Source organism: Alligator mississippiensis, chromosome 8, assembly GCF_030867095.1.
Source record: "Alligator mississippiensis isolate rAllMis1 chromosome 8, rAllMis1, whole genome shotgun sequence".
Taxonomy (NCBI): domain Eukaryota; kingdom Metazoa; phylum Chordata; order Crocodylia; family Alligatoridae; genus Alligator; species Alligator mississippiensis.
Window position 1 is genome coordinate 26,749,471 of NC_081831.1, and position 141,426 is coordinate 26,890,896.

A 141,426-nucleotide genomic window follows, 5' to 3' on the forward strand; every position below is an offset into this window, starting at 1 on the left:
TTAAGATGTTGGCGTCGGCCAGTCCATTAAGGATGGCCTCCTTAATAAACTTTTCTAAGATCTTCCCCGGGATAGAAGTCAGGCTGATGGGCCTATAGTTAGCCGGATCCACTTTCCTCCCTTTCTTGAAGATAGGCACCACATTGGCCTTCTTCCAGTCTTCGGGCACTACACCAGAGCGCCAAGAGTTTTCAAAGATCCGCGCTAGAGGCTGGGCTATGATGCTCGCCAGCTCCTTGAGTACCCTGGGGTGAAGATTGTCAGGGCCGGCTGACTTGAAGGTATCCAGCCTCTCAAGCTGTTCCTTTACGAGGTCAGCAGTGATGGAGGGCAAGGGATCTCCTTCACCCGGACCTCCCTATCCCATAGCGGGCACGGGCATCCCATGGAACTGATGAAAGACCGACGCAAAGTACCCATTTAATAGGTTGGCTTTTTCCTGAGCGTCAGTTGTCAGCTGTCCCATCTGGTTCAGCAGGGGTCCAATGTTGCCCTTGCTTTTCCTCTGGCTCCTCACATATCTGAAAAAGGACTTTTTATTGTCCTTGATGCTCGAAGCTAGTTGGAGTTCAGTTGCAGCCTTGGCTTTCCTGGTATGCTCCCTGCAGGACCGGACCAGTGCAGAGTATTCCTCCTTGGAGGTGACTCCCATCCTCCATCCTTTGTAGGCCTTTCTTTTTAGCCTCAGGAGGTCTGCTAGGTCCCTGGAGAGCCAGGGGGGCTGCTGTGCCCTCTTGCTGCCTTTCCTCTGAGATGGAATAGACTTAGCTTGTGCATTGAGGATTGCTCCCTTGAGAAGCAACCACCCTTCCTGGACTCCCTTCTGTTTTGTGTCATGGTCCCTTAGGGCCTCACTGACAAGCCTCCTGAGCTTGTCAAAGTCAGCTTTCCTGAAGTCAAGGACTTCAGTGTTGCTGACTGACTTGCCAGCTTTACGGCAGATGGTGAAGGTGATCAGCTCATGGTCGATGTCACCCAGCTTCCCATTGATCACTAGGTCGCCAATTAGGTCATCCCCAGTAGCCAGTACCAGGTCGCGCTTTACCTCTCATTGGTCTGTAGACTTCTTGAGTCAGGTAGAGGTCATCCACGCACGAGAGGAATCTTTGTGACTGCTTGGATTTTGCTGAGCGATCCTCCCACGAGATGTCCGGGTAATTGAAATCACCCATGACAACCATGGTCCTGGAGCATGCGGCCTCAGCCAGTTCCCGGGTGAATTCCTGGTCAAGCTCTTGACTTTGGGTGGGAGGTCTATAATAGACTCCCACTGTTGTGTCCCCTGTGCCGTGTTCCCCACGGGTTTTAACCCAGAGGGTCTCCAGTCATCCACCCTGGTCGCCAACATCAGCTTGCAGGGACGCATAGCTTTCCTTAACATAGAGAGCTATACCTCTGCCCCTTTTATCTACACGATCCCTCCTGTACAGGGTATAGCCATCTATACCCGTGGTCCAGTCATGGGTGGAGTCCCACCAGGTCTCCATTATCCCTATGACATCATAATTATTTGTGTTAAGCAGGAGGACAAGTTCCTCCTCTTTATTCCCAAAGCTCCTGGCATTTGTGTACAAGCAGACAAGTGTCCCCTGGGGGGCTCTTGCCTTGCCCACAGATTGTACCAGGGCTGGGGCAGGGGTGGGCTCCCTTAAGTGCCTTGGCCTGCTGGCTTTGCAAGGGTTGCTCAGTGGGCCAGCAGTGGCGGTAGTCCCCCCGTCCCCCGGCGGCCTTAGTTTAAAGCTGGGTGGAGCAGGTCAGCCAGTCTGGCTGAGAAGAGCCTCCTCCCCAGGGGAGAGAGGTGGAGGCCATCTCTTCCCAGCAGCTCACTGCCTCTCTCGCCAAAGAGCGGGCTGTGGTCATGGAAGCCAAAGCCTTCCCGATGACACCAGCGCTGAAGTCTTTGGTTCACTACCTCAATCCTCCTCTCCCCCCTCAGCCCACAGCCCGAGATTGGGAGGATCAAAGAAAACACCACCTGTGCCCCCAGACCCTTTAGCCCCACTCCCAAATCCCTGTAGCACCTCATGACCTGGCTGGGAGCGCTCCGAGCTGTGTCATTGGTGCCCACATGGATGAGGAGCATGGGATAGTGGTCAGTGGACTGGAGGAGTTTAGGGATCTTCTCCGCAATGTCTCGGATGCGGGCCCCCTGGAAGCAGCAGACTTCCCAGGCTAAGGGGTCGGGGCGGCAGATTACCCCTCGGTCCCCCTCAGGAGGGAGTCTCCCACAACAAACACCTTACGTTTTGTCTTGGGGAGAGCAGGGGCGGTAGCTGCAGTTGGGCCCACGTTGCCTGTGGGGGCCGGCAACTCAGTAGGCTCTGCTGGGGCCGCAAGAGGTTCATACCTGTTGCTAAGCTCCGGCAGGGCAGGGGCCTTGGTGTGGCGGGCCTTGGGGCCCTTAACCACCTTGGTCCATCCCCGTGACTGGACAGAATGGGAGGTCCTGGAGTCCTCCCTTGTCCTGGAGGGAGACCGTGGTCTACCCTCCGCCTCCCGGGGGAGAAGGGCCTGGCAGTAGGAGTCAATCTCCTGCTCACAGTCCCTGATGGCGCACAGTCTCTGGACTGTGGCCTGGAGCTCCTCCAGCTGGTGTGCCAGAGACCTCAAAAGGGAGCAGACCCCACAAGGAGAGGTAGCTATGCTCCCAAGCCCCAGAGCCTGAAAAAGGGACAGGCAGCCCCCGCAGCCGAGAGCCAGGGGCTCCGTCTGCGTGGAGCCCGGAACCAGGGGCTCCGACTGGGTGGCCGTCTCTGAGGTGCCACAGCAGGGGGCCGCAGATCCCGAGGGGACCCATCTGCGTCATGCCGCTGGTAGAAGTTTATGACTGTTTGACCTTGTCATCCATTGGGGTGCTCTGGTGAACAGGTATTCCCCCAGATCCTGATGTACAGCCCTTATATACTTATAGTTGGCCACCAAGTCCCCCCTGAGCCTGCGCTTTTCCAGGCTCAAGAGTCCCATGACTCTCAGGCTCTCATCATAAGGTCTGTTTTCCTGCCCTCTGATCATGTATGTGGCTCTCCTCGAACTCTCTCAAGCTTCTCCACATCCTTTTTATATTGTGGAGCCCAGAATTGGATACAGTACTCCAGGTGCGGCCTCAACAAGGCTGAGTACAACAGGAGAATGACGTCCTGGGATTTGCTAGAGAAGCATCTATGGATGCAAGCCAGAGTCTTTGCTCACTTTGCCGGCTGCAGCATCACATTGGTGGCTCATGTTTATCTGGTCAATCATGTGGTCAATCATGACCCCCAAGTCTCTTTCGGCCATGGTGCCATCAAGCGTAGCACTGCCGAGCCTATAAGCATGCTGCAGGTTTTTCCTCCCAAGGTGGAGAACCTTGCATTTTTTGGTGTTAAACACTATTAGGTTCTCACCCGCCCATTTGCTGAGCCTGTCAAAGTCAGCCTGGATCACCATCCTGTCCTCGGATGTGGACGCTTTACCTCAAAGTTTAGTGTCATTGGTGAACTTGGCCTGTCCACTTCTGACACCAATATCCACATCATTAATGAAGATGTTGAAAAGAATAGACCCAAGGACGGAGCCTTGGGGGACCCCACTGGTCAAGGCGCACCATGATGATTGACTTTTGTCAACTACCACTCTCTGGGTCCAACCTCAGCCAATTACCCAGCCAGCAGACTGTGATGTACCCAAGGCCATAGATGACCTGCAGGGCAAAGATCATGGAGGGGTCTGTTTTGGTGTTATAAGCACGGGGGCATGGATCTGAGGGAGTATGGGTGTAGGTAATGGTTGTGGTAGCTGTGGAAAGGATGGGCGCTCCACATGGGTGAGTCTGGACCACTCCCACCAAGCCAACCAATGCTGTGCTGGTGAATCCCTAGAATTAGGCAATAGATGACTGCAAAGCATGCTGGGAGATGGGCTCTCACTGGCCACCTGTTGGCAGAGGAGAAGTAATGCAATGGAGTCACAATTGGCAGGAGGATGTGTGCACTTGGCTGTGCCACCCCTTGTTGTCTGGGTCAAACGGATAACCTGGGCCATGACTAATGCAATGTCCATTAGAGACCCCAGGGATTTCAAGTGGTTTGGGTATAAGCACAACTTGTGGTGGGAGGAGCAGCAGAGCTCCTTCACCTCCCAACTCTGGTTCAAGTGGCACCTGGAGTGCCAGGCAGGGAGAGGCTTCAGCAAGAGTGCATGTCTGAGCTCTGGGAGAGAAGGGGCAAGGGGGCTCCATAGGAAGGGTGGGGCTGTCAGTCATAGATTTGCCAGAGAATCTGGTCCCTGTTTGTCATCATCACTTATGTTGGAAGGCCACTGAATCCCACTGATCCTGGGAAATAAGAGGGTGTCATTGCTTGATAGGAGTGACTCATGCCAATTAGGAAGCTTGGTGTCTGGAAAAGCTGCATAAAGCATAATGTGAAGAACCATAATGTGAAGCATAATGTGGGAATCTGGTGAAAAGGCAACTTGATGGGCTTGTGGAGCTGATGTGAGATGGCTATAGGGAGGGTGGGTGGTTGGACAGTGAGTGGGTCGCTATGTGCTGGAAGCGTGCATTTCTAAGCTTGGCCATGGAGCAGCAGAGGGCTGGGTTAAAATGTAGCATGAAAAACAAATGTAGTTTATGTTAAAATAGAGTGTAATAATAGTAAAATATAACTATGTTAGTCTTGTAAGCAACTTGAAAACTAGGATGCAATTTAATAAAGATATATGTAAGGTACTCCACTTGGGAAGGAGGAACCCCCAGCACACCTATAGGTTGGGGAGTGTCCTTCTCAGCAGCTTGGAGGCAGAGAGGGATCTTGGAGTCATAATTGACTCCAAGATGAACATGAGCCGGCAGTATAACAAGGCCATCAACAAGGCCAATTGCACCTTGTTGTGCATTAGCAGGTGCATGACTAATAGATCCAAGGAGATGATGCTCCCCCTCTACGCGGCACTGGTCAGACCGCAGTTGGAGTACTGTGTCCAGTTTTGGGTGCCACACTTCAAGAGGGACACGGAGAATCTGGAAAGGGTCCAGAGGAGGGCCACTCGCATGATTAGTGGCCTTCGGGAAAGACCCTACGGGGGGAGGTTGAGAGAGCTGAATCTCTTCAGCCTTCACAAGAGACGGCTGAGGTGAGATCTTGTGGCTGCCTATAAATTTATTAGAGGTCAATGGGGAATAGGTGACGCGCTGTTTACTAGGGCACCCCAGGGAGTGACTAGGAATAACAGGTGTAAACTAGTTAAGAGTGGATTTAGGTTAGATATTAGAAAGAAATTTTTCACAGTAAGGGTGGCCAGGATCTGGAATGGGCTTCCAAGAGATGTGGTGCTTTCACCTAGCTTGGAGGTCTTCAAGAAGAGGCTAGAAAGTCACCTGGCTGGGGTAATCTGGGCAGGGGGTCGGACATGATGATCCATTGTGGTCCCTTCCGACTCTACAATCTATGAATCTATGAAACTGTGTTTTGTATCCTTCTGCTTGACATAAGTGAATAAACTCTGCATAGCCTTTATGTATAAGTGTGTGTAAAAAGGTGAATAGTGAGAGAATAGCATAAAGACAGGAAAAGAAGATTTAACTGTTTATGTAAGCAATGAGGTGCCAGATGTGGAAATTATCAGCCAGTAACTAATAAACGGCTGAACAATCCCTTTGAAGCTCGAGGCCACAAAGGAGATAACAGAGGAAGAAATACTGCCACGTAGGCAGCAAAAACACTCCAAGGCTAAGATAAGCTGAAGACAAAAGAAGAACAACTGCAAAAACAGAAGCTAGGTATAAAAACCCAAAGCACTGAAACAAAGAATGCCAATCCCTATAAAAGAACACTTTGAAAATGCTAAGTTGGGTGAGTTTCTTTCTCTACTGCCGTTTCATCAGAGCACAGATGCATCTGTTCACCCCGCTCCAGCTGTTATCTTCAAATCATCATCATCTACTCAATAAGCCTGGGTTAGCCACCCTGGGCTAGCGTATGTGCAAATGAAATAGTTGTTTTGTGTATGCCTGTGTGTAATGACATGTATGATAACTTGTGTGTATTTGTATAAATAGTGTGTTCAAACCTCTATGTCTAAATCATGTAATCAATAAACGCAGCACCTTACCTTATCCCCCTTTATAAAGTCTCGCTCATGATGTAAGCAATTAGCAATTTGTGTAACAAAGACTGCTTTCAAGAATCATTTCTATAGTTCTCTTGCTACAGAAGTATGTCTCAGACTGACTGGTCTGACTACCCACAGTGAAGAGTGCTATGCTCTGCACAGAAGGCCAACAAAGACAGCAGTACTGCTTTGGGGACACAGGTGCTCTCTGTTGTTGATGATTGCTTCTCTTTTCCTTTGGGAAAAGCTGCAAGAAGAGAGCACAGTCTGAGTGGTTAGTGTTTTTTTAAGGCAATAAAACCAGTTGCATTAAATTTCAATCCTTTTTGCAGAAGCACATCTTGGACTCTAAAGTCTCTACCCTGGCATACACTTCCAGCTTGGCTTTGGCTGATAAAGGTGGGAAGAGCAACCTGCCAAAAGGGGTCTTAGCTTACATAAGACATGCTATTGACTGGGTCAGATCCTTGGTTCATCTTGCCTAGTCTCCTGTGTCACGATGGCCAAGAGCGGATGCTGAGAGGGAGAGCGAACTGGGTCTGACCAGGATTTTTTCCCTTTTCTCTCTCAATTGCAGCCTCCAGCATTAAAGGTCTAGGAAGTTCTGATTCAGAGGCCGTGCCCCTCACTCCCATGCTCAATAGCTACCAATGCTCCCTTCCTCCCAGAATGGGTCCAATCCCTCAGTGAATCTAGCTAAACTGTCAGCTTCAACCACATCTGGTAGCAACGAGTTCCCCCATTTAATAACACACTGGGGGAAAGAAGAACCTCCTTGTGTTAGCTTTAAGCCGACTGCCTCCTAGTTTCATGTTGTGAGCTTTGGTTCTTGTCTGGTGAGACAGTCTAATAAATCCCTAGGGACTTTCTCTTCACCATTCAGTACTTTGGAAACCCTTTTCATGTCTCCACCTCCAGTGTCATAGTCTCGTAGTAGCTAGGGTCAGGAGGGACCTGAGCAGATCATCTAGCCTGACCCCTGCCACAGGCAGGAATGAATGCTGGGTTCACAAGACCCCAGACAGGTGATTGTCCAACCTCCTCTTGAATTTGCCCAAGGTAGGGGCAAGGACCACTTCCCTGGAAAGTTGGTTCCAGATTTTGGCCACCCTAACTGTAAAATATTGCCTTCTGATCTCCAACCTAAACCTATTCTCCATCAGCTCATTTCCATTGTTCCTCGTCACCCTGGGTGGTGCTGGGGAGAAAAGGGCTCTACCTATTTGCTGTTGATCCTCCCTGATGAGCTTGTAGGCAGCCACCAGGTCCCCCCTCAGCCTCCTCTTGCTGAGGCTGAACAAGTTCAGGTCCCGCAGTCTCTCCTTGTAGGGCCTGTCCAGCTGCCCTCTCACCAAGTGGGTGGCCCTCTGAACCCTCTCCAGGCTGGCCACATCCCTTTTGAAGTGCGGCGCCCAGTACTGGACGCAGTACTCCAACTGCGGTCTGACCAAAGTCACATAGAGGGGGAGTATTACCTCTCTGGAATGGCTTGAGATGCATCTTTGGATGCATGACAAGGTGTGGCTGGCCTTGCTGGCTGCGGTCTGGCATTGGTGGCTTATGTTCCTCTTGGAGTCAATAATGACTGCAAGATCCCTTTCCGCCTCTGTGCCTTCAAGAGGGGAACTCCCCAGCCTGTATGTATGTTGTGGATTCCTTCTCCCAAGGTGCAGCACCCTGCTTTTGTCTACGTTGAACCCCATCCTATTCTCATCTGCCCACTTTTGTAGTCTGTCTAAATCTAGTTGCAGCCTCTCTCTCCCTTCAAGTGTGTCCACCTCGCCCCACATCTTAGTGTCATCAGCAAATTTGGACAGCGTGCTTTCCACCCCCTCATCCAAGTCACTGATGAAGATGTTAAACAGTGCAGGCCCAAGGACCAAGCCCTGAGGTACCCCACTGCTCACATCTAGCCAGGTTGAGTACAACTCGTCCACCACTACTCTCTGGGTGTGCCCCATCAGCCAATTTTTCACCCATCCAACTGTGCAGGCATCAATGCTGCAGTGTTCTAAACTGTTCTAAACACAGTGTCAGTGTTCTAAACTGAACAGGCCCAGCCTCTTAGGGTTGTTCCTCCCTACCGCTGAGTGATCATCCCTGCTGCCCTTCTTTGTACCTTCTGGTGTTTGTTTGGGCTCAGGGGCTGGTGTCACTCCCTCTGTGGGATCAAATTTCGGTATATTGTCAGGGTCAACATCTTGCTGCCAGGGGGTTGGCTTGTACAGGGAGCTTGCTGGGGTCCCTCAAGGCAGCTCTACTGCTGTTCACGTGCCACGCCAATGCCAAATCCTCACCCACGGCACAATTACTACTAGTTTGGGAAGAACAATCCCTGCCCACTGTCTCCTATATCAGGAAGATAAGATTGCTTGATGCAATTGTGCTAGACAGACAGCCACACTCAGACATCACTGCACCATTTTCCCAGCCTGCAGACATGCCTTTCTCTATGAAAAGCAAAAGATGAAACCTGACAGGAGTTCCCATGCCCCATGGAACAGGGCTGCCACGATAGGCTTGTTCTCCCTGGGCTGAGGTTGTGGAGGATCCTTCCAGGACCCAGGAGACAGGACCCAGGGCCTTTGGGCCCTGCCACACATTCAAATGACAGCTGATAGAAACCAGCTCTAGAGCTGTTAGACATCTTCAAGCACTAATTTCATAGCTGGTTGGCTCTTTTTAGAGCTGGATAGTCATGTTTATCATGTGTTAATTACTCTGCATGTGATCAGCCTAAATATATTGCTCAAATAACCGGTGAACTGCATATGTATAATATGTAGTAGGGGCCTTTAAGTCAGAGAGCATGGTAAGGCAGAGAGGATGGGGTGTCTTGCTAGGTCCCTTCATCATTCATGCTGCAGGAAAGTTAATTGGGTAAGTAAGTCCACCTCTGATTGACCTGTGGGTGGGCACTAAATGCAAATGAAAACAGACCATAACAAACACACAGCTCCAGATCACAGGCAGAATTAAAAAGTTCATTCAATGCTACAATAGCCACAACTACAACTTCAGTCATTTCATTATTTGATCAGGACACTGGACAATCATCTACTTGTATTAGATTTTAAAGGAGACAATCAGGGTCTAGTGACTTATCAAGTACATGAATGGGAGCTGGGCTTCAGGCTTCCTAGCAGGGGCTGTTCCTGCCTTTCCTTCCCCTCCCAAGAGAATCAGAATTGGCTTTGCTGCCCTGGGGTCTCCCTTTGTCCCATTTCCCCCAAGGTCCTTCAGTCACAGATTCCTTTGCATCCTGCTCCTTTTAATGAGAGGCAGGTGAGGTTCCTTCCTGGGGGGAGCAGAAAGAGCATCAAGTAGAACTGGCACATTTGAAGGCCTGGGCAATAACTCCACAGTGGATTTCATTGGACTCTCTCACCTCTCTGATGTGTTCGGCTTGGTAGGAAAAGCAGTGCCCGACTTGCAGGCCTCACTGCCTGGCACAGGGTAGGTGGGGAGTTAAATTCAGAGATAAGGCAAGGTAGATTCCAAATGTCTCCTGTGTCATTCTCCAGATCTGGGGTGGAGACTGGAGGAGGGCGGATGGAGAAAGGCAACAGGTGCCCAGAACCCTTCCTTTGTCCTTCCTGATAACTGTCCTGTCCTTGCTGAGTATCCACTGCCATACTGCAGCTGGGTCCTTGGGTAACATCCTCTGGAGTAGCTCAGGGTCACCTCCTGACCCAGCAAACACTGCTGTAGCTACTGACCCCAGAGACTATGAGCGTTCTGCTCCCCCTCTTACCATGAGGCAGGCCTCATTTTTCCTGCCCCTTCCTAGGCTGTTCTGCCCAGGGAAGGAACAGGTTAACATGCCTCCTGGACACAGGCTAGTTGGGAGCACATGCAGCATGTGGTGATGGTGGATGAGGGACCCAAAGGAATGCAATCAGGGCTGCCCCCCTCTGGAGAGATGCCTTGGGCACAGTGAGAGCTCCAAAACCAGGGCTGCTTGCAGGGATAGGCAGCCACAAATGGGAAGCCACAATGAGGAAATTGTTTGGCACCAGCCCATGCTCCCATCCCTCCCTCTGCACTGCTTCCAGGGCTCAGCTCACTGAGGCAGCTCCTGCTCTCATCCAGGCCCAGATTTCCTCTGTTGCCTGATTCAGTTTATTGTTAATGACAGCGATCTTCCCCTATCCTCTACCTGGTTGTTCCAGCTAGACGCAAGCCTGGCCCAGCCAAACCCAACCCTGGTCCCATCACACCTTGAAGCCTCCTGCCCTCACTCAGATCAGCCAGCCTGCTGCTGTGGATCCCATGCTGTCACTCAACACCCCCACTACAATCCTCCCCTCCCCCCATCACAACACCCCCACCACCTCTATACACCCTATCCCCCTCCCTGGCTTGCAATCCCCAGCACAGCACCCCAGGAATGGGCAGCCAGTCAGTGCCCCTATCTCTGCAGCACACATGCCCCAAACCTCTTCTCCCCTCTCTGTGACTCCCTTTTGCCATGGCCCTGGGTATGTGGACAACCCAGTGCCTGGTGAATGAGGAGGTGGGGGATTTCCCAAACCTCCCCAACATGGTACAGGTGGTGGGGAGCTAGTTGAGGCAAAACCTGGCAGAAGCTGCCCTGCATCAATACCAATGGTCTGGCATGTGGGCTCTTTTGCGCTTGGTGAAATCTGAGCTAGGCCCGAAGCACTTCTCACATTCAAGATTGTGGTACAAGCTCCTCCTCTCCAGCGTGCATGCCCTGGTGCACACGGAGGTAGGATGGGCGGGTGAAACGCTTGCCACACTGCCCACAGCGGTATGGCTTCTCCCCGGTGTGGACACGCTGGTGAGACTGGAGGTTGGATGGGCGGGTGAAGCTCTTCCCACACTCTGTGCAGTGATAAGGTTTCTCCCCCGTGTGCACACGCAGGTGGACACGAAGCAGGTCAGGGCGGGTGAAGCTTTTCTCACATTCAGCACAACCATATGGCTTCTCCCCGGTGTGCACGCGCCGATGCACACGGAGGTGAGACGAGCTGTTGAAGCTCTTCCCACACTCTGGGCAGCGATGGGGCTTCTCCCCGGTGTGCAGGCGCCGGTGCACTCGTAGGTGGGATGGGCTATTGAAGCTCTTTCCACACTCCGTACAGTGTGGTTTCTCCCCACTGTGGACATGCTGGTGCTGGATGAGAGCAGAGCTCTGCCGGAAGCTCTTCCCACACTGGTCACAGCGGTAGGGCTTCTCTCCGGTGTGGATGCGCTGGTGGACTTGCAAGGGGGAGGCTTGGTTAAAACTCTTTCCACAGTGGCTGCAGTGGTATGGCTTCTCCCCAGTGTGGATGCGCCGGTGGACTCGGAGTTGGGATGGAGAGGCAAAGCTCTTCCCACAGTCCCCGCAGAGGTGGGGGCGCTCCCCTGAATGCGTTCTCTGGTGCTCCAGGAGACGGGATTTGTAGCGGAAGCTCTTTCCGCACTGGGCACAGGCATGGGCTGTTGTCTCCCTCCTGTGGGTCCCCCTGAGCTCCTGTTGATCCCAGAAGTTCTCATCACACACTCTGCTTTTAAACAACATATCTGTGCTGTATGGATACAACACCTCTCCGCTGTAAGCCCTGCCCTCCTGGCTCCTCACGTCTCTCTGCTCCTTGAATCCTTCTCTGTACACAGGGCTCATTTGGGGCTCAGCTGCTCTCTGTCCCCATAGTGCAGGGAGCTGGTTGCTGGCTGCAAATGGGTTTAGGTCTGTGGGCTCTTCAAGCAGAGCTGAATAGTAGCCTCTTAGTGGTGTCCAGGAACCTATTGAGTAGAAAAGGGAACCTAGATATTAGCCCCTGTGCTGCTGGGAAAGTGAAAAGCTCTGCTGTTTCCCTGTTCTGGGATGTGCCCCAAAGCAGGGCCTAGCTTTTGGGTACCCTGTGAAAACAAGTGGTTCAATTCCTAGTAGTCCCAACTACAGGGGGCAGAGGGGCACGGCAGTGTGCTGTACTCATGTTGTCTAGTTCCCTGGTGAAGTTTGCATGCCATTTCCAAGTGTTTCTGTCCCAGATTCAAGCTCTGTCTGAATAACAATCTGAATCACTCCTTTGTCTCTGTGTGCCCTGTCAAATGTTCAAATTAAAGCTGGGCAGAAACCAGCTATAAAGTTGTTACATATTTGTATAAAGTTGTTACACATTGTCAAGCACTAACTTTGGTTCCTTTCATAGCTGGATGGCCATTTTTATGGCATGACCAGTATTCGGCACCTGTGGCCAGTCTAAATGTTAGAGGTACACTGATACATCAGTCGCATATCGGATCAGCATCAACAGCAGGAAAATTAACATTATCAGCAATTGGTTTATTTCGGCCAGTAATGTTACCAACAAATGCCACATGCATGCGCACAGCCGCAGCATACACACAGCGAGGAATGCAGCCTGGCAGCTTGGAGAGCAGTGTCTGGCTGGTAAGTCAGGAGGGCGAGGGTACAGACTGAGGCCCTCACAGTGAGGGAGGTAGTGGGGCAGGGACACGTGCTGCCCAGCCAGGGCAGCAAATGGGACCCAGGGCAGGGCACAGTACAAAACCACAGGCGGCTCGTCCAGGGAGTGCAGGAAGGGCGAGGAGGGGGGCCCCGCTTCCACATCTAATGAAGGGAGGAATAAGCTGCAATCAGACCTAGACAGGTTATGGGGGCGGGCGGACGAGAACAGGACAGGTTTCAACACTGACAAGTGCAAGGTGCTGCTCCTGGGGAGGAAGAACCAGCAGCAGACCTACAGGCTGGGGAACTCCCTTCTCATCAGTGCAGAGGCAGAAAAGGATCTTAGAGTCATTATTGATGCCAAAATGAACATGGGCCGACAGTGTGGGGACACAGTCAGGAAGGCCAACCGCACCTTGTCATGCATCCACAGATGCATCTCAAGCAGGTCCAAGGAGGTGATCCTCCCCCTCTATGCGACACTGGTCAGGCCGCAGTTGGAGTACTGCGTCCAGTTCTGGGTGCTGCACTTCAGGAGGGATGTGGACAACATGGAGAGGGTCCAGAGGAGGGCCACTTGCATGAGCAGGGGGCAGCAGGGCAGGCCATACGAGGAGAGGCTAAGGGACCTGAACCTGTTCAGCCTCCACAAGAGAAGGCTGAGGAAGGATCTAGTGGCCATTTACAAATTAGTCAGAGGGGACCAGCAGGCACTGGGGGAGTCCCTGTTCCCCCATGCACTACCAGGAGTGACAAGAAATAACGGTCACAAGCTGGCAGAGGGTAGATTTAGACTAGACATCAGGAGGCGCTACTTCACTGTCAGGGCAGCTAGGATCTGGAACCAACTTCCAAGAGAAGTGGCGCTGGCTCCTACCCTGGGGGTCTTTAAGAGGAGGCTGGATGAACACCTCGCCAGGGTCGTTTGACCCCAGTACTCCTTCCTGCCATGGCAGGGGGTCAGACTTGATGATCTGCTCAGGTCCCTTCCAACCCTACCAACTATGAAACTATGAAGCTTCCCGCCACTGCGTGCACCCCCAGAGGAAGGAATGGGGGGCATGTGCCCCCCGGATCTGTGTGCAGGGTGAGAGTGAGGGCAAGCTACCTGCTGTGGGCTCAGGGCCAGGGGCTGAGCCAGCCTCTTCTTGGCAGAGGGGCTGGGTGGGGGCTGCACTCGGGGCAGGCCAGGGGACAGCAGCAGTGGCACGGGGGGGGGACGAACCTACAGGGTTCTAGGGCAAATTTTGGCGTGGCTGTTGCCTCCCCAAACTCCCCCAGCACCACCTCTCCTCAGGTCACTCCATTCTTCTGCCTTTTCTTCAGGAACTCTGTGCTGCAGGGCAGGCAGGGGACACACAGCCAACGCAGGGCTCCCAAGGAAAAAGGCAGCAAAGCAGAGTGCCCCAAGCAGAGGCGGCACTAGGGGAGAGCTTGTGGGGGCTAAAGCCACCCCAAAAATTCCCCGTAGCCTCCCATCCCACAGCCACCCCTCCCAATATTGCAGCCCAGCTGAGCCCACCCTGCCCCCACCCCAAGCACAGTTCCAGCCTGTCCCCCCCACAACCAGGAAGAGGCTGCTGCAACCCCTGGCCATAAGCCCGTAGTGGGCAGGCCGCCTCCACCCCACGCACAAATCTGGGTGGGGGGGCACATGCCCCCTATGCCTCCCCTGGGAGTGTGCGCAGCAGCGGGGAGTTGCCCTTCCTCCCTTGACGAAACACCGACAGCTCTGTCCTACTCCCAGCCCTGTGTCCCATTTACTGCCCTGGCTGGGCAGCACCTGCCCCTGCCTCACTCCCTCCCTCACTGTGGGGGCCTTGATCTCCAGCCCCCCACCCCCATGCCCCTTCCCCCCCAGACTTACTGGGAGGAAGCAGCTCTCCAAGCTGTATTCCTGTAAATCAGCTATTGGTATCAGCCAAGAAAATCTTTATCAGTGCACCCCTACTAAATGTATTAATTGTGTGATAATTATTTTGTACACATGGCCAATCTTTCTTTGCACTTGTAGCCAGTCTAATTTATTGTGTGAAAACACCAGTGAAATGCATAATATATGTAACATGTGGCAGAGGCCTTATGGTGGAGAGTGAGACTAGAGGCAATTGCTAGAGTGAGACTACTTAAGGGTTTGTCTACACCAAAGCAATGGTGGATACTGGGGAAGATGACAGACATTATCAAGACCAAGAGTTTTACCCAAGAGGCTATTCAGGGCTCTATCGCAATGTCTGTTTTTGAGAACTCGATCTCTGGCAGTCCTGAGAATGGCATCCCAAGATACGTATGAAGCAGCCTGACTAGCAAAGTTCTGGATCTAGAGAACAGCATATGTGGGTGCATGGGTATACTGAGCACTGCCCTCTCTTGGACACACCTCTGCTATGGTACAAACAAGCTCTAAAGGTTACTGGGCTTATGAAGAAAAGCCAACATGTCAGCTCTTCTCCTGCAAAGAAATGTTCTAGGAGGGGAAGATTTGCAGATCATGAGCCAGGCCTGAAATAACCTCTGAGTCTCTCCCTTCTGGAAGAACCAGAACTCTACTTCCTACCTGTTTTCAGGGAAAGGTCTGGTCCAGGGAACAAGTCCATAAATTTTTCTTCTGCCAACAAGTCCCAGGTGTCTTCCATGTCAGACAAATCTGCAACAAGACAAAGTGGTTAACTTTGGAGTTAACTTGCATCCATCGCAGGGCCCAGGGCTGCTGCCACTGGGGGCCCCAGAGATGCAGCAGAAAGGAGATTCTGGTGCCAGCCATGAGTCGATAACCCCCAGGGCATGAGTGTCTGTGAATGCCTAACTGCACCTGGGAGCCATGCAGTGGGTAGCAGAGCCCCCACTTCCATACATCACAATCCCCAAAGACTTCCAGAGTTCCTGCCCACCATGACAATTGCCAAGGGGCAATATAGGTCCCATCTTGGGGAGGGTGTCATGTCTTCCACTACTGATTGAAGATGGACATTCTAGCCCATAGTACTCCAGGGACACTAGATTTGCACTTAACATTGCAATAACAGGTGCAGCTTTGGCCCTAGCCTTGCAAAACTTCCCTGGGGGTGGAACTGTCTCCCCCCTCTCCCCTGCTATGACAGATCTCTCTACTCAGGTACCTGGGGCTCAATCTCCAGAAAGGAAGGTAATAGGAGACACACTGAAGGATCAAATTTGATTTCATTCTCCAATTAAGGGGAAGAATGTGGCAACAGTTGCCTGTACCCACACCACTGAACTGCAGGGAGTGGAACCACACACCTGCCTGGATAACACAGATCAGGGACAGCCCTTAGAGGTTAGTACAGTGAGATGAAGCTCAGGACCCATTTCCAGGGATCCAGCTCCTCCCATCACTTTGGTACAGACCAATGCTAAGAAGATGGGGGGGGGTGGAACAGGGTGACTGACTCAGCTCACCTGGGGACAGACCCTCAAACCATGCATTTTCTCCAAGGTCTTCATCATCACAGACCCAAAGCTCCAGCTCCCCTCGCTGGATGCGGTTGATCAAGTCTGGCATGGGACCTTGACATCCTGTGTGGGGAAATGAAAAAATGGTGGCTATTTTAATTTAATCGTCATTCAGCGTCCAGTCGGGATCTGGGGAACAGATTCAATGGAAACAAAATGCTAAAGGCCCTGGAAAGAACAGGGAAAGTACATTTAGCATCAAGAAGGAACCAGTCAGAATCCTTCAAAAGATGATGGTCCTAGTTCCCCAGCCAGGTGCAAGGATGGTCACATAAAATATAAAGCATGAACCACGGAGACACACAGAAAAGGTATAAAACTCTCAGAAGTACCAGAGAAGGTGCAGAGAGGTGCAGTGACTTGTGATGTACTAGGAAGAAGAAAAAGAAAACTTTTATGTTTTTAGATACCAAATTTAAAAGAAAGCGAATGGACACACTTGTGGACCGATACAACTAATTACCATCAGGGTAATTCCAGGCCAAGAACTAGAAATGGGTTTATTCTTGATGAAGGTTTGCACTGACTCTAGACAGTGAAGAGTCAATGACAGTTGGATGACAATGAAACTTTTTAATGGAGAGAAAAAAGCAATTCACACAAGCAGTATACAGAAAAGGGTGATTTTAAAGTAAGGATAGGTGCAAATATGTGTTGACCCCCAGATACAGTCTGAAGTACCAACATAAGTTCGATAGACCTATCGCACCAAAACCGAGTAGTCTAACTGAATGAGTATATGAAGATTTTAATGAAGCTCTTAATTTGTATTTTCAAACATGGAATTCTCTCAAACTACTGTTATTTCAGTCCTAACCAATAAGATATTTTTAGATTCTGAAGAACAGAAATTATCTAAAAAAATAAAATAAAAAAGCTAGTCTATGGAGAAGAAAAATAATTACTAATAAAGAGAACAGTAAAAGACCTGGAAAGGTTCCAGATAACAAGCTGGTTATAAACCTTAGGAACTGTAAACCTTTTCTCTCTCAGGCGAGAAAAACAGACGTTATCTTCATACACTAACATGAGGCCAGCCTGTTAAAACAACCTTCTTTGTCCGAGTTTCAGAGTCCAGGTCCTGAAAGCGAGGTATCCAACATCTGCTGGTGAGTTTCTTTGCCTAAACAAGACTTCAGTGCCAGAAGAACCAGCCAGGGAGAGACCAGCCCTTTAATTAACTAGTTGATACTATCAAGTGGGCTTAATGCTAATATTGAAAGCCAATCTTGTATTTTCTATTCTATTAATTTGCAATTAGATTAGATGCAATCTGGTCAGACTGAATTAAAAACCTTTCACTTGCCTGTTGTTTCTGTCTGTGCACCTTGTCTCTTGAGTGTATATTAACAACCTTTTACAGAAGCGGGATGTTGGCTGCCACGGTTCCCCTGCTTTACCTGTGGAAGGTTCAGGTGTTATGTCTTGTGTTGTGCCAGGGGTGACAGTAGTTTTACTAAGAGTTAGATTATGGATTTGTGTAGGTTGTTTAGGATCGGGACTATTCTGCCTCGGGAAGAGGTGGGACTAGATATGACCTCTGAAGGTCCCTTCCAGCCTGACTTCTCTGATTCTATGAATGCACAGGTTGGTCAGTACTGCAGTATGTATGACAGTCCATCAGAGTTACAGAGATAAAAAAAAAAAAGAAGCAAGGTACAGTTTTACAGCTTGCAATTCCACATGCTGGGCTTTTGATAAGCAGAGTTTCTAAAAAAGGAGCATAAGATCACCTCCAAAGTGGCCCAATATGGTGTCCTACTTGACAACTTTGTGCCATTCCCAAAGAAATAATAAAGAAATGAATCCCAGGGGAAAGATAAAATGGTGGGAGTTAGTTCATACCCAAAAGCCAGGGCCATGTAACAAAGACTACCTATGGTATTGTTATCATAATAAAGAGCTTGATGAAGATTTACTTTAGGATACAGGGAAAGAGGTCATACTTATAGTATAACCTAAATCAGGAGGGTCAAAAGAAAAGAAAAATTAGAAAAAAATAACAAGGTCCTATGCCCAACCTGTGGAAGTTTCCAAAACATTAGGAGAGGAAGGGTACCCTTATCCTTCACTGGAAGCTTGGTAAGTGGCAGCAGGGAAAGGGAGAAGCACTTCTTTAAGTGATGATCAAGACACGGCTACATATGTGGTGTCAACAGCAGGGTTTTGGCTTCTTTGACAATGGAGTGGTGTTCCAAGAAAAACTGGAAAGAGATGGGGTCCACCTGATTTAGGCAGGGAAGTGTCTTCAAGTACAGGCTCACTAACCTAGAAAGAAGGGCTTTAAACTAGGTTTGCTGGGGGATGGAGAGAAATAGCCCAGAGGTAAGTGAAGAGCCAGGAGACATGGCAAAAAACCCTAGAAAGGGGAAGCAATACCAGAAGTCCTAGCAATGTTCTCACGGAGTCAAACAGTTAATTGCCATATTTACCTGAATTCAAGTTGACTTTAAATTTAAGATGACCCTCCAATAATTTGATTCGATCTATGGAAAAATGTATTCATTTGTTATAATTTCCCATTAATCAAATCTAATTATTGGAAGATCACCTTAAATTTGTCTCCCCTCCCTGCCAAACTATTGCAGCGGGGAAAGTAGCTGCGGGGGGGGGGGGGGGGGGAAGAGACCTGTCCCTTGCCCCCTGCACCTTGCCCCTGTGCTCAGTTCCCTCCACCACTTGCCCACCCTGACACCTGTTCCTCCTGGCACCTGCGCATCCCCCTCCCCCACCCCTCAGACACCTGCACATCGCAGGGCCTGCCCCCCACATACCTGGGCCCTCTGGCACCTGTCCCCCTGCGGTGTCTGACCACCCCCCCAAGCCACTTGCCCCCCCCCAACCCCACCACTTGCCCCCTCATGCACACATTCCCTTGGCACCTGCCCCCTGGCTGCCAAATACACTCTGCTGTGACTGCAGCTCTGGCTTTAGCCTAGGGCACAGAGCATGTGCTGGCTCTGGCCCCATCCCTGAACTTGTAATGGTGGCAGCTCCAATGCTAGCACTAATGATATTGCCCTGGCCCTGACCACAGCCCCAGGTTGTCAGAGATTGGCAGCTATGGCTCTGATTCCAACCCTGAACCAGAGCTAGAGCTGAAACCTTAGCAGCCACCTACTCCTTCTCTCACCTTCTATTTGAATTCATGAGAGGGGCTTTTCTCCCTAGCATGTTGGAATGGGGGAAAAAAAAACTGTCCTGGATTAGACTAAATACAGTACCTAAATTTTTTATAGACTAATATGAGAAGCATGGAAAAGAAACATAAAGAACTGGAAGCCTAGTACAAGGGTGGAATTACATAACTGAGATTACAGAAATGTGGGGGGGTAGTTCACATGACTGGAGTACGGTCATGGATGGCTATGACTCGTTCAGGAAAGACAGGCCGGGGGGAAAAGAGGTATTACTCTATATATAAACGTGTGTTTCGAGATACAGTATGAAGTAGAAGATAAGCCTGTTGAAAGTTTGTAAAGTTAGAAGGGAGAACTACAGGGAGGATACCCCAGTGGGCATCTGCTCTAGACCACTGACCCAGGAGGAAAAATGTGGATAAGACCTTCTCTAAACAACTAATGGAAGTGTCCACATCAAAGGACCTGGCTCACAAGGCGTTCTTCAGTTACTGTGACATCTGATGGGAAGGAAATAAAGCAGGGCACAGACAGTCCAGCAAATTCTGGGAGGCTGTTGGGGATAATTTTTGGTTCAGATGGTGGAGAAGCCAACTAGGAGGGGAAGCTCTTTCCAACTTGCTGCTCACAAACAGGGTGCAATTGGTTGAGAATGTGAAGAGGCAAGGTAGCTTGGATGACAGTAACCACAAAATGATAGAGTTCAAGATCCTAAGAAGAAGGAAGGCAGAGAACAAAGACTGGATTTCAGAAAAGCAAACTAACAAATTCAGGGAGCTGGTAGGCAGGAGCCCTTGAAAGGTAAGTCTGAGGGGAAAAGGAGTCCAGGAGAGCTGGCTGTACTTTAAGGGGGCCACATTAAGTGTATAGGAACAAGCTATTCCGAGACCAGCCTGGCTAAACAGCTCCCTGGCGGACCCAAAAGCGGACCACTTCTGGGTCTGCTACCGGGCACGCTAGGGAGCCCCTCGTGCTTTTGTGGGACACTCCAAGTGCCCCAGCATCGCAGCACTCACGAGCCCCTGCTACCTAGAGGTATTTAGAAAAAACGTTTAAAGCTGTCTCTGTGTGCAAATCTCCAAATCTTTCCAGTTCTCTCCGATTTGAAGAGATTAAAGGGTCCTCAGTTTCAATTCAGATTCAGAGATTCAGCCACCAAATCGGACCAAACCTCCACCGAATTGAATCAAGGACTGAAGCTTTGCACAGCCCCATTATGTTCCAATTGATTTAAACATTCCTGAAAGCCCAAAGTTCCACTTGTAACACATACAGGTGCGATTACTCTGACACACGTGCCCGGAGATGATTTCTCTCTTCTTACAATGGCAAGTTGATCTAAATGGGAAAAAAAATGGGCCAGCATTTTATAAAATAGTTTCTTTCATCATGAAAGGTTTAGTTGTTGCTTTTAATTAATTGTAGTAACTTATTTTTTTTTATTAATGTTTAATCTTCACTTTGCTTTTCGAAGCCCAGAAATGAGTCTACATGCCATGGAAGTACTGAGTTAACACAACTAGTTGTGGCCTGAGATCTCGCAGTGGCCAAAGGAAACAATACAAGCACATATTGAAGGCATACCTCAAGAAAATGGATGTGGACATCAAGAGCTGGGAGAAGCTATCTTAGGGGAGGGCAATTATTTCGGACGGAGGGCTGCTTACTGAGTTTTGGAAAGCCATTGAGGACTACATGACAGGTAGCCTGGGGCAGATAAATATTAAATGTTCTTAATTCTGGGGGGGCCCCACAGGCCGGATAGAATGGCCTGATGGGCCGCATCTGGCCCCCGGGCCACATTTTGCCCAGCCCTGAGCTAGCTGCTGACCAACTCCAATGGCACCGCAATCTCAAACAAGTGGCAGCCCATTTTGAGGTAAAGTGTCTGGTCCTCAAAGCAGAGGAGACAGCGGAGGAAGGAAAAGGAGAGGAATCCCAGCCTGCAGCCTACTCTTTCCTGCAGAAAGACCTGCAACTTTTGCTGATGGATTTGTGGCTTTAGGATTAGACTCTTAAGTCACCTCAAGACCCAACAAGCCCTGGCAGAGTTCTTCATTGAATCAAGGGCTTGTTGATGACAACTAAATTAACAGTTTGCAGTCCTACCTCAGAAAAAAAATTATTTTGCAGCAATGCTATTTTTAAGCAAACTTTGTCTTATCCTCTTTTTTTTTTTTTTTTTACTTTATTCTTTTGATAAAAGGGTTAAACAAACTGTCATTTTTAAGATATAAAAATATAACTGTTGGTACCATAGGTTTCGAGTGTTTTTGTTTTATATATCTTTGCTGTGTAACATGTAAACTTATGTTGTGTGTCAAGTGAGTGTTTTGTTTGTTGCAAAAAACATGAGTTTTTGCAAGCATATTTATGCTAGAAGTGATACCACATTATTTTTTTTATTGTTATGGCCTGTCTAACAGTGCAATGTCATTGATTACTGAAAATTCAATTTTTTTTCTTTGAAAATTTACAAAGGTCGTTTTAAAGATATACATGTATTTTTGTCACCTGAAAAATAGTTAAATTTTGAATTATTTACCATTTTAGTCTTTTCTGAGCAACTTCTTTCCTTTAACTTTCTTTTCCTTTAAGCACAACACTTTTTCTGTAAAAAAGTACATTTGTTGTTTTTGGCAAAACAAGAAAAAAACTGAGGGGGGAAGGAAATAAATAGCTGTACACTGCAATTTCTATACTGAATGGTATGTGCCCATTTTCTGCAAGCCAGCCAGGGACAGACATGTAGATACTGCAGGGGGTGGCGTAGCACAGAATTTGGCTGCATAGGAAAATCTTCAAAAGCATTGTTAAAATTACCTCAACTTTGACTTCTAGTTTGATTTAGAACTTTTACACTACAACAGAGTATGGGTCATGGTTTATTTTGTAAATAAATGTGGGTATGACTTTACCTATGACTTAATAAATTTATACATCTTCTGGTGATAAATTTCTTCTTTCAGCAAGTCTAAGAGGGATGTTCTAAATTCATAGACATTAGGGCTGGAAGGGACCTCGGAAGATCATCGAGTCCAGCCCCCTGCCCCAGGGGCAGGAAGTCAGCTGGGGTCACAGGATCCCAGCAAGATAAACATCCAATTGTCTCTTGAAGGTGTTCAAAGTGGGTACTTGAACCACCTCCGTCGGCAGCATATTCCAAACCTTGGGGGCTCGGACAGTAAAGTTCTTCCTTATGTCCAACCTGAAACAGTCGCAGAGGAGTTTGTGACCATTCAACCTTGTCATCCCTTGGGGCACTCTGGTAAACAGATGTTCCCCCAGATCTTGGTGAGCTGATGAATTTATAGGTGGCCACCAGGTGCCTCCTGAGCCTGCGCTTTTCCAGGCTGAAGAATCCCATGGCTCTCAGCCTCTCATCATAAGGTCTGTTTTCCTGCCCTCTAATCATGCGCGTGGCTCTCCTCTGCACCCTCTCAAGCTTCTCCACTTCCTTTTTGAATTGTGGAGCCCAAAGTTGGATGCAGTACTCCAGCTGCGGCCTCGCCAAGGCTGAGTACAACGGGAGAATGACGTCCTGGGATTTGCTAGAGAAGCATCTATGGATGCAAGCCAGCGTTTTGCTCGCTTTACTAGCTGCAGCATCACATTAGAGGCTCATGTTCATCTTGTCGTCAATCATGACCCCCAAGTCCCTTTCATCTGTAGTGCTAGCCAGCGTAGCACTGCTGAGCCTATAAGCATGCTGCAGGTTTTTCCTCAAAAGGTGGAGAACCTTGCATTTTTCGGTGTTAAACACTATCAGGTTCCCATCCGCCCATTTCCTGAGCCTGTCAAGGTCTGCCTGGATCACCCTCCTGTCCTCAGATGTGGATGCTTTACCCCAGTTTGGTGTTGGCGAACTTGGCCAGTCTGCTTCTGACACCAATGTCTACATCATTAATGAAAATGTTAAATAGTATAGGCCCTAGGACAGAGCCTTGAGGGACCCCACTGGTCACAGGGCACCACGATGATTTACTTCCGTCAGCCACCACCCTCTGGGTCCTACTGCAGAGCCAATTCCCCAGCCAGCAGATTGTGGTGTGGCCAAGGCCGCAGTTAGCCAGTTTTGCCAAGAGGTGATCATGGGATACCAGATGGAAGGCTTTTTTAAAGTCAAGATATATGACGTCAATCTCTTCTCCCTTGTCCAGGTGATAGGTCACCTGGTTGTAAAAGGAAATGTGATTGGTCAAGCAAGACCTACCCACAACAAACCCGTGCTGGCTATCCCTCAAGATGTTGCCATCAGCCAGTCTGTTAAGAATGGTCTCTTTGCTAAACATTTCTAGGATCTTCCCTAGGATAGAGGTCAGGCTGATGGGCCTGTAGTTTGCCAGATCCACTTTCCTCCCCTTCTTGAAAATAGGCACCACATTGGCCTTCCTCCAATCTTCGGGCACTTCACCAGAGCACCAGGAGTTCTTGAAAATCCATGCCAGGGCCTGAGCTATGATGCTAGCCAGCTCCTTGAGTACCCTTGGGTCTAAACTGTCAGGGCCAGTTGACTTGAATGTATCCAGCCTCACAAGGTGTTCCTTCATGAGGTCAGTGTTGATGGAGGGTAAGGAATCTCCCTCACCTGGGCCTCCCTGTCCCATAGTGGGCAGGGGCATCCCATGGGACTGGTGGAAAACTGATGGGAAGTACCCATTTAGCAAGTTTGCTTTTTCCTGGGCGTTGGTTGTCAGTTGTCCCATCTAGCCATGATGGTCCAGAAATTCTGTGAGAGGCAAACTTCTTAGGGTGATCTCTTTAATTGGACCAACTGTGTAGCTGGGATAGAATTAGATAAGCTTTTGAATGCAAGATTCATCAGGTCTTCCATTCAAAAACCTGACTAACTCTATCGCAAGTAAACAGTTGGTCCAATAAAAGATATCACCCTAAGAAATCTTTGCAATGTGCAAAATCATAGAATCATACAGAAGTAGACCTGGAAAGGACCTACAGAGTTAAATGTATGGGCATGATACTTATCCTCTTTTCTCTCACAAGGCTAGTTTCCCAAGTAGAGGTACTTAAAGAATATTTTTCAACCTTGGGTTGGGGGATGGTGTTGACTTGTTGGGAAGGCAGAGGAAGATCATCTTGCAAAATAACTCCTGCATTTGGAAGCAGTAGGAGTTAGACCAAGAGGAATACCCAGGAGAAAGGGACTGGTTCAATAAAAGAGGATATGAAAACATAAAACAGAACACAGGCCTAATCAATGACAGAACAGTGGGGAGGGAAATAAAGCCTTTTTAGACCATCAGCCCAATCTTCATGAGGAGAAGACTGTAGAAGAACCAGGAGAGAAAGGAGACATTTCTGAGTTCACATAGCTCTGGGGAGAAGCAAGGAAACAGAACTTTACCCAGGGAAACAAGGGCTTGGTAATTCCTTAGCATCTGGTCCTGGTAAAGCACTTTGTCTCCATCTCCCAACAGCTCCCACTCCTTCTGGGTGAAGTACAGCGCCACGTCCTCAAAGGCCTCCGGGAACTGCAGTCACAAGCAGTACATGTTCAGTCCCTTCTGCTCCAGCCTCATCCAGCCCCCACAATCCTGAGCCCTATGATGCATTACAAAGATATGCCAGCCTGGCTGTGCTGGACACTGATGCAAAACTACCCTCTCCTCATTTGACATAGGTGCTCCAGCAAAGCCCTTGGTTTGTACACAGCAGTGTGTCTACACTAGGGGGCACCTCCATCATAACTAAACCATCAGTAGTGACCCCCAGGAATTTATCCTTCGCCACCAGAGACCTCCTCAGCACACCAGGGGAAGCTCTCAGCCTTACTCTGCACCACAAAAGATTTTTATCCCATTACCTGGATCAGCTTTTGTGTCCGCTTTGTTCCTACAGGTTTACTGATTGCTTGCTTCTTCCAGCACTAACCCCCCCCTCCTCTCTCCCTTCTTTTCCTGCCTTTTCTTTCAAATCACTGTCTCCATTTTACACACTACTCTGTGCATGACCTTTCATAGCATCTGATGAAGAAAGCGTAGGCTCACAAAATTTTATGCTATATACACAGGCACACATGCAGAAATATACATACAAATATACATCGTGTGTGTGTGTGTGTGCGCACGCGCGCATGTACCCAAATATACACAAGTATGCATGTATGTGTATATAGAACCACAGAAAATGAGGGTTGGAAGGGACCTCAGGAGGTCATCTAGCCTAACCCCCTGCTCCAAGCAGGACCATCCCCAATTGTGTGCATTTGCGTGTACACTGTGTGCCAGCCCCAGGGCTCACTCAGCCCGCAGACACCAGGGCTAACACAGGGTACACTGCCCACAGTAAGTGGGCTGGACCCAATGCTGCACATGGTATAGGGGGCTGGGCCACAGGCTGCATGGGGTACGCTGGACCCCTACCCAAGAAGGATGCACAGTGGAGCTGGAGATCCCACTGGCTTGGTCAGCTAGGACTAGACTGCAGGAACTGGACTTAGACTTGGGGACAGCTGCTGTTTAAGCACTCCGGGACTGAAAGCTTGATTAGGGACACCGCTGGAGGTGAGGGAGGGAAATTAAGGTGCTGAGTATGTTACCAGTGTTGATGCTTACCTTTTACCTATGTCCTCCCTTTGGCCCAGCTGGCTTGTAACCCAAACCTCTATGATTTTCTATAGCAAAGTGGGAACTTCCCCCCACTATTTACACTTCTTCCTGCCCTTTCACCCTTCCCTCCTGCTTCTAGGCTTCAAGGTTGGCACAAATTGTTAGAAGTTAATTAGGTCATTATAATTACCATTATATTCATCCCACTGCCACCATCACTGCAGCCAGGAGAAACCAAGCCTCCTGGAAACAGGCGAGTGGGGCAGGTGGAGCTGTGACAGTCTTACCCGGTAACAATGGATGCATCTCCAGGCTGCTACTGCTACGTGTCAGGGTTGCGCTGACGACAGTTTTACAAAGAGGTTAGATGATGGATTTGTATGGGATGGCTTGGACAGGGATGATCAAGCCTCAGGCAGGGGGTTGGACTAGCTAGATGACCTGCGGACTAAATGCCCCTTCCCAGACCTGCTTCTCTATGAAACTGCCCCACGGGCCTCCATTTTCCAGTGGCATGTCAGAGCCAAGCCAAGCCAAGCTAGGACAAGCTGCAGCACTGATACACATGCCTGCCTGTCTAAAGCAGTGTGGGTAGCACACACCTTTCTGCTGCAGCTGCTTCTCAGTTCAGCTCCGATGCACCTCCAGAAAACAGATGTGCACCAGGCAATTTCAATGCCATGGCAGCAGCCACAGGGGCAGATCCAGAGAGGGTGCAGTGGTGCAGCTGCATCCTCTTTTTGGATTGCATTGTACCATTAGGGATTTTTTTAAAGACCCTAAAGCACATGAAAATCTTCCCTCCCTTCTCCTTCCTGCTCAAAGGCATTTCCCCTCCCCTGTCTGCCTTTCCCCACTGTCCCAGGGGTGGGGAAGCCTGCACTGGTGAGAACACAGGAGACTGGGAGCAGGGGTGCAGCCACCCCCTGAACTGTGGGTGGCTACTCCCACATGCCCTTTAGGAAATCCTGGGCAACAGAGGCATTGCAACATCCCTTGCTAATTCTCACAGCACCCCAGCTGAGAACCACTAGTCTGTAAGGTGCAAGACTACCCTGTCTTCCACCTGACTTCAGACTGCCATGGCACACAACAGCTCTATACAAACTTTTACCAGCCTGGCTACAGCAGATGGGAATGCACAAGTTCTCACCCATCAGCTGACAGCTGTTCCAACAAAGGGCCTGATGAGGCGGCAGCTCTGCTGGTGGAAGAATGTGCTTGTCTATCTCAGCCCAGCTCATGTTGCTCCCTCTACCTTTCTTGGGCAAGGTACAGCTGCACCTTACAGACTGACTAAATCAAAGAGGTGTAGATTTTTCAAAAGCAACTGTTACTGCAGACTAACACAGTGAACTACTCTGTATTGCAGCAGTTCTCTGCCTTTTTTAGATTCAAAGTACCTCTCAGAAAATGCCAGCTCTTGGCTTTCACATGTTGTTTGAGTACTGAAAAGCAACAGAGCCATTCTTGTGATGCAAAGAACTTAAGACAGACCATGACAGCAATTCTTAGTGTTTAAAACACGCTGGCCTATTTGAAATAGGGGGTTGGATTATGTGACCGAAGGAGACCTCTTCCAACCCTGCTTCTTGGTGACTCTATGAAATCTCTGGATTTCTCTCACAAATCAAGGGTGTTTGTAGACGTACTCTGGGAGGGGGTGCTTGAATGAGAGTGACTCAGAGAGCTGCTGTTAGTAAAGCGCCCAGAGTGTCATGTGCATCAGTGTCTGTGTGCTGAAAAATAGGGGGGGAGGGGGGGGAGGGGTAACTAAAGGTTGTCAAACGAGCTTTAGTTAAAGCATCCCCGCTGCCATTTTTCAGGGCGGGGAGGCTGAGACCGCTGACGCCGGTGGCAATTCCCACACCCCAGCAGACTGGATTGCTCGAGTCTGTTCCGCGGTGCTGGATCTCCGGGCTCTCTGGACGAGCACAGCTCGCAGACGTAGCCGTGCTGGGGGGGGAGGGCGGGCAGCCCTTGGCGGGGGCACTTGGGGAGGATGACGGCTCTCCCGGCACCAGCTGCATGGGGGCGCCACCCGCACTGCCTTCCAGAGCCCCCGGCGCAGCGCCCGCCCCGGGAACCCGCTCTCCCGGCAGTGCCGCCCCGGGGCCGCCCCGACAATGAGCCTTTCCTCCCAGCCGCTCCGCGGGGACCCCGGGGCCTCCCGCTGCTGTCCGCGCGCCCGCGGGCCGGGGCCTACCTGGGCTGGCGCGGCGGCGGCCATGCCCGGCGGCGCGGGGCGGGGCCGGACCGGGCCTGGATGCGGCCGGCAGCCGCCGGGAAAGAGGCGGTCACCTCAGCTCAGCTCCCCGGGCCCCGCCCACCTCTACGTCACCGCGGGGCAGGACTGTTCACGGTTGCCTAGAGGGGGAAACCTCTGGTGCTGCTCTGGTCGGTGTGGAGGACCGTGACTCCATGGTCGCTACGCCCCTCTCGTTAACCCCTTCCTTCTCGGGCTGTAGCAGGGCGTAGCGGGGGCGGGCGGGGGTGTGGCTTTCGCGATCCGTGTGCATGTGTGTGAATATTTGTGTGTTTATGGCTTTCTGCATCTGTGTGTGTGCGCGCATGTGTTTAGGAATGTGTGCGCATGTGTGTTCCGTGGCTTATGCATGTGTGTGCGTGTGTGGTTTTCAGCATCCGTGTGCGTGTGCGCATGCATGTGGTTTTTGGCATTAGTATGTGTGTGTGCATATTTGTTTCTGTGTGTATGTGTGGGCATGTGTGTGTTCGTGGCTTTCAGCATTCATATGTGCATGTGCACATGGGTGCGTGTAGTTGTGTTCAGTGATATGTCTGTGCACGTATGCATGCATGTTCAATGACGTCTGCGTGCAGGTCTGCCCCGTGTGTGTCTCTGTGTGCATGCACGTGTGTCCGTGTGTGCGCTTGTATGTATGTGCATGTGCACAGGCATGTGTAAGCTATTGTGTGCATATGTGCAGGCACCTGGGGCAACAGAAATACCAGTCAGTCCCACCCAGACCAGGTTGGGGCGGGGGAGGACTGTGGCAATTGCGGCTTCCAGTCACACACCTCTGTGAGGCTGAGGCCAGAAAGCCATGGGACTGGGGGGGGGGGGGGTCTGGTCAGCCCCATCAGACCCCACACCCCTGCCTGCTCTGCTCCCAATCCCCTGCACTCACCACCAGCCAGGCATTGTCCCCAGTTGGGGCCATGCCCAGGCAGGGGAACCCAGTGCCACCTGCAAGCAGAGTGGAGTGATCAACACTGGGTGGGCCCATCAAGCAATTCACTGGGCAGGTACAGCCACCCCATGGACATGTGGTCTCCAGGGCCCCACCACCAGTCACAGGGTAGACCCACCAGTCAGAGGACCCAGGCCTACAGCCCTGCCCTACTGTCACTCCCAGCCCACCCCACCTCTTGAACCCAGGTGTCCAGGCTCCCCTGCCTGCCTGCTTTCACCCACTGGACCCCACTCCCCTCCCAGGGAACCCAGGCATCCACATACCCTGCCTGCTTCCCATCCCTGCCATGTAGTGGGGGTCTCCATATCCATGGCTTCCCAACTGCAGGACCTGGTATCCCAAACTGGGGCTGTCTTCTGGGGCCCAAACAGCCAGGTGGCCATGCCCATGTTGTACCCCTGGGCAGGAGCTTGAGATTGATCTAGTTAACAAGAAAATGGGAAAGATATGGGTAACAAAGCAATGGGGGGATAACTGCTGAAAAAAGATGACTGGTAGAGACCCATTGTACAACCGTATATGGGACATGTCGAAAAAGCTGTAAAAATTATAAATAGCTAAAATAAAAACTTAACACTTTGGATGCAAGAATGGAGAAGCAAACAACACCCTGATACTGATTGCGACCCTGATGCCATGACAGTGCCTGGCCAGTCAAGTCATTGGGCGTCATTTGGTCAGAATACCATGCCATTTTGGATTCTGGTATTGCTCAAGCATTTAATAAATTAGGATTTAAGATGAGAATAGTTTAATTGATCATTTAATCTCATTTACACCCACATTTTAATTAAAATTGAACCCAACGGGGGGTGGTGAAAAAGGCAAATGGGAACATGGGATGACATGACATAGTTGAGGATGGTCCTGCACTAAGCAGGGGGTTGGATTAGATAATCTCCTGAGATCCCTTCCAACCCTAATATTCTATGATTTTATGTAAAATTTACAGCAAACAGGGTATTTTGTACTTTCATAACTTAAAAAAAGCTTCAGAGTTTTGCATAAATTGCATATGTTGTGTCTACTTCTCACAGCACCTCTCAGAATAGCCTCTCCCTCTTTCTGTTCATGCCTTCTCAGTGTCCAAAAGATAAAATGTACGTGCCCAGTTCCGCTGGCTTTTGGTCTCCACTACTCTGCTCTTGCATGTGTCATGGGAGAAAACTCCCTGAGGTTCGTTGTCTAGCTGCATAGGGACCAGGCAACACGGGTAAAGTTTTACTGCAGTATATTTGCTTGAGCAATGACCATAAAGCCAGCAAAAAGGCAAAATGGCCCCCCCTAAAGGGTGGGGCGATCTTTTATACTTTTTACAACAAGGCAAGACTACAGGGTTAACAAAAGCAATACTTGGGCAGTGCTTCACAGATCTTCATAACAGCATATTTCTATTAAGCTGAACTAGCACTTTCTAAAAGCTAAAAGTTAAGTAACAGTAACATTATGATAGGTTAGCAAAAACTTGCACAGTAGCAGATACTTCTTAAGGACACGATCACTGTACTTAGAACAATGGCTTCTTTGTGTTATCTTGTTCCTTGCTGTATCTGGTTTACAGCACACAGACACAGATTCACTTGCTGCATTTTACTCAGAAAATGGTTAACACAGTTAAAATGATTACTTAACATAAGCAAAGCCTTAGCTATCATTCTGCCTTCTGGTCAGCAACATTGCTAGGCCACAGGTCATGCCTTGTATTCAGCTATAAAGCTAATACTTCTTAATAATCCAAATTATTGTTAACCTAACAGTATGCTATCAGAAAACTTTTATTTCAAGGTAATAACAAACATGCTCACCACACATGGGAGTGTGTTTTTCTTTCCCTTGGCCACCAGAGAAGATTCTGGGTATGTCTGCAGGTCCTTAAACTCCTTTGGCAGCTGGCATCATAGGACTAAGAGAACAAGCAAGCCATAGCCAGGTTTCATATGCTTGGGGAACAAGCTTTACCTCCCTCTCCAGTTCCAGGCCATGTCTAATAGGGCTTGGGGCATTTATTCATTCAATAAATAATGGGATCATCTCACAATAGCACTGGACTCAAGAGCAGGCACACTGAACTGGCTGCCTTGTTCTCCTGGAGGTCACAGGTGATTGTAAAGCTGGAACCTGTTCCCATTGTGCCAGTGACAGGGGCAGCTTCCCAACTCTGAGCAAAATCACTAGAAGATGACAGAGACCAGAACAAAGTTCCCCTCTTGCCTGTCCCCACATGAACATGTTCTGTCAAGGGGGAGATCCTTTTTTGCGGGAATATTCCACTTCCAGCATGGCAAGGCCCAGTGCTGGATTGTCATTCCCCTCATTGGCTGCATCTGGAACAAGAACAGAAGAACTGCTATTTCCTGGTGTGACACAGGCAAGCTTTCACACACCATGCAAGCACCAGTCTGCCTCCTGTCTACGGGCCAGCCTCCCACCTCACTCTCCTGCCACGCCTTATTGTAATAATATTGAGGTGTCAATTAGGTGGGAGGCTGCCTGTTTTGAACCCTGATGTTTAGTGGGGTATCTGCAGCTCCATTCCACCCCTACACTGCGGCCCAAGCCTTGCAGATGGCATCCCAGGCAGCTAAACTCAGCCATACCCTTCAACCCTTAGCTGTGGTCCCCTCTGGGACCTTCAGCTACCCCTTAGGCTCTGGCCCCATCTCAAACCAGTCAGGACCTCGAGCTTCTTTGCTCTGTGGACATCCTTCGCAATAGGCCCCTGGCCCTTTTGACCTCTCTCTGGGTCCTGGCCCCAGTGTGGGCCAGTCAGGTACTTTGGGTCAGGTCTAAGCTGATTGCCTGCGTACAGGATTCAGGGTCCCCCATTCCCAACTCAGGTGCTTTGCAAAGTGTGCCTGGCCCCACGGGATCGCTCACCTCAGCAGGTTCAGGTGCTTCAAGAAGCTTACCAGGCTTTCCCTGCATTAAACAACCCACCCAAAGGTGGGACTGAGGTTAAGGTGCCTCAACCCACCTTCCACCAGGAAGGTGCTCACTCCTGGCATTTACCTGGGGCTGTTGCACCCCCAGCAGCCTCACCTGGCCTTCACCACCCAGCAGGGTGGTTTTAGGTCATGCCCAGGACCAATGAGGCTTTCAAGCCATCCCCATAGTCTCACCCTTACCTCTGCCAGGAACATGGCAGAGCTCAGCAGAGGGATATGTCTTCTTTGCTAGCTGATCATGAACTGCCCTTGGATCAGGGAGCTGGGCCTTAACATGGCCTTCCTCATCCAGCACCTGCCCCTCCCTGCTGTCCTTAAAATGGCAGCACCACCAGTGCCTGCCACACCAGGGTCAGACCATCAGTCCATCTAGCCCAGTCTGCTGTGTCACATGGTGGCAGAGAGCAGATGCCGAAAGGGAGCGGATCTGGGTTGGACTGGGGTCTCCACCCGTCCTTGCTGACTTGCAGCCTCCAGCACGGAAGGTCTAGATTAGAAAGTCCTGACTCAGGCTATGCCTGCCCCTCACTCCCCTGCTCAATAGCTCCTATTACCCCTTTCCTCCAAAAACATGTCCAATCCCCTGGTAAATCTGGTTAAACTCTCAGCTGCCACCACATCCGGTGGCAACAAGTTCCCCCCCTTTAATGACATACTGGGCACATCTATATGTGCCCCTACAGCACCCTTGTTACTACACTATCATTTAGTACTTCCTTGTGAAAAAACTTCCTTGTGTTAGTTCTAAACTGACAAGCCTACTAGTTTCATGTAGTGACCCCTTGTTCTTGTCTGGTGAGACAGTCAGTAATGTATCCCTATTGACTTTCTCTTCACCATTTAGTACAGGTTTCCCTCGCTTTATGCGGCTTCTGTATGTGCAAATTCACTCTTATGCAATGACCCTTTTTATACCAAAATTCGTTATATGCGAGGTAAATTCACTCTTATGCAATGTCATGGAAGCCCACAATCAGCTGCTTTGTGCAGTGCACTGTGGGAGTGATGTGCACCAAAATATAGTCTCCTGTGTGGATCTGTGCTCCTCAGTCATTGTCTGTGACGTGTTTCTGTAGTTGTCATCCCCATTATGGTTTCTAAGCATCTTGCTAGCTTATCTCCTACCCTTCTCCCTGGTCCATCAATGAAGCGCAAGAGAACTTTACTAACACTGGAGACAAAACTGGAGATTTTGACCAGTGCAAAAGCACCACCCTGCGCTTGTGTGTACTGTCTGCTGTTGGTGAATACCAAAATTGTCTTGTAAAAGTGGTAGAAATAGGCCTGGAGGTCAGTGCAGTTGAGTTCTTGGAATATATTGCTATTTGTTACACTGTAAAGTGGGTTCCCTTTATGCAAATTTGAATTGTGTGTCATTTTCCAGGAACACGTGTACTGCATAAAGCAACAGAAACCTGTATTTTGTAAGCCCTTTTCATGTCCCCCCTTTCTCATCTCTTTTCTGAACTGAATAGGCCTGTTTATCCATCTGTCTATCCCACATTTTCTCTATCCATCTCTCCATCCCTCCACCACTCTCTCTCTTTCTCTCAGTAGCTTCTTTACTCTCTCCTTATACAGAAGTCCCACCAGGCCACTCATCATCCTTGTTCCCCTTCTCTGGACCTTCCCTAGTTCTCTTATATGCCTTTTCAGGTGTGAATGCACCATGGATTTATAAAGGAGCATCACAATACTTTCTATTTTGTTCGCAATTCTATTCTTAACGATCCCTAACATTTTGTTTGCTCTTTTGACAGCTGCTGAGTCCTGAGCTGATGTTTTTAGTGATTTGTCCACAGTGACTCCCAGGTCTCTTTCCTGTGTGGTAACACCTAATGTACAGCCCATCCTAATGTAGGTGGACAAGGAAAGAGCTAACTATGTAACAGTGAGGAGTAAAGGCAGGACAATGAACAGGACAGCTCTGTATGAGCGGTACCAGAGCTCCTCAGAGATGTGGAGAAAAGGAGAGCTTCAAAAGAAAACCATTCATTCTGCCATTTTACTTGAGTGTTTTATTGCAAGTCATTTAGCAAATGCTTTCCTTAATGATTCCACCACTCCCACTAGGGTGCACAGGTTTTCCCCCTTGTATGGGTCAGTAGTGACACCCAGTGGGCAATTTGGGCAATGCAGAGGGGGCAATTGCTGCCCCCAGGAGCAGCAGTATCCTCCAGTGGCTGCCCAGAGTAAGGCACTGGTTGCATGGGATTTTACTCCTTGCTCCAGCCCCCGTCAATTCAGGTGCTCTCCATCCGGTCACCCTTCCCTCTGCCTCAGCAATTTAACAGCTTTTTTTGCACGTTTCCCAAGTGCTCAGTGGTCTCAAAGTTGACAGCAGCTCCCTCCTCAACAGGAACAAACTCACCCTCCAGTCCCCCTGCACTTGACCCATTTGTTAATAGCACTGAAGAAGCAGAGAACAGTCAGCACCAGTGTCCTATCCCCAGGCTCAAAGCAATCCCACCTTTCAGTTCAATCAGGACATGGTCCAATGTTTGTCAGTTGAAGACATGAGTGAGCCCTTTGTTTTCTGCAGCTGTTGGGGAGTCATGAACACCCCTCAGCCCTTTTGGCTGTGCTAGGTGTTTCACTACCTTCCTCCTTCCAGATCTTTTGATCCCAGAAGCTGTTCAGGCTGAATCCTGAATCACAGCCATAGGCATGTGAGAAAAGGGGATGGTGAGGGACAGTTTCAGGGGAGTTGAGATGCACAGGTCAGGGATCACACCCCACATTAATAAGGCAATCCTAGGAAAGAACAATGGTCACAGGCCATGACTGTCCCTGCTCCACTGGCCAAGAGATCATTCTCTCAAAGAAAAGGATGGGAAGATAGAGATCTGAACCTGAACTGTATCAAACTCCTCCACACCGGGGCAGAGGGGTGGAACTTGCCTCAGACTACAAAGACGGATCCTGAGGGCTGCAACCTCACCACCCAGCAGTGAGTGTATCTGTATCCTCTGCTGTCATGTAGCTGCTCTGGGTCATGGTGCCCGAGTGATAACACCCCAATAAAACAGTCTCTAGATCAAAGGAACTTGCTTTGGCTTCTCTTGTCCTTCTCTGGATAAAAGGCCCCAAGGACATCCTGGGTGTAACATACCACCTGAAGGCCTGGGCAGCTCTCTCTAGTTTATATCCAGAGCCTTCTCTTTCTGCATTCACTCTCCTTGAATCACTCATAATCATGGCTTGAACACTAGAACCACGTGCACTGCAAGGAGATCCCCAACACTCAACCCAGCTCCCTCCAAGCCCCAGTCCACAGAGCAAAAGATGACTTCTTGCTTCCCTGCACTGGGTGCTGCATTGTTTGGAACAGGATTAATTCACACAATGCCCTGCCCTAGGTCCCCACTGCTGCTTGGTGCTCTATGGCACAGTAACAGTGGCTGGTGTGGGACCTTTTTGACAGAGGAGGGCACTGAAAGACTGGTGGATCTCACCAGGATGAGATCCTGACTGGTTTCTAATCAGAGCCAGTGTCTGCTGCTCTGCAGGTTGGGGAATGGAAGCTTTAGGCTGTGTGTACGGAGCCTGATGCCCACAGTTTCTGTTGGCTACCTGCTGTCCCCACATGCGGACTCTCCTAGTGAACTTCCAGGTGGAACTGTCAGGGCCAGGTATAACCAAGCCCAAAGAGGTGAGATAAAGGGGAACTGTGGCCCACTGTAAGATTTGTATCCTCAAAGGAAATTGGCCTGGGGGGGGTGGGGAGGAAGAGACATTTCTCTATTGGGGTTCAGGAGCTGGATGCTCAGGGGGTCTCGTGTTACTGTCACTGCCTCCTGGGGTGGGGCATGTCATGGTTCAGGTGCTGATGGCTCTGGCATCTCTATTTAAGTATGAAGGGCTCAAGCTCGTGTAGCTCCCTCAGTGAGTTCAAGAGAGCTCAGTGCCTGGCTAATGTCAGCATCTCCCTGTGAACAGGCTGGTTTGCACTGGGAACTTGTTGGGGGTTCTCAGGGCAGCTGTCCACATGCCACTAGAGTGACAAATCCTGACTCACTGCCCTCACTACCCTTCAGAATGGTTAGGCTGTTGCTGCTGAGCCCTTTCTCCTCATTACTCATGGCTCCCTCCATGGCTTGCACTCCCCAGTACAGCACCCCAAGTCTCTTCTCCCCTATGACTCCCTTGCTTCCCATCTCCAGGGCCATTCAAACCAAGGGCATAGTGAATATCAAGAACACCAGGATATCAGGAAGAGCTTCTTTAGGTATCAGGAAAAAAATTCTTCACTTTTAGAACAAGGCAGTAGAATAGATGCCTACAGAAGTTGTAGACTTTCTATCACTGGCAGTGTTCAAGAAGAGGCTGGACAGCTACTGGTCTGGAATGATCTACCATGGGGATTTCTCAGGCTTTACCCCCCAAACTCCATCTGTTACACATGACAGGATATTTTTAAAGTTCCTTCAGAGGCACTGGGTGTTGGCTATAGTTAAGACTAGGAATTTTGTCTTGGGTGTGCCAATGCCCCTACCTGGACCAAAGCTGGAGGTTCCTGGCTAGAGGGTCTAACCCTTCTGCTCATGGTCAGACTGATGCTAGTTGGGGTCAATAAATAATTTTATCCCATGGCAGACTGCTACAGACTGCGGGCGGGCAGGCTGCCTTTCTCAGTAGCGGGGGTGCAACCTCTACCTGAGATCTCTAGAGCATATATTGACAGCACGTCACAGAAGCAGGACCTTGGCACCTGTGGTTCCCCTGCTTTATCTGCAGCAGGTTCAGGTGTCATGTCTTGTGTTGTGTCAGGGTTGACAGCTGTCTTATGTAGAGTTTACATTATGGTATTTATGGGATGGTTTGGATAGGGATAATCCTGCCTCAGGCAGGGGGTTGGACTAGATGTAACCTGTAGAAGTTCCTTCCAGCCCTACTTCTCCATTTCTCTGAATAGGGAGGCAAGGGCACTCCAGACCCTGTGTGGAGCAGAGGGTGATGGGAGAACTGGCAGGAACTGACTAGTGTCAGGTGTGAGGATTTCGTCTGTGGATTCGCTGGTGATGAGCAAGATTAGAGCTAGACCTGAAGGACTTTCCACACTCCAGACAACAGTACGGCTTCTCCCCAGCGTGCATGCGCTGGTGGGCTCGGAGCTTGGACAGGCTATCGAAGCTCTTTGCACAATCACCACAGCCATGTGGTTTCTCCCCTGTGTGAATGCTCTGGTGCCCTCTGAGGTGGGACAAACGGGAAAAGCTCTTCCCACAGTCCGGGCAGCGGTCAGGCTTCTCTCCTGTGTGCACGCGTTCATGAACATGGAGGTCAGAGATGCTGTTGAAGCGCTTCTCACACACAGTGCACTGGTATGGCTTCTCTCCTGTGTGAAGGCGCCAGTGGACGCGGAGCTTGGAGGGATATTGGAAGCTCTTCTCACAGTCCGGGCAGCGGTGTGGCTTCTCTCCAGAATGCACATGTTGGTGCTGAGTGAGAGCATGGCGGTGCCGGAAGCTCTTTCCACACCGGGCACAGTGATGTGGCTTCTCCCCACTATGGATGCGCTGGTGCTGACTGAGAGCTGAGCTGTGCCTGAAAGTCTTTCTACAGTGAGGACAATGGTATGGCTCCTCCCCAGTGTGGAGGCGCTGGTGGACGCGGAGCTGGGATGGGCAGGCAAAGCTCTTGGTGCAGTCATGACAGGGGTAGGGGCGCTCCCCAGAGTGTGTTCGCTGATGGATGAGGAGATAGGATTTATCTCGGAAGCTCTTCCCACACACCAGGCAGGGGTGGGGGCGCTCCCCAGAATGCGTCTTCTGGTGGGTGAGGAGGCAGGATTTATACTGGAAGCTCTTGCTGCAGTCAGAGCAGGGGTGGGCTGCCTCCCTTCTGTGGGTTCCCTTATGTGCCTGGAGCACCTCCTGGCCCCAGAAGCTTTCCCTGCACTCCCCGCATGTATACAGCATGTATATCCTATATATATACCACACCTTCCCACTGTGATCCCTGGCCTTGTGGCTCCTCGCTTCTCCTTGCACCTTGAATTTTTCTGTGCACATAGGGCTCTTTTGAGGCTCAGTGGGTTTCTGTTCCTGTAGTGCAGGGAGCTGGCATCTGGCTGGAAGCAGCTCCAGACCCATGGGCTCTTCAAGCAGAGATGAACGGCAGTCTTCTGAGGGCATCCAGGCACCTGTTGGGTGGAGGAGGGAACCCAGAGATTAGTCCCTGTGCCACTGGCAAAGGGAAAGCCCTGCCACTCCCCTCTACTCTGGGATGCATCTGAGCATGACTAGGCCTTGGTACTTGGGCACCCTGTGAAAAGAAGTCCAGTTCAAAATAGTCTTACTGCAGGGAGTGGAAGAATTCAAGCCCCATCTGATGGCTGGGGAGTCTTGAACACCCCTCACACCTTTTGGCTGTGCTGGGTGTGTCACTACTTTTCTCCTCCCAGATCCTCTGATCCCTGAAGGAGTTGAGGATCACACCCCATGCTATTAAGGCGACCCTGGGAAAGAACAAGGATCACAGGCCATGATTACATTTCCCTGCTCCATACTTAGATGGCCAAGATCGTTCTCTCAGGGATATGGATGGAAATACAGACATTTGAACTTGAACAGTATCAAACTCTCCCACACCAAGGCAGAGGGGTGAAAGTCTGGAACTTGTCTCAAACCATGAGGTGGATTCTGAGGGCCCTGAGACCTCACCACCTGGTAGTGAGGAAGTCATTGTATTCTCTGCTGATGTAGCTGCTTTTGCTAATGTTGCCTGATTGCTAATAGAATCATAGAAAATTAGGGTTGGGGGGGACCTCAGGAGGCCATTTAGTCATCTAGTCCAACCCCCTGCTCAAAGCAGGACTAGCCCCCCCCCAACTAGATCATTCCAGCCAAGGCTTTGTCTACCTGGGTCTTAAAAACCTCCAAGGTCCACAGCATCTCTGGGTAACATATTCCAGTGCTTTACTACTCTCCTAGTGAGAAAGTCTTTCCCAATAGCTAACCTAAACTTCCCTTGCTACAACTTGAGACTATTGCTCTTTGTTCTGTCATCTGCCACCACTAAGAACAGTCTAGCTCCATCCTCTCTGGAACCACCTTTCAAGTAGTTGAAGGCTGCTATCAAATCCTACCTCAGTCTTCTGTTCTGCAAACTAAATAAGCCCAGTTCCCTCTGCCTCTCCTCAGAAGTCATGTGCCCCAGGCCCCTAACCATTTTCATTGCCCTCAGCTAGACCTTCTCCAGTTTGTCCACATTCGTTCTGGACACAGTACTCCAGATGTGGCCTCATCAGTGCTGAATAGAGGGAAATGATCACTTCCTTGATCTGCTGGCAACACTCCTACCAATGCAGCAAGGATGCTGTTAGCCTTCTTGGCAACAAGGCCACACTGTTAATTTATACTCAGCTTACTGTAACCTGCAAGTCCTTTTCTGCAGAGCTGCTCCCTAGCCACTCAGCCCCCAGCCTGTACTGGTGCATGGGGTTGTTCCATCCTAAGTGCAGGACTTTGCATCCACCCTCATGGTGGATGGGTCGGTTTCGACCTGGAAGGGTGTGGGCAGTGGGGTCCTGCAGGGCTCGGTCCTTGGACCAATACTCTTTAATGTCTTCATCAGTGACTTGGACGAGAGAGTGAAATGTACTCTGTCCAAGTTTGCGGATGACACAAAGCTATGGGGAGAAGTGGACACGCTGGAGGGCAGGGAACAGCTGCAAGCAGACCTGGACAGGTTGGACAAGTGGGCAGAAAACAAAAGAATGCAGTTCAACAAGGAGAAATGCAAAGTGCTGCACCTAGGGAGGAAAAATGTCCAGCACACCTACAGCCTAGGGAATGACCTGCTGGGTGGCACGGAAGTGGAAAGGGATCTTGGAGCCCTAGTGGACTCCAAGATGAACATGAGTCGGCAGTGTGACGAAGCCATCAGAAAAGCCAATGGCACTTTACCATGCATCAGCAGATGCATGATGAATAGATCCAAGGAGGTGATACTTCCCCTCTATCGGGCGCTGGTCAGACCGCAGTTGGAGTACTGTGTGCAATTCTGGGCACCGCACTTCAAGAGGGATGCGGATAACCTGGAGAGGGTCCAGAGAAGGGCCACTCGTATGGTTAAGGGCTTGCAGACCAAGCCCTACGAGGAGAGACTAGAGAACCTGGACCTTTTCAGCCTCCACAAGAGAAGGTTGAGAGGCGACCTTGTGGCTGCCTATAAGTTCATCACAGGGGCACAGAAGGGAATTGGTGAGTATTTATTCACCAAGGCGCCCCCGGGGGTTATAAGAAATAATGGCCACAAGCTAGCAGAGAGCAGATTTAGACTGGACATTAGGAAGAACTTCTTCACAGTTAGAGTGGTCAAGGTCTGGAACGGGCTCCCAAGGGAGGTGGTGCTCTCCCCTACCCTGGGGGTCTTCAAGAGGAGGTTGGATATGCATCTAGCTGGGGTCATCTAGACCCAGCACTCTTTCCTGCCTATGCAGGGGGTCAGACTCGATGATCTATTGAGGTCCCTTCCGACCCTAACATCTATGAATCTTATTGAACCTCATTAGATTTCTAAAGGTGTACCAATAAAGATTTTTTGGGTCATTACCAATGGCCAATTATTAACCAGCCATATCGGCCAATATGGATCCAATTGCCTATATGCAGCCTGGCAGTTTGGAGAGCAGTGTCTGGCTGGTAAGTCAATGGTGGGGAGGGGCATGGGGGAGTGAAGGGGAGTGAAGGGGTGTGGTGGTAGCAGATCAAGGCCCCCATAGTGAGGGAGTGAGGCTGGGGCTGGGGCAGGCACTGCACAGCTGGGGCTGTACGGGGTGCAGAACAGATCCAGAGCTCATCCAGGGGGCACTGAGGGTGGAGTGGGGGAAGCTCTTGCCACTGCACACAACCTCAGGGGAGGCACAGGGGGCATATGCCCCCCAGATCTGTGCGTGGGGTGAGAGTGAGCTGCCTGCTCAGGGCTGGAGCCTGCACTGGCCTCTTCCCAGCAGGTGGGCTGGGCACAAGCTGTGCTCATGGTGGGTGGTGGCACTGGGAGCAGGGAGTTGCAGCCACTCCAAAATTCACCATAGCCCCCCCTCCCAGTTCCGCCACTGCCCACCCAGCCCCTGCCTGCCCCAAGCACAGCTTAAGCCCAGCACCGCCCTACCCCTGCTGGGAAGAGACCGGTGTAGCCTCCGGTCCTGAGCACACAGCCCACCCTCATCCTGTGCGCAGATCTGGGGGGCACAAGTCCCCCATGCCTCTCCCAGGTATGTGCACAGTGGCGGGAGCCACCCCTACTCCCCAACTGCGCCCCCTGGATGAGCTGCGGCTCCATCCTGTGTCCTACCTCAGCTGTGCAGTGCCTACCCCTGCCCCAGCCCCACTCCCTCCCTCACGGCAGGGGCCTCGATCTACCCACCCCCACACCCCTTCTCTCTTCCATGCTACTTCCTCTCCACAGGCTTACCAGCCGGATGCTCTTCTCAAGCTGTGGCCATGTGCATGCTATGGCTGTGTGCATGCACGCAGCATTTATCGGTGACATTACTGGCCACATTGGCCAAAAAAAGCCAATTGCCGATAATGTCAATTTTCTTTTGGTCTAATCCTCCAATTTGCTGAGGTCTTCCTGAATCCTAACACTACCTTCTAGTGTATCTACTACCCCCCCCTCACCCCCCTCCCAGCTTGGTAGCATCTGCATACTTGCTGCAGGTGCACTCTATGCCATCTTTCATGTCACTGATGAAGATACTGAACAAAACTGGCCTCAGGACTGATCTTTGGGGCACTCCACTTGATACCAGCTGCCAACTAGACATCAAGCCATTCACTACTACCCTCTGAGCCTGATGATCCAGCCAGTTTTCTGTCCACCTTACAGTCCACTCATCCAACCTCTATTTCCTTAGCTTCTCTGCATGAATATTGTTGGAGACCATATTAAAAGCCTTGCTGAAGTCAAGTATACCACTTCCACTGGTCTCTCCGCAACCACAGAGCCAGTCATCTCATCATAGAAGGCAATCAGGTTGTTCAGGCATGACTTGTCCTTGATGAACCCATGCTGACTGATCCTAATCACCTTCTCCGCCAATTGCTACCAAATGGATTCCTTGAGGATCTCCTCCATGATTTTTCCAGGGACTGAGGTGAGTCTAACCGGTCTATAGCTCCCTGGATCCTCCTTTTTCCCTTTCTTAATATGGTCACTTTGTTTGCTCTTTTCCAATCACCCGGGACCTCTCCCGATCACCAGGAGTTTTCAAAGGTAATGGCCAGTGAACTTCCTCAGCACCCTTGGATGCACCCCATTCAGCCCCATGGACTTGTCTAGATCCAGGTTTTCTAAATAGTCCCTAACCTGTTCCCCTACACCACTGTTAGATGCCCACCTCCTGCCCAAACTGTGCTGCCAGGTGCAGCAGTCTGGGAGCTGATCTTGCCTGTGAAGACTGAGGTAAAAAAGGCATTGAGTACTTCAGTCTTTTCTGCATCCTCTGTCACTAGGTTGCCTCCATCATTCTGTAAGGGCCCACCCTTTCCCTGATCCTCCTCTTGTTGCTGACATACTTGTAGAAACCTTTCTTGTTACCCCTTATGTCCCTTGCTAGCTGCAACTCCAATTGCACATTGGCCTTCCTGATTTAAACCCTAAATGAAGTCAGGAATCATGGGATAATATCTCATAATATCCCACTGAGATAATATCCCACTAATATACCAGTATCTAGTTCAGAGGAACTTGCTTTGGCTTTTCTTGTCCTTCTCCAGATAAAGTAAAATGCCCCAGAGACATCCCAGGTGTTTATACATGTCCTCTGGTAGTGGGGTAGGGGGGACAAGGGAAGTGTGCTTTAGAGTGGCCCTTGGAGCCACTCTTATTAAAGCACCTGGAGCATCTCGTGTATCAGTGTCCTTGCACTTAAAATGGGAGTGGGGGCCCTTTAACTAAAGCTTGTCAGAATTGATACATGAGACGCTGAAGTCGGCTGGTGCTCAGCAATTACCACGCTCCAGCAGACTCGACTGAGTCTTCTGACATGCTGTAATTACAGTATGTTGGAGCAGCCTCACTACTCATGTATAGATGTCCTCTGGTTGTAACATTATAGAGACAACTATATCACCTTGGACTTCTCAGGGGAAGACACACTGAACATGTGCTCTACACCGGATCTGAATGGCTCCATGCTCTCTAGGGCTGGGGGGTGAGACCAGAAGCAACTGCCTCAAGGAAGAGTGAAGTTCTCTAAGGGCTTGTCTATACCACAGCAGTGGTGGGGCCTGGGAAAGATGACTGCCATTCTCCAGATGGAGATGTTCATGTGAGAGGCTCTTCAGGGCTCATCCCCAGTGCTGGGTCTGAAGCACCTGATCTGCAGCAGTTCAGAGAACAGTGTCTGGGGACAGGTCTGAAGCAGTCTCCCTAGCAAAGATCTGGGTCTAGAGTGCATCAGCAGATGTGGTTATTTGGGGCAGGCTGAACACTGCTGTCTTTGAGACAGGCAAGTCCTAAGGATTGCTGGACTTGCAGAGAAAAAACAATGTCAGCCCTCATCCCTCAAGGACACCTTTTGGGAGGGGATTATGTGCAGCTAATGAGCCAGGTTTGGAATAAGCCCTGCTTTCTACCTGCTTGCAATGAAGGGTCAGGTCCAGGGAATTAGCTGACAGAGCTTTCCTCTGTCAACGAGTCCCAGGCATCACAGAAATCTACAAAGACCTTGGGGTTAACCTGCACATGGACTCTAGGTCTCAGGGCTTGTGACACTCAAGGCCCCAGACACGCAGCAGAAAGAGGAAGACTCTGATGCAAACCAGAAAGGGTTTATATCCCTCAGAGCAGAGCAGAGCAGAGCAGAGCAGAGCATCCCACCTGCTTCTGGGAACCATGTAATGGACAGGAAAGCCCCAGCCTCTCTACAATACAATCCTCACTGGCTCCCAGAACTCCTGACCACCAAGAGAATTGTTAAGGGATAATACCATGCCCTTGAGCAGGGTATCACCTCTTACACTGCTGACTGAAGGTGAACAATCCAGTCCATGGTACCCCAGGGATACTAGATTTGTACCTAATATAGAGTTGTCAGGTGAGGCTTTGGTCCTACTACTATATGACTTTCCTGCAGGTGGGGCTGACCCCTGTAAAGAGACCAACTCCAAAGGGGGCTGGGGTACCCCCAGCAGCCACCTCCAACCCCCTTTTCACTGCAGTTAACCCAGGGTATTGCCCCGTCCTCACCTGCCATATCCCAAAAGTAACTTAAGTCCTCTACAAGTTACAGGTATCGTGCAAAACTGGTTAATTGCGCAATTGCTTGGAGATCAGCTAAACGTGCAAAGTACTACACTTGATCTGAGCCTTCAAGAGGCTGAGAAGCGATGATAAATATCTCCAACCAGCTATAAAGTTAGACCTCAAAAATGTGTACTAACTTCACAGCTGCTTGCTATACAGCTTTAATTTGCATAGGTAGCAGGGTCTCCATTGCAGCTGGGAGCCCTGTCATCTATGGGCTCCCAGCCGCAGGGATCCACCTTGCGCAGCTGGGGCTGTGAGTCCTGCAACTGCTGGGGACCCTCAGCCCCATGCTCTGGGTCCTGGCAGCACCCCACAGTTGCAGGGACCTAGAGTCCCATAGCTGTGGATGCTGGGTCCCTGCAGCCTCAGAGTGTAGCTACAATCTCCCACCCTTGGAGAGTGCATAAAATGAGGCACTATCTCTCTCTCTCTGCCCCAGGGGGAGACAGCTGTGGCAGGGAGATCACAACAGCCGCATCTCCCAGCTGCAGGGGTGTAGGAGGTGGCCCTGCAGCTGGAAGTCCCTCAGCTGAGGGGGCTCCCAGCCATGAGAGCTTGCTTCTTACCAGTGCAGGGAGAGCCCAATCCTGGGCACCAGCAATGAGGTGTGATGAGATCTAATGCATGATCCCACAATCATGCCTTCTGCCATGCACATGTGTGAGATCAAGTGAATCGCACCTTAGATCCTATTGCAACTTTACCTGCATGTGTAGAGGGGGCCTTAGTGTAAATTTCAGAAGCTGCCCTCAGATGACTGAAGTAAGACCATATGTGCCCCACTCCACCCTGCCCATCAGGTCTCCTCATTCTGGCCCAGTCCTCTAACTCTAGCTCTGACCAGAGCATCTCTGTCCTTAATTGGCCTCAGTCAACCTGCTTCCTCAGTCTATAACCGGAGCTCTCTCTCTAGCCCCAACTCTCAGTCCTTCTCTGGGGCTCTCTAGCCACCCCCATCTCTCCAGCTCAGTCCCTGTCCAGGGCTCTCTCTCTAGCCCTTTAACTGGTACTTCAGGCCCTTAAATCACCTAATCAAGCTTCCCCAGATGCCTACAGTGACTGTAGCCAGTGAGTTCAAACACCCACCATCAACTACTTCTGGGCAGTTTGCCTCACCTGAGCCCTCAACTGCCTTCTGCCTGTCCCAAACAGGCTACTGCTAGGGGTGCACCAATAGAGATTTTTTGGGCTGACACCCATGGACGATTTTTAATGAGCCATATCGGCTAATACCGACCCAACTGCCGATATGCGGCCTTGCAGCATGGAGAGCAGCGTCTGGCTGATAAGCCTGTTGTGGGGAAAGGGGTGAGGGTGAAGGGAAGGAGCAAGGGGGGAGGGAAGAGACATGGAAGGGGCAGATCAAGGCCCCTGCTTTGTGGCTAAACAGAGCTAACCAAACCTAACAAAAACAGGAACCACTGATTTCCCCATGAGATGCTCTCTCTAGCTTTCTCTTCCCCTCTCTCTGTAGTCTTGCAGGTCTCATTTCCTTTCTAGGACCTGGGCCAGAATGAGAATCCAGTGCAGCAGCCAGGCTTATATATCCCCAGTTTCTGACCCCTCCTGGTCACCTGGCCTTTCCCTCTCCTGCAGGGTTCAAGTATTCCTCACTTGCCTTTAGTAAGCTTATTGCTCTGCAGCCCACAGTCCTCTAACAGGTGTCTTAAGCACTGCTTCTCTCTGAATAACAGGGGTCGAGATCTCCAATACACCCTTCCACTGAAACAGAAACCTAGGCCAAGGTACCTGGGGCTCAGTGTCCAGAGGAGGGCAACAGGAAGCATCACTGAAGAGTAAATTTGGATTTTATGCCCTTATTCAGGGGAACAAAAAGGGAATATTTGCCTGTTCCCACATCACTAAATTGCAGGGAGTTCAAACACACACCTGCCTGGACAGCACAGATCAGGGGGTCAGCACATTCAGATGGAGCTCATGGCTCATTTCCAGGGTTCCAGCTTCCTGTCACTCTGGTACTAAGCTATGCTAACGAGATCGGGGGGGGGCGGGGGCGCAGCAATTGACTTGACTCACCTGAGGACAGGCCCTCAGACCACATGCTTTCTTTGGGATCCTCATCATCACAGACCCAGAGTTCCATGTCCCCTCGCTGGATGCGACAGATCAAGTCCGGTGTGGGTCCCTGATATCCTGTGTGGAGAAATGCAGATAGTTGGTTATGTCTGGTTACTCTCCATACTGTATTATTCACTTGAGATTTGGGGAACAGATCCAATGGAATCAAACATTCTAAGTGGCCCTGAAGGAACAGGGAAGGTAGACATTTAGCATCAAGGAGAAACCACCCCAAACAGAACCCTTCAAAAAGGTGATGGTCCTTGTCACCCAGGTAAAGTGTAGGGCTGTGCAAAGCTTCAGTCCCCGATTTGATTCAGTGGAGATTCGGCCCAATTTCATGGCTGAATCTCCAAATCCAAATCAAATCAGAGGACCCTTTAATCTCTCCGAACTGAATCAGAACCGTCTGAATCGATCTGGAGAGATTCAGACATAGAGACAACTTAAAATGTTTTTTCTACATACCTCTAGGTAGCAGGGGCTCATGAGTGCTGCGATGCTGGGGCAACATGGAGTGTCCCACAGAAGCATGGGGGACTCCCCAAATCAAATCACTGTCCCTGATTCGGGCTGAAGCCAAATCTGAATTAAATAGGGCCCATTTCGCGCACCCCTAGTAAAGTGTAAGGATGCTCATGTGAAATTGTAAAGCATCAACCACTCAAGTATATAAAAGGAATAAAACTCCATGTAGCACTATAGAAGGTGAGCAGAAGTGCAGCAACCTGTGATGTACTAGGAAGAAGAGAAAGTTTTCCTATATATGTCAATGATTCAATCAGCTATTAGGTAAAAATGCCAAAAAAGCCCCACTGAAACGCCAGCTCCAACAGACCAACCAACTTCTTGGTGACTGTAGACGACCTGTTCTTAACACAGGGTGTGGAGGGGCCAACTAGGAGTAAAGCCACTCTGGACTTGGTGCAGGCCAAAGGGGAAGAAGTGGTAAGTGACCTGAAGGTTTGGGGTGCTCTGGGTGACAGTAATCACAATCTGATCAGATTCACCATCCACCAAAAGACTGGGAGCTCTACCAGCAGAACAAAAGTCCTAGAATTCAGATGGGCAGACTCTGATAAACTCTGGAGTCTAGTTGAAAAGGCTCTTCACAACCAGCAACCGGATGACTTGGGAGCTCATGAAGGATGGCACTTCCTCAAGGAGACTATTCTTACTGCTCAAAAAGAGGCCATTCCCATGCAATCAAAAAGAGGGAGATGGGCCAAGAGAGCTGCCTGGCTTAACAGAGACATTAGGGAACTTCTCAAAAAGAAAAAAGAAGCGTACATGCAATGGAAAAATGGATGGGGATCCAGAGAAGAGTATGCTCACGTGGCCAGGATCTGCAGACGTAAGACAAGGAAAGCCAAGGCATCCATGGAAATCAAGCTGATGACCAATATTAAAGATAACAAAAAATCCTTCTATAGGTACACAGGGAGCAAGAAAAAAATCAAGCTCCACTGTGGCACCCCTACTGAACATGGAGAAGCCCGCAGCTGATCCCCATGAAAAGGCAGAGCTCCTTAATGATTACTTCACATCAGTTTTCCTGAAACCAGGTGAGAACTGGTCACCAGTTCAGGGGCGCAGAGAATACAGCTAAGACAGCAGTCCTCATAAAATCAGTCCAGAACAGGTGAAGACACTCTTAAATCATTCAGACGTTTTCAGGTCGGCTGGTCCAACCTTCACCCGAGAGTGCTGAAAGAGCTGGCCGAGCTCATAGCGGTGCCTCTGGCAGAGCTGTTTGAGGAGCCATGCAACTCAGGAGTTGTCCCTAACGACTGGAAAAAGGTGAATATGGTTCTCATCTTTAAGAAGGGAAAGAGGGACAACCCTGCCAACTATAGACCTGTCAGTTTGACTTTGGTCCTGGGGAAGATCTCTGAAAAAGTTGTCAAGGAGGCCATCAATCACAAGCTCGCATCGGTGGGGTACTGAGAAGCAACCAGCATGGCTACGTAGAGGGGAGGTCATGCCTAACAAACCTGGTGTCCTTTTATGAACAGGTAACTAATTACCTGGAGATGGGACAGGAGTTGGATATCACCTACCTAGATTTCAGCAAGGCCTTTGATACTGTTTCCCATTAAATCCTCTCAGTTAAGTTTCAGAGTACTGGCCTAGACCAGGTTACAGAGAGGTGGGTTGGAAACAGGCTCAGCGGCTGATCCCAACGAGTCATAATTGATGGAGTGGCCTCATCCTAGAAGGCCGTCTCCAGTGGTGTACCCCAAGGGTCAGTGCTTGGGCCCATGCTCTTTAATATCTTTATTAATTACCTGGATGAGTGAAAAGTGCAATGATTACGTTTGCGGATGATACCATGCTGTAGGGACAAGTGGGCACATCAGAGGACAGGTCAAGGATTCAGGAAGACCTTGACAGGCTAAGTCCTATGGGCTGAGCAAAATCAGATGAGGTTCAACAGGGACAAATGCCGGGTCCTTCATCTGGGTAGGAAGAACCCTCACTGCATCTATGCAACGGGTGACTATCCACTGACTGGCACTGCATCTGAAAGGGACCTGGGGGTGTCAATTGACCAGAGGATGACTATGAGCCACCAGTGTGACGAAGTCACCAACAGAGCAAATAGAACTCTGGCATGCATCAGCACGTGTCTCCAATAGATCCAGAGAGGTGCTCCTCCCACTCTATTCGGTGTTGGCGAGGCCACAGCTGGAGTACTGTATCCAGTTTTGAGCACTGCATTTCAAGAAGGATGTGGACACTCTTGAAAGGGTGCAGAGAAAGGCCACCCACATGATCAAGGGTCTGGGGGACAGGCCCTTTGAGTAGAGACTTTAGAATCTGAGTTTGTTCAGCCTGATCAAAGAAGGCTGAGGTGACTTGATAGCTGCCTACAAATGTGTCGAGGGAGAACACCAGGATCTAGGAGAACAACTTTTCAGAAAAGCCCCCCGCCCTCCGGTAAGACACGGAACACTGGACACAAGCCAGTCAAGGAAGTTTCAGCTGGACGTAAGGAAAAACTTTTCCATATGGGTAACTATAATTTGGAACACACCTCTGGCAGAGGTGGTGCAGTTGCCATTTCTGGCTGTCTTTAAGAGGAGGCTGGACAAATACCTCACTGAGTCTAATTACCTCCTACCTATGGCAGGGGACCGGACTTGACGATCTTACAGGTCCCTTCTGGGATTCTATTATCTAAACAGATGTCAGGTGAGCTGGGTCCAACTAACGCACTGCCTCTTCTGGACATGCCCTGGGCTCAGTGCAGGACTGTGCGGATTTTAAAGCAAAGCACGGGTTTGGTTTGGTTTTTTAATGTCTACAAACAGCCAATGTTACTATCAAAAGCAGCCCTTCTATGTTCTATTCTGTTAATTGCAGTTACTCAACTCGATACAATTGGGTGAGAGTGAATTTAACCCTTTTATTTCCCTGTTTTTCCCTGGCTTGTAACCTGTCTTTCCAAATTTTTCACCCATCACGTTACCTAGACTGTTACTAGTTCCTTCAATTCTATTTCCCTTAGCCAAACTGCTTGGCATTCCTTGGCCTAGCTTTTGTAGTTTACTCTTACCAAACAACCTAAATGCTTCCTCAAGTCTACAAACAGCAATCTTTCCATCCAATGGGAGAACAGGAGTGGTTATGAATGCACAGGTCTGTAAATGCTGTAGTATGTACAATACAATCTATCAGAATGATGGATATTGAAAAAAAGAGACAGACATTTTTACAGCATGCAAACGCCCAGAGTTTGGAATTGGTTGACATAGGATTCCAAAAAAAGAATGAGCATAGAATCACATCCAAAACAGAAGGTAATTCAATACAAGTAGATTTCACAATGACTAGAAGTAGAAATAGAATGGAATAGAGTAGGATAGGGGATCCAGCTTTTGTCAAATTCTTATAAGACCTGTCAATCTTTACTGATGTTATAATTATACTAGCCAACTGCTCATCAAGAATGATGGGCGGGGAGAGAGGGGTGGGGGGCGACTGGGGACAGAGGCCTGCTTCCGGCCCCACCCTCCCCCACCTTCGGGGCCAGGCCAGGACCAGGCCTAGATAGCCAATCAGAGTGCAAATAAAGCATTATGGACAGACAGACTAAGGCTTTTACATATATAGAATGTAGGAGGAACTAAAGTCAAGATTAAAGGAAGGTAGATTTAGAGTCAAAATTAAATGCAGGCAAAGCTAAGGCGCTAAGTACATAATTCAGAGCCTAGGGGAGATACCTTTTATTAGAACAACTACAGAGTAGCAAAAATCTTTCTTTGCAAGCTTTCGGGTCAAACCACCCTTCTTGAGACAGAGGAGAATTAAAAGATTGCAAAAGTTCTCTCAGGTAGAAAAGAAACTTCATCTTGCACAGGGGAGGTAAAAGATGTTGTGGTTCCCCTGGGTTTCAAAGTCCATTTGTGCTTAAATTGCTCTGTGAATATGCAGATTAAGCAGAGGCCAAGCTCCAGCAGGTTGCTTCCCTGAAGGCATCAGATGTTAGGCAGGGAGTTGAATTTTGCTTATTTCCTGTTTAGCAATGACGTTTACATTTCCAAACGGCTAATTACGATATCTTCCATGTTAATTACGATATCTTCCATGTTTCAGGGATATAGCTTATAGCCATGTTGGTCTAAGAAGCAGAAGTAGACAAAGCTCTTGGGTCACGTACAAGAGCAGGCCAAAAGGTCTTAAATGAAAAAAGCAATTAGCAATCTGGATAATTGTGAGCAGGGTTGCAAAAGTCTGTAAATTTATGAACTGCCTATAAAAATTCAGGTTAAAAATTCCTGTCTGTAAAATAATTCAGCCATCCATAAAATCACTAAAATCCCTTGTCAAAAATGAAGTTGGAATTAAGCCTAGACAGACAGAGCAAAGCAGTACCACCTGGTGTCTCTGCAGGATGCTGCGCTTGTGCTTGGAGCTTTATCAGGGCTTTGTAGCACACAGGAGCTTCTGGAGCCTCCTAGCCACAGTCACATGCTGCTGCTGGGTCTTGTTGGGTTACACTGCAGGGTTACATGTAGGCAGACAATCCTTCTGGGGTCCGTGTTGGGACAGGGCTGGAAGGGCCAAGGCTGATGGGTGAGCCTCAGGGTGATGGTATCGCAGGGCATGAGGTGCCTGCTCTTTTAAGAGCAGAAACTGCCTAGGGAGAGGGCCCTAAGAGCCAGAGGTAAGCCCACAGTTGCAGGTTACTATGGCAACAGGGTAATGAGTAAATCAGCCTGCACCTGCACCCAGTCAGCTGACCGGAAGAGGCAGGGCCCTGGGCATATATAAACCCTAGGTTGGGACTAGCAGCTTAGTTCTCTATCAGCAGCCAAGGGGGAAGGAGCTCATCAGAGAGGCTTGACTGCCTGTTCTACTCCTGGCAGGATTAAGGAGCTCCAGGAGCTCACCAGAGACCCTGGCCTACAAGGCACTTAGTGCTGGGAGAAGTTTGAGTTTTGTTAAAGGGACAAAGCACCCCTGAACTCCTTGTATTCCGATATAGCCCAGGGGCTCATATTTTAGTTGCTGTTTATACACTGGTGGATTGGGCTGAGGCTATTGGGGAAGGAGGAAGCCTCACTGGGGGCCCACTATGGTGTGAGAACCCCAGCACCAGTGCGGGGTGCAGAGACAGGGCTGTGGAAAGCCCGGTGAGGACAAGAGGCTAAGCTATAGCAAGGCCCCAGGAGACACAATGTTTAAATACCGTATGCGATGCTTGGGGTGTGGTAAAGTGGTGGTTTTGGAGCCACGCAGCTAGCCCATAAGGCTGTGGGTGTCCTGTGAGGCATCCATTTTGAAGTGGGACCCAAAAGGGGCCTAAGAACCCACAGGGTTCAGTGGGGTCCATCAAGACTGTGTCCAGAGTACAAGCTTGAGGATAGCTTCCTGATTTTTATTAGAATTAACAGCAAGATGTGGCAGGCGAGAAAGAGGATGCCTGTGGGGCAGGATTGGCAGTCAAAGAGCCCTAGGGGTATCATGGCCATCCCTGGGGACCCCATGCTGTGACAAGGGTGAGCATGGGACCCCTGGGGGAAGCAGCACAATGTAATACCATTGTTGCAGTCGAGCAGAGTTGCCAAACTAAGACTTTTTTTTATTTTTAATTGATATTCTGCAAATTTTTTACTGGCAACCAATTTTTCCCCCCACTATGGTTAATATTGCATGCTTTTTGAACCCTGCCCTTGCCCAGGGCCTGGCAGAAGGGTTACTGACACATGTTCTATGTAATCTAAATGTAAGATTGCAGATTGTTCTTGAGTTGGCAACCCTGAACAAATATTCTCTTTTTTTGACGTGCAGCCGATTTAACAGTGTCTAGTTAGAGGCTGGTTGTCATTTTGAAAGCATCCCTCTGTCAAATTTTAATTTGATAACTAGATAAACAAGATTCTTTATACTACTGGGATGTCTGAGGGGAAACTCCATTAATACACAATATCTTTCAAGAAATTCACTGAAACTAGTGCTTCTGCCTGCATGTAGCAACATGGGAAGACTAAGAAGGCTTTAACTTTTTTTTTTTTTTTTTTTTTTAAATAGCTGTGAGCTGTTTTTTCCATAAGATGATCATGGTTTCCAAAAACCGCTCGTGTAGGGTAAATTAAAGGCAAGTCATTTGAGGGAGGGGAAGAAGCAAAAGCAAAAGTGATTGGCAAGTTTAAATAATCAGTAGGGGGTGTTATAAAAGTGAGGCTGGCATTTTTGTCACTAGCAGTAGGTTGCCGAGACTGCTGCTTTGGCGGGAGTTCCTCCACCAGGCCTTCCCAAGTAAGTCTTCAAACAGTAAACAGATGAACAAATAAAACAAAACCCTTGGGGAGTCCTTTGGCTCTGACCCCAGCACAGCAGGCTAGTTCCTCCTTTACCGCAAGCTTGTCCTGCTCACAGCTTGCCTCCTGCTTGTAAACTGTTCCTTCACCACTTGCTGCCTTTCTGCTCGGTCCCCTGGGGTTTTAAGCTCCAAGTAGGGCACTCCCTCATTATCCAAATGCCCTGAAACTGGGGTCTCTCAACAAAGCTGACAATTACCTCTTAAAAAGGGAAAGACCACCCTGTTGCAGTGTTTTTGCCACTTCCAGGAGCACTTTAGGAAGTCCACTTGGAGATGAAAAGTGAATCTCCGAACCAAAGGAGGTCCTAAGTGACTTATATATTTTTTCATAGTTAAATCTAAATTAATCAGGATGGGAGGCTAAAGGTGAATAGTGTTATAAGTCACATTTTCTTTTCAAACTCTAGGTACATTTTAGGGCTAGTATTACAGATCCAGACATGCTTCAGGGATTTTTTTTTTTAAACAAACGTTTGTATTCTTAACATTTTGATTGCATGTTTTTACTAACTGCAGTTTATATTTAAGTATAGACAGCATGCTGCATATGTGATGAACACAAAGAAAAAATAGTTGTTATGAAGACTGGTATGAGTTTATTTACATGTTTAAACCAGGACTGATGCAAGGCTGATATAGAGTTGATTATGCTTGTCACAACCCAAGGGTGTGATTTTTGTTTGTGTGCGCTTTGGCACTGCTGAATTATTTCCCGCCCTTTGTAGCTTTCTTTGCAGGGTGCATTTCTGAGCTGCAGAAAGGAGATGCACGTTGCAAGGAGTTCCTGCCATTCGTATTCAAATTTATGTCCCACTGTTGGTCAGTTCTAAATTATTCTTATGTGGCGGCTAGTGATTGGCTTGCTAGCCGTGTAAGAGGCTTGAGCGGTTTCCGCCCAAGTTGGAGGACTCCACGAGCATCAGGAGGAGGAGACTTCACGTCTCGTGAAGATCTCTAAGCGCTGCGGAGCCTATCAGACCCAGCGTGTATTTCAAGAAGGCTATAGGGGTCTGATCAACCTCTCGCCTCTCCTCGTCGCCGCCTGATCCCTCGACGTACCCTTCCCTGCGTGCAAAGTTCCACGGAGCCTAGCAAACTTTGTGTGAGTGAATCCAGGGCTCTACCCGGGGTTCGAGTCCTGCAGTTTTTTTCTTCCTGTCACCGAAACCCCATTGCGACGTACTCCTGAGGTTTCTGTTCATCTCCCGTTGCCGAAACCCCATTGCGACATACCCATACGTTCTGCAGGTTTGAGTTTTTTGTTTTGTTTTGTAACCGCAACTCAAGCAAGTTTTCCTGCCTGCACCGCGACCATCTTCGGTGTAAGTAAAATAATCTTAAATCAACCACTAAGCGTCCGTGCCTAATTCTAGCGTGACACCTGCCTTCCCCGACCCGGCGTGTCCGGGATGCTGGCCACAGCCCGTCGCGCGAAAAAAGGGCCTTGGACTGCTCCCGGCCCGCACAATGCTTACTTTTATTTAAAATTCAGCAATTGGCATAATGCTAAAACAATATCGTTGCTTGTTTTTAAACACTGTTGTTGTTGTTCCAGTATATTTTATTTTGCTTTTCCCCCAACCACTTATTTGGTGATTAAAGGTAATTTTTTTTTAACCCCCACCCCCATTAACAAATGTCTGGTTATATCTGTGCCTTTCTGTCTTTTGTAAAGTTAACAGGGCTACCAGCCTGCTAAAAGGTCCTTCTTATCCTTTGATGCTGTAAAAATGAGAGCACACCATGAAAGAATGAATAAAGGACTGATGCATGATCTGGTAATTAAAACTAATACACTGTTTTAACGATCAGCTACTGCTTAGTATTATTTGTGTAGATACCAATCAATGAGGAAACCTTTAATAAAATTATATAGTGATTCCTAAGCACTGTTGTATAGTTCAGATAGCATTTTACCAAATTCTATAACAGGGGTCACAGAAGCTGCTACCAGAGTCTTCGAGCCACAGTAGAGCTGAACCTAACAGCAGAGTCACACCCAAGCTATTGAAGCCTTAACACCAGAACTGTGGACAATCCAGTGCAATCGCACTTCGTGAGATACGTAGATAGCCAGCCCACCCGCCCTTCTGGATCCTCAGAGTTTAATGCACCACAAAGTCCTGAGTAGAAACACAACCCTTCACAAACCCACAGCACATGCTTCAAGGGTGAATAAAAAGCCAAGGCCTGAAAAGACACATATATTACAGAAAACTCTAATTTGCAAGGGGCTTTATCCCCACTAGTTTAAAGTAGGGTACAACAACCACATAACCAACTCCACTGAAACACCCTGAGCCTATGCATTGAGGCCAGAGAACATGGTATGGCTCCTGAGATCAGGGATCTGAGAGTTCAAAAAACAAAAAAAAAAAACCCCCAACCCCTCCCCTCCCCGCAACAAAAAACTGATCATAAATCCTGAACAGATGTGCTTTAAAAAAGGAGAGACCTGAAACTGCATACACATATTTAACAACCTTTTGCAGGGCTGTGATTTGTTTTCCTATAGAAGCACTACTGGGGTTTGCCTTAATGAGCTGTTGGAGATGTATGAAAACTGCCTAGGGAAAAAAACATCAAATATTTTTTCTTACAAAACAGATACTGAGCTGGAAAATTCCAAAAGAGGGTTATTAATTTAATATTGTAACCATCATATAAAAATTCCTGCAAAGATTCTCAAAGAAATAATACAAAAAGGGAATACTAGGGGGGAAAATTAAGTAATGGAAGTTTTTCTTCATAACCAGAAACCAGGGCTTTGTAATAAAGTCACCTACAGCTCTGTTATAACAATAAAGAGTTTGATGCAGATACAGTTTTGGAATACAGGGAAAGAGGTTGTACTTAGACTCACTGTAAATGTATTAGGTGATACCAAGTCAAATAAGAAAAAAACAGGTGGGAAGGTGGGAAACCTGGTGGTGGGTTACTGAGCTACTGAAGAAAAGAGAGATGTCATCAATAAATGGGAAAATAAATTTGGAACAAGCTGTTTCTGCAAAAAAAGATAAGCTGTAAAGAGGAGAGTAACAAGAGAAGCAGCATTAAGTGACGTAGGCTGCTTGTACATGCCATGGGGGTTTAGTTCCATTTAGTTCTCCCTAAATAGAAATGGTGTGGAGGCCCAATCCTTATCTGCCTCTTTGGTGGCAGGGAGGAGGGAAGATTGGCAAGCTGCTGGCAGGCCAAGTGGTCTCCAAGCTGTACAGGGGGCCCCCCAGGCGGTCCCAAGAAGTGCTGCAACCATGGAAGGAGCACTGCCCCCTCCTCCCGCTGCAGAGGGAAGCACTGAGGCCCCACACAGCTCAGGCAGGTAGGCTCCAGAGAGAAAAGAGAGAATTCAGTCAATCAATGAGGTTCATTGTTTTTTTTTCCCCTTCAATGGAGCCTGCCTGCACAGGCTGCCACCAGGTCTCTCAGCCCCCAAGCTGCATGGGGCCTGCCAAGCCCAAGCACATCAGCTTCTAGTGATCCATGCACTGTTGCACTATGTTAGGTAGCAAACTAAAACACCTCAGATGTGCTTTAATCTTGCTGTGGGCCAAAGTCATTTAAAGTTGAATATGCTGCGGAGCATGCAAACAGCAACACCATTAATGTTTAATGTTTAATAATTAATTAAACAGCAACTGCCTGTACACAAATGCCAGGAGCTTGGGGAATAAGCAGGAGGAGCTCATTCTCCTGCTAAATGCAAATAATTATGATGTCATAGGGATAACGGAGACCTGGTGGGACTCCACCCATGACTGGACCACGGGTATAGATGGCTATACCCTGTACAGGAGGGACCGTGTAGATAAGAGGGGCGGGGGTGTAGCTCTCCATGTTAAGGAAAGCTACGCGTCCCTGCAAGTCGATATTGGCGCCCAGGGTGGATGACTGGAGACCCTCTGGGTTAAAATCCGTGGGGAACACGGCACAGAGGACACAATGGTGGGAGTCTACTACAGACCTCCCACCCAAAGTCCTGAGCTTGACCAGGAGTTTGCCCGGGAACTGGCTGAGGCCGCATGCTCCAGGACCATGGTTGTCATGGGTGACTTCAATTACCCGGACATCTCGTGGCAGGATCGCTCAGCAAAATCCGAGCGGTCGCAAAGCTTCCTCCCATGCACGGATGACCTCTACCTGATTCAAGAAGTCTATGGGCCAACAAGAGGCAAAGCACTGCTCAACCTGGTACTGGCTACTGGGGATGCCCTAGTCAGTGACCTAGTGATCGATAGGAAGTTGCGTGACAGCGACCACGAGCTGATCACCTTCACCATCTGCCGAAAAGCTGGCAAGTCAGTCAGCAACACGGAAGTCCCTGACTTCAGGAAAGCCGACTTTGACAAGCTCAGGAGGCTTGTCAGTGAGGACCTAACGGACCATGACCATGGGGAGAGGGGAGTTCAAGAAGAGTGGTTACTCCTCAAGGGAGCGATCCTCAATGCACAAACTAAGGCTATTCCATCTCGGAGGAAAGGCAGCAAGAGGGCACAGCAGCCCCCCTGGCTCTCCAGGGACCTAGCAGACCTCCTGAGGCTAAAAAGAAAGGCCTACAAAGGATGGAGGATGGGAGCCACCTCCAAGGAGGATTATTCTGCACTGGTCCGGTCCTGCAGGAAGCATACCAGGAAAGCCAAGGCTGCAACTGAACTCCAACTAGCTTTGAGCATCAAGGACAATAAAAAGTCCTTTTTCGGATATGTGGGGAGCCGGAGGAAAAGCAGGGGCAACACTGGACCCCAGCTGAACCAGATGGGGCAACTGACGCCCAGGAAAAAGCCAACCTATTAAATGGGTACTTTGCGTCGGTCTTTCATCAGTCCCATGGGACGCCTATGCCCGCTACGCGACAGGGAAGTCCGGGTGAGGGTGATCCCCTGCCCTCCATTAATGCTGACCTCGTAAAGGAACATCTTGAGAAGCTGGATACCTTCAAGTCAGCAGGCCCTGACAATCTTCACCCCAGGGTACTCAAGGAGCTGGCAAGCATCATAGCCCAGCCTCTAGCGTGGATCTTTGAAAACTCTTGGCGCTTTGGTGTAGTGCCCGAAGACTGGAAGAATGCCAATGTGGTGCCTATCTTCAAGAAAGAGAGGAAAGTGGATCCGGCTAACTGTAGGCCCATTAGCCTGACTTCTATCCCGGGGAAGATCTTAGAATAGTTTATTAAAGAGGCCATCCTTAATGGACTGGCCGACGCCAACATCTTAAGGGATAGCCAGCACGGGTTTGTTGCGGGTAGGTCTTGCTTGACCAATCTCATTTCCTTCTACGACCAGGTGACCTATTACCTGGACAAGGGAGAAGAGATTGATGTCATATATCTTGACTTCAAAAAAGCCTTCGATCTGGTATCCCATGATCACCTCTTGGCGAAACTGGCCAATTGTCGCCTTGGGTCCACCACGATCCACTGGCTGGAAAATTGGCTCCGAGGTCAGACCCAGAGGGTAGTAATTGATGGAAGTCACTCATCGTGGTGTCCTGTGACCAGTGGGGTCCCCCAAGACCCTGTCCTTGGACCCATATTGTTCAACATCTTCATTAATGATATGGACACTGGAGTCAGAAGCGGACTGGCCAAGTTCGCTGATGACACCAAATTTTGGGGCAAAGCATCCACACCAGAAGACAGGTGGGTGATCCAGGCTGACCTGGACAGGCTTAGCAAGTGGGCAGACGAGAATCTGGTGTTCAACGCCGATAAATGCAAGGTTCTCCACCTTGGGAAGAAAAACCCGCAGCATCCTTATAGGCTCGGCAGTGCTATGCTGGCTAGCACTATGGAAGAAAGAGACTTGGGGGTCATCATTGACCACAAGATGAACATGAGCCTGCAATGCGATGCTGCGGCTAGTAAAGCGACCAAAACACTGGCTTGCATCCATAGATGCTTCTCAAGCAAATCCCAGGATGTCATTCTCCCCTTGTACTCAGTCTTGGTGAGGCCGCAGCTGGAGTACTGGGCTCCACAATTCAAAAAGGATGTGGAGAAGCTTGAGAGAATCCAGAGAAGAGCCACGCGCATGACCAGAGGTCAGGGAAGCAGACCCTACGATGACAGGCTGAGAGCCATGGGGCTCTTTAGCCTGGAAAAGCGCAGGCTCAGGGGTGATCTGATGGCCACCTATAAGTTTATCAGGGGTGACCACCAGTATCTGGGGGAACGTTTGTTCACCAGAGCGCCCCTAGGGATGACAACTAGGTCGAACGGTCATAAACTACTACAAGACCGTTTCAGGCTGGACATGAGGAAGAATTCCTTTACTATCCGAGCCCCCAAGGTCTGGAACAGCCTGCCACCAGAGGTGGTTCAAGCGCCTTCATTGAACGCCTTCAAGAGCAAACTGGATGCTTATCTTGCTGGGATCCTATGACCCCAGCTGACGTCCTGCCCTTTGGGCGGGGGGCTGGACTCGATGATCTTCCGAGGTCCCTTCCAGCCCTAATGTCTATGAAATCTAATTAAAGCAGTGCAAAGGGGCATTTAAGCCACTTTGTATATGCCACCAAATTGACCTTTAAAATGTTCATAGTTGAAACTGAACTGAAGATAACTCAGCAGTAGGTAGTATGAGAAAATGTTTGGTAATCTGGCTAAAAATCCACTAATCATGAACAAAGGATTTGGATAATGATGTATTAGTGATGGGAAAAGGGGATTAACAGTTTAGCTAAAATAAGTCTTTCACACCAGAAGAAGGAATTTTGAGAATCTTCTGAAAAGAGAATATCCCAGAAGATGTCTACATCCATTGACTCTGTCTCTCAGTGAAGTAGCAATTCCAGCTGGCAGAGCAAAGGAAATCAGAAGAGAGAAAGTAAACTGAAAGAAACAGAAAAATGGCAGGGTCATATGCCCAACTAGTGGGAATTGCATAAGTATTAAGAGGTGGAGGGTAATGGGGGTTACTGCATTTCATCCACAAAATTGAACAGGACACAAAATATTCCAGGTAAGTGGTAACTAAATGTAATTTCACTATTCTTGTTCAAACTGAAAAGTAGTAGAGGCAGTCCTCAGACTTACAATGCAATTGGTTCCTGAAAACCGTGTCTTAAGTCAAAACGTTGTCACTAGGAACCAATTTTCCTATAGGAGCAATGTTATAAATGGGGGATCAGTTCCTTTAGCTCAACAGCTATGTCCAGCGGGTAAGTCTGTTGTGGTGGGGGGAGAGAAGTGGGGTGGGGGCAGAACAATGCCCCCACAGCGAGGGAGGGATTGGGGCTCGAGCAAACGCTGCCCAGGTGGGGCGGGAGGCATGAAGCAGGGGGTGGCAGCTCCTGCCGCTGTGTGCCGCCAGTCCAGGAGAATATGGGGAGGTATGTGCCCTTAGGTCTGAGCAGGGCAGGCAGCAGCAGGTGCTGGGAGCGGTGGCTATGTCCTCCCACTGATTGCCCGGTTGGGGCAGGGCAGGCGCAGGCACTATGCTGTCTCCAGACAAGCACCGTGCAGCAGCAGGAGCCGTCCCAGCCTCCCCACAGCTCCCAGACAACCCACAGCTTCATCCTGCATCCCCCTTCCACCCTGCCCCAGCTGGGCAAGTGACAGCAGCAGCAGGGCATGGGAGGGTGCCCCCAGATCAAGGCAGGTGGCGGAGCAGGGGCTAACGGGGGCGGGGGGCTGCAGCCACCTAAAAGTTTGCCATAGCCCCCATCACAGCTCCCACTGCCATCCCGGTGCAGCCCCAGGCCTGCCTGCCCCGCACAGATCTGAGGCACATGTCTCCACCCATGCCCTCCTAGACCACACCACCCCCTCCCCACACCCCTCTACCCTGGCTGGGCAGTGCTTGCCCCAGTCCCAATTTCTCCTGCACTTGCCCTACCACGTCCCTTCCATCACAACGGACCTACCAGCTGAGCGCAGCTGTGTCAAACGTCATAAAGTCAAGACATGCATTGGAACCTCAAAACAGGGTGCAAATTTATAAAAGTTGCACATGCCATTCGTTGTAACTCGAAAAGTCGTAAATCAAGGATCGCCTGTATCTGCCAATGTTCCAATGATAGGAGCCCACATTTATTTTAAAAATTGAAAAAGAAATTGGAAAACAAAATGATGGAAAAAAGAGATAGCGAAGTTAGATGCAAGAGGACCAAAATCAGTGAACTCAGCTTGGTTTTCAGAAAAAAAAGATTCCAAGAAATCCTCAGACACTTAAAAAAAAGTAAAGAGAAGAGAAGAATAAACCACTAGCAACATCCTATCCTTCCCCCATTCAAGCAAACCAAGAGACATAATATTATGTTTGTATTGTCTTGAACAAAAGCAGCAAATTCAGAAGAAGGCAAGAGACTTCTGATCCTACTCCAGGAAGATATAAAATACAAGTGTTTCAAAACTTGTCACAGGCAACATTAAAGAGAACGAAAGAACTAAGTAAAATGGCAGCATCTCTCAGAAAAGCAAAGAAGATATAGATGGGATTTTCCTTTTCAACTTCTTTACACATTAACAGCAGTACATTTATACAAGAGAAAAAGAATGTCTTAAGTTTCGTTTCTTGAGAATTTTAATGGAAAACACCCTGGAATCTCAGCCTGAGACTGACACAGACTGCAAGAAACAACACTGTAATACTGAATAGCAAGTTGGTAAGCTCAAAAGAAAGAAGATGCCAAAACACAAAGAAAAGGAGACAGAGAAGTCACCAAAGTAGGGGTATTCAAGAAAATTTGAGTGGGCCTGAACAAAAGCATGAATGAAAAGAAAAATAAAAAAAAACTATCACAAGACAAAAAAAAAGATAAAAGAGCAATGGTAGGAACCAAAGTAATTAGGAAAATGAGGAAGTAAAGATCTAAGGCTAAAAGAAAAAAGAAAGAGAGAGAGGATAGTATAGGGGATATGGGAGGGATAGAAATATAGTGCAACACTGAGTCTTGGGGGAGACCTGGAATATGGCTGTGGCACAGCTCTCTCCAGAAAACAATATCTGACAAGCTATAATATAGTGGTACAACTCCCCTACGGTGGGTGTCAGGAACTTCCCAGGAAGGAATTCATGATTTTATGTAGAGGGATTAAATATGCCTTTCTAGCCGAGGGCTGTAATGAATAGCCACATTTTAGGATACAAAAAAAATCAAGATCATTTGGGGTTCCAAATAAAGGGGAAATTGTACTGGGGAAATAATAGGGGAGACACAGGAGCTTTAGTAAATAAAGTTATTGGAGCTGAGCTGCCTGCCCTGGACTGGTACTTGAATCTCAGGTGAAGCTTTCCCCCTGCCCCACCCCACCCCATGTTGTTTAGAGAAAAGAACCTTGTCTTGCATACAAGTAAATACAGTAATTAACGAATGAGGTAAATACGGCAATGATTATCTAACACATACAGCTATAGACATAATAGACAGAGGTGTGTGTGTGTACAGTGTAGATATATGTATTAAGATAGGTAGATATTAGGCATTTGTATACAGATCTATATAAATGCACAGGAAACAAACAGTATTACTATTACTGGTATACTAAGTAGACGAAACAATCTATATATATATTTTAATTCTTATATTACAGAGAGATGAAGGCAATGCCAGCTCATATATATCTAGCTATACAGACATACACACAAGGGCATTTCAGAAACTAATGTCAATTTCCCTTAGAACTCCTGTAAGAGAAAAAACCTCAGGATCTATTTCAAAAGAAAACCTTATAGCATCTTTTAAGTTGCAATGCTGTAGGTTCATCTGAACAGATTTTTGCCATGCATTATAAGTGGTTGTCACAGACATACAGCATGACCAGTTATGTTGTCATTAGTTTCTAGAACACCTTTGTACACTTTCACCAGACATTCCAACAGTATCTCTAGCCAGACTTGAATATTAACAAACAGGCAACCCCCCACTTACGTGGTTTCACTATAGCACTCATTAAAAATATCTCCCTGGTTTAGCTTAGTGCTCAGCAGTTTCATTATAATGCTCAGTGTGGGGGGTGGGGAGCAGCAGTGGCAGCAGCAGCAGAGTGAAGTGGTGAGTGGTAGGTGGCAGGGCCCAGGGTGGGGTGGCAGGAGCCTAGAGTCCCCTCCAGCACATGGTGCTGGAGCAGGCAGGGGGATGGGTAGCATAAGCATGGAGCCTGGACTGGTGGGGCCCAGGGCAGGGTGGCAGGAGCCCAGGGTCTGCTCCAGCACATGGTGCTGGAGCAGTCGGTGGGCAAGGAGGAGTGGCAGTGGCAGCAGGGGGGCTGGCACCCAGGGCCAGGGCTGGCAGAAGCACAGGACCAGAGGCCAGGGCCGGCAGGAGTGCGGGGCCTGGGCCAGTGCAAGCCAGTGCTCAAGGACACGTGTGCAGTGTCCCCCACCCCAGGCCACAGCAGAGCCAAGCCCGCAGAGCCCCACCATCCCTGGGCTGCAGCCTGTGACCTGTTCCGCTCCGGTCATGCACTCACCCGCTGAAGCCCTGCTTCTCACTGTTAATCCCTGCCTTCTAGCTGTTAATCCCTGGGTGGGCAAGTCCCCGACTCAGGCCCTGCAGGTGCGGTGGCTGGTGGCCAGTGGGTGTGGGCCAGCAGGGGCTACTGTGGCAGCAGAACAATGAGGACGGGAGGATCCAATGCCTTCCCTGGCGGAGCCTGCACAGTGCCTTGCTGGGAGCAGCAGGGCCAGGGCTGGCAGGAGTGCAGGAACCAATTATATTTATTTACATTAAACCCTATGGGAAAATGGATCTCACCTAACACGGTTTCGCTTAGCGCTTGGTTTTTCTGGAACCAATTAAGAGTGCTAAGCGGAGGTTGCCTGTATATAAACAGTATAGTACACATGATAAGTTATAAGAATTCATAGAATCATAGAAAGTTAGGGTTGGAAGGAATCTCAGGAGGTTATTTAATCCAACCCCCCACTCAAAGCAGAACCACCCTCAACTAGATCATCCCAGGGAAGGCTGTCTAGCCAGGTCTTAAAAACCTCCAAGGATGGAGACTCCAGAACCTATCTAGGTAAGCTGTTCCAGTGCTTTACTATCCTCCTAGTGAAAAAATTCTTCCTAATATCTAACCTAAACTTCCCTTGCTGCAACTTGAGACTGTTGCTCCTTGTTCTGTCGTCTGTCCCATCCTCTTTCAAACTAGCCTTCAGGTTCATAGATTCATAGATGCTAGGTTCGGAAGGGACCTCAATAGATCATCGAGTCTGACCCCCTGCATAGGCAGGAAAGAGTGCTGGGTCTAGATGATGCTTATCTAACCTCCTCTGGAAGACCCCCAGGGTAGGGGAGAGCACCACCTCCCTTGGGAGCCCGTTCCAGACTCTAACTGTGAAGAAGTTCTTCCTAATGTCCAATCTAAATCTGGTCTCTGCTAGCTTGTGGCCATTATTTCTTGTAACCCCTGGGGGCGCCTTGGTGAATAAATACTCACCAATTCTCTTCTGTGCCCCCGTGATGAACTTATAGGCAGCCACAAGGTCGCCTCTCAACCTTCTCTTGCGGAGGCTGAAAAGGTCCAGTTTCTCTAGTCTCTTCTCATAGGGCTTGGTCTGCAGGCCGTTAACCATACGAGTGGCCCTTCTCTGGACCCTCTCCAGGTTATCCGTATCCCTCTTGAAGTGCGGTGCCCAGAATTGCAGCAGTACTCCAACTGCGGTCTGACCAGCGCTCGATAGAGGGGAAGTATCACCTCCTTGGACCTATTCATCATGCAATGACGAACAGGTCCAAAGGTAGTTGAAGACTGCTATTAAATCCTACCTGAGTCTTCTATTCTGCAAACTAAACAAGCCGAGCTCCCTCAGCCTCTCCTCATAAGTTCTGTCCCCCAGCCCTGAACCATTTTTGTTGCCCTCCGTTGGACTCTCTCCAATTTGTCCGCACACTTTCTGTAGTGGGGGGTCCAAAACTGAACACAGTACTCCAGATGTGGCCTCACCGTTGTTTAAAAAGTTTTAAAAGAAAAAAAAAAAAAAGGTAAAGAAAAAATAATGAAGCTACACCAAAGAGGACTGCAAAACAAAACAAAAGAACCCAGCAAGAATTGGCTTGGTTTTAGAAAAAGGAAAGATTACAGAAAATCTTTACTTTTTTCAAGAAAAGTAAAGAAAAGAATAAACTGCTAGATGTCATGACCCAAAGGTATGATTTTGTGTGTGCTTCGGCACTAGAATTATCCCCGTGGGATTACAGCTTCATTGCACGGTGGAGTTTTGCTGCATAGAGAACCCGCGTGCAAGGGAAAAGTTCCCGCCACTTTGCAGCTGTCTTTGCAGGGTGCATTTCTCAAGTTGCGACAGAAATGCACGGTGCAAAGGAGTTCCCGCCACCTGTATGCAAATTTGTTCCCCACTATTGGCTAGTTCTAAATTATTCCCACGTGGCGGCTAGCAATTGGCCTGCTAGCCGTATAAGAGGCTTGGGCAGTTTCCGCCCAAGCCGAGGAGGACTCCACATCGATCTCGTGGGGACTCTGGGTACACGGCAGGGCAACAGAAACCTTGTGTGAGATCCAGAGGAGTTTGGCGGCCTGATCCACCGCCCACCTCTTCTCGTCTTCGAACGAAAAAATTATAAGACGTATCTACGAGTTTCCATTTCGGTGGCGCGCTTGTCCAGGACATCCGGAGTTCTGTTTGCGTGGAGCCTAGCAAACTCCACGTGATTGTTCGTGTTCTTTTGTTTGTAACCGCAACTCAAGCAAGTTTTCCAGCCTGCACCGCGACCATCCCGGTGTAAGTAAACAATCTTAAAATCTACCATTACGCGTCTGTGCCTAATTCTAGCTCGGCGCCCGCCCTCTCCGACCTGGCGTGCCTGGGCTGCCAGCCACAGCCCGCGTGCAGCGCGACAAGGGCCGCAGATTCGGACCCGGCCCACACACTAGATACGGTCTTTTTAGATCTACAAAAAGCATTTGAGCAGGTCCCAAAGAAAAAACTTCAGTAAAGCTGGTGGAAGAAAAAAGCAACAGCAAAGTACATCTGGTTAGTAAAATACATGTATGCCAGATCTCCACACTAGTCAGAACTAGGACCTGTAATAAACATCCCTTCAAAGTGATTTAGTTCACCAAGGCTCTGCATTCAGCCCACTTCATCAGTGATCACTATTATAGCAAAAGCACTTAGCTCCCCTGCACTGTAGATTATGTTTGCAAGCAACCTCCTGAAATACAGAGATTTTAGAGGGACAAGAAAACTTTATCAAATGGCAGAGTGAGCTTGAGAGCACAGGTCTTAAAGTAAACACAGCAAAGACAACAAAAGACACGTGATCTGTGGAAATGGAGACATCAGAAAGGCAAACAGGCAGAAACTTACAGCAACTCCTTGTTAGAAGTACCTGGGTTCTACTGTGGAAAAAGTATCCCCAGAAGACAATTTGAGGAAATGGAAGAGCCTTGCATTAAAGCAGATGTTGGTAATACCTCTATGGATTTATGCAGGGTAGTAACCAAAGAGAACAGAGTGTATTAGATACCTCTGAAATGTAATGGCTAGGACAGTTAATTTTGGGATGATACAATAAGAAAGAGGGGTATAAGACCACTTCCCTAAGTTAGGGCACTTGGTGAATATCTAAGAACAATGGGTTGGAGATGGTGTGAACATGCCAGGAAAGAAAAGGAAGATCAGCTTGCAAAATAATTGCTGAATATGGAAGCAGCAGGAGTTGGGCCAAAAGGAAGACCCAAGAGAAGGAGAGCGGAGCAAATAAAGAAGGATACGAAAATACGAAGCAGAACACAGGCTTGATCAGTGACAGAGCAGTGGGAGAAAGTAATATTCATGGGGGAAGACTGCAAAGGAAAGACAGGAAAGTGAAATTTCTCAGCTCACATCGCTATGTACAAGCAACAGAACTTTACCCAAGGAAACAAGGGCTTGGTAATTCCTCAGCATCTGCTCCTGGTAAAGCACCTTGTCTCCATCTCTCAGCAGCTCCCACTCCTTCTGAGTGAAGTACAGCGCCACGTCCTCAAAGGCCTCCCAGCGCTGCAGACGCACAAAAAAAATCACACAATCAGCCCCTTTACTCCAACCTCAGCCAGACCCCACAGCCCTAATCCTTTTCCTGTAGTACAAAGTTGTGCCAGTCTGGCCATGATGAGCATGGATGTAGAACTTCCCATCCTTCAACTGACATGGCTGCCCCAGCAAAGCTCTGCCTGAGTTTTGTTGGCCCATATCATCTAGGGAAGTGCTACAGCTGTTCCCTCCGTTGGTACAATCTACATCATTACTATACCAGCAAAGACACTGTAGTGCAAGTTGCCTGCATCTCATTTGGGGAAGCTGTCTTCCTAGCAGTGCCTAGGGAAAACCCCCTGCCTGGGAAAGGTAACCCTGGGAATTGATCCCTTACCAGCAGGGGCCTCCACAAGAAACCCCAGTGCTTTGCAGGCCAGTGTTAGGCATCTCCCTTTGCTTCTCACACAGCACTGAGATGGAAGCTCTAAAATCCAGAGAGATTTACTGCCCCCACACAACAGAGAGTGCTGAGGTCCTACCTGTGCTGGGGCTGGTGCAGTCATCTCTACTGTGTTCCTCAGAGGATAGAGCAACAGGAAGGGGGATTCTCAGTGGCCTTGAATGGATTGGTGTAAGCTGGACTCAATGGAAAAAAAACCCAACAAAACCTGGAAACAGGAGAAAGAAAGAAATGCAGTATTTCAACTTGATGCACAGAAACTACAATGCTAAAGTCTGTGGAATGAGTGTCCACATGCAAGGCCATATCCAGGTGGTGGGGAGTCCTGAACACCCCTCACCTCTTTTGACTGCACTACATTCCTCCTCCCAGATCCTCTGATGCCAGAAGCAGTTGTCTGAATCACAACCATGAGAATGTGAGAAGTGGATTGGGAGGGGCAGTTGCAAGGGAGCAGAGATGTGCAGGCCAAGGATCACACCCTATGCTATTAAGGCGACCCCAGGAAAGAAAAATGGGCACAGGCCATGACTCAGTTTCCCTGCTCCATTGGTCAAGAAACCCGCTGTCTCCGAGATGTGAGTGAGAATAGAGATCTGAACCTGAACTGTATCAAGCTCCCCACGCTAAGGCAGAGAGGTGGGAATCTGGAGCTTGCCTCAAACCACGAGGTGGGTCTGAGGGCCCCCAGCCCTCACCACTCACCCGGCAGCTAATGTCTGTGTGCTCTGCTGCACTAGCTGCTCCAGGTCCTGTTGCCTGGCTGATCATCACACCCCAACAAACTAATGTCTCGGTTAGAGGAGCTTGCTCTGGCTTCTCTCCTTTCTCCGGATAACATAAAGGCCCCCAGAGACGTCGGGATGTGCACACACGCCTTCAGTTAGTCTACACGGTGCGAACCCGCTCCGGCCCGAGCACGTGCTGCCGCGCCGCCCTCGCAGCCTCCAGCATCCCCTGCCCTGCAGCCCCGCTCCCCGGGCCCCGCCCACCGCTGACGCCACGCTCGCGCCCTAGACCTCATTGGCGTCTGCAGAAGCGAAGTCACTACGGGCGTGTGTAGCTGGGGGGCGGGGCACAGCCTCTGCTGCCGCTCTGGTGGCCTTGGAGGACCGCGACTCTATAGTCGCTCCGCCCTTCCCCCCCGGGCCTTCTTAACCCTTTCTTTCCCGCTGCTTGGCAGTGTGCAACAAGTTTATGCTTGAGCCCTAAGTCTCTTCAGGCCCCTACGAGGCGGAACAGGGGCTGGCCTTAGCTCCTCTCAGCCCTGCCTGGGCTGTCCCCTCAAGCTCCTGCCCTGTTCAGTGGCGCTCCCCTGTTCTTTTGCCCATCACTGTGTTGAGTGTGTGAGGGCTCAGGGCTCACTGGGCTGGGGTCTGGAGGCAGGTCAGGGAAAGTGTCACCATGCCCCTTTTATACATCCATGGTGCTGCATCCACACCTGGAATATGGAGCCCAGGTCTGGTCCCTGCACCTCCAACAGGATGGAGAAGAACTAGAGGAGGTCCAGAGAAGAGCAACCAGGATGATGAATGGTCTGCAGGGGCTTCTATAGGAGGAGAAACCAAATACACTAACGGGAGAGAAAGAGCGTGGATGGCTAGATGGATGGGTGGTGTGGAGTAGATAGACGGATGGATGGACCCCTCCCTGTATTAATATCCCATACCTCCAGGTATTAAGGTCTCAACAACTTTTACTTTTTTTGCTTTAAAGGCACTTGCTTTTTACCAGTTAAATGCATTTGTTGTTCATTTTGGCAAAATAAGAAAAAACTGAATAAGAAAATAAAATACAGTGCTGCTTCATAGTTCTAAGACCAGTTCTAAGGAAAAATACAAATATTTTCTGCTTTTGGTAGATGCACAGTAAAAATATATAACTTCTAAGGACCAACGTGGTCCCCATTTTCAAAAAAGGGAGGAAAGAGGACACAGGAAACTACAGGCCTGTTAGTCTTACCTCAGTCCTGGGGAAGCTCTTTGAAAAAATTATCCAGGAGTACATCTGCGAGAGACCAGCAGGGGAGGCTATGCTTGGGGGCAACCAACATGGGTTCATTAGAGGCAGGTCCTGTCAGACCTACCTGGTGGCCTTCTACAACCAGGTCACAAAATCCTTGGACGCAGATGTTACGGTGGACGTAGTCTTTCTGGACTTTAGTAAGGCCTTCGACACTGTCTCTTACCCCATCCTCATTAAGAAATTAGGCGACTGTGGTGTCGATGCCTGCACAGTCAGATGGGTTGCAAATTGGCTGGAGGGCCACACCCAGAGAGTGGTGATGAACAGGTCTTATTCAACCCGGAGGGATGTGGGCAGTGGGGTCCCCCAGGGCTCAGTCCTCAGGCCCACACTGTTCAACATCTTCATCAGCGACTTGGAGAAGGGGGTGAAAAGCACCTTGTTCAAATTTGCAGATGACACAAAGATGTGGGGAGAAGTGGGCACGCTGGAGGAGAGGGACAGGGTACAACTAGATCTGGACAGGTTACAGAGGTGGGCGAATGAAAACAGGATGGGTTTCAATACTGACAAGTACAAGGTGCTGCTCCTGGGGGGTAAGAACCAGCAGCAGACCTACAGGCTGGGGAACTCCCTTCTCATCAGTGCAGAGGCAGAAAAGGATCTTGGAGTCACTATAGATTCCAAGATGAACATGGTCCGACAGTGTAGGGACGCGGTCAGGAAGGCTAACCGCACCTTGTCATGCATCCACAGATGCATCTCAAGCAGGTCCAAGGAGGTGATCCTCCCCCTCTATGCAACACTGGTCAGGCCGCAGTTGGAGTACTGCATCCAGTTCTGGGCACCCTACTTCAGGAGGGATGTGGCCAGCATTGAGAGGGTGCAGAGGAGGGCCACTTGCATGATCAGGGGGCAGCACGGTAGGCCCTACAAGGAGAGGCTACGGGACCTGAACCTGTTCAACTTCCACAAGAGAAGGCTGAGAGGGGATCTGGTCACTGTCTACAAACTGGCCAAAGGGGACCAGCAGGCATTGGGAGAGTCCCTGTTCCCCTGAGCACTACTAGGAGTAACAAGGAATAATGGCCATAAGTTGACTGAGAGTAGATTCAGGCTAGATATCAGGAGGCACTACTTCACAGTCAAGGCATCTAGGATCTGGAACCAACTTCCAAGAGAACTGGTGCTCGCTCCGACCCTGGGGGTCTTCAAAAGGAGGCTAAATAGACACCTTGCTGGGGTCGTTTGACCCCAGCATTCTTTCCTGCCCATGGCAGGGGGTCGGACTTGATGATGTACTTAGGTCCATTCTGACCCTACCTACTATGCTGACCCTACCTACTGTGAAACTATGAAACTATAAGTACCTGGTTACAAGAAGAAATAAAAAGGGTGGGGGAGAGGGAATATCACCCAAAAATATTTTGTCCTAAATTAAACATAAAGGGCTAAGTATTAAATTATGTTAACAAAAGTTTGGTGTTATAATCTATACATCTATGTGGTTTACTAAAATTATTATCTGTTTAGTTTCCAAGCTGATTTATTTACCTAGGTTAAGCCAGTTATATGCAGAAATGTTACAACAAGAAATCTATCAAAATTAAGTGCAAAGGGAGGCTATCACTGGAATGAAAGAATTACTGTTTGAATCCAGTGTTTCCCTGTGAAACTAAGCTAGCCATAAAATGCTGCAAGGACATAGGCAGAAGTTGATCTACAAAGTATTACATTCCACCAGTTACCTTTAAGCCAAAGACTTTTAATACAGATTTGTTTAATAACAACAATTTTTTACATGTATTATGCATAATACTTTAAAAGCTTTTAAATTTTCTCCAGTAGTAACCTGGAAAAAATGGTGTTAAACATTGTGATAACATTGTTGTCTAACATAGAATAAAAAAATGCTACCTTCAGTTATCAACACAGGAAAAATAAGATACTTAACAAAATGGGGAAAAAATTAACTTCTTGGACTGAAAAAAATAATTGGGTGTATTGAAAATGACAATATAAGTCTCACCTATACCAGCTAGAGAACACACATAAGGGAGAAGAAAGCTTGCATACGGGCTGGCAGAAGGTTTTCCTGAATTTGCTGAGGTCTTCCTAACCCCCCACCTCCCCACACACTGTTTACAGCCAGTATTTATGTGACTTATTTTAATAATATTTTTGATGGCGTTTATTCAAATGCATTTGTTTCACTGAAACTTTGGGACGTGGAATAAATCAGTTTCCCTGCAGTCTTAGAAGACGCCAGGTAGCTGAGGTCTGCGTCCTTGGGATAATTACAAAATTGAGAAGTAGGACTTATTTTTTTCTCTTACCATCTTGGAACGCTCTTTGCCATGTTCTTTTCTTTCATTTTGCTGATGAAGTCAGCTGTAATGTCTGCAAAGATTCACTCTGAAACAGGCTTTGTGGCATTCTGCTTTGGACACAATTCTGCAACTTAACATAAGTCCCTTAAAAGTAGCCAAGACTGACAACAGTTTAGCAAAGATATGTGCTTATGTCAATAAGGGATTCTAGCTTACTACCTACAATTCAATTCTTATTATAAAATGTAAAACATCAGTCGTTAACTTTAGCGGCTGTTACACATTTTTCTGAAGAACAGTGATTCATTCTTGGTCTAAACAGATTCTTGCTTTAATTTTCCTAGGCCACTGCTTATAATTAATTGCAAGCTTATTAATTATTGATTGTATACCACATATTCCTAATTCAGGGTTTTGTTAGGTCCATAGTCTGCACCTGTTAGTGTGGTCTCTCAGTTGCTAACCACATCTACAGCCTACACTCAGGCAATATAAGCGACCTGCTATTTTCCCAATTATTAGTTTGTTCAAGAATACATGATTTGGTGGCTGAAAAGAAGGAAACTTTGGCACCCATAAAAAGTTAATTCAACAGGAAATAAAAAACCCAGTAGTTAGAAATCTAAGGCTCCTCTACACATCTATTATGCAATTACCTTGTTAATTGAGCAATACATTTAGACTGGCTACAGATGCAAATTAACTATGGGGACTTAAAAAGGTCCAACCAGATATAAAGTTATTGCTTGAAAATATCTAGGAACTTTATAGCTAGTTTCTATCCAGCTTTAATTTGCACATGTAGGCAGTCTGTGGCTGGAAGACCACAGCTGCTATGTTCTCCCAGCCATTGCAATCTCCCAGCTGCAGAGTGCTCTGTGCATCCCCAGGGCTGGGAGCTTACAGCAGCACCCCAAGGCTGAGGCCCTCGGCCCCAGCTGGGCAAGGTCACCATGACTGGGAGCCTATTTCTTGCCAATGCAGGGGGAGCCCAGGATCGGGTTTCCCCTACACCGGGAATAACACATGATGAGATCTCATGTCTGATCCCACAATCATGCTTCCCACCATGCGCATGTGGAATGGCAGGAGGCATGATTGTATGAATCCTGCATTAGATCCCATGGCTCCTTTACCTGCACGTGTAGAGGGGGTCTTAGGGCATTTTTACATGTGCTCTGGGGGTGGAAGGGAGGCGCTTTAATTAGAGCAGGTCTCAGGAGCCACAGCATCTTGTGTATTCAGCATCCTACTTCAAAATGGTGGTGGTGGAGGTGCTCTACCTAAAGCTCATTCAATGAGCATTAGTTAAAGCACCCCCACCACCATTTTGAAGTCCAGGGATGCTGACTACACAAGATGCCAAAGCTGCTGGAGTATGCCTTTAGCACAGTCTAGCAGACTCGATTAATCAAGTGTGCTCCAATGCACTGTAATTACAACATGTCGGAGCAGGCATCCTGTACATCTACAGGCATTCTTAGAACTCTTATGAGAGTATAGATTGTGAATGTGATTGTGATATTGCTGTTATTGATGTGCTAATATATGTGTAGATACCAGAAAAAGATAAGGTTCCAATGACAAACCTGGGTTTTGACTGAAAACAAAACTTGAGAACTCAACTGAAACCAGCTTGCAGATATCTATTGTGGTGCATAATACTGATGCTTAGTTTATAGCTGCTTATCATATCATATGCTATCACATCATATAATCCAGAAATACATGTAGGAGACATATATGCTATATGCTTCTTAGAAAATGCTAAAATCAAAATTTAATGATTTTAGGAAAATTATTATATTGTCATCATTATGATTATCATCAGTATAATGTAATCATAAATTATTATATTATCATCACAATCTTTATTATGTTATCATTATATTATCACCATTATCAGGAAAAGTATTATATTATATTATATTATATTATATTATATTATATTATATTATATTATCCTAGCAGATATCTGAATGAAGGTATGATGATATAGTATTTTCTGTAGTATTTTCATATGTTTAAGTGCAGCAGAGAACTTGGAAGCCTATCCCCTATATGTAAAAATTATTTGTAGTCCCAAGACTGAACATGTCCCAGACACATATGAAGGACTGATAAAATTGGACAATGTAGTCTATAGTGTTGGTCATGCTGGGCCTTAGTTATGCTAAGCTATAGTCAAACTAAACCACCTCAAAGGACCTGGGGAGTAGCAGGCTTCACTGACTACTAAATCAGTGTTTCTCATCCCATGGCTTGTGACACAAAAATGGGTTGCAAGAATGTATGAAAGGGTCATGAACAAACTTAAAAAATGGATCAACAAACTTTAAAAATTGATTATTTTAAAAGAGAAAAACATGGGAAACTGTGGGTTTTCCCTTGCAGGCTGGCAGAGTTCCAGCCTGCAAGGGTCTGCTTGGTCCTGGCCTGGTGCACCCCCGCTTATATACTGATGTTTACAAGTGGGTCTTGGTACAAAAAAAGTTGAGAACCACTGCACTAGATGACCTGATAAAAGACGCTTGAGCCAAAATGCTGGAGATGCCTAAATTTGGCAGAGGGGAGCTGAAGTTGGCAAGGAATGAGCTGCAGGTGCCTGTACTAGGGAAACAGACAAGTCAAAAAAGGCACATCTCAACAGAGAAAGGGATGAGAGTTGGTATGGGGTGGGGACATCTCAGCTATAAATACCACTGCTGCAAAACTCACCCTTTTGTAGTGACTTAGGGGTGTCTGTGCACGGAATGCATCATTTTCCATTGTCTGGGCAATTTCAATGAGCTGGGTTGATTGTTATACAGACCATCTAGCTACTGTCCTATGAGACACTAAACCTCTCTGAGGTTTAGCCGAACATGAATTTAAGTCACTCTTTCCACGTTGCACCCGGGTTCCAGAAGGCTGGTTGCATGCAATGGCCTCTGAGAGCACACAGACCCAAGCAGCCTGAACCCCAAGAGCAACAGTAGGCAGGAGGCTGATTGAACCTTCCCAACTCCTGAGTGCCTCAGAACAACAGATAGATAGAGTGTGGGGTAGATAGATGGGGTGTGGGGTGGATAGATGGATGGATAGAGTTTGGGATGGATAAATGGATAGGTAGAGTGTGGGGTGAATGGATAGACAGACAGGTCTATTCAGTTTAGAAAGCAGATGCTTGAGGGGGGACATGACTAGGGTTTTACAAAATACTAAATGGTGAGGGGAGTCACTAGGTATTTATTATTGACTGTCTTTCACCAGACAAGAGCTACGGGTCACCACATGAAACTAGTAGGTAGCAATTTTCTAACTGACCAAAATAAATTCTTTTTCACGCTGTGTGTAATTTAAGTATGGGACTCGATGACACCAGATGCTGTGGAAGCTGAGAGTTTAGTCAGATTTACCAAGGGATTGAACAAATTCTTGGAGAAAAGGGACATTAGTAGCTACTGAGCATGGGCGTGAGGGGCACGGCCTCTGAATCAGAACCTCCTAGGCCTTAAATGCTGGAGGCTGCATATGAGAGGTAAACAGTGAAAAAATCCCTGGTCAGACCCAGTTCACTTTTCCTTTCAGCATCTGCTTTCTGCCATGTGTGACACAGGGGATGGATTGACCTCTGGTTTGACCCAGTAAATGGCAATTACTATGTTCTTATGTTTACCCACTGGGCTCCTGGGCAGCCTCCATGGAAGACAGGAGGCTGTTCTTGTAAGCCACGGCCCCTATAGGGGCATATGCCTAGTGATGGAAGCTCCCATATTCCTCATCCAGTCTCCCATATTCCTCATCCCTATCCCAAAGGCCTCCACCAACCTGTTTGGAGTCTGGGTGAGATGAGGGTGAGTGGGATCCCTGGGTGCCAATAAAGGCCTACCATGGCAGATTATATTGGCGCGGTTAAGGCACACTAGTTTCTTCAGCCAGCAGCACACAAGGGAGCACCATGGGCAGCAGCCCGTCCAGCCTCTTTAGACTGCCCAGCCTGAGTGGCCAGGTCCCTACAGTGCATCCCTACTCTGCCAGATCGATCCCCCTGGACAGAAACAGGAACCCAGAATATTTCAATAGAAGCTAAAGTGAAAAACAAACATTTTTCTGAAAAAAGGGGAGAAACTGCTGGCCTAAAACTGATTGTCATGGGGTTTCATCCCTGGTGGAAGAGACTGTGGGGCAGATCCAAAGGGTGAGGTTTTTAAAACTAGGACCTTCAGAGCCAGAAGGGGTGATAAACCAGCAACGGATGCATTGCACTCTTTAATGAGACTGCAAGCCTTTAATGAGGGCCTCCTGTGCTAGCCTGACTGGGCAAAGTCAGGTGACCGACGAAGGGGAAGGGCGAGGAGTCATAAAAGCTGGTCCCAGACAGTAAGGGGGGGAGGGGAGCTTGGCTGGGGAGACCCGACCCCCGCCCGACTTCAGCAGCAGAAAAGCAGATACGGGGATCTTGGCAGTGGTAAGTTGGATAGGTATTTTTCTTTGTTATTTGTTTGGGCCCAGAGGGGGTGAAGTTATGTGTTTTGCGCTTTGTTTCTTTGCAACCCAAAGGGGAAAAAGTTCCCTTAAATATCTGCTGATAATAACTGGTGGATCAGGCACAGCTATCATGGGGGATGAGGAGGCAACATGGCACAGTGCCAAGGCATGGGAGTCTCCAGTGATTGACCCTGGAAGGGTTGGGGGACTCCCTCTCAGGCCTAGCCTTGGTCAGAGCAGTAAAAACAGGGATCCTGCAGGAATTAATTCATCAGCCAATAGAGCCAGGGGCTCTGGGTTTGAGATCCAGGCAGGACTGGACCAGGACTGTTGGCTAGGTCAAGGAGAAACCTTGTGGTCTGAGAGGCTGAGGTCCTGGAAGGGTGCCAGGATTTAAATAGTTGATAGTGGGGACCTAGATAAGAGGAAGGCAAACAGAAACAGTAACACCTGGCCTTAACTCCATGCCCCTCTCCCCTAAAGGATGAGGTTACCTTTCCAACGTCTTTAAGTCATTTCACAACAAGACATAGCAGAGGAGTAAAAGAGGGGCAGGGAGGGGCCAGTGGTGAACTGAACCCCCAAAGTCACCTCCCCACGGCGCCCTGTCTCACTGCCCCTCCAGATCACAGCTGTTTCTGCCCCACCCCACAGCCTGGGGCAGAACCAGAGCACTGCGGTGAGTTTCCCAGCCCAAGGGCAGCCCTTGCCTCCCCCCGGGGCTGAGCTGCGTGGGGCAGTCGAGCCCTCTGCACCCGGGCGGGGCTGCGCAGGGCTGAGGGAGGGAGCCTTTCCCTTCCCCCCTGGGGTCCGCCCCGATGGTGACACGACAAACCGCCCCAGCTCTGCCCACCCCTGCCATGGGCGGAGGGGTCGAGTCCCCAGACCAGGGCTGCGCAGCCCCAGTCCCCTGCCCCCACTCCACCCCCTACGCCGGGCTGAGGGGCAAGTGGGGGTGCGGTGCTGGGGCAACTGCCACAACTGCCCCTCTGGAACAAACCATTCCCGGGGGGGGGGGGCAGTTCCACAGGACAGCTTGTCTGGGATATTATCTTCCCCCCTTGAAGGATAGTTCAAATAACCCCTTCCCCTCGCATAGTGCCTCCCTTTCATCTTCAAGGGGTAAAAAATCTTCAGTGTTGGGGCAATTTCCCTGTCACCCCCTCAGTGAGCATGTTCCCTCTGAGTCCTGGGGCAGAAGCCGTTTCCCTTCCCTCGGGCAGAACATGGGGGTGTGAGGAGAAATGACTCCACAGGCATTACTGGGGGTCCCAGTGCCATGGACACTGGGAACATGGGCCCTTGTGGCACCTCCCCCAGGGCCAGAGCCTGAGAAGCCCACGCCCTTCCTCTCAGGCCCCCGCGCGGTCCCCAGGGCACTCAGGACAGCGCTGCTCCCCTGCTGCTGCAGCTGTTTCTGGGGGCAGCGCCCACGGGCCGGGCTTGGCCAGGTGCAGGCATTGATGGGGGCTCTGAAGCTGCACATGCTCCTGCTCCTTTATCCTCCATCGATGAGAAGTGGCATCCTGCTCAAGGGCTGCATGAAGGGCCCTGGCACCCAGCAGCCCAGGCCTGTGGGGTATGTGGGGACAAGCAGCCCTGCTGTGGGGCCAGGAAGACCAGGACCCCCCTAGCTCACAGCTCCTCACACCAAGGCTCAACCATGATCAAGGCCTTTCTCCTGGTGCTCAGCTCCTCTTCTTCTTCCTGATGATGCTCATGGCACGTACTCTCTGGGCCGGCCTCAGCACCACATGGCCGCTAGTGCAACGGACATTCACCCTGCACAGCCAAGAAACACTTGTGCTCTGCCTGACAGCAAAGATGCTGGAAGGGGAGTTAGAGGTGGATCTGGCTTCTTCGCTAGCTCCAGGCTGCGGAGACCAGCTCAGTCAGGACCCAGACAGATGGAGGCTCTCTCTAGTCCAGACTCGTGGGCTATCCCCACCTGTCCAACACAAATCTCCCCCAGCGTGAAGCCACGAGGAATATTTGCACACACAAGTGCACACACACGCAACAGCTGGGGTCTGCCACTGGTGGCGGCGGCGGCAGCAGCAGGAGCTGAGCCAGGCAGCTTCAACTCCTGGGCCAGCAATGGTAGTGGTTGCTGTTCATGGCCCCCCTCTAAGTGGGTGCTGGGGCTGGGGCTTTAGCCACTGACTGCTCATTACACATACACATACACGTACACATGTGCACACACGGCCCCCCTCCCACCCCCATGAGAATTCTCCTGGTGCCAATCTGATCCTTTCCCCATATTTCCCTAAATCCCCTCCCCTCTCCTGGGCTCCACTGCTATCAGCTCACAGGGAACTTTTGTCTTGGCTCCTGAAAGCATAAAACAGCAGAGTGAATGAGAAAAAACCCTTGCAGGGAATCTGTGCCAGAGCCCTGGGGATGCCTAGGGAGCATCTCCCTGTGGGTTCAGCAGTGATTCCTAACCACTGCAAGACCCCTTCCAGGGTGCCACATGCCTGCAGCAGAATCAGGCTCCCATACTCTTCTGGACTCAGGAAAGGCTGTGCCTCTCTTCCCTTCCCAGGGACAGACTGTAGCCCTGACTGGGAAGGTGGTGTCATGGAAACACAAGCAGCATACTTTTGGGTCAGGTCAGCAGAAGCTTTTATTCAAATGAAACTACAGCTATAGGGGGGACTCCAAAGTGACATGAATTTCCCAAGCACTTGGAAGGGGTCCCCCCCCAAGAGCAAAATCAGGAGGCTTATATACTTTTTAACAGTCGCTTACAACTCACGTGATCATATAGTGCAGCCCGCCAGAAAAAGCAGCCACAAACACCAGCTTACACTGCCTTGCTGTTATCAGGATGGGAACCATGGGGGAGACGAGGTTAGAACTAACACCCCCTTCTTGCACCTGGAAATCAGAGTTGTACGTACTTTTTTCTGCTATCTTCCAGGCTGTGGTGAGCAAAGCAGTTGCAGAGGAGTTACAAAGAACAAATACTTTCCCTTATCTGTTCTACTATACAGAGCCAGCAATTCCCTACAAAGTGGTTATGTCATCTTATAACTCGTATGATCAAAGTTTAAGGCATTTATTTTTTTCTGATTCCACAGTCCCCTCTTTGAGACTGTTTAGTCTCACTTTAGCCTTAAACTTCCATTCTCGTGAGTCCCTCTATTTCATCATGCAGCCTTTCATGTTTTCTTTCAATCTGCTCACACTTTTGTAACACCATTATTCTAGACTCTGCCGTGTGTTTTCTTGCCTTGCTAAAGCTTCTCCTGCTGGCTTTCATGCAGCAGAGGATCAGTTGCACTAAGACATAAAACATTGTCAGAACTATCAAGATAAACGATATTCTATACAGGATTTTCTTGCCAAGGGCCCCGAAATCTGGGAGCCAGGAGGTTAGCCAAGACCACATTTCTTCTAGACCCCAGTTGGTATTTTTTGAGGCCACTTGATGTAGGACCCTTAACTGATTTCAAATTTTGCGAATGTCAGTTTCTATTCACATGTTCTGATTGACATAGACACAACAGGTGGAGTTTACTAAGGCACATACTCCTCCCTGGGATACTAATAGGTAATCTAGGGCTATGAGGTTTTGTATAGTTACTTGTGAGATCTGGGAGATCTCTTCTTGCAGAGCCTGAATTGCATCTGCAGTGGCATTTCCCATAGCTTCCATTGTGGCTGAAATGTTAATTATGGCTAATTCCAATTCTCTTACTCCAAGCCACAGTATGAAGGTTCTCACAAATCAATGGAACCCTGTGTTTCTGGTAGCTAAGGGGTTAACCGCCCCTTTCATGTGATGGTTGAAATTTTTTACTCGTTCCAGATATATTGCACTACGCATTTCGAAACCAGGGATAACACATCCAAGAGTGCATGCCCCCACCCAATTCCAGGGCAAGATTTTATGAGCCCTGTTTCCGCAGAGCCAGTAAAGGCCTGGGGCAGAAAGGGTACTTAAATCTGGACAGGTGTTCTGCCTTATCTGGCACTGTCGGTTGACATGCATCGTATAGGACGGACCACGTTCGGCTGCTATCCAGCCAAACCCAGGCAGCCAAAGTCTTTCTTCGTCCTCTGGGCTCAGGTTACCTAAAGGACTGATAACGTCGGCTCTTGGTCTTGATCGAGGCGGTGATCTTCCAAGTGGGAGCATTCACTTTCTTCAAGGCCAGAGATGATATCTTCGTTCTTCAACTGATGAATCCGGCTGAGCTGAGGCGTTGGGTTCAGGGAAGAGGTTACTAGCACTTGCACCCTGATGCTCCTCACTTGCCTGAGTGAGGTTCTGAGGGTCTTTGTCCTTGGCCTCAGGGAAAGGTCCCAACCTTGGTTGGAATTCAGCTGCTTCGGGGTCCAGTGAAGGTGATACCTTCTTGCAGTGCGAGGCGTGAGTCCACGTTTGGTGACCTTAGCAACAAACAGCAGTATTAGTGGTCAGAAGTACCTGGAAAGGTCCTTTCCATCTGGGTTGAAGTGCGTTTTTCCGTTGATAGACCTTTACGTAGACCCAATCTCCTGGTTCGAGGTTGTGACAGGGAACATCCAGTGGTTGAGGTAAGTAAGGCTTCTTGGACCTGTGAATGAATAGACCTGGCATACTTCATTAATGCCTTGCAATAATTTAGTACAGTTTCATCAGTCAATTGTAGGTCTGTTTGGTGTGGGGCAACAGGTGGTGTGGCTGGCATCCCCATGGGTCGTGCCATGAGTATTTCATAAGGGGTTAGGCCATGTTTTCTGTTAACAGTGTTCCTAATGTGCATAAGAGCAATGGGCAGGGCATCAGGCCATTTGAGGCCTGTTTCAGCACAAATCTTTGAAATGCGTGTTTTCAAATCAGAGTTTTTACATTCTACAGCACCACTTGATTGTGGATGATAACTACAGTGTAGGTGTTGCTGTATGTTGAGTGCTTGGCAGATGTTTTTTACTATCTGTCCTGTGAAATGGGTTCCTTTGTCACTATCTATTGTGAGGGGCAATCCAAATCTAGGGATGAATTCTTTGAGCAATTTCTTTGCTACAGTGATGGAATCAGCATGTACACATGGGTAGGCTTCTACCCATCTAGAGAACATATCAATAATAACAAGAATGTACTCATAAGAACAGCACTTAGGTAGCTGCACAAAATCAATTTGCAGATTTATAAACGGTCACCATGGAGGGGGATGGGCTGTGGGTGTCGTTTTTACCCGTTGCCCAATGTTGTGAGCTAAGCAGATGGGACAGGAGCTACAGTACTGTTGTGCCATGGAAGGAAAATTTGGGGCAAACCAATCTCTTTGTACTGCAGCAACTATGCCCCCCTTGCTCGTATGGGCTACTGAATGAGTGAGACGAGCAAGATATGGCAAAAGCTCTCTAGGCGCCACCAGGCGGCTGTCTGGGGAGCGCCAGAGAGAGTTGGGGTGCAGTGAACACCCTGCATGCAGCCAGTCATCCTTTTTCTTTTTTGGGGCCTGATTTTGAAGAAGGGCCAGACTTGAAAGGCTAGCCAAAGGAGACTGGTCTGCTGAAAAACAAACAAGAACAGAGTTAGAAGACTGTGGGCCAGAAAGGGCCACATTTCTGGCAGAACGGTCTGCCAGATCATTTCCTCGTGTGACATCATTAAAGGGTTTCTCATGAGCTTTGCATTTAACAATAGCAATAGCAAGAGGCAATTGAACAGCTTCTAAGAGCGCTTTTACATAACAACCATGACTGATTTGGGTCCCTGATGAAGTGAGGAACCCTCTTTGTTTCCAGATTTGTTCAAAATCATGAACAACACCAAAAGCATACTTAGAGTCAGTATAAATGGTTGTGGTTTGATTTTTCGCAAGAATGCAAGCATGTGTTAAAGCAATGAGTTCAGCAACTTGAGCAGAACGAGCTTGGGGTAAAGAATAGGCTTCCAAAACAGCATACCGAGTGCATACTGTATATCTCGCAACTAATTTGCCTGCATCATTTCTAAGACAGGAACCATCAACAAACAAAACAAGGTCAAAGTTCGGGATAGGAATGTCCTTGAGGTCAGTTCAAGGGGTTAACAATTGAGCTGTAACAGACAGGCAATCATGAGGCTCACCATCAGAGGTGATTGGCAGAAGTGACGCAGGATTCAGGATTGAACAGAGATTTAAGGTTACATTTGCAGCTGACAGTAGAAGTTTCTCATACTTAGTAAGACAGGAATTGGAAATGTGCTGAGTTTTGCCCTTGAGGAGAAGGGCCATCACAGCATGTGGAACTGCAATGGTTAAAGAGTGTTCCAAAACTAGAGTATCTGCTTTTTTAACCAACAAGGCAGCAGCTGCAACTGAATGGAGGCAAGGAGAAAGTCCCACAGCCACGGGATCAAGGGCAGAGCTGTAATACGCAATTGGGCGATGCTTTTTACCATGCAGCTGAATGGGGATAGAGAAAAAAGCAGAACAAAGGTCCACTACTGTGAAATATGTAGCATCTGAAGGGATACAGAAAAGAATAGTGGCACGGTTAGGGATCACGGAGAAAGTGGGTAAGACAGCAGCATTTACAGCTCGAAGGTCTTGCACAAAGCAATAAGTATCTTTACCAGGTTTCTTGACAGGTAGGATAGGTGTGTTACAAGGGGAGTGTGTTGGGACAATAATCCCTTGCTCAAGGAGTGAGAAAATGACAGGCTTGATCCCTTCCTCAGCTTCCTTTGAGATGGGGTACTGTGGGACATGAGGAAGTGGCTTGGCAGGGTTCAGGGTGATACGCACTGGTTCAGCACTCAGCATGTGCCCCACTTCATTCGCATGGAGGTACTCGTGCCAACAGTTCCTCTTGCAAGTAGGAAGTGTCAGGATTAGAGTACTCCTGGGTTAGCAAAGCCACAAGCTCAGTTTCCCTATGTTCTGGTACCTCAAGGTAAACACCATTTGGGCTACAATAAATCACGCATCCCAGTTTACACAGCAAATCCTTTCCAAGACGGTTGACAGGTGCACAGGGGCTAAGAAGAAAGGCATGATTTTCAGACAAAGGGCCAATAGAGATGGAGACAGGTTCAGAGACGGGATGTGGGATAGGTTGTCCGCCTATACCGACAGCATTTACAGTTTCAGGAGAATGAGGTAGGAAAGGAAATTCAGTAGCCTTTAGCGTGGAGCGGGAAGATAGGAGACAGGTTTACCAGAAATAAGGCATTCAACAAATGGACCAGATTGGTCAGTAGCAAGCAAAGGAGTGATGATGTCACTGTCCCTCAGGCTGTCCAATTTAACACTGGGGAAATTGACCGGAAGAGAAGGTGGGGGCTGGGGCTGGGTCCTTGGCCAGGGCAGTTGGGGCATTCTAATTTCCAATGTCCTTCTTGCTTGCAGTAATGACATTGGTTCCCATAGCCTGGGTTTTGTGGGTCTGAGGATTTATCTCTTCTCCTGAATCTACCCGGGCCTCCCCTTCCCCGTCCACGTCCCCTTCCTCTACCTGGACCCTGCAACTGAGAAATCTGTAAGGCCATTAACTTAAACTTGGCATTGTCTTTAGACTGTTCCAATTTGTAATGAAAATGGTTAGCTGCAGCAAGGACTTCAGTCAAATCTTTAGTTTCCCAGCCAATAATTACTGTTTGAATTTTCTCAGCAATTTTAGGGTTAAGTCCCTGGACAAATGCTGCCACTATTGCTTGTTTAGCATTTCTGACTGGGTCATCCATTCCTGAATATCGTTCAAATGCCTGTTTGAGGCATTCCAAATAGTCACTGGGGTGTTCATTTTTGTTTTGTTTACAGGTATTTATTTTGGTCCAGTCTGCCTTTTTCGGGCAAATTGTGAGAACTGCCCAAACCAAAGCATTTTTCTTGTCAATAAAGTCTTGGCCAGTCCCTGGGTTTTGATCTGGCCAAGTACAGGCAGTGTACAGACGCAGCATAGTTTCCTTGGGCAAAATGGATTGCATGAGCTAATTAATGTCAGCCCATGTTGGATTATAACAATTTATAACAGTCTGCAATTCTTCGTGAAAATTCTCTGGGTTTTCCCTGATTTTGGGGAATTTTTGAGTTAAATCATAGAGATCACCTGGAGTCCAGGGTGCATGCACGGTTACTATATTTTGTCCATTGGTGCCAATGCCTGGCATTTGTCTTAGGGGGAAAATCTGTACATCCCGGGATCTAAGATTGATGGGAGATCTTTCCGTGCCTATTCCCATTCTTCTAAATACACCTGTGGTGGGTTGTGACCCAGGAGTAAATTGCCACACTGGTGATGATTGAGTGACAGGTATGGTGGATGAGTCTGGACTATTAAGCTCCGTGGATGAGTTTACCAAAGGAGCTTCAGCTAATGGGTCACTAGCCTGGGCTGCAGCCTGATGTTGAACCGGTTGTTGCTGATGTGGGAGTTTCATGAGAGCAGGATTTGAACAAAAGTCAAGGATATCCTCTGCTGGCTCTGGCGGTGGGGGCGCCCCAGGCAATGCTGGATACATTGGAGCAGTGGCCGGCATGTAATTTGGGGGAGCAGCCAATTTCTCCCAAACAGCTTTTAACTGCTGTTTTAATTTTTCTTGAGAGTCTTTTAGACTTCTAGTTTGAGATTCTGTTCGCTTTTTGGACATTTCATCATACCAATAAAAGAACACGTCCCACTGGTTTCGTGGTGTTTTGGATCCACGGGACTCTAAAGCCCCTCTTAAGTGCACTATTTTATCCTGATCAAATGTTCCTTCCTGTGGAAAATGCTTCACAGGATCACCCTTAGTATACCAGTTCCACTTATCCAGGTACTTGCAAGCCTCAGGAGAATAGTGTGTGTACATAAAGTACGCTGGAGTCCCCTTAGGGGGGACTAGAACTTGTTTTGACTGACCTGTTCCCATTTTCAGTCACACAGGGAGACGTAGGATAGGCTTATTTAGGATGTCCGGGCCGCTCAGTGCCTTGCCCTGCAGTTTTTTCACTGCCTAGACAAAAGGCTTCTGACCCAACACTGGCTCATAAAATGGAAATGGGGAGGGAAACACAAAAGGGATCCTTTCACTTCTGCTTTGGCAGAAGCTACTGGGACAAGGGGTTTGGAAAAGACAAAATCACTCTGAAGCCCTGTCCACTAGGTCATGAGGTTCCAGTTGGGCCCCCTTGCTTTTAAAACTGCCCTGTCAGGCAGAATTGGGGCGGCTGAACCCAACTGTAGTCCCAGACCTGGTCAGTGGCTCATATTTCTAAATACACACACACACACACACACACACACACATCCATTGAGTCAGCCAGACCCCCTCCCACATTGCCTCGGTTAACTAACTTCAAGCCCAATGTGCTGTTGGATGGAGGTGATTCAGACAGATTCTCCCTGAACAGAACATGTTACCAGACAGGATTACCAGACAGAAAATTTTAGCCGGCAGTAAGGTTCAGACTGACCTGTTTTAACAAGGTTCAGATCCAGTTACCACGGCCAAGTTGGGAGCCTATGGGCAGCCCTCCTCCGAAACCCCAATAGAGATTTTGAATTAGGTCTCTTACCTCTCAAGTTTGGTGCCTCCGGGTTTGGGGGAGGGGGCCAGTCCGCGGTCCTCCTTCCTCAACACGTGTTCTGGATCCGAGTCACGGCACCAGGAATTGTCGTGGAAACACACGCAGCATACTTTTGGGTCAGGTCAGCAGAAGCTTTTATTCAAATGAAACTACAGCTGTAGGGGGGACTCCAAAGTGACATGGATTTCCCAAGCACTTGGAAGGGGTCCCCCCCCAAGAGCAAAATCAGGAGGCTTATATACTTTTTAACAGTCGCTTACAACTCACGTGATCATATAGTGCAGCCCGCCAGAAAAAGCAGCCACAAACACCAGCTTACACTGCCTTGCTATTATCAGGATGGGAACCATGGGGGAGACGAGGTTAGAACTAACACCCCCTTCTTGCACCTGGAAATCAGAGTTGTACGTATTTTTTTCTGCTATCTTCCAGGCTGCGGTGGGCAAAACAGTTGCAGAGGAGTTACAAAGAACAAACACTTTCCCTTATCTGTTCTACTATACAGAGCCAGCAATTCCCCACAAAGCGGTTATGTCATCTTATAACTCGTATGATCAAAGTTTAAGGCATTTATTTTTTTCTGATTTCACAGTGGGAGACTTAGCTGTATTAGTCTGAAGGCAAGTAGAAGGCAGGGTAGATTTTGGGAGTCCACAGGAAGCTCAGTGAGGAGAAACCACCCCTTCTTCCCTGCTACCCAGTTCCCCTGGCCCAGCAGGAATCCTGGCTCCCTGAAGGGAATCTGTACCTGGGGTCTGGGGCAAGCCAGCAGACTTGGCCATCACCCTGCATCCAGGCTTTTCCTTATTATTATTTTTTTTCATGTTCCAAGTCAAATCAACCAAGTCAGTTCCAAATCTGTGAGTCATTCAAGAACCATATGTGGCCATACTGTTGTCCCCAAAGGACAGTGGGTATGTGCCCGGTGCGCTTCTGCCAATAAACACACAGGGGTGGAGGATCCAACTTAAACTTTATTTCTGCGCAGAAAGAGGTGCTTGGCAATCATTCGCAAAGCAAGCACACCCCCCCCAAGTGGGCATCAGCCTTATATAGCTACAAGACAGGTTGAATTTGCTGATGTGGTAAATTGTGCAGCAAGCCCAGCAAGTAACCCCCCTTCCAACCCCTCCCAGGGACCTCGCTGATATAGCCTTTCCTTCTAGCAAGGCCAGCAATTAAGCAACTAGGCAACAAGCGATCTCCCCCAGCCTAAACAACCTACTCTATGCCCTTGGTTAGATAAAATACTTTTTCAAAACATACAAATCTGTTCCCAAAGTATAAAAAAACATATAAAAGTTTCAAGGGTACTCATCAAATCCCCCCTTCAAGGCTATGGCCCTATGGAATAGGATCATAGTCCTCAACCATCTTTTTCATCGTCAGGAATTTCCTGGCTCCCTCCCGATTCTTTTGGATCGGATTTGTAACTGATGATTTTACAAACATCACACGATTAACAGGGGAAGGAACTGATCTTTTGAATACATCACAACACATAGGTACACATTGTACTCCACAACAAATCATCAAGAAAACACATATACCTGCTACAGTTAACAGGAAAATTTGTTTAAGCCAGGAAAAACTAGGAAGCCAAGAAGTAAGCCAAGAGAAATCGAACCCTTCCTCTTGCTTGATGTGGGACAGAACTTCTTTCAAGTTCTGCACTTTTGACTCTATCAACTTGGAATTATCTGTCAAATTGAAACAACACATTCCCTCGAACTCTTCACATCCATGGTTATGCCTCAGCAACAGATAATCTATGGCTGCTCTATTTTGCAGAGTAGCTCCTCTTAGTTCTTTCATTTCAGTATTGAGGGCAGCTAGGGCCTGTGAAGTTGTATTTAGGTCCTTTGCCAGGGCACAGGCCACCTTACTAAGCTGCCTCTCGGCATCCACTGCTAGGCCTGGCACCCCTACTATGGAAACTGCTAAGGACACTGTCACAACCCAATTATAGTAGTGCCTATGCCACAAGCAAGAGATATTATTTAAAGCATTTTCATTCTGCACTGAAGTTAACTAAGGGTTAACAGATGCTGGTAACAACCTTTTGCTCTGCGTGTCAGCAAAAAGAAATTTATTGCTGCGCCACTAACAGAGATAAAACTTTTGCCTTCTGTGCTGTACATAAATCATTATAATTGGTCAGAGTAAAAAGAGGAGTAGCCCTGTCATAACACCCTAGCGAAGACCGCTAGAAAATTGGCGATTCTAATTAAATTTATGATGTGGCGAAAAGCAATTGGCTATTACACAAATAAAACCCATTTTCACTTCCGTGAAGTCAGAGGGCGACTCCATATACACCTGGAGACCTCTGAACATACGTATCAGAGTAAACTGGCAATCTGATCACTTGCCAGCTCGTCCCCCGTCTTTGACCCTATCTCAGACGTAAATCGACGACTGACAGCCGGCCCGACCATTTCTGCCCAACCATTTCTATCTGACCACTTATGCAGACCGACCCACGAACCCTAAGCTGTAACTAACCAAGTATCTCTGACCTCCGTGTTTCACCACATTGACGGCGTGAGTAAATAACCTTGCTTTACAACCGATAAGCGTCTGCCTAATTAATTCCACTCCAAGCGTCACAACTACCCGCCTGACGGCCTCTAAGGCTCTGGACCCCCCCGCTGCAGTGCACGGCAGCGACAGACACTACCTCAGCCTTACTCAGGAGGTCTACGTCACTATCACAGGATTCATCTAGCACATTCAAACCTCTCCGGTGACGTTTACTAGAGGTCATAGGCATACCTGGTAGCCAGACAGTCAACCGGCCCAGAGCACAAGGGCCTCCTGTGGCATTGGCTGGGATATATGAATAGACAGTCTTTCCACAAAGAAGGAACCACCCCCGGGGTAATACAACATGACCGTAGTTGCAAGATACATTAGTCACGTCTGAGCAATTGAAAATTTTTGTTTCTTTGGTTAGGCTTTTACAAGCTTTGGTACAGTTCACAAAATTGGCACAGCTGGTGTTACCAGGGGAGGTGACTGTCAACAAATCTATTTCAAAGGTACTGGCGTTTTTTTCTGTGGTAATGGTTCCCCACATGGGGTAGTTAGTGTAATTGATTGGAACTCCTATTCCCTCAGATGCGAACCAAGTCTGATTCCAGAGTGCTTCCAATGGAGTGGGCACCCCTATAAGGCATGACGTGAAAATATCCTCAACCGATGTTCCTCCTGCCAAACAAAAATGAGTGACATTCAATACGCCCTTTGCCAAATAAACCCACACATTTTGACTCTTTTCAAACCTTTGATGCACCAACCCCTTAGACCCTAGAAACATTACACCTATGCAAAGAACTACTGTCCACATGGTTGACGTTTAAACAGAAATTTAAGTCCTTCTACTGGCTCTGCTGTCCAACGGTGTCTGTTTGTGTTGGCTTCTGGTGCGACACTCTCAGCAACTTTTCCCGCAGGTAGTGCTTCTGGTGCGGCCTTCACCCGAGTGTAGTGTATCCACGGTTTTACCCCCTGAACCTTTACTGCAGCGTGAGTGGTGAGAATCACAGGATACGGTCCCTTCCACCGGGGCTGAAGCGGCTCGTCTTTCCACGTTCGGACCAGCACCTCGTCTCCGATCTGGAACTTATGGACTGGTGTATCTAAGGGGAGTGGAAGTCGCTCCTGGACATACCTGTGGAGAGAAGACAATACAGCAGACAAAGAATACAAATAATCTTTTACCCAGCCTTCCCCTTTTACATGCATTTGACTCCCATGCGTCACCACTGGATTCTTAGGATACGGCTTGCCATATATTAATTCAAATGGACTAACTCCCAATTTAGCTCTAGGGGCTATGCGCACTCTAAGCAAGGCAAGAGGCAGAGCTTCGGGCCATTTCAACTGAGTCTCTTGGCAAAGTTTAGCCAGCTGTCTTTTCAGAGTCTGATTCATTCATTCCACCTGTCCACTTGACTGTGGTCTCCATGCTGTGTGAAGGTCCCATTGTATCCCCAGAGCCTGGGAAACTGCCTGGGGCACTTTTGACACAAAGTGTGGCCCTCGGTCCGAGGCTAATCCCTCTGGGATTCTGAATTGTGGAATCATTTCTTTTAGCATCACCCGGACCACTTCCTTTGCTTTGTTGGTTCGGCACGGGAAGGCCTCGGTCCATCCAGTCAAGGTGTCCACGAGCACTAACAGGTATTTGTAGTGTCCCTTCCTGGGAACTTCAGAGAAATCTATCTGCCAACATTCTCCTGCTAATAGTCCTTGCCTTCCTGCTCCTGGCGGAGGTTTGGGGGAAATCTTAGGATTGTTGGCACAACAGACAGGGCATCTACGCACTATCTGTTCTGCTGTTTTCCTCATCTTAGGTCCCACTACAATTCTTTGGAGACCTTGGGTCATGGCGTCAGCTCCCATGTGGGTGCTCTGGTGGTACTCTTGGAGCATTTTGCTAAGGATCAATTTCAGCACCAGGACCTGTCCTTCAGGCAAGACCCACCATCCATCTTGTCGTTCTTTGCTTCTCAATTTCTCTGCGAGTTGGTTCTCTTTTTCAGTATATTTGGGAGGGTCTTCAGGTAGCGCCACCTGAGGCACCAGTGCCAATATTGGAGTCTCCTTGGCTTGTTCTCTGGCAGCCTTTTTTGCCGCAGCATCTGCTCGTCGGTTTCCTCTTATAACTTCACCATCTCCTTTTTGATGGGCCTTACAATGCACCACAGCTACCTCTACTGGTTCCATCACGGCTTCAAGTAGTTTCAGGATCTCTGTTCCATGCTTTACCGGGCTTTTACTTGCTGTTAAGAGTCCTCTCTCTTTCCATATAGCTCTGTGGGCGTGTAGGACTCCAAAAGCGTACTTCGAATCTGTGTATATAGTGGCTGTCTTTCCTTTTGCCAAATGGAGAGCTCGGGTCAGTGCAATAAGCTCAGCTCTCTGTGCAGAGGTATTTGGAGGCAAGGCTTTTGCTTCCATGGTATCCCAGGATGTAACCACGGCGTATCCTGCCTTTCGGGTTCCATTGTCCATGAAGCTGCTTCCATCTGTGTAGAATTCAAGGTCTGCATTAGGTAGTGGGGCATCTTTAAGATCCGGCCGGCTAGCATACACACTCTCAATAGTTTCAATGCAATCATGCTGTAATCCTTCGTCTTGTTCCAATGGCATTAGCGTAGCTGGGTTCAGTGTACTAGAGGTCTGCAACTGGATGTCTCCTTGATCCAGGAGAGCCGCCTGGTATTTAGCCATTCGTCCAGGGGAAAGCCAGGTTCCCCCTTTTGCATCCATCACCGCCAGCACTGAATGTGGGGTATACACGGTCATTGGCTGTCCTAAAGTAAGTTTCTTAGATTCCTTTACCAGCATAGCTGTAGCTGCCACTGCTCGCAGGCAGGTCGGCCATCCCAAACTAGTAGGATCCAATTGTTTGGAGAAGTAGGCCACTGCTCTTTTCCAGCTACCTAAGTACTGGGTCAGCACTCCTGACGCTACTCCTTGGCGTTCATGAACGTAAAGCTGAAATGGTTTACTCAGGTCGGGTAGGCCCAGGGCTGGCGCCTTCATGAGGGCCTGTTTGATAGTGTCGAAGCCCTTTCGGCATTCTGCTGTCCATTGCAAATCTCCCTCACTACCAGCAGTGGCCTCATAAAGAGCTTTGGCTATTAGTCCAAAATTGGGGATCCAGATCCGGCAGAACCCTGCCATCCCCAAAAAGCCTCACAACTGTCTCTTGGTCTTTGGGACTGCCATCCGGCAGATGGCCTCTTTTCTCTCAGGGCCCAACATCCTCTGGCCTTGCGAGATGTCAAATCCTAGGTATCGCACTCTCTCTTGCTCTATCTGGGCTTTTTTCTGAGACACCCGGTATCCCAGGAAGTTCAGTAAACTTACGGTCAGTAGGTGGCACTCTTCCCTCGTTTTTGCTGCAATCAACAGATCATCCACATACTGTAACAGGGTTCCTGACGTTCTTCTGTCCCACTTCTGAAGATCGGTACTTAAGGCAGTGCTGAAAATAGTGGGACTGTTCTTAAAACCCTGAGGCAAAACTGTCCAGCACAATTGGGTTTTTCTCCTAGTATTCAGGTCCTCCCATTCAAATGCAAAAATCTCTTGGCTGTCTCTTTCAAGTGGGATGCAAAAGAAGGCATCTTTCAGGTCCAGGACAGTAAACCACTGGTCCTCTGCAGACAAAGTAGCCAGCAAGGTATAAGGGTTTGGCACCACCGGGTGGAGGGTCACCGTGACCTTGTTCACAGCTCTGAGGTCCTGCACAAAATGATAGTCGTTACTGTGGGGTTTTGTGACAGGCAAAATGGGGGAATTGAAAGATGATTGGCACTCCCGGAGCAAACCGTGTTCAAAGAATCGCTTTATAAGCGGTTCCAGGCCTTTCCAAGCTTCTGTTTTCAATCGATACTGTGGCACCCTGGGCGGGGTAATTCCCGGCTTTAAATCAATTTTTACAGGGGTGGCCAGTTTCGCTCTCCCTGGTTTCTCTCCCGCCCATACCCATGACACTACAGTGTCTTCTACTTCGGGGGGAATTCTCCCTTCCTCCCCCTCCCGCGATAGGAGACACATCTGGGCCTTCCAGGCCTCCTCAGTTGGTATCTTCATAGTGATTCGGTCCTCTGAAAAGGTCAATTGGGCCTGCAATTTGCACAGCAAATCCCTCCCAAACAAGGGTATGGGGCACTCAGGCATATACAAAAACTGATGGGACACTTTCTTTCCTCCCAATTTGCATTCCATGGGTGGTACAAAAGGACGATGGGTCCGCTGGCCGGTGGCTCCGATTATGGGGATCTTGATTTTTGATAAGGGTCCTTTAAAATTGGTTACAACTGAATGCGAGGCTCCACTATCTACTAAAAAATCAATAAGTTCTCCCCCTACTTTCATTCTAACCAGGGGCTCATCGGGGGAGACAGGGATTACTTCAGTGTTCACCCCCGGTCCCCGTCACTCCTGGTCAGAGCCATCTAACATCAACAATCTTTCTTCTTCCTCACGTCTCTTCTCCCCCCTCTTGGGGCACTCATTTTTCCAATGCCCTTCCTGCTTGCAAATAGTGCACTGGTTAGGTCCCAGCCTGGGACCCTGGCCGTAGCCTCCCGGAGCATAGTTCACGCCTCCTCTTCCTCCACGCCCTCTACTTCCCCTGCCCCGTCCTCTACTCCTCTGATCTACAATTGCCGCTGCCAACAACAATGCTTGTAACGACGTCTGTGCCTTCATTCTTTTGTCTTCCTTTTTCTCCTTAACCTGATCTCGGTTGGAGTACACCTTATAAGCAATCTCAATCATTTGGCTGACGCTCATTCCAGCTGCTCCTTCAGCTTTCTGTAGCTTTTTCCTAATATCTGGGGCTGACTGTCCTATAAACAGTGTGTTAAACATCTTGGCGTTTTCCCGCAGCTCTGGATCTAAATCCGTCCCCTGTCTGGCTGCCTCACACAATCTCCCATAAAAACTGGAAGGATCCTCCTCCGGACCCTGCTGCAATTCGTACAATTTATACAAATTTTTCTGCTTGGGGATAGCTTCCCGGAGAGCAGCCAGCACAAACTCCCGATACAGCGCTAACTCCTGCCGGCCCCCCCGGGTGTTGGGATCCCAGTACAGATTTTCCTTAGGGCAAAGTTCATCTACATCACCGGTTGGGTGACGCTGCTGTGCTATCGTGCGCGCTTTCTCTAAGACCAACCTCTTTTCTTCCGGAGTCAGAAGAGCGGCCAATAAGGCCTGAATATCTATCCAGTTTCGTTGGTGGGTGAGGAAAATAGTAGAAAACAACTGTGCCATTGCTTCCGGATTCTGGCGGTACTGGCCCACGGACTGTTTCCAATTTATCAAGTTTGCCGTGCTGAATGGCATATGGACAAAAACTGGTCTACCCTCAGGACCCACCCCTTGGCACAAAGGGGCCTGAACTACTGGTTGGGCCCCTGATCGTAAGCGACTCGCCACAGGGCTAAACGCCCCATCTTCTACAGTCCCTTCTACTGCCAGATTGCTATCACCCACGTTCGCCGGACCCGGGGACGGCACCCCAGGGCTGTCAGGGGAGGTGGGGGATGATGGACTGGACGAGCCAGCCGGGAGTCCCTGACAAGCCATTTCAGGTGCAGCAGATGTCCCCTGTTGTGACACGGGGCTCACAGGATAAGACGGGGGAGTTGTGGGAGCAATTAGCAACTGCACGTCTTCCTCCTCCGGCTCCTCCGGACATGCCGTGGTGACCCCCGGTAAAGCCATTACCCTGCTTCACCTAAATATCCCACACGACTTCTGTGTAGCCCCATCCCCATACAAAGTCATATACGCCTCTACATAAAGCATCTCATCCCACTTTCCTTGGCGCCTACAAAACAACTGTAACTGCAAGATTGTGTTATAATCCAAAGACCCATTCTCCGGCCAGGCTGCACCATCCGTGAGTTGGTACTGTGGCCAACATGTATTGCAATACTGAATCATCTGGTTTTTTGTCATAGGGTTGCTTCCAAACTTTGGCCAGTTTTTCAAAATGCATCCTAGGGGACTGCAGGATGGAATCTTAGACTGGTTATTTCCCATTATCCAACTACTGGACGGCGACAGCCGCTAAGCCTCAGTACCAAACTGATTAAAGGGAGTTCACAGGACTACCACCCAATCTCACTCGCCTAGGGCATCTACACGGTCGGAACTTTTAAAGCCATCTCTTTCCCAATCTGCTCAAAATATGGAAAGAAGTACTCACCAGTCCGTTGAGACCTCCCTCGCCCCGCCCGATTAAGTTGGTCCTCCAAGGGTTGCACCGTTGTGCCTTTCCACGACTCCGTCAGGCAACCAGGAGACGGTCAGACCTCCGACGAATAAGGTCGGTGGCGCCTGGCCCTCGCGCCGTCCACAGTTGTTGCTGGAGCCGAAGAGGTGGACCGGGCAAGGCAGTCAGCTGGGTCCCATCTGGGTCGCCAGAAATTGTTGTCCCCAAAGGACAGTGGGTACATGCCTGGTGCGCTTCTGCCAATAAACACACAGGGGTGGAGGATCCAATTTAAACTTTATTTCTGTGCAGAAAGCGGTGCTTGGCAATCATTTGCAAAGCAAGCACCCCCCCCCCCCAAGTGGGCATCAGCCTTATATAGCTACGTGACAGGTTGAATTTGCTGATGTGGTAAATTGTGCAGCAAGCCCAGCAAGTAACCCCCCTACCAACCCCCCCCCCCAGGGACCTCGCTGATATAGCCTTTCCTTCTAGCAAGGCCAGCAATTAAGCAACTAGGCAACAAGCGATCTCCCCCAGCCTAAACAACCTACTCTATGCCCTTGGTTAGATAAAATACTTTTTCAAAACATACAAAGCTGTTCCCAAAGTATAAAAAAACATATAAAAGTTTCAAGGGTACTCATCAATACTACTGGCAAACATCCTCCACCCCTTCCTGGGGCTTCAGATGCTTCCAAATCATTTGGCAGGCATCCTATATGCAGGCCAAAGCCTGGAGGCTTGGGGTTCAGATGCCCCCAAGTTTCGCTTGCCCTCAACCATGTGACTGCAGGAGCAAGCTAGGGAGGAGTCTCCCATTTCCATGAAGTGGGTGTAAAGCCAAAATCTTCCCACTGGAAATGAAAGTGGGCGGTTAACTATACATTACCTCTGCGGATACTACACCATGTCAGAAAAGTGGTTATCCCCAGCAACTAGGAAAACCGCCTGAGTGGTCATGGTATTTCCCCTCCCAGGTCCCATAGGGCTGTCCCGTCTTCTTGCAGGAAATGAGCCTCTCATCCCCTCTTTCCCATTTTATAGGGCTGCCCTGCCATTTTCTCTTCCCCCTTCCTTCCCCCTCCCCTTTCTCTTTGTCAATGCACTGAAAAGGAGTAGTCTCCATTAAAATGGGGAAACCTGTGGTTTTACTGCGGCTTTCACAAATTAGGATGCTTTGCACCAGGGCCTCAGGCCTAGAAGGAATCTCATTTTGCATTATAAAAAAGCAAAACAAAGCACATTTGTAGACCTCACTCTAAAATCCTTAAGTGTCACTTAGATGCATTCATAGTGAGATGGAATCTGCTTCTTTGTCTCCATGTTCATAATAGTGCCTTGCATCAGGGTATTGCTGCAAAGATAAATAAATACAGGAAAGATTTGGGATGAGCCAGTCCAATAAGAGATCACCCTAAGCCAGGAATGGGAAATATACAACCCCTGGGCTGGACCTGGCCCACACAGCAATTTTGCCTGGCTGGTGGCAGATCCCTCAGCCCTGCCCAGCCTGTGTACAGGGTCAGCCTAGGCCATGGTGCATGCAGCCAGTCCTGCCTCCCCTGGGTGCACAATGGAGCTGGGGTGGCGTGGCAGCTGGACTTCATTTCCGAGCAGCCCTAGCAGCGATGGCTCCTTCTGGCTACTGCTGCTAGACCCAGCCCTGCTGCCTAGGCACCCTGGCCTGTCTACCCCACACCTAGCACCAGGGCTGGGACCCATGCAGGCAGGGCATTCAGCCAGGCTGCTGAGATGGGGCTGTGGACCAGCAGAGTGCAGCATCCAGGAGTAAGATAGGTGGGTGGCATAGATACCAACTTTTATTTTTGCTGGGAAGGGGGGCTAAGATGATGGGCATGTGACACTGATAGGGTGATCACCTTTTCAAAATGGAAAGGTGGGACACATGCCTGTTTTCCACCCGCTCCCCCACCACCCATGGCATAACTGGAGCCAAGCTGAGCACAGCCCATGGTCGGAAGTGAAAGTGGATGCTGACTGCCCACTGTGGGCTCAGAGCTCCCTGCCCTGCTGCCCTCCCCTCAGGAGCCCCATGCTGGCCACACTGCCATGAGCAGCAGCAGGAGCCACAACTCTGCACTGCTGCCCCAGTGCTGCTGGGTGGGCAGGGGGCACCTCGCCATGGCGGTGTGACTGGCATGGGTCTCCCAGGGAGAGGACAGCAGGGAGGGGAGCCCCAAGCCCACAGTGATCAGCGTGTACCTGCCTCTGGCCCATGCATAAATCTGGGGGGCACTTGCCCCCTCCCCTGGGGTACACGCAGCAGCAGAGAGCACCCCTCCCCTCCCCCCAACAAGCTACTCATGGCTCTGTCCCACTTCCTGCCCTGGCCCTGGGCCCCATGCAGTACCCTGACTGGACAATGCCCCTAGGCCCAGCCCCTGCCTCACTCCCTACTTTACCATGGAGGCCTCAATTTGCTCCCCCACATAGACTTACCTGCTGGCAGCTGGGGGAGCTGTTCTCCACCACCGCCTGTATTCCTAGCCACATGCATGCGTGCATACACACACATGCACATGACGCCCCCTGCGTCCTGTTCCCTGTATCCCTTTGCAGGCTGGAACTCTGCCAGCCTGCAATGGGAAACCTATAATTTCCTGCATTTTTCTGTAGTAAACAGAAAACCCAGATCCCTGCACAATACTGGAAATCCAGGACAAATGCTGTTCCAGAGTCATGCCGCCTGGCACAGTGACTTAATGTTCCCATTTTGGGACTGTCCCATCCAATTAGGGACAGGTGGTTACACTACCCTCTTACCGAGGGGGGCCAGGGCCCTTGGGCCCCCATGTACTTGGTTCCAATGGTGGGTGGGACCAGGGAGACCCCAGGATCTTGAGGGGGTGACAGCATGGGGCAGAGCCATGATCCACTGCCTGCATGTCCCTGCAATGGCCCTGGCTTCTTGCTGTCACTGCCTCATGATCCTGGCCCAGGATGCAGCTGGGGTGAGGAGGCAGGAAAAGGTTAAAGTAGTGGTGGTTTTCAACCAGAACACCTGGGGTCTCTCTGAGCTTCCTGGAAGTGGGGGCTGGTGAGTTAAAACCAGGGGAGGGAAGGGCTGGGAGCCCATATTCCTGGGTTCTCTCTCAGCTCCAGGACTGCTAGTTAGAGCAGGGGGGCCTGGAAACCAGGACAGGTGGGTTCTTCTCTGCTGATCACCACCCAGCCCCCTCCTGGACACACCTGACCTCTCCCAGGTGTTCTAGGAAGTCCTTAGCCAGGCCCTTGACTCACCACAGACTGCCACAGCCTTGGAACAGCACAGCTTATCTAGGGACCCAGGGATTCAGAGGACTTGATCCCAGCCCTTTGTTACACCCAAGACAACTCTGGAGGCTTTTATTTCACCCAGAAAAGTATGAGAAGCCAATGCAAGTTTGTCCAAACTAGACATCAGTTCATTGGGATATCAATCAGGCAACATTACACAGAGCAGCTACATATAGCAGAGGATAAACACACACACTCACTGCTGGGTGGCAAGGTCTCAGGGCCCTCAGAATCTGCCCTCATGTTTTAAGGAAAGTCCCAGGCTCCCACCCCTCTGCCATGGTGTGGGGGAGTTTGATGTAGTTCAGGTTCTAATGTCTGTATTGTTCCCACCCATTTTTTCTGAGATAAGGATCTCTTGGCCAATTGAGTAGGGAGCAGGGAATCTGAGTCTTGGGGCCTGTGACCACTGTTTTTTACCTGTTAGCATTGAGCGTGATCAGTTGCCCTGTGCATCTCAACACCCATGAAACTGTCTCAAAATCTGCCATTTCTCCCATGCTTATAGTTGTGATTCAGACTGAACTGCTTCTGGGATCAAAGGATCTGCGTGGAGGAATGTAGTGACACATTCCTGCCTAGTGCAGGGAGACTGAACCGGATGATCTACAAGGTCCCTTCCAGTCCCTAACAATCTGAGAGCCAGAGTCCAGAGAAGAGCCACTCATGTAATCCAAGGCCTGGAGGGAAGGTCATATGAGGAGAGGCTGAGGGACTTGGGACTCTTCAGTCTGGAAAAGAGAAGGCTCAGAGGGGACTTGGTGGCAGCCTACCATTATATTAGAGGGGTGCATAAGGACCTGGGAGAACAGCTGTTCACCAGAGCTCCCCAAGGGATAACAAGGTCTAACGGCCATAAGCTCCAGGAAGGCCGATTTAGACTAGACATAAGAAAAAAGTTTTTTACAGTGCGAGTGTCCAGGATCTGGAACAAACTCGCCTCAGGTGGTACAAGCACCTACTCTGGACTCTTTCAAAAAACATGTGGCTGTATTTCTTGCTGGGGTCACTTGATCCCAGCTGACTTCCTGCCTATGGTGGGGGGGCTGGACTTGATGATCTCATGAGGTCCCTTCCAGCCCCTAATGTCTATAAAATCTATGACACACCAAGTACAGCAAACAGGGCTGTGGGGTGTTCAGGACACCCCAACACTGCATATGGCCAGTTCTGGGGCAGATCAGCTGAGGAATGGCCACACATAACACTGCATTGGGAAATCTTGTCTTGTGCTGGGTTGTAGCCAGACCTGCAGCTTGGGAGTGGTTTCTTATCATGCCCAGTGGGTAAGGTTTGTCAGTGCCAAGTTGCAGCCAATTCTGGGGAAGTCAGCTGGGGATGAGCTGCATATAACAGAGCAAAGGGAGGGCTTGCCTGGGGCTGAGATGCAGCTTCTTCTAGAGAAGGGCTGGGATGATGCTAGACAATGATGCCACAGGAAAGAAGGGACACCAAGGTGCAGGCACCTCTGGGGTGGGGCAGCTGGCAAGTGGCTGCCTATAATGCCAACCAGGAAGAGCTTACCCAGTGCTGAGATGCAGCCAGCTCACAGGTGGGTGGTTGGGGTGCAGCTGACACACACTGCATAGGGAGGGCTTGACTAGTGCAGAGATGCAGCCAGCTCTGAGGCGGAGCAGCCGGGAAACAGATAAATACAGTGTAAGGCTGCTAGGGAAGTCTTTCCCAGTGCTGAGATACAGCCAGGCCAGTTCTGGGGTGGAGTGGCTGAGAGAATGCAACCAAATACCACATGGGGAGGTCAAGCAGGGAGACTTGGAGCTGGCTAGACCCTGGGGGCTGTTTGGTGGGGACAGGGACAGAGAATACAGGGCTGTTTGGGTCTTGAGAGGCTGATCCAGGGGCAGAGAAGGGGGGATATGGTTCTGTTCAGTTTTCTCTGGGTGATCCCTGGAATTTCAGGCCCCCGAATCCTGAAGCACTTGCAGAGAGACATGGAGAGACAGGCAGGGTTTTCCCATAAAGGCTGCTTATGCCTTTGTGTAAGGCAGGCGCGGGCAATTATTTTGGGCGGAGGGCTGCTTACTGAGTTTTGGCAAGCCATTGAGGGCCACGTGACAGGCAGCCAAGGGCAGATTAATATTAATTTTCTAATTTTTTTAGGGGCCCTGTGAGCAGGACAGAATGGCCTGGCAGGTCGCATCTGGCCCCTAGGCCACATTTTGCCCACCCCTGGTGTAAAGACTCAGCACTTCAACAGATGGGTGCAGCGGGGTGAGGTGGATGGATGCACAGCCGATCTCACAGGGTGTGGCTGGGATGGCATCGTGCGTGAGTGGGATTTAAAAAGATCTGCCACATACCTGGCCCATGATGTGTAGTGTGTTGATGTCCAGAACAGCTGCAATGGATACACTGTGTGCTGTGGGGTGGAGGTGTGGGTGAGTAGGGCGGGAAATGTAGGGTGGAGTGTCTCGGGGCTGGGTGTGGGTGTGTGTGCAGTGGGATTGTGGGGTGTGTAGGGACAGGGGTAAATATATGTGTAGGGCAGGGGCAGGCAAAATACAGCTTGTGGGTCGCATTTGGCCTGTGGGTGGGTACCTGCCAATTGATTGGATCTGGCCTGCAGCTGCCCCTGCAACACTGCATGGGGCTGAGCCTCACCCACTCCCACCTGGGGCATCCCATGCAGTGCTCCCTCCCACTCCTGACCCCAGCCATGCAGCTTCCCAGTGGGGTGGCTCCCAGTGCAACTACAGCAGCCCAGGTACTGCTCAGCTCCTTCTGCCTCCAGCAGCTCCTTCACCTTCTCCTCCTCCTCCTGCCCCTGCTTCACCACTGAGCAGCAGGTAGTGCAGGGAAGAACAGTAGCTATGGGGATCTTGCTGGGCACTGGACACCCAGTCAGGCAGGGAGGAAGCTACAGCTACAGCCAGGTGGCTCCTGCCCCCTGCACAGGGCTCCAGCTCCAGGCTGCCTTCTACTCACTCTGACCCCTCCCTTGCCCCCCAGCCCAGCTCCTGGGACCTAGTGCATGGGCAGCTCCCTCCACCTCCTCCCATCCCCGCCCACAAGCACCCTACACCCCCCCCCAAACACCCCTGCCCCACACCTTATACCCCACTCCCTCACGATATACAAGAGGACATACAAAAAACTAGAACTCTTGGTTCCAAAATGATACCTTTTATTAGACCAACTGGAAAATGGCAAGAAAATTGTCCTTTTCTGCAAGCTTTCGGGAGCAAAGTCCTTTCTAGTTCTAGTTTTTTGTATGTCTTTTTGTCCCAGACCAGCACCGCTACCAAGTACACCCATATACAAGAGGAGCACTTTATTTTGAGCTATTATGTAATCACCTCTATACACACCACTCAAAAAACGATCAATCGGGACAACAATTATTTTTTAAAATAAAATTACAGTATGTTCCAGTACAGTACTGTAGGGGTGTGTGTGTGTAGGTGTAGTGGGGGGGGGGGTGTCTGGGGGACTGGGTGCGGGTGAGGGGTGTGTGGGGGAGGTCTATGTGTGTAGGGGTTTATGCGTGTGTCTGGGGGAGGGGCGCATGCAGTGTGTGTAGGGGTGTGGGATGCGCAGGTGTGTACAGGGATGCAGGGGTCTGGCCGCGCGTCCCAGTTGTCACTGCCGCCCCAGCCCGCAGCCTGGCGGACAGACTTGGGCTCGCGGGCGCCTCCGCACGGGGCAGGGGCGCTTTGCGGGCGCGGGCGGGTTGAGCCCAACCCCCCCGCCTGCCCCCAGCCCGGGGAGGAACAGGTTAATGCAGCCCGAGCAGGGAGGACGGAGCGGCCAGAGAGTTGCGGTCCTCCACGTTCACCAGAGCGGCACCAGAGTAGCGTCTCTGTGGCGCGCAGGTGACGTCAGGAAAGCGGTGGGCGGAGGCCATGGGGAGTAGCAGGGGCTGCCGCGAGGCTCCGGTACGAGTGCCCGGGCCGGGCAGGGCAGGTTTGCATCGTGTAAATTAACTAAGGGGGGCGATGAATGTGAGTGTATGTGTAGCATAAACTTTATAGGAGGACCTTTATATGTCTATATCTGTGTGCGTGTCACAGGCAGGTGCCTCACTTCATGAGAGGCTGTGAAAGGCTGTGCAGTTATAAGAAAGAGAGGGGAGGGGAATTAGAAGGCAAAAGATAAGGCAGGGTGTATGGAGAGAGGAGGGGGAAGGAGGGCAGTGCTGAAGAGCAGACAAGCAATAAACCCCTAGGAAAGTAGCCGGGGCCAGGGTGCAGGGGCTGTGCCGTTGAGTCCAAGATTATCGCTAGGCTGTCTCTGGGGGCTTTTATTTTATCCAGAGAAGGAGTAGAGAAGCCAGAGCAAGTTCCTTCAAAGGAGACATGAGTTTGTTGGGGTGTGATCACTCAGGGAACAGGAGCCAGAGTAGCTACATGCAGCAGAGAACACACGGACACGTTCTCAGGCCTTAAGGTCTGAGGCAAATTCCTGACTGCCACCCCTCTGCCTTGGTGTGTGGGAGTTTGGTACAGTTCAAATTCAAATCTGTATTCCCACCCATTTCTCTGAGAGAACAATCTTGGCCAAGGGAGCAGGGAAACTGAGTCATGGCCTGTGACCATTGCTCTTTCCTAGGGTCCTTTTATTAGCACGGGGTGTGACCCCTGGCCTCTGCATCTCAACTCCCTTGAAAATGTCCTTTACTGTCCCCTTCTCTCATATGCTAGTCATGATCCAGACTGCACTGCTTCTGGGATCAGAGGGCCTGGGAAGAGGAATGCAGTGACACACCCAGCACAGCAAACAGGGGTGAAGGGTGTTCAGCACTCCTCAACACCAGCTAGTTCCTTGATCCTAGAACATTCCCTCCAACTTAGGGCCAGGGCAGCCTCATGAACTGGCCATTTGCTAGGAGGAAGCAGCTGCATGATGTCTGGAGGGAAGACCTGTGTGGGAACAAGCCACAAGAAGGTGAAATGAATCCTAGTCCCAGTTCCCTTGTGCCAGAGTTTGACTAGGATAACAGACACATCCCTAGAGCTCATGCTGTCTGGATCTCCCTCCCTGCCTACAGCTGTGACTCGTGACTAGGCAACCCAGACATCTTGATTCCAGGAGCTGTAACATTGTGGTTTCTGTGCATGGAGTTGGAATGCACTTCCCTCTTTCTCTTCTTTCTAGGTTGATTCTCCATTGAGTCCAGCTTCCACCAACCCATCCCACATCTTTGGGGAGCCATATTCCCCCTTCTTTCTGCTCTGCTCCTTCCCTTTACCTTCCACTCCTCTGCAGCGCAGCAGGGATGCTTGCAGTGGCACCGGATCAGGTAGGATATCTACACATCCCTCTCTGTCATGTGGGGGCATTAAATCTCCCCAGGTTCTGGGCCTATTAGTGATCCACATCTCAAAGCCACTTGGGAAGCAAAGGGTAACTCATGATGCTGCCCTGCAAGGCTTTGGGGTTCCTTGTGGAGGTGTGTCCTGGAGAAGCATCAAATCCCAGGGTCAGCCTTCCCAGGCAGGGTGTGACTCCCTGTGAGTCACTGCCAGGAAAACAGCTTCCCTAGGGCAGACAAGCTGCCTGCATTACAGTCTCTGCTGGTGCAGTGATGATGTCAGCACTCCCCTCATTTAGATGCAGCTTGTGCCAACAGAGAAGTAGTTAGCCATGTTCATCTAAAGCTTTTCCTTATAAAACTTACACATCTTTAATTTGGTTAGTCCATAAGGTGCAATTCTACCCTCTTTTATGCCAATAGAGGGAATAACTGCACCACTCCCCGGATGACGTGAGCTGAAGCAGGCAAACACAGTGTCCTGCCAGCAGAGCTGTCTACACCAGGCCCTGTGTCCACACCTGGCCCTTTGTCAGAGCAGCTGGGTCAGCTGAGGGGTGAGAAGTTTCATATCATAGCCAGGCTGGCTAATGGTTGCAGTAGAGAATAAAGCTCAGAGTTGTGAAGGCCTTGTGGTTCCCTGGGAGGCATCTGGTGGAGAAGGATAAATTCCTGGGTCACTACTGTTATTTTAGTTAGGATGGCAATGCACCCTTTTGTAGGTACACCCTATGCTGTGTCCACACTGCAGGCTTTTATGGAGCACCTGTTTCAGCTGGAGGGTGGGAAGTTGCATCCATGCCCAGTGTAGCCAGGCTGACAAATCATTGTAGTGCAGCATAAGGCTCAGGACTGTGGGTGCTGGATGAGGCTGGAGCAGAAGGGACTGAGTGTATTGCTTGTGCCTGCAGCTCCAGGAGGCCTTTGAGGACGTGGCGCTGTACTTCACCCAGAATGAGTGGGAGCTGCTGGGAGATGGAGACAAGGTGCTTTACCGGGACCAGATGCTGAGGAATTACCAAGCCCTTGTTTCTCTGGGTAAAGTTCTGTTTCTGTTACTCTCTGTGAGCTCAGAAATGTTTCCTTTGTCTCCTAGTTCTTCTACAGTCTTCTCATGAAGTTTGGGTCTCTGGTTTAAATCTGTTTTCTCCTCTGTTCTGCCATTGATCAGAGAGACAGTGTTAGCTATGTTAGTCTGAAGTCAAGTAGATTTGCACCTTCTCTAGACTGGGGGTACTTGGCAAGGGCCCAGGAGGTATGCGGCATTGGCGTGGTGAAGCAGGGGTACTTCTGGTTTTGCTTCAGGGGTGTTCCCCCCTCCCCCCCCCAACTCATTGATCAGCTGCTGGGGGACACCCCCTGCCCCACAGCTTGTCAACTGGCTGGGGGACTCCCTGCTCCTTGACTAGCCACCAGCCATACACCAACCAAAAAAGGTTGAAAACCCCTGTTCTAGACTAACCAAAGTAGGGAGGTAGATAGAGGCAAACCTTGTTAATTCAAAACAGGACCAAAAATTACCAACTTCGAAATAAATGGGCTTGAAATAAATTTACCCATAGTAATTTACATATATCCAAATTATTGTACAGGCAGTCCTCAACTTACAACATTTTGAGTTACAACATTTCGCGCTTACAACATTTATAAATTGACACCCTGTTTCAACTTTCTGACATCAGTTTTGACTTTACATAGATTTCATAGACATTAGGGCTGGAAGGGACCTCGGAAGATCATCGAGTCCAGCCCCCTGTCCAAAGGGCAGGAAGTCAGCTGGGGTCATAGGATCCCAGCAAGATAAGCATCCAGTTTGCTCTTGAAGGTGTTCAATGTAGGTGCTTGAACCACCTCCGGTGGCAGGCTGTTCCAGACGTTGGGGGCTCGGATAGTAAAGGAATTCTTCCTTATGTCCAGCCTGAAACGGTCTTGTAGTAGTTTATGACCGTTCGACCTAGTCGTCATCCCTTGGGGCGCTCTGGTGAACAAACGTTCCCCCAGATACTGGTGGGTCACCCCTGATAAACTTATAGGTGGCCATCAGATCACCCCTGAGCCTGCGCTTTTCCAGGCTAAAGAGCCCCATGGCTCTCAGCCTGTCATCGTAGGGTCTGCTTCCCTGACCTCTGGTCATGCGCGTGGCTCTTCTCTGGATTCTCTCAAGCTTCTCCACATCCTTTTTGAATTGTGGAGCCCAGTACTCCAGCTGCGGCCTCACCAAGGCCGAGTACAAGGGGAGAATGACATCCTGGGATTTGCTTGAGAAGCATCTATGGATGCAAGCCAGTGTTTTGGTCGCTTTACTAGCCGCAGCATCGCATTGCAGGCTCATGTTCATCTTGTGGTCAATGATGACCCCCAAGTCTCTTTCTTCCATAGTGCTAGCCAACATAGCACTGCCGAGCCTATAAGGATGCTGCGGGTTTTTCTTCCCAAGGTGGAGAACCTTGCATTTATCGGCGTTGAACGCCATCAGATTCTCGTCTGCCTACTTGCTGAGCCTGTCCAGGTCAACCTGGATCACCCGCCTATCTTCTGGTGTGGATGCTTTGCCCCAAAGTTTGGTGTCATCGGCGAACTTGGCCAGTCCGCTTCTGACTCCAGTGTCCACATCATTAATGAAGAAGTTGAACAGTATGGGTCCAAGGACAGAGCCTTGGGGGACCCCACTGGTCAGTTTCACCAAGAGGTGATCATGGGATACCAGATCGAAGGCTTTTTTGAAGTCAAGATATATGACATCAATCTCTTCTCCCTTGTCCAGGTGATAGGTCACCTGGTTGTAGAAGGAAATGAGATTGGTCAAGCAAGACCTACCCGCAACAAACCCGTGCTGGCTATCCCTTAAGATGTTGGCATCGGCCAGTCCATTAAGGATGGCCTCTTTAATAAACTTTTCTAAGATCTTCCCCGGGATAGAAGTCAGGCTAATGGGCCTATAGTTAGCCGGATCCACTTTCCTCCCTTTCTTGAAGATAGGCACCACATTGGCCTTCTTCCAGTCTTCGGGCTCTACACCAGAGTGCCAAGAGTTTTCAAAGATCCGCGCTAGAGGCTGGGCTATGATGCTCGCCAGCTCCTTGAGTACCCTGGGGTGAAGGTTGTCAGGGCCTGCTGACTTGAAGGTATCCAGCTTCTCAAGATGTTCCTTCATGAAGTCAGCATTAATGGAGGGCAGGGGATCACCCTCACCTGGACTTCCCTGTCCCGTAGCGGGCATGGGCATCCCATGTGACTGATGAAAGACCGATGCAAAGTACCTATTTAATAGGTTGGCTTTTTCCTGGGCATCAGTTGTCAGTTGCCCCATCTGGTTCAGCAGGGGTCCAGCATTGCCCCTGCTTTTCCTCTGGCTCCCCACATATCTGAAAAAGGACTTTTTATTTAAAAGGATTTTCAACACTTGATCTGATGCAACGCCACGCCAGTGAACAAGTTTGCTGTGTTGCCACTCTCCCTGGAGAACATCTGTCCAAACTTCCTTGGACACTTTCTTTTAAGAAAGCAGACAAGACTCCAGAAAAACCTACAGCTAAGACTCCTGAGAAGACTCCAGCCAAGAGACCTTCAAAAAGTCTAGTAAAGTCACCTGAAAGAAGTCCTTCCAAATCAGTATGATTGCTATTTACAATATAAATACATTAATGTAGCTATATTACTCATCTATAATTGATCGAGTACAAAATTCTGGGGTATTATTGGTGAAAATAGGGTATCAGGCCTTGGTTCAGGAACCAATCCTTCATTTATAACATTGTTTCTTATGAGAAAATTGATTCCCGGTTACAACGTTTCGACTTAAGACACGGTTTTCAGGAACCAATTGTGTTGTAAGTCCGAGGACTGCCTGTACTGTGTGTATGTAGTCTTAATTCACCTACATTTGTACCTTAGTAACTGATAAGAACAAAGTGAGTTATCCCAGTGACTAATTAAGTTGATTTTATGGTATATAGCACAAGCTGTTCCTAATATAACTGTTCCTAAGGAGTCTGTAATGTAGTAGCAATGATTTAGGGGTCCTTTTTTCCTCTTGTTTGCTCAATCTAAGAGCCAAAGTGTCCCACTCACCCAGGGGACCTGCCATCCCCAGTCCTACCAAACTGTTTTGAATTAACAAGTTTTTACTGGTCCAAGGGACCAGAAAACACCTTTAAATTTTAAAGTACAGCCATATTTTGAATTATCCATATCATAAAGCATACAAAAAAGGTCATTTTGGCTGGGGAATGACAATAGCTTTGAAGTATTCCATACTTTGAACTAACACATATCTAACTGATGTTGATTTCCTGTATATAAATAGGGGTTGGTGGGTGTGCCCCCACCCCTAGGTTGCAAAGGGTTAAAAAAGAAAGGGGCAGGGCTACTCCAAGTCCAGGGAAACCAGACTCAGGGAGCTGATCGGAACTAGGACTCCCAAACTACTTTGGGAGCTGGCAGGAAGTTGCCAGCAGCCAATAGGCGAGGGCGGGGAGGGGGTGCTTCAAAAAGCCCTCAAAGGAAAGTTGTTTTCCCCCCTCCCTCCACCCCTCATTTCCAAGTCACAGCCCTCCCAACTCTGCCAGTGTCCCTCACTCCAAACCTGCAGATCCCTGCTTCTTCCAGCCTGCAGGAACTCCTGGCCACCCAAATGGGGGTCCAGGAGGATTGGTGATTTCTCAAGGGAGTCATCCTTTGGGCACAAAAGGAAACTATTCCATTACGCAGGAAAAGGGGCAAGGGGACAAAAAAAGCCCGCTTGGCTGAACAGGGAACTCCAAAAAAGACTGAGGGCATAGAAAGAGATTTACAGGCAGTGGAAGCTGGGGGGGCAGCCACCAAGGAGGAATATACCTCCCTGGTGTGCTGTTGCAGGGAATTAGTTAGGCAGGCCAAGGCAGGACTGGAGCTTAGGCTGGCTACAACAATCAAGGACAGTAAAAAGTCCTTCTACAGATACATAGTGAGCAAAATGAAGGTGCAAAGTAACATAGGGCCCCTGTAGGACAAATCAGGACAGTTGGCAGCTGACACAGGGGGAAAAAAGGCAGAGCTCTTTAATGAGTTCTTCACTTCAGTGTTCCTAAGTACTGGCCAAGATGATTCCCCCAACTTGAACATAGATAGATGTCTGGGAGGCACTAGACCGCCAATGGTTAGTGCTTAGTTAAGGAGCACTTGGAGGGGCTGGATGGGTACAAGTCAGCAGGCCCGGATGACCTCCATCCACGGGTGCTGAAGGAATTGGCCAGTGTCATAGCTAAGCCTCTGGCACAGCTGTTTGAGCACTCATGGTGCTCTGGCCAGGTCCCTGAGGACTGGAAAAGGGCCAACGTGGTGCCCATTTTTAAGAAGGGGAGAAGGGATGAGCCAGGTAACTTTAGACCAGTCAGTCTTACCATTATCCTTGGGAAAACACTAGAGGAGGGCCACTCATATGATTAGTGGCCTCTGTGCAAGACCCTGCAAGGGGAGGTTGAGGAATCTAGATCTCTTCAGCCTTCACAAGAGACATCTGAGGGGAGACCTTGTAGCTGCCTATAAGTTTATCAAGGGAGGACAGCAGAGAATTGGAGATGCGCTATTAACCAGGGCACCCCTAGGAGTAACTAGGAATGATGGGTACAAACTAGTGGAGAGTAGATTCAGGTTAGACATTAGGAAGAAATTTTTCACAGTAAGGGTGGCTGCGAACGGGCTGCCAAGAGAGGTGGTACTATCACCTAACTTGGAGGTCTTCAAGAGGAGGCTAGATAGGCACCTGGCTGGGGTCGTCTGACCTCGGTCCTCTTTCCTGCCTGGGGCAGGGGGTCGGACACGATAATCCTTCGTGGTCCCTTCCGACTCTACAGTCTATGAATCTATGAAACCCTGCCCCTGCGAGCACAGACACTACTGTGGTGCTGCTGGCCTGGCCACGCAGTTCCCTGCTGCCCCTGAAGGCCCCCCTCACCCCTTTCCCCCACTGGAGAAGCGGGTGCCTCCCCCACCTCCCCTCCCCTCCCCTGCTGCAGCTTCAGTGCCCAGACAGCTTCTCCCAGCGCTGGCAGCACCCCCACACACATACCCTTCTCCCCCACTCACACTTACCTGCATGTAGCTGCCGTGGCTGCTCCTACCCCCTGCCTGGCTGCATGACAGCCATGTGTGCTCAGACATGTGGTGTCCCCTGCCTTCAGTTAGCTTCCCCTCAGCCCCAAGCAGCTCCTTGCTAGGGCAGGTGAGAAGTGACAGGAAAAACTTTGACACTGAGCAGAGCAACATCCTGGACATTTGTTGATATTAAAAAAAACAAACAAACGCCTGAACAGAGATGGGAGGACCCCAAAAGAGGACATGTCTGGGAAAACCCAGACACATGGTAACCCTAGTTATGCACACACATGTATAATGCTCACATGCATGTGTTGTGTGCCTCTGTGTTATGCATACACATTGTGTGTACATGTGTTATAATAATATGCACACATATGCGTACATACACACATACATATAATACATGTGTATGTTATATAAATATCTATGAAATAAATAAAACACACATACATACACACCACAAGCTTTCATGGGCTGAAACTCACTTCATCAGATGCTGTGAAAGGACATGCAGATAGCAGAGTATAAGAAGGAGAGAGATATTAGAATACAAAGGACAGTGGAGGTAGGGAGAGAGAGCAGTGCTGGGGGAGGGAAGCAAACAAGTAGTAAACCCATAGGAACAAAGGAGTCCCAAAAGTGAATCTAGGTAAAGGGATAAGAATCCATAGTCACTGTTCAAACCATCCTTAATGCAATCCAGTCTGGATGATTTCTTATTCCACAATTTCCCATTCAGATCGTTTTTTAGAAGTCTGCTGTATATGAACAGCCACCCTCAGATCAGCGATGGAGTATCCAGGGGAGCTGAAGTGTCTTGCCACAGACTTGTATGTCTTTCTGCAGCTGATGTTCATTCATTCAGTCATGTAGGGATTCCCTACCCTCTCCAATGTAAACAGCACTGTAAGCACATGATGGTGTATATGATGTTGGTGGAATTAAAAGTGAATGAACCCCAGAGGTTATAATTCATGTTATTCAGTACAGTGACAATGTTGTCTGCATTGATGTTGGGGCAAAGAAAGCATTTGGGGTGTTGCAAGGTCTGGTGCCTTGGTGAGATCAGGAGTGAGGTAGCCTGTTGCTTGAGAGAGACTGTTTGAGTCTAGGGGGCTGCCTGTAAACCAGGACTGGTTTGTCACACATGACCACTTTGAGCCAGCCATCCTTTTTCAGGAGGGGTTGGGAGGTCATTAATAAAATGTCTAAGGTGTTCAGACCAGGGGCTGTAGGTGACAGCCAGAGGCATTTGAACTTCATTTACAGGGTCCATGAATGTAAATGTCCTCTGGGATATTTTTCTTCTCAGAAATTCTCAAAATTCATCTTCTACACATGGAAGATTTCTTTTAGCTAAGCTGTTAATCCATCTTTTCCTCATCACTAATTGCATTGGGGAAATGATTATCAAGTCCTTTGTTTGTGCATAATGGATTTTAGCCAGCTTATCAGTTGCTTTCTAATCCTATCTGCTGTTCAGTTTCTTATACATGTCAGTTAACATTGCTTCTTACTGCTTTTCTTACAGCTCTTGTCTTTTTTGCATAAGTGACTTGATCTGAATTTATTTTTGCCACTTATTTTGCTCTTTCTTTCAGTAGCTCGTTGAGTTTCCCACTTGGTTTTCCTTATGTGACTTAGTATCACAGGATACATTTTCAGTGTCTGTAAGTACAACCTGCTTCCTTGCATTCCAAAGTGTATTTGCATCAAGTACTTCATTATTATTATTACTAGCAGTTGCCTGTCATGAATGATGGAGTGTTTCAGGGAGTGTTTATATGGCCCCCCCCACTCCCAGCTTACCCTTCGGGGCCAGCCATATAAACAGTCCCACAGCCACCACCTCCTCCTCTAGCCTCCTGCATGGTGGCTCCCTCCCACCTGCCTCCGCCTCTTCCCCCGGTGCAGTGGGGCTGCTTCCCCCACCTGAGGAGGCGACAGCAGTGGCTCCCTCCTCATCTGCACACCTCTGCTTTTGCCTCCTCCCCATGAGCAGTGGGGCTACCACCTCCTTGCCTGAGGCAGCAGCTGCTCCCTCCCTGCCTGAGGGGGCAGAGCCCATGCAGCCAATCGCCACTGGCCCTCTCAGTGGCACATGTGCAGTTGCCCAAAAGCGTTATGGACAGACAGACAGACTAAACCCTTCATTATATTAGAATAAGACTATAGGCTGGCTTTTTCACAGAGTCCTGGCTTTCAGTTATAAGCTAACTTCCACCATTTCTTCTTTTCCCCCTAGATTCCCTTTATTCTTTTTTTCTTTGGAAATAGCCCAAAGTTAGCTATTAGGACCCTGTGTTGGAGCATTTGCTCTCAAGGTATCTATCTTTCACTTCTGTTCTTTCTTCATTTCTAGTCTTTGTGAAATCTGCCTGTACAGAATGGCTCTCTCTCTTGTTGATGACTCTATGCACATCTTTCTCTGGAAACCTCAGTGCACCAATTCCACATTCTGGGTTTTCACAGAAAACCACTTTCTGGGTTTTAACCACATTCTGGGTTAAAAATGTGTCTCACTTTTCCTTTTTTCCTTTATCCAAACTCCAGTGAACTATGATACACTGTACAGTATTTACCAACTTATGTGTTCATATCCACTCCTGTGATGATCCTCCCGTTGGATGGGAAAGACTGCTGTTAGTAGACTTGAGGAAGCATTAGGTTGCTTGATAGGAGTAGACTACAAATAGCTAGGCCAAATGATGTCAAGCAGTTAGGCTAAGGCAAATCATCATCATTGACAATCCCTCGCAGTCGAGGATGATTTTCTTCCATGATTGTCTTATCTGTGGGTCCAAAGATGGCTGATGAGGCCTATCTGGGATCAACAGACTGTTCAGCATGCATTTCTGTGCAAGGTGAGTGGCTCTGGGATCTTCCTTCAGTCTATGACATGCTGTTTCTGCTGCTCCCACTTTTCCATCTCCTGGTATTGTCATAAGATTTCAAAGTACTGAGATTGTCGAAGCAGAGTCTTCCTCTATTTGGGGCGGCCCTGGGTAATAGTCTCCCATAAGCTGATGTTGATGTTGCATTTTTTCAACTTGGCCTTGAAGACATCTTTGAAGCGCTTTCTCTGCCCTCTTGAATGTACACCTTGACTGAGCTGGGAGAATAAATCTTGCTTTGGGAATCTGGAGTTGGACATCCAGATGACGTGGCTGGCCCAGCAAAGTTGATGTCTTGTAATCGTTGCTTTGATGGTCATAGTATTCGCTTGTGAGAGGTTGCCAATGTAGGTGCATCTGTCTTCTCACTGGATTTGAAGGATCTTCCTCAGGCAGCATTGGTGGTACTTCTCCAGCAACTTGATGTTGTCAGAACCAAGTAGTTGTATGCCTGTGGCACAGTGGAAAATTCCATTGGTTTGATGCAGTGGAATCTCCCGCCATAGTGGAACATCCCGCTGTCAATCATTCTGCTGTCAATCATTCTGAATGTTATGGCACAGTGGCAGTAACTAGGTCAAAGCGAGAAAAATAGGTCACAGTGGAAAATTCCGCTGAGACAGAACCCAAGGACTATATGCTATGTCATGGAAAAGTTACAGCTTAGAAAAAGTTCCCACCAACTTTATGCAAACACGCACACCACCATTGGCCGGTTCTAAATTATTCATATTTGGTGACTAGCGATTGGCTTGTTAGTCATATAAAAGGTAAATCAGTTTCTGCCCATGTTGGAGAACTCTGCATATTTCTCCACGTTGGAGAACTCCGCACAAGGAGAACTCCTCACACACCTTGAAGTTGGAGAACTCAGAGAACTCGGAAAGCTCTGCACATTTCTCGAGTTTAGAGAACTTGGAGAATTCCGCACATTTCTCAGAGTAAACCTGGCGGACCGATCACCCACCAGCGACTCCCCGTCACCGACCTACCCGATGTACCCCCATGTCTTGCATGCTTGCTCAGCCATTCATGGACGTCTCATCTAGAAACCAGAAGGCTTTCATCTTGTTTGGTTTGCAACTGTAACCTAAGTCAGCATTCAGCCTACCTGTATTATAATTATCCACAGTGTAAGTAAAGCAATCTTAGTTTAACCAATACACTTTGGTGCCTAATTCTGCTCCATCTGTCAAAAAGTACCCATCTGCCGTTTCGGGCTACTGGCCACAGCCCCGGCCTACCACTCGACCACCACAGATGTCTCCTGTACATTGTCCACATCTCAGCTCTGTACAATAAGGTGGGGATCATGACTGCTTGATAAACCATGAGCTTGGTTTTGAATCTGATATTGAGATCTTTGAACACCCATTTCCTCAGGTGTCTGAAGGCTGCACTTGCATGCTTGAGGCGATGAGAATTTATGGAACTAGAAACAGTCTAGGTAATGTTGTAGGTGTAAAATCTAGATAGTTAGGAAAAGTTTGAGTTAGGGTACAAAAACAGGAAAAGATCATGGAAATGAACGGCTTTAAGTTTAGGCTTCCCTGGTCTTATTTGGCCTACCCACAACATAATAGAATAGCACATAGGAGGCCTGTTTTCAGTATTCGCATTCAGGCCTATTCTTATTATCAGCGGGCTAATAAAGGGCAGTTCTGTTTTCATCTTATATCCTCTTGCACTGAAATCTTGTTCAGGCAGAGGAAGCCATCTACAGATGTTTGATACCCTTCCTTTCGGGACTTTGTCTTTTAAAACTTGTATAAAGTAGGTTGTCTTAACAGGTTGGCCACTTGGCCACCTGCCAGTGATTTTTAAAATCTTAGAACCGAAGAAATTTAGTGGGTTAAGATTCATTTTTTTTTCCTTGGAAAGTGTAATGTTAATCTCTTTTTAGGTTAAATAAATAGCTATGCTTTTGTAGCCTTTCCAGGTTCTATTTTCTTATTTGTAACCATTTATTTTTCTCTCTCCTAATCTGTTTGATTCTTTGTAAACATTTTCTTTTTTCCACCCACCCAAGTGCACAGAGGGAACAAGAACTTTTGCATTTGCCCAGACTGGGCCTAGCTTTTAAGGGCTGGAGTGAGTGAGGCCTGTTGCCTGTGGTTTAGCTGTCCTGACTGTTTTACTCAGCCCAGTTGGGGCCAGGGAGCAGATCTAGGCTTGTTGCAGGTGGTGCCTATTTTCATGCAGTCTTAGCAGATGAATTGCCCTGACTCCTTGATTGAGACTCACTGGGTCTGGAGCTCCACCCTGTCCTCATTACAGGGGGAGAGTAACCAGACATAACCACCCTTTATGCACTTCCCCACACAGGATATCAAGGTCCTGCACCAGACTTGATCAGCCGCATCCAGCGACAGGAGGTGGAGCTCTGGGTTTGTGAGGAAGAGAACCCTGGAGAAAGTGTGTGGACCGAGGGCCTGTCCTCAGGTGAGTCATGGCAGTTCCCCTTACCCCAACTCCTTAGGACCTCTCAACAACAGAGTGGCAGAGGCAGCTGGAACCTTCAACCATGCCTGTCAGCCATGTATCCTAAAATTTATGTCCCAGAAACTGAGCCCCTTGGTTGGGACTGTGCCTCGGGGTTGGGGGCCTGCGCACAGGAGAGTTGATACCCCAGTCGAAGGTTGTCGTTTCTCTATAATGCTCTCTGGCAGGGCATGATGGGACCTGTATTGCTTTATGTCATGGTGAGTGGAAACTGGGTGCCATTAGGGATTAGGCCATAGAGGATCTCGGCTTCTATTGCCCACTGCTGCTGGTTCCTCTTGCTTAACTAGAACTTCCCTTCATAACAGCTAGGGGAATAAAGACAACCTTTAATCATTAATTTGGGTTGCATTACATGGCTAGCAGATGCAGGTGGGATTCACAAACTCTCATGTTCCGGGGAAAGGAAACTCTTCATGGTTCACAGCAGAATCTCTTTCTGCAGCATCTCTGGGGCCCTGAGTGGCACAAACCCTAGGCCCTGAGGCCCAGTCCATGTGCATGTTCACCTCAAGGCCTTTGTCTTGATGCAGATTCCTCTGATATGGAGGACTCCTGGGACTTGTTGGCAGAGGAAAACTCCATGGACTCATTCCCCAGAACGAAGACTTCTGTGCAACTAGGTAGGAAGCTGAACTCTGTTCCTCCTAGAAAGGAGATCTGGAGAGCTCATTTCTGGCCTGGCTGTGAATTGCTGAATCGTGATTCTCCCCTCCCAAAACGTTATGCATGTGTGTGTTATGCTGACCTTCTGTAGCTTTTCTTTTTATTCCTAGCAGCCCTTAGAGCTTGCTTATACCACAGCAGTGGTCTGTCCCAGAGAGGGCAGCGCTTATCATGCCCCTGTACCCATGCCTGCTGATGCATTGAAGACCCAGAAGTTTTCCAGTGAGGCTGCTTTAGTTGTGTTCTCATATGTTGTTTTCAGGACTACCAGAAACTGATAGCTAGAGCATAAGCATTGGGGATTAGCCCCAAACAGCCTCACTGATGAAGTCATGGGTCTACAACATTGTCTCCCAAACTTTTGGTACTGGGTGCACACTTTTTTCTGGATGAAAATTGGTAGCACACTTCAGTCTTGCACCCAAAGAAGTATGTTTGTCTGAGCATATATAATTTATTTTCAAAATATATAACGCATTTCTTTTCCCTGCTAAAAGAAATCATACCAGTGCTGAGGTATATGGTTAAAAAATGACATCCAATAAATATATCTTTAAACGAAGAATTAGTTTTTATATCATTGGTTCTCAAAATTTTGGCCTCAAGGCCACTCCATAACACTTCTGAGTTGTGTGGCACCCAGATTGGAAGTCACAGAGATTAGATCTAACTTCAGAAAAGAGACTGGGGGGGCTTTGAGGCTAAAATTTGAGAATCACTGATCTATCAGGTGCCCCTTAAGGGTACTGGGGACCTATCCTGCTGTGCCCTGCTCTTTCCACCACCATCTGCCTTCCTACCCGCAACCCCTAGTCTGTACCTCAAGGAGCAGGGGCAGCCCACACAGCTCCTGAAGGGTCTCATGACAGCGACCACCCCTATGGCCCTGGGAGCATGGAAGGAGTGGAGGGGACGAGCGGGGTTACCCGCATGGCTCTTTCTGTGCACCTGTCTGCTTGCAGCAGTGCCCACTGAGAATGAAGGGGCTAACACAGGGGCTGCATGGGGGTGGAGAAGGCAGCAGCAGTTCTCAGAGGAGCAGCTGCAGGCACTGCTGAAGTAGTTGGGGCAAGTGCTGAATTCCAGATGGGGGTGGAGAGCCTTTACCTCCTCACAGGGCGGGTATCTCATGGCACATGGTTTGAGAATCACTGGTCTTTAGCGTGGCCGCAAACTTGGGTGCCTGGAGGAGTGCTCAAACTCCCCAGGGCCCATTGCTATTGTGTAAATGAGCCTCATTCTTCCATTAGGCAGACACCTCTTTTCTCCTAGCCTTAGAGAGTATGGAGTCAGTCAGATCCTGTGCCATCAGACACCTACCACATGGTTCTAACCCAGAAGGGTCAGAGGTGATATAGTTCTTCCAATATATCAGAGGTGATATAGTTCTTCCAATACGGTAATGAGGTCACCAGCCCTGTGTGCCCACTAAATGGGGCACATGCATAAATTAAAAGCTGCTGCTGTGGCCACTTCCAACCCAGTGGCAGTAGCTGGCCTGGCCCTTGCCATCACCTCTGCCACTGCTGCCACCCAGAGCACAGACCTTAGCTATTAACCTGTGAGTTCTCTGCTCTTAGATGAGGCTTGGATTTGGGACAGAAGCACTTGGGAGTCTGAAGCTCAGTAGGGAACATTAACACAGTGACCTGGCCCTCCATCCTGAACTTTGGGAACATTTTAAATTGGGCCTCTTGTTCTCATGTGGTACCCAAGTGCAAAGGCCCAGCCCTGCTCTGGGACACATGCCTGTCAAAAAGGCACAGGGACTAATATGTGGGTTCCCTTCTCCACCCAGCAGGTGCCGGGATGCTGAGCAGAGCTGAGCAGCAGCCTCCTGAGGAAGAGCCTGCAAACCCAGAGCTGGTTCCAGCCAGAAACCAGCTCCCTGGGCAGTGGGCACAGAGAGTAGCTGAGCCCCAAATGAGCCCCATGTGCAGGGAAAGATTCCAAGGGCAGAGGGACTCAAGAAGCCCTGAGGGCAGCACTCCTATGGGAGAGACATTGTATATATGTGGAGAGTGTGGTGAGAGCTTCAGGGGCCAACAAGAGCTCTGGGCACATGAGGGGACCCACAGGAAAGAGACAGCCCACCCCAGTGCTGAGTTGGGAAAGAGTTTCTATGAGTCCCATCTCATGGAGCAGCAGAGAACACAGTCAGATGAGTGCCCCCACCTCAGTCTTGATTGCAACAACAGCTTCATTCAGCTATCTCCGCTTGTCCATGCTGGGCAGAAACCACACCGCTGTGCTCAGTGTGGAAAGAGCTTTCGGCAGAGGGCTACTTTGGCCCAGCATCAGCGCATCCACACTGGGGAGAAGCCCTATCACTGTGGGGACTGTGGGAAGAGTTTTGGGCACAGCTCTGCTTTTGCCCAGCACCAACGTATCCACACAGGGGAGAAGCCCTTTCACTGTGGGGACTGCGGGAAGAGTTTCAACCGCTCCTCCAACCTCCGTGCCCACCAGCGCCTGCATGCCAAGGAAAAGTCACATCCATGCTCAGAGTGTGGGAAGACCTTCAGTAGTCCATTGCGGCTCCGCTCCCACATGAGTCTCCATACAGGGGAGAAGCGGCACCCCTGTTCAGATTGCGAGAAAAGCTTCAGTAGCCCAGCACAGCTGAGCGTCCACCGGCGTGTGCATACGGGGGAGAAGCCCTACCAATGCGCAGAGTGCGCAAAGACCTTTGCCCGCCCAGACCTCTTTCAGCTCCACCTGCGCGTGCACCGGGGGGAGAAGCCATACCACTGCCCAGAGTGTGGGAGGAGCTTTGTACGCCCGTCCTTTCTTCGGGAGCACATGCGCCTGCACACAGGGAACAAGCCCTACCAGTGTGGGGAGTGCGGGGCGAGCTTCCACTACCCCTCGCAGCTGCGCATCCACGAAAGCCTACATACTGGGAAGAAGCCCTATGCCTGTGCGGACTGTGAAAAGAGCTTCAATAGCCCAACCCATCTCCAAGTGCACCAGTATGTGCACACTGGGGAGAAGCCGTACCATTGCGGGGAGTGTGGGAAGCGCTTCAACCGCCCAGCCTATCTCCGTGTACACCAGCGCATCCACACAGGGGAGAAGCCATGCCTCTGCAGGGAGTGTGGGAAGAGCTTCAGGGATCACTCTGCTCTCAACAAGCACCAGCGAACCCACCGACCAGCCCCTTGCCATTGACACGGGTTGTCTTGTGCAAGCTCTCACATCAGCTTTCTCCCTGCACTCTGGGCGGGGTTTACAAAACACTAAATGGTGAAGAGAAAGTCACTAGGGATTCATTATTGACTGTCTCTCACCAGACAAGAACAAAGGGTTACCACATGAAACTAGCGGGCGGTCGGTTTTAAAACTAACACAAAGAAGTCCTCCCCCCCCAAGCATATCATTAAAGTGTGGAACTCATTGCCGCCAGATGTGGTGGAAACTGAGAGTTTAGCCAGATTCAAACAGGGATTGGACACATTCTTGGAGGAAAGGGGCATCAGGAGTTATTGAGCACAGGGGTTAGGAATACAGCCTCTGAATCAGAACTTCCTAGACCTTAAATTGTGGAGGCTGCAAGTGAGAGGAACAGTAGAAAAAAACCCTGATCATACCCAGTACATTTTCGTTTTTAGTATCCACTCTCTGCTGCTGTGTGACATAGGAGATTGGGCAAGATGGACCTGTGGTCTGACCTAGGAAATGGCAATTCTTATGTGCTATAAAATGGGGTTGGGGTGAGGTCTGGTACCTGACCTGAATTCCCCCCACCTTTGCATTTTGCCGGATTTGGCCTTGAGAATGTGAGTGTTTTCCTAGGAGTCTCCTAAATGTGTTGTAGTTGGGGTTTGGGCCCACAGCAGAAAGCGGGCTCAGGTCTGTTTTTCAGGGGCTTGGCTTCTTCCAGGTTGATTGCTCAGGAGTCTTATAAATGTTTTGTAGTTGGAGTTTGGGCTGCAGCTGGAACAGAAGAGACAAGTGGGCTCAGCTGTATCAGGGGTTCCTTCCAGCTTGGTTGCCCATGTTGTACTTAAGGGTGCCCTTTGGCATTGCCCAAAGCAGGGATTGAGAAGCATTCTTTTGCTTTGGGGAATTTAGCACTGGTTTTGTTGGGGGAGGGAGAAGAGTTAGGGGTGCTTTTTTGGGGAGTTGGTAGAGGTGTTTTTGGGGAGGTGACAACTGAAGCTTCGCTTCAGGAGAGTTGAAAGAAACACTTCGGGGAGGGGATATGGGATCTCCCCTGAGCTTGAGGCAAGGTTCTGCAAATGGGCGGGAGGGAGGGAGTGTCAGGGATTGTAGGGATGGGGTTCAGAAAGTGTCTTGTATCTGGATGGGCATTGCAGCTGGGAGGTATAGTTGTGTTGGCTGGCGGGGTGGTTAACTGTGTGCAGGGTGATGGGGAGTTGGGAGTTCTCACATGTTGTTTGGGGAGTCCTGTTTTAAGGTAAGCCTCACTGAGACTTTTGACTAGGACAGGATATAAAGGAAATCAGTAAAGAGCTGGAGTCACTCCAGCCAGGCAGGGGGTTTTCCCTGCGAGTCACTGCCTGAAATTCAGCTTCCCCAGGAGAGATTCCGGCTGCCTGCTCTATGGAGTGTCCACAGTGCAGTGATAATGTCAGTGCTCTTGTGTAGACAGCCTAGGGCAGCAGAGGAGGGAGCTGCACCACTTTCCTTGATGATGTGAGTTGAAGCAGACAAACACTTCTCTGCCTTCAGGCACTTTGCTGGAACAACTGGGTCAGCTGGAGGATGGGAAATTCCATATCCCTACCTGACCTAACCATTCTGGAAAAACATCAATGTTTCCATCACCTGTTCCACTCTTCTTTTCCCTTTCTAATTGCCTTAAAATACTCCAGATGATAACCTGCTACTTCCTCAGCACCCCTGACACCCCCGAAGCCCCTCCATCGTCTTCCCCTCTGTCCCAGCATCCCTGATTCTTTTCACAACCCCTGCTCCTCACACCCTCAAAGTCCACTTAAGCCCATCTTCCTCACTGCCCCAGCACCCCAACCATTCCTCTATGCTGCACCTCCCCACAGTGAGCTTGGCCTGAGTGGGGTGAATAGTTTCTCAGACTCAGGACCGAGCACATATAGGGAGGATGTGGTGTATGCTTGGGGACACATTATAGCCATTGCCATCTCCCCTGACCTTAGCAGAGGAGAGTAGAGTGGACATGGGGGTTGGACTGGTACAGACTGGGGGAGAGGCTTTGCCTTATGTAGTAAGAGCACAGCCTCTACCTGGGATCTCTGGAGCATATATTAACCTTTTGCAGCAGCAGTACATTGGCTACTCTGGTTCCCCTGCTTTACCTGTGGCAGGTTTAGGTGTGATGTCTTGTGTTTGGGTTGATGGTAGTTCTGCAAAGCATTTAGGTGATGGATTTGTATAGGATGGTTTGGATAGAGATGACCCTGCCTCAGGCAGGGGGTTGGACTAGATGTGACCTCTGGAGGTGCCTTCCAGCTTGGCTTCTTTACAATCCTATGACATATGTATATAAAGAAATGTTAGGAATGTGTCTGGTGGGGGGGGGGGGGGGTAGAACCACTTATGGGGAGACTGGGATTTATTTGAGGTATCTGTGGGGAGCAGGAAACTGCAGAATGCATAATCTTTGCAGTGATAGGTTTGGATTGGTGTCGCAGTGTGGATGCTTGGGGGATGGGGAGCTCTAGGGGGTCCTGGTGTGGCTTCAGAGGCCATGAAGACTTAACAAAGAGTGGGAGGCATACAAGGATCTTTGATCACATTTGTAGGATTGGTCTCTTCATTGGGGCTTTTCTCTGCTGTCTTTTTTTAATCTGCATCCTCCAGCATAGACTTTTCTTCGCTCCCCCATTTTTTCTCTGGGAAACATTTTCCATGCATCTCCTGGCTGTTTCTTTGGCCAGTGTCAGAAGCATCTTTTGAAGAAATTCACTTCAATCTTTGTTACAAATACAACTCGTTCTGCATATTGGAGTCATTCATGCAGGATCCAGTCCTAGAACTCAAGGGACAGGACGGCTCATGGTGGGAGAGAGCAAAGGGCCTATTATTGCTCAGGTGTGCTGAAACTTTGAATGCTAATTTTTATTTCTTCTGCATTTCCTCTGAACAGTTTCTGACAAAATCCTTTATGGCTAAACACTTGGGGGTATCATTTTCTTTTCTTTTTCTTCTTTGTTTTTCTTTTTTCTCTTTTTTTTCTTTCTTAGTTTCTTTCTTTTCTTCTTTTTTTTTTTGGGGGGGGGTGGGGGTGTCCCAAAGAGGTCGTTCTTTTAAGAAGATGAAGAAGCTTTCTTTCCAGACACCATAACCCAGAATATTGGAAAAGGTTCAAACGAGATGCATCGATTTTTACATGTGTCTTTCTTGGAAAAATTAGGTCCTTTTTATTTTATCTTTATCAGAGAAATAGTTTCCCTGAAAACTAAATTGAAGAACAATCATTGTAAAAATCAATCGTCATGGATTGCTTGTCTAAATATCAGAACTATGTGACCCAAGGTACCATGTTCCATAAAATAGTTTTTTTTAGACTCCAGAAAATTTAGATGGAGAAAATGCTGGGCACTTTTCATTTTTAAGAAAAAAAGAAAGCTCTACTTTCATCCCCATCAGGGAAAGGGGCAGCCAGGAGGAGGGGCAGAAAGGGACACCAGGAATTGCCCTAACTGAGGAGTGTGCTGGGCTGAGGGGAGCTATTGCTGGCCTGAAATTGCCCCTCCTCTAATCACAGCTGTTTCTGCCCCATCCCCTGCTCTGCCCCCCCCTCCCCCCCCCCAGTAAGGGGGAAGGGGGGGGAGCTGGGGCAACTGCCACAACTCTGTCCTGTCCCCCCCCAGAAGGAAACGTACGGTGGGGGGACACTTCCACCCCCAGGAGAGCCTGGGGTATTATTTTCTACTCTGAGAATATTTTTAAACAAAATCTTCCCTTTGGTTTGCTGCCCCCTTTTCAGCCTTAAGGGGTTAACCATCACTGTGAGGTTATTTTCTAACTGCCCCCTTGTGACAGTGCTCCCTGGGGAGGGGGGGAGGGCAGTTGCATGTATATCTTTACCTCAGGTGGGAGGGGGGTAAGAGCCTCATGCTGGGGGGACACCAAGGGAAATGGCTCCCCCATGAAGAGCAGGGCATCCCTTGCAATGGACCTTAGTATCACAGGTCTGCAGACAGTCCTAGGCTTAGAGCCTACAAAGATTATTTCTTTCATGCTGCCCCTGACTGGGCCGAACTGGGAGGACCTGGAGCTTTGTATCCAAGAGAGCATTTCTGACCCAGACAGGGTTCACTGCTTTGGCACGGGTGGGTCTGCTCATCCCAGCTCCGTTCAGCTCAGCACTTTTCCCAGTTCAGGCCCATGCAGCATGCCCCAGCCTCTTAGCCATCAGAGGCAGGGACCCTCGTTCAAGACATGGCCCAGCCTCCTCACCCCCATTGTCTGGGGCAGCCCACTGCTGTGGGACCCTGCTGCTAAGCGGGGGGGGCAGGGTTGGCCATTGTCCTCCCAGAGAGCCATGGGTCAGGACACCTAGTTCCAGCACCAGATACAGCCAGCTCTGAGGCAGGGTGGCTGAGGAACGGCCGCATATAACACTGAATGGGGAAGGCTTGTCCTCTGTAGAGGCAGTTAGCTCTGAGGTAAGGACACTGGGGAGCAGCTGTCTATAATGCTGCAGTTAGGGCTTGCTAGCTGTAACATGTAGCTAGCTCTAGAGCAATACAACTGGGGAGCATATGCATATAACAAGGTGCACTGGGAATAGCCACATGAGGATGCCACAGATGCAGCCAGTAGGGCTGTGCAAAATTTTGCTGGCCATTTCATTTTGACACTTAAGACTCATTTCGAGGACAAAACAGCAAAATTGAAGCGAAACAAAGGCCGTCAAAATAGCTTTGAAACAAAACAAGACTAGTTGAAACGTTTCGACCATAGCACTGGGGATGGGAAGTCAGTCCACACTCCATGAATTGCTCTTGCTATCCCATATCCAGACCTAGTTCTGGAGCCATGCAATGTTCACAGAGCATCACTTAACCCCAGCCTCCTTTGAGCCCTGCTCCACTGAGACCAGGCTGACAGCTCCCTTTTCTCCACTGGGTACCACAATGTGGAACAAGATCAACTTGCACCATCCCTGCCCCTCTTGTTGCTCCATGGCTTTGTGACGCAATGACTGGTGCGTGGCCTTCCTACCTGAGAAGGGCATTTAAAGGCTGTGATGGATGTTACAGCCTCCAGGCCTATTGCTGCAGTTCTTAGCCCTAAGATGACTTGGGGGGAGGGGGGGAGTATTTTATCAAGAGAAGCCAAAGCAAGTTCCTCCAAACTAGATGACAGCTTACTGAGATATTATCCATCAGGCAACATGACACAGAGCAGCTATATATAGCAGAAAATACACAGATGTCCTCACTGCCTGGTCATGAGGTCTCAGGCCCCCATGGTTTGAAGCAAGTTCCAGGCTCCCATCCCTCTGCCTTGGTGTGAGAGAGTTCAGGTTCAAATCTCTGTATTCCCACCCATTTATCTGAGAGAATGATCTCAGCCAATGGAGCAGGGAAACTCAGTCATGACTTGTGACCATTATTCTTTCCTGGGGTCTTATTAGCATGGGGCATTATCCCTGGCCTGTGTATTTCAAGTCCCTTGAAACTATCCCTTACAATCCACTTCTCTGACATGCTTATGGTTATGAGTCAGACTGTACTGGAGATCACAGGGTCTGGGGGAAGGAATGTAGTCCAGTACAGCAAAAAAAAGGGGCGAGGGGCATTCAGGACTCCACAACATAGTTTAGTCTAAAATCTTTTATTTACTGTCAATCAGGTGGTCGGTCCAACTGATGGGATACAGGCAAGAGCACACAAGCCTAAAGCTGTCCTGAAAATAGGTATCTTGAGACATCCATTACTTCTTGATTCATCCTACCGCACAGTCACACATTTGTATGCAGCTAGATAATATTCCTTTCTCTTCCCAAAGAATCACTGAAGAGCTCAGCACCATAGATGGAGAAGGAAGTCGAGAGCAAACACCGAGCAGAGATTTTTGCTGCATTCCAGCAAGGAACAAGATCCCAGGGGTTGCCTGTGGTAGACAACTGCTAGTTCAGAGGCAGATGGAAACAATCTGACTGCAGGGGAAGCTGTAGGTTCAGTCTTAGGTTGCCCTAGCCCTTGGCAGCCACTCCACCAACCTCACTGGATGCTGTGGGAAAGCTTTGGAATCTAGACACATGGACACAAAAGGAGTCTACACGTGCTGGGGGGAAGAGCTTTTAATTAAGGTGGCTCAACAAATTTTAAAGCACCCCTGCTGGCATTTTGAAATGCAGGGATGCTGGATACACATGATGCCAAGGCTGCTGGTACACTCTAATCAGAATGCTCCAGCTGACTGATTAGTCTACTCAATCTGCTTGATTGAGCAGACTCAATTAACTGGGTCTGCTCCAATGCATTCTAATTAAAATCAGTTGGAGCAGGGGTCAGGCATGTGTACAGGTAAATAAATACACTCCAGCTCTGCCCATGGTGGCTTTCTCGACAATGTTTCCCATTGGTCTGGCACTGTCAGAGAGACAGGCTGAGATCCTGAGTCTCAATACGTGGCTGAGACAATGGTTTAGAGAGGAGGGGTTTAGGTTTCTTAGGAACTGACGGACCTTTTGTAAAAAGGGGGAGACTGTACAGGAGGGATGGTCTCCACTTGGGCCAAAATGGGACCAAACAGCTGGTGTGTAGCATTAAAGAGGTGATAGAGCAGCTTTTAAACTAATACCTAGGGGAAAGTCAACAAGTATGGAACAGCACACGGTTCAGATTGTCACTTTCTATAAGTGAAGCCATAAACAGTGGGGATAAGAAATGGAGGGAATACACAGATGAAACACAAAGACCAGCATGAACAAGTACATTTACTGAAGAAAAGGTCACATACAAGTATCCAACCAGGCAACAAGAAAAAGTATGTGCACCTTTAATGCCAGAAGTCTTAAGTTTCAAAATGGGGGGGACTTGAATACTTAGCAGTAAATAATGATATTGACATAGTAGGTATCTCATAAATATGGTGAAATAGGGAAAATAAATGGGATACTGTAATACTAGGATTCAAATTATACAGGAAAAACAGAATAGGTTGTAATGGTGGAAGAGTGACATCTACATTAAAGACTGCATCAAATCAAAATTACCAATTTTTCAATGGATAAGAGAGGTACCACAGAATCTCTAAGGATGGAAATTCTGGGTTTCCATAGAACAAAAAAAAGTACACCTGGGATATCCTATTGATCTCTAGACTGTGTAGGCCGGGGGCGAGCCGGGCCCATCTTTGCGCACGCAGGCTGTGGCCAGCAGCCCGGGCACGCGGGGCCGGAGAAAACCGCGCGGCGGCAAGGCACACGCGGGCTAGAATTAGTCACAGAGGCATAGTGGTTGATTGAAAAGATTATTTACTTACACCCAAGATGGTTGCGGTGTAGGCTGGACAGTTTTCCAGGTGCAGCTCCGCTTAAATCCTCGTTGGAGGACTCCGACAAATTCGGTTCTTTGGCCCCGGAGTTGTTTAGTCTCCGCGGGTTCGGCAATTCTTTCCTCACGGAGTTGTCAAAGCTCCGTGGGTTCTGTTCGGTTCCCAGGCCCCCGGAGCTGTTAAGACTCCATGGGTTTGAAAATTGGGTATATAGGATAGGGATACGTCTAGGATTGCGCTTGGCGACGGGGAGAGGCCAGAGGCTATTTAGACCTCTGTTGCCTGCTTAAGAGAGGTGCGTTGGGTCCGTAACGGTCCGCATTGCTTAGAGATCTTCACACAGTGCGAAGTCTCCTCCTCCTGGCGAGTTCTGTCTCTCTCCAGTTTTCCTCTCTCTCTGCCTTGGGCGGAAACTACCCAAGCCTTTTGTACGGCTAGCAAGCCAATAGCTAGCCACCACATGTGCCTTCATTCAGAATTGGCCGATAATGTGGCGCGAATCTAAGTACAAATGGCGGGAACTCCTTTGCACCGTGCATCTCTGAGATGCAAAAGAAATGCACCATGCAAAGAAGCTGCAAATTGGCGGGAAATTCCCCGTTGCACTGGAGTTCTCTCCTGCAGCAGAGAACTCGATCGTGCAAGGAAACTAATTTTAGCAGGAACATAATTTAGCGTTGCCGAAGCACGCACAAACAACAAATCACAACTTTGGGTTGTGACATAGACTAGGATGGCAGCAGCAAGCTAGAAATGCTAAGGGAGTTGGGAGAGGCTGTGAAAGCAGATGTTAATTATCCACAAATAGACTGGGTGTCTTTCCTCAGGCCAGGATGCAAAGACCAAATTGCTTAATGTTATAAAAAACTGAGTTCTGGAGTACTAGGCTTGGAGTCTACAACAAAGGCCACTCTTGACCAAGTCCTAAGTAGTGGACAGGATTGGTGCAAAGGTTTAAGTGTTACTAAGCTACTCTGCAATAGTGACTACAATGCAATTGGACTTGACATCCACATCATCCAAGGGATGTGAGCAAACAGGGAACAATAAGCAGGACAGTTTGCAAGCAGTTTGCTGGAGGCAAGAGGAAGAAGAGCAGGAGGAGCAGGCACTGGATCCTGCTCCGGGAAAGTAAGTGATCTTGGTCTGTTTGGTGAGCTGGTTGTTTGGGCTGGGGCCTCTGAGCAGTTGGCAGTGCTGCTCGCTGAGTGATTGCTGTCTGTGCCTGTCAAAAGCCTTAATAGGGGGGTGGAACCAGCCCAAGCCAAAGAGCACAGAAGGAAAGTAGCTGAGGGGCCAAGGGAACAGGGGAGTACAAACAGGGCAGCTTGAAAGCAGTTCTCCGGTTAGTTTGCCACCCCACTTTTTGAAAAGGAGCCTTCAGAGTAAGTTTCTCCTTTTAATCAAGAGTAACTAACCTAGATATCTAGCTGGAAAAACTTAAATAACTTAAATAATGTAGCATTTATATCTTGGCTTACATTTCAATACTTGAGTTTCTTGTTTAATATGTAGCTGCCATTAGGGCAGAGTACTGTTGAACAACAGATGAATCCACAAGATCTACATGTTTAATCAAAGGGAACCAATTAATAAAAGCATCTCTAAAAGACCAAGCTAAGTTTTTATCACTTAAAGAAAAAATGCAGGTAGTTCAAAATGGGCACTACCTAGTTCATTGTACCAGGTGTAGTATGTATATATAAATCCCCTTATAAATTCATGGTGCAGCCACACTTTGAATACTGGGCCTGGTTCTGGTCCCCACACCTCAAAAACGAGATAGAAGAACTAGAGAAGGGCAACAAGGCTGATTAGAGGTTTAGGGGGGGCCTTCCATATGAGGTGAGACTAAATAGGTCAGGTCTGTTCATTTCAGAAGAGCTTGGGCAGGATATAAGGGTTTTCAGAATAGTAAATGGTGAAGAGAAAGTAAATGAGGATTTATTATTGACTGTCTCTCTCACCAAACAAGAACTAGGGGTCACCACATGAAACAAGGCACTCAGTTTAAAATGAACAAAAGGAAACTCTTTTACCCATTGTGTAATTAATTAATTGTAGACTAGGATCAAGGTGTGGCAGGTGAGAAAGTGAGGTTTGAATGAGAGCGCTGGAATAGAAATAAAGTGTGACCATCAGTAAACCAAAAAAAAAAAACACTTAAAAAAGTCCACCATGCCAATATGTAACTTTAGGAAGGGAAATTACATAAAAATGAGGAAATCAGGAAAAAGGGAGTAGTAAAAAAGGTAAAAAGCCTGCAGGCAGCTTGGAAGCTGTTAAAAAAAAATACCCATATCAGAGGCTCAGGAATAGTGTATACCACAAATCAGGGTACCAAGGGATTCAATAAGACCCCCTGCATGGTTTAATAGGAGAGTTAAGGAAGCCATTCAAGGCAAAAAGTCATCCTTCAAAGAAATGGAAGGTGTGCCCAAAAGGAAAATAGGAAAGCCCACAAACTGGCAGGTCATGTGTAAGTGTAAAATATGGCAGGCCGAAAAAAGAAAAATTGAGGAGCATCTCAAAGATGCTAAAGTTAATAATAATAAAACCTTTTTTTTTAAAATACTTCAGAAGCAGGAAGCCAGCTAGAGGGTCAGTGGGACCATTAGGTGATTGAAGTGTAAAAGGTGCACTCAGGATGATAAGGCCACAGCAGAGAAGCAAAGCACCAGTGTTTACCGCAGAAGATACTGGGGAAATCCCCATGCCAAATCAATTACAGCATGGAACTTGTTGCCACCAGATGTGGTAGAAGATGACAGTTTAGCAAGATTCACCGAGGGACTGGACACATTCTTGGAGGAAAGGGGCATCCATAGCTATTGAGCGCAGGAATAAGGGGCACGACCTCTGGATCAAAACTTCCCAGACCTTAGAGCCTGGAGGGTTCAGTGGGAAAGGAACAGGGGGAAGAAAACCCTGGTCAGACCCAATTCACTCTCCCTTTCCACTCTGCTGCTGTGCTGGGCAAGATGGACCTATGGTCTGACTTGGTATGGTTCATGGCAGTTATGATGTCCTTAGGTTCCAGAAATATTCATGCTTTCATGAACATGAGAGCAATATCTGGACCTTTATCAAGAGGAGGGGAAAAATCTCATGATTCTTATGTTACTCCTTTGCTTCTCATCTCCAGGGCCAGTACAAACCCAGCACCTGGTGAATGGGGAAGTGGTGGCATTTCAGGCTAGGTGTCAGGCTTCCCTTTCCTGAGAATGGCACCTGGGAATACAGGTACATAGGGCATACTGAGCACTGCCCTCTCCGAGATGGGGCTTGCTTGTACCACAGCAGCAGTCTGAGGCTTGCTGGGCTTACAAAAAGAAGCCAAAATAGCAGCCCTTGTCCCTCAAGGAAATATTCTGGGAGGGAGGATTTGCAGCTGATGACCCACAATAGAGTACAAGATCTGGGGAGGAAAGTGAGGAAAAAAACTGCCAGAAACTGTCCTGTGTGAGTCACAGGGATCTCATCTGTGGGTGCGCTGGTGCTTGGTGAGATCTGAGCTAGACCTGAAGTGCTTCTTGCACTTGCCACAGCCATATGGCTTGTCCCCTGTGTGCAGACGCTGGTGGACACGGAGATTGGATGGGTGGGTGAAGCTCTTCTCACACTGAGTGCAGCGATAGGGCTTCTCCCCAGTGTACACACGCTGGTGGGATTTGAGGTTGGACAAGCGGGTGAAGCTCTTTGGGCACTGAACACAACCATACACCTTCTCCCCTGTGTGCAGACGCTGGTGGGACTGGAGATTGGACAGGCAGGTGAAGCTCTTCCCACAGTGCACACAGTGATGGGGCTTCTTCCCAGTGTGCAGATGCTGGTGCACTCGCAAGTGGGATGGGCTGTTGAAGCTCTTTCCACACTCCAGGCAGCATAGCTTCTCCTCACTATGGATGTGCTGGTGCTGGATGAGAGCAGAGCTCTGGCAGAAGCACTTCCCACACTGGCTGCAGTGGTAGGGCTTCTCCCCAGTGTGGATGCGCTGGTGTACTTGCAGTGGGGAGGCTTGGTTGAAGCTCTTCCCACAGTAGCTGCAGTGGTAGGGCTTCTCCCCTGTGTGAATGCGTTGATGGATGCGGAGTTGGGACAGGGAGACAAAGCTCTTTCCACAGTCCTGGCAGAGGTGGGGGCGTTCACCTGAGTGCATTCTCTGGTGGGTGATGAGACGGCATTTATATCGGAAGCTCTTCCCACAATTGGCACAGGGGTGGGCTGTCTCCTTCCTGTGGGTTGCCCCATACACCCTGAGCTCCTCTGGGTCCCTGAAGCACTCACCACACCCCGTGTATGTACATAACACCTCTCCACTGCCCTCGTGGCTCCTCAAGTCTCTTTGCCCCTTGAATCCTTCCCTGCACTGAAGCTCAATTGGTCTCAGTCCACATAGCACAGGAAACTGGTTTCTGGCTGGAAACAGCTCTGAGGTGGCAGGCTCTTCAAGCAGGGTTGAACAGCAGCCTTGTGGTGGTCTTCTGGGACCTGCTGGGAGAGAAGGAAACTCTGATTGGCCTCAGTGCTTCTGGCCAAGGGAAAGATGTGCTATTCTCCTGTGTCCCAAAGCAGGGTTGGGCCTTGGCAGTTGGGTACCCAGTGAAAATAAGGGGTCTAAATTCAAATAGTCCCAATGCTGGGATGGAGGAACTAGGGTGTCCTCTAGTTCCCTGGTGAATTTTGGGTCGAATTTCCCAGTGGTTTTGTCCAAAACTGAAGCTGTATCTGAATGGGGAGAACAATATCACTTCAGACCTCTTTTATACCATGATCATCCAAAGGCCCAAGTGACTCCCTGAAGACAAATATGGGATATATATACTGGCATGGGATCTGAATGGCTCCATGCTCTCCAGAGCTGAGGGGGAGACCAGAAGCAACTTCCTGAAGCAAGAATGAAGCAGTCTAAAGGCTTGTCTACACCACAGACATGGTGGGACATGGAGAAGATGGCTGCCATCCTCTAGACCAAGATCTTCACCTGAGAGGCACCTTGGGGATAGAACCCGCTGCTTACTCTTGAGAACTTGATCTCTGGTAGTGCCGAGAATGGTACCTGGGGACATGAGTGCATGGGGCATTCAGAGCACTGCCCTCTGAGACAGACCATTGCTCTAGTACAGGCAAGCCCCAAGGGCAGATGGGCTTACAAAGAGAAGCCACAATGTCAGCCCCCAGGGAACTATTTTAGGAGGGGAGGATTTGCAGCTGATAAGCCAGATCCAATATGAGCTCTCCAGCTCTGAGCTGGAAGGAGCATAGTTCTGCTTCTTACCTGCTTGTAGGGGAGGGTCTGGTCTGGTTCAGAGAATGAGCCCACAGAGCACTGCTCTGCTAATGTGTCCTCTGTGTCAGAGGACTCTGCACCAGGACAAAGGTCTTGGGGGTTAACCTGCTCATGGACTCTAAGTCTCAGGGTGCAGGGCTGCTGCCACTCAGGGCCGCAGATATGCATCAGAAAGAGGGAGATTCTAGTGCCAGTCATGAGGAGTCTCTCACAGGGCATGAGTGTCTGTGAATGTCCAACTGCACCAGGGAGCCACGTGGTGGGTAGCAGAGCCCCAGCCTCTATAGCCCAGTCCCTTGAGTTTCTGTCCACCACAAGAACTACCATGGGACTAGACAGGTCCCAGCATGCCCTTGACTGAAACATTAACTTTTCCATTGCTGACCAGAGATGGATATTCAGGCTCATGGTACTCCATGGAGACTAAATCTGTGCCTAATATCAAAGCATCAAGTGAAACTTTGGCCCTAAACCCGCATGACTTCCCTGGGGGTTGAGCTGGGCCCCCCTCCCTCCATTATGACAGTGACTCCTACCAAGGTACCTGTGGCTCAGTCTGCAAAAAGGAGGATAATAATAGGAGATATTGCTGAACAGGTGAATCTGGATAGCAGCCTCCTACTTAGGGGAAGAAGAAGGCAACAGTTGTCAGTGCCCACACCACTGAATAGCAGGGAATGGGAATAAGCTGCCTGGATGAGACAGATCAGGGTAAACTCTTGGAGGTCAGTACACGGAGGTCAAGCTCAGGGCTCATTTCCAGAGGCCCAGCTCCCAGTCCCTCTGGTACTGAGAAGTGCTAAGAAGGTAGGGTTGGGAGAACTGACTTGACTCACCTGGGAACAGGCCCTCAGACAATATGCTTTCTCCAGGGTCTTCAACATCACAGACCCAGAGCTCCACTTCCCCTCCCTGGATGCAGTTGACCAAGTCTGGTGTGGGACCTTGATATCCTGTGTGGGGGAAATGCAAAAAGGGCGGCTATGTCTGGTTACTCTCTATACAGTGTCCACCTGGGATTTGGGGAATGGATCCAATGGAATCAAACATTCTAAGTGGACTTGAAGGGACAGGAAAGATGGACATTTAGCATCAAGGCGAAACCACCCCAGGCAGAATGATAGAAACAATCTGTAAACAGCATTTAAAAGCAAATTTGTTAAAGTTTTAGGACAACTAGAGTACACAACGCTAGACTTCAACATAACCACCATCCATCATGATATAGTGTTCAATCTGATAGTCCAACTCCTTGAAAACATTTCCCAGTTGCTCTTGAGTTACTGCACTAATTACATTGGTGATCCTAGCCCTAAGTTCCACCAAAGAACATGGTTTTGACAAGTAAATTACACTTCTAACATGTCCCATAAAAAGAAGTCCACTGGTGACTGGTCAGGTGAATGAGATGGCCAAGCAATTAGTCCACCTCTGCCTATCCACTTCTCTGGGAAAATGTCATTTAGGAACTGTCATACATTCAGAATGTAGTGGCATGGAGCTCCATCTTATTTAAGAATAAATTAATTATTACTTATGAAGTCTGGCATTGTATACTCTAGTTGTCCTAAAATTTTAATAAATTTGCTTTTAAATGCCGTTCACAGATTGTTTCCATCATACCTCCAACCTAAGTTATTAAAGTTTAAAAGTGCATAAGGACTTTATGAAGACCCTGTACTAGGGAGAAGAAAGAGAAAGCTTTGAGAGCGAGAGCGATACACACACATTATATATTATATACACATATATACACACACGTGTGTGTGTTAGATACACAATTCAAAAGAAAGAGTTGACACATATATGGATACATCTTATATTGTTATCAGATTAACTTCAGGCCAAGAACTAGAAATGGGCTTATTCTCAATGATGGTTTGCAATGACAACTTTTGAAAGTGGAAAGAGTCAATGACAGTGGGATGACAATAGAACTTTATATAGGAGCAAAAAAGTAATTTGTTTCAGCAGTGTATAGAAAAGGATGTCGACCCACACGTGCTCTGAGGGACCAAGATAGGTGGTGCCTTCCAAGCAAGATGCAGTGTTCTAAAAGAATGATCATGCAAAGACTTTAATATAGCTTTTACTTTTTAATTTCTAAACAGGGAACTCTCTTCAACTATTGTTATTCACTTTGTAAGCAGGCTGGTTTCCCCTCTGGGCTTCTTTGGGGGGGGGAGGGGGGCAGGGGTTAACTCCCTGAGGAATTTCTTAACCAGTCCACACAAAAGCAACAGTCTTTAAACAAATGCAACTGGCCAGGCCTGGCCCAGACATGAGGGGACCCCTGTGGCTCTGGCCTTAGCAAAGCAGTTTGGCCCTTCCATGGTGGTTTTGCCCACCCTGTGTCTCTGCTTGGCAACTTTCCTTCACAGCTTGCTCCCCTGCTGCTCTTCTCTCTGGACTTCTCAATCTCTCCAGGAGCCCCTCCCCAACCAGCAGCCTCCTCACAGTTGGAGCTACTCAGCAGGGTTGGCTGCCCCCTCTTGAGGGGACAGGCCACCCCTTTACACTGTTCCCAGCGGCTGAAGCAAGTCCATCCCTGACCTCCACTGCTTGTTTCTGTATCTTGAGTGTGGAGGGCAGTTGAGGCCAGCTAGGGGCATGCTGTGTTGCACTGCGGAGCAGTTACAGCCTTGCCTGCACCTGCCGTATGGACTGGAGAGTCTGTGGAGATGAAATAGGGCATGGGACAGCTTGGGACCCAGAGGGTGGGTGAGAGGGGACCAGGGGGCTGCACTGAGTTTAAATACTCTGAGGGGATGGGGAGGGCTTGGTGGGGTGTAAGGTGGAGCTGGGGCATGATGGGAATAAATCAAGGCAGAATGAAGTGGATTCATGGGGGCAGTGAGGGGGTAGTGTAGGATTCAGTGGGGCATGAGGGGGATGATGGGAGCTGATGGGTTTAGGACACTGTGGGGTGGGGCTGGGCATGGGAATATGTGGACTAATGGGGGACAGAGAAGAGCCAAGAGATATTTGAGGTGACACAGACAATGCATGAAGGGCAGGGGGGGAGGGTCACAACATGGTAGCATTTATACTTCCAGCGAAAGGAAAGAGGCTCGATTTCAGAAACATAGACTTCAATAAATTTAGGTGTTGGTGGGCAGGATCCCTTGGGAGGCAAGTCTGAGGGATGACATACCTTGTCATGCATCCAAAGGTGCATCTCAAGCCGGTCCAGAGAGGTGATACTCCCCCTCTATGCGACTTTGGTCAGACCGCAGTTGGAGTACTGCATCCAGTACTGGGCACTGCACTTCAAAAGGGATGTGGCCAGCCTGGAGAGGGTTCAGAGGGCCACCCGCTTGGTGAGAGGGCAGCTGGACAGGCCCTACAAGGAGAGACTGAGGGACCTGAACTTGTTCAGCCTCAGCAAGAGGAGGCTGAGGGGGGACCTGGTGGCTGCCTACAAGCTCATCAGGGAGAATCAACAGCGAATAGGTAGAGCCCTTTTCTCCCCAGCACCACCTGGGGTGATGAGGAACAATGGTCATAAGCTGATGGAGAATAGGTTTAGGTTAGAGATCAGAAGGCAATATTTTACAGTTAGGGTGGCCAGAATCTGGAACCAACTTCCCAGGGAAGTGGTCCTCAACCCTACCTTGGGCAAATTCAAGAGGAGGCTGGACGATCACCTGTCTGGGGTCTTGTAAACCCAGCATTCATTCCTGCCTGTGGCAGGGGGTCAGGCTAGATGATCTGTTCAGGTCCCTCCTGACCCTAGCTACTATGAAACTATGAGGGGAAAAGGAATTCAAGTGAGCTGTGGGAAGGGTGCAGGAGCAAAAACTATCCTGTTGCAATGGAAGATTAGGACCAATGTTCCCTTTAAGGTGTAGCGAGCCGTGAGTGCGCTGCTTTGATACGTTCCCAACCGAACAGGCCAAAGGCTAATTTATCGTAACCAAGCTAATTTATCCTTAAAACAGCCCTCCCTTTGAATTGAGATATAGATGCAAAGTGTTATTTCCTTCCAGATCTAAAGCCATTCACAAAACAGCAGCTTATTCATGGGTGTAATTAGAACACTTGTCCAACTCATTACTAGAGTTAATGGTAAATCGAAGAAAGATTCAGCACCCCAATTCTCAGTAATTTGTGGATTGTTTCCATCTTGTGACTGGTGTCATTTCATTTTGCTGCTATTACAGATAAAGACCTTTTGCAAATTGAAACAATCCAAACTGGAAGGAAGCAGCAATGAATGCTATCTGTTCACTGCTGGGAAGAACGGTGTGGGAAAGGGCTTGCTAGTGGAGTCAATAACCATGTTTTAGTGCTATATTAATTGTCTAGGCTCTTTGCTAGCTTTGCATTTTGGAAGCTCAGTGTTCCCAGCCTCTGATACCTCCTGTACCTGTTCCCCAGAGCTGGAGGAGCCCGTACCACCTCCCAGCCCCCACCCCAGTCCCCGTCCCACCTTGGGGAGCAAGGGGGCACATGGTATCGGGGCTGGGGAGCAGAGCAGTTCCCCAGCACCAGTCCCCAGCCCCAGCCTCACCTCAGGGAGGAGCTGCTGCCTGCCCCGCATGAGGAGCGAGGAGCTTACCTCCAGTAAGTGTCCCACACCGGCCCCAGTACCTCCACCATGCTCTGTGCCCAGCTCCTCTCTGGGTGAGTGCACGGTAAACAGTTAGTGCGCGGCAAGATTTTAAATTGTGCGCGGCTGCATACATGTGCAGCTTAGAGAGAACCTTGATTAGAACATGCAACAAGAGACTAGCTTGGCTAGATGGCCATCTCCTAAACAAATGGAAACTCAAAAAAGGAATCCTACCAAAAGGTGGAAACTTGATCAGATTACTAGGGAAGAGTATAAGAGTTTTGCACAGATGTGCAAGGGAAAAACTGGGAAGGCCAAGGCATGACACAAAACGGTGGGGAGAAGTGGATACGCCGGAGGGCAGGGAACAACTACAAGCAGACCTGGACAGGTTGGACAAGTGGGCGGAAAACAACAGAATGCAGTTCAACAAGGAGAAATGCAAAGTGCTGCACCTAGGGAGGAAAAATGTCCAGCACACCTACAGCCTAGGGAATGACCTGCTTGGAGGCACGGAAGTGGAAAGGGATCTTGGAGTCCTAGTGGACTCCAAGATGAACATGAGTCGGCAGTGTGACGAAGTCATCAGGAAAGCTAATGGCACTTTATCGTGCATCAGCAGATGCATGACGAATAGATCCAGAGGTGATACTTCCCCTCTATCGGGCACTGGTCAGACCGCAGTTGGAGTACTGTGTGCAATTTTGGATGCCGCACTTCAAGAGGGATGTGGATAACCTGGAGACGGTCCAGAGAAGGGCCACTTGTATGGTTAAGGGCTTGCAGACCAAGCCCTATGAGGAGAGACTGGGGCACCTGGACCTCTTCAGCCTCCGCAAGAGAAGGTTGAGAGGCGACCTTGTGGCTACCTATAAGTTCATCACGGGGGCACAGAAGGGAATTGGTGAGGCTTTACTCACCAAGGCGCCCCTGGGGGTTACAAGAAATAACGGCCATAAGCTAGCAGAGAGCAGATTTAGACTGGACATTAGGAAGAACTTCTTCACAGTTCGAGTGGCCAAGGTCTGGAATGGGCTCCCAAGGGAGGTGGTGCTCTCCCGTACCCTGGGGGTCTTCAAGAGGAGGTTAGATAGGCATCTAGCTGGGGTCATCTAAACCCAGCACTCTTTCCTGCCTATGCAGGGGGTCGGACTCGATGATCTATTGAGGTCCCTTCCGACCCTAGCATCTATGAATCTATGATTTGAGATGTAACTGGCAAGGCACATAAAGGGTAATAAAAAGCATGTCAGAAGTAAGAGGAAGACAAAACAAAAAAGTGTAAGCCCCTTACTCAGTGCAGAAGGCAATTTTGTTATGGACGATCCAGAGAAGGCTGAAGTACTGAATGTCTTTTTTTCCTTCAGTCTTCACAAAGTCAACATAGCTGATGAGCGCAGTTGACAGCAAAGATGGGGAAGGAGCCAAAGATGGGGAAGGAGCCAAAGGAGCCTGGATAATGAAAGACCAGGTTAAGGACTACTTAGAGAATCTAGATTCTTATTCCCAGTGGTCTGTCCTGAGTCCAGTACTATTTACGGGTTAGTGATGCTCAGTACATTTCCCAGGCCATGTATCCGGTGGGAAATATAGATGGATGTTCCCCCACAACCCAACACTTTTGCAAGACCCCCTCCACTGCTGCACTGTCAGGGCATGATCTCCCCCTGCCTATGGCCCTGTCACAGGATGGGGTCCTCAAGGATGGCTGTGTTACCCCTAGGCCCCCCTCGACCGTGCCAGTTCAGCCTGCTGGGCACCCTCTATTCTCGCCCGCCGTGTCTTGATGTAATTGTACTGAGTAGGGAGGCTGCCTTTAAGTCTACTTGGGCACAGTCCTGATGGACTTCCCTGAACCCCGTGGGTCCTGGACCCCTGGTGGGTCCCATTGCAAAACAGATGTCCTGGGACACCCCAGCTTTATGGGGTGCATGCGTGGCTCCAATCACCCCTTTACCATGCCCCAAGCCTCACAGATGGCACCAACGTTGTCCTGTCTAAGCCTGGCTGCGATTTGGCCCCCTTGTCTTCTCTCTGGGCTCTCCACAGCCCTGTCATTGTGCCCTCTCTGGCACCAGGGTCTGTGCCCCCCCAAATGCCACACCCTCTCTGGTGCCAGGGTCCCTATGCTCAAGTCCCAACAAGGCCTTTTCCTTCCCCAGATAACCTCACCCAAACCACTGGTGGTATAGAACAGCAAACAAAACACAAGCCTCTGGGCTATAACATAATACAAAAGATCAGGGTGTGCTCTGACCCTTTAAAAGGATCCGGTTTCGTCCCTGGCACTAAGTGTCTAGTAGGCAAGGGTACCTGTGGAGCTTACGGAGCCCCCTTAGCCCTAGGTGTAGCTTACCAGGCAGTTGCAGCATCACTGGGTACTTCCTCCCTGGAGGCTCCTTCCCCTCTGGCTGCTAGCGGGGAACTGCCTTCCTGGCCTCAGCCCTGGGGTTTATATATGAGCCAGGCCTTGCCCTTCTGGTCAGCTGACCACTGGCCGGTGTGGGCCAACTAACTGGTTCTGGCTGCCCTGGTAACCAGCAGCTGGGGCTCCCAACTTGCTGCTAGGGCTCTCCCCCTAGCAGTTCCAGCCCTTAAAAGGAGCGGGACACCCTAGTGCCCTGCAACAGGCCCCTATCCCACCCCCCTGCTCTGGCACAGCCCTAGACTCACCCTCATCAAATTCAGGTACAGTTGTTCTGCAGGGGTTTTGATACTGAGTTTGGCTATTGAAGCTGGACAGAGTGTGACCCTAGCACTTCAGCATGTAGATGTTCTTGGCGGTCACGGTCCTGCGGTTGGCATACTCCATGTAGGGGATGGCGTTGTGACTCACATTCAGAAAGATGTTCAGCACTCTGTGGGTCTCCTTGTAGATAACACCAGAAATGAGCTTCATACCACCACAGCAATCCAGGCAGCATATGGCCAGCATGGTGATGCCCTGGATATTGTTGCATAGAACTTTGTGGTGGTACTTGGCACTGCCTTTCCCCAACCCTTTGCCCGCTTTGTCGCAGCCAGACATGGTGGAGTATGTACAGGCTTCAGAGTGTCAGGAAGAGGCAGCTGGAAAAGGGAGGGGGAGCCTGGAGACTCTGGCTGCTATGGCAGCCAGAATAATGGAGGGAACATCCATTTGGATCATCATTTGGACAGTCCTGATTTAGAACAAACATTTGAGCAGGACCCCAAGAAAGACTGTTGTTGAAGATGGAGGAAGAACGAAGCACTAACGAAGGGGGCAAGGATCCCTGGCACAGCTTTATGAGCACTCATGGTGCTCTGGTGTGGTGCCAGAGGACTGGAAAAGGGCCAATGTGGTTCCCATTTTCAAAAAAGGGAGGAAGGAGGACCCAGGGAACTATAGGCTAGTTAGTCTTACCTCGATCCTGGGTAAGCTTTCTGAGAGACTTATCCTGGCGCATGTCCACAAGGGGCCAGCAGGGGAGATTATGCTTAGGGGCAACCAACACGGGTTCATTAGACGCAGGTCCTGTCAGACCAACCTGGTGGCCTTCTATGACCAGGTCACAACATCCTTAGATGCAGGAGTAGCAGTGGATGTAGTCTTTCTGGACTTTAAGAAGGCCTTCAACACTGTCTCTCACCCTATCTCATTAAAAAACTAGGGGACTGGCGCCGACATCTATACAGTCAAATGGGTCACTAACTGGCTGGAGGGCCACACCCAGAGAGTGGTGGTGGACGGGTCATTTTCAACCTGGAGGGATGGGGCTCGGTCCTCGGACCCTCACTGTTCAACATCTTCATCGGCGACTTGGACGAGGGGGTAAAAAGCACCTTGTTCAAATTCACAGACAACACTAAGATGTGGGGAGAAGTGGGCATGCTAGAAGGGAGGAATAGGCTGCAATCGGACCTGGACAGGTTACAGGGGTGGGTGGATGAGAACAGGATGGATTTCAACACTGACAAATGCAAGGTGCTGCACCTGGGGAGGAGGAACCAGCAGCAGACCTACAGGCTGGGGAACTCCCTTCTTGTCAGTGCAGAGGGAGAAAAGGATCTTGGTGTCATTATTGATGCCAAAATGAACGTAGGCCGCCAATGTAGGGATGAGGTCAGGAAGGCCAACCACACCTTGTCATGCATCCACAGATGCATCTCAAGCAGGTCCAAGGAGGTGATCCTCCCCCTGTATGCGGCACTGGTCAGGCCGCAGTTGGAGTACTGCGTTCAGTTCTGGGCGCCGCACTTCAGGAGGGATGTGGACAACATAGAAAGGGTCCAGAGGAGGGCCACTTGCATGATCAGGGGGCAGTAGGGCAGGCTCTATGAAGAGAGGCTACAGTATCTGAACCTGCTGAGCCTCCACAAGAGAAGGCTGAGGGGGATCTAGTAGCCGTTTACAAACTAGTCAGAGGGGACCAGCCGGCACTGGGGGAGTCCCTGTTCCCCTGAGCACTATCAGGAGTGACTAGAAATAACGGTCACAAGCTGGCAGAGAGTAGGTTCAGGCCAGACATCAGGAGGTGCTACTTCACTGTCAGGGTGGCTAGGATCTGGAACCAACTTCCAAGAGAAGTAGTGCTGGCTCCTACCCTGGGAGTCTTTAAGAGGAGGCTGGATGAACACCTCGCCAGGGTTGTTTGACCCCAGTACTCTTTCCTGACATGGCAGGGGGTCGGACTTGATGATCTGCTCAGGTCCCTTCCGACCCTACCGACTATGAAACTATGAAATTATAAAAGCATGTCTGACTAGTTAAATCAACATGTTTAGTTGTTGATTCGTACTAGTCAGAACAGGCACTGGTAATAAAGAGCCCTTGGAAATAATCACTCATTTTCACCAGAGTTGGCATTAAGTCCACTTCTTTTCATCACAGCAATCACTTTCATCACCAAAGCGCTTAGATTCCCCATACAGTGAATTATGATGTTCTGAGGCAACCTTCCAAAACTGGAAGATATTTTAAAAGAAGGGCAAGAAAACTTGATAGACTGGCAGAGTGCACTTACGAGCACACATCTTAATGCAGTCAAGACATAATTCATGGTCTGTGACGATGGAGATGTTAGAAAGGCACATGGACTGAAACTTACAGAAAATACTTTTTCAAAGTACATGGTGTAACAGGGAGCTAGGGGCCCCTGTTATTTTGAGAAAAAGACTGTAGAGGAAAGGGCTCCCGGGCTGAAGAGGGGTTAGAGGAGGAGGGAAGGCAGCAAGACAGCAAGTGTAGCCTAGGTGCAGTAAGCTGCCCATCAAGCTGAGAGGGCACACCTATGGCTGGTCAAGCGAGCACCTGATGGGAAGAGGAGGAGCTCAGGGGATATAAGCCTGGGTTCTTGAGGCAGAGAGGCAGTACAGCCCTGAGCTCTGCATTAGGGAGAACTGCTACCAGTGCAGGCGGGCAAGGGTGGAAGTTGCAGGCCAGAGCAGATACCCCAGGGGCTCAGAGAGGGCCAATGAGTGGGGAAGAGGCTTCTGCAGCAGCCTGGTGACCCAGGAGGAGCTCTGAGTGTTTTATTTAAAGCATTTGGCTTGCAGTATTTGTTCCAGTTTTGCCAGAGGACTGAGTAGTGGCTGGAGGGGAGGATAGGAGGCTACACAGAGGTATTTTGGAGGTGTCCCAGGTTGAGTCCTATCCAGGTAAGCTAAGAGGGCCAGAGCCTGCACCTGATGGTGAGACAGGGGTGGGCTAAGACCCAGAGTGCCAAGTCTTCACCCGAAAGGAAGACAAGGGCAAGCTAAAGCCAAGAGGGCCAAGGGTCAAACCTGAGTGAGATGGGCCAGTGGCCAGACCAGGCTGAGACTTCAAAGCTGGGTCAGAGGAAGTAGACCTAGGCTAGCGATCTACAGCAAGAGTAACTAGTGGGCTAAAGCCAAGGGGGCTGAAGCCTGCACAAACTGGTGCATGGATCTACGGTAGCATCTTGGGGGGCCTTTAAGAGAAGGCTGGATAGGCATCTGGCTGGGGTTATCTGACCCCAGCACCCTTTCCTGCCTAGGCAGGGGGTTAGAATCGATG

At 49.1% G+C, this 141,426-nt stretch overlaps 4 protein-coding genes and 1 non-coding gene across 16 annotated transcripts; 2 read left to right on the forward strand and 3 right to left on the reverse strand.

Annotated features, from left to right (window-relative positions):
• The first annotated feature begins 6,148 nt into the window (after window positions 1–6,148).
• On the forward strand, window positions 6,149–6,366 carry LOC132252243 (small nucleolar RNA U3). Its single transcript, XR_009464139.1, has one exon. It is a non-coding gene; the product is annotated as a small nucleolar RNA U3 (small nucleolar RNA).
• A 2,694-nt stretch (window positions 6,367–9,060) lies between these two features.
• Window positions 9,061–28,062, reverse strand: LOC132243266 (zinc finger protein 501-like). Its single transcript, XM_014604549.3, has 5 exons — window positions 27,904–28,062; window positions 24,494–24,620; window positions 15,935–16,051; window positions 15,072–15,161; window positions 9,061–11,844 (listed from the first exon to the last, which is right to left on the reverse strand). Exons 1-5 carry the CDS (start codon window positions 27,925–27,927, stop codon window positions 10,766–10,768), a joined length of 1,437 nt encoding a protein of 478 aa, XP_014460035.3. The 5' UTR covers window positions 27,928–28,062; the 3' UTR covers window positions 9,061–10,765.
• A 5,790-nt stretch (window positions 28,063–33,852) lies between these two features.
• Window positions 33,853–68,504, reverse strand: LOC106737774 (zinc finger protein OZF). Of its 3 annotated transcripts, none has more exons than XM_059732508.1 (5): window positions 68,431–68,504; window positions 67,491–67,619; window positions 66,849–66,975; window positions 46,156–46,272; window positions 33,853–38,002 (listed from the first exon to the last, which is right to left on the reverse strand). In XM_059732508.1, exons 2-5 carry the CDS (start codon window positions 67,512–67,514, stop codon window positions 36,843–36,845), a joined length of 1,428 nt encoding a protein of 475 aa, XP_059588491.1. In that variant the 5' UTR covers window positions 67,515–67,619; window positions 68,431–68,504; the 3' UTR covers window positions 33,853–36,842. The 3 variants fall into 3 exon arrangements, with proteins under 3 accessions (XP_059588491.1, XP_059588489.1, XP_059588490.1); XM_059732506.1 differs by lacking the exon at window positions 68,431–68,504 and adding an exon at window positions 68,117–68,410; XM_059732507.1 differs by lacking the exon at window positions 68,431–68,504 and adding an exon at window positions 67,752–68,109.
• A 7,564-nt stretch (window positions 68,505–76,068) lies between these two features.
• Window positions 76,069–121,647, forward strand: LOC102569836 (zinc finger protein 501). 9 transcript variants are annotated; one of them, XM_019482406.2, is made up of 8 exons: window positions 101,547–101,637; window positions 102,829–102,973; window positions 103,409–103,542; window positions 103,897–104,023; window positions 110,665–110,733; window positions 114,283–114,399; window positions 114,993–115,082; window positions 116,924–121,647. In XM_019482406.2, the coding sequence occupies exons 7-8, from the start codon at window positions 115,004–115,006 to the stop codon at window positions 118,294–118,296; spliced, it is 1,452 nt and encodes a 483-aa protein (XP_019337951.1). In that variant the 5' UTR covers window positions 101,547–101,637; window positions 102,829–102,973; window positions 103,409–103,542; window positions 103,897–104,023; window positions 110,665–110,733; window positions 114,283–114,399; window positions 114,993–115,003; the 3' UTR covers window positions 118,297–121,647. The 9 variants fall into 9 exon arrangements, with proteins under 9 accessions (XP_019337948.1, XP_019337951.1, XP_019337952.1 ...); XM_019482407.2 differs by having other exon boundaries at window positions 110,668–110,733; XM_019482405.2 differs by lacking the exon at window positions 110,665–110,733.
• LOC132252122 (protein NYNRIN-like) lies at window positions 86,627–97,003 on the reverse strand. Of its 2 annotated transcripts, XM_059732500.1 has the most exons (4): window positions 96,877–97,003; window positions 95,674–95,770; window positions 94,408–94,670; window positions 86,627–91,928 (listed from the first exon to the last, which is right to left on the reverse strand). In XM_059732500.1, exon 4 carries the CDS (start codon window positions 91,362–91,364, stop codon window positions 89,607–89,609), a length of 1,758 nt encoding a protein of 585 aa, XP_059588483.1. In that variant the 5' UTR covers window positions 91,365–91,928; window positions 94,408–94,670; window positions 95,674–95,770; window positions 96,877–97,003; the 3' UTR covers window positions 86,627–89,606. The 2 variants fall into 2 exon arrangements, with proteins under 2 accessions (XP_059588483.1, XP_059588484.1); XM_059732501.1 differs by lacking the exons at window positions 95,674–95,770; window positions 96,877–97,003 and having other exon boundaries at window positions 94,408–94,788.
• Window positions 121,648–141,426: the final 19,779 nt, after the last annotated feature.

What these genes read in the sequence shown, in the direction of transcription:
- LOC132243266 (XM_014604549.3), bottom strand. Translation starts at nt 27,927, where the DNA reads ATGGCCGCCGCCGCGCCAGCCCAG. An exon ending in CCGCCGCCGCGCCAGCCCAG is followed by an intron (nt 24,621 to 27,903) that starts GTAGGCCCCGGC and finishes TTGTGACTGCAG; the next exon opens with TTCCCGGAGGCCTTTGAGGA. An exon ending in CCAAGCCCTTGTTTCCCTGG is followed by an intron (nt 16,052 to 24,493) that starts GTAAAGTTCTGT and finishes TTCCCCACACAG; the next exon opens with GATGTCAAGGTCCCATGCCA.
- LOC106737774 (XM_059732508.1), bottom strand. Translation starts at nt 67,514, where the DNA reads ATGACTGCACCAGCCCCAGCACAG. An exon ending in CCAAGCCCTTGTTTCCTTGG is followed by an intron (nt 46,273 to 66,848) that starts GTAAAGTTCTGT and finishes TTCTCCACACAG; the next exon opens with GATATCAGGGACCCACACCG. An exon ending in GTCTGAGGGCCTGTCCTCAG is followed by an intron (nt 38,003 to 46,155) that starts GTGAGTCAAGTC and finishes TCCACCCAACAG; the next exon opens with GTGCCTGGATGCCCTCAGAA.
- LOC132252122 (XM_059732500.1), bottom strand. Translation starts at nt 91,364, where the DNA reads ATGGCAGGGTTCTGCCGGATCTGGATCCCCAATTTTGGACTAATAGCC.
- LOC102569836 (XM_019482403.2), top strand. Translation starts at nt 102,950, where the DNA reads ATGCTTGCAGTGGCACCGGATCAG. An exon ending in TTGCAGTGGCACCGGATCAG is followed by an intron (nt 102,974 to 103,896) that starts GTAGGATATCTA and finishes TTGTGCCTGCAG; the next exon opens with CTCCAGGAGGCCTTTGAGGA. An exon ending in CCAAGCCCTTGTTTCTCTGG is followed by an intron (nt 104,024 to 114,282) that starts GTAAAGTTCTGT and finishes TTCCCCACACAG; the next exon opens with GATATCAAGGTCCTGCACCA.